The following is a 136,477-nucleotide window of genomic DNA, read 5'->3' on the forward strand; positions in this document are numbered from 1 at the left end:
GCTGCGAGTGTGGGTATCATGAGCACCGCTGTGTGCTGCGTAGATGGCTATCACTGACACTGCTGTATGTTACGTGTGTTGGTATCATGAGCACCACTATATGCTGCATATATGACACCGCTGTGTGCTGGGTGTGTAGGTATCGTGAGCACCACTACATGCTGCGAATGTGGGTATCTTGAACACCGCTGTATGCTTCGAGTGTGGGTATCTTGAGCACTATATTCTGTGAGTTTGGGTATCTTGAAAACAGCTGTATGCTGCGTACATGTGCACCACTGGCACAGCTACATGCTGCGTGTGTGCGTGACGAGCGCCGCTATATGCTGCAGGTGTGGGTATCTTTCTGAGCACAGCTATGTGCTTCCCGTGTGTGTGGTTTTTTTTAGCACTACTCCGTGCTGTGTGTGTGGGTACCTTGAACACCGCTCACTGTGTGTGTGTGTGTGTGTGTGTGTGTGTGTGCGGACCAAAGTTCAGTTCAGTTTAGTTTCTTTGGCAGCATACATTCCTTTCTGTCAAGGTGACTTTGTAGTAAGCTTGGAAAGACGGAGTGGGTGTGCACATCTGTGTGCGTGCGGCCGTCCGTCAGTCCGTGCGTGCGTGTGTATGTGTGTGCGCGTGCGTGCGTGCATGCGTGCGTGCGTTTGTGCCTGCGTGCACTGGCATGTGGGTGTGTGTGTGTGTGTGTGTGCGAGTGTGTGCGTGCATGTGTGTGTGTTTGTGTATGCGTGCGCACGTCTGTCTCAGTGTGTACGTTCTTGTGTGTGTGTGTGTGTGTGTGTGTGTGTGTGTGTGTGCGTGTTGTACCGGCCCGCTAAACTAACCTCACAGTATAGAGGACTGAGGGGAGTAATTCTGGTCTGATGCTCGTACACACCCCCTCCCTGGCCTCCTCAATACTAAACTCAGAGAAGAGGAGGGGAGTGATTCTCACCGGTCCTAATGTCCGAAGCTGCTCCACAAGACAGACGAGATGAGAGATGCCATGACTGTCACCTTGTACAAAAACAAAGGCGACAAGGGCGACTGCAATAACCCTCGCGGCATTTCCCTCCCTCCTCAGCGGTTGCCACACTGACTGACTGACTGACTGACAGAGAGGCCCCTTCACGTTTTCAGTAGCGCCTGAGGGCCGGGAGAGGGCCTTCCCAGATTCACAGTGCAGATTCCTTCTCCTTCAAACAGCTGCAGAGAAAAGCAGGGAACATAGCCTCTCTTCGCTGCCTTCATAGATCTATTTTGTATTTTGTATTTCTTTTTATCACAACAGATTTCTCTGCGTGAAATTCGGGCTACTCTCCCCAGGGAGAGCGCGTCGCTATACTACAGCGCCACCCATTTTTTTGTATTTTTTCCTGCCTGCAGTTTTATTTGTTTTTCCTATCGAAGTGGATTTTTCTACAGAATTTTGCCAAGAACAACCCTTTTGTTGCCGTGGGTTCTTTTACGTGCGCTAAGTGCATCAGTGCTGCACACGGGACCTCGGTTTATCGTCTCATCCGAACAGTGACTAGCATCCAGACCACCACTCAAGGTCTAGTGGAGGGGGAGAAGATATCGACGGCTGAGCCGTGATTCGAACCAGCGCGCTCAGATTCTCTCGCTTCCTAGGCGGACGCGTTACCTCCAGGCCATCACTCCACTCTTACAAAGGCCTTCAAGTTGACCTCATCAGCAGGAATGATCTCTTCTGAGTCCTCCTCGAGACTGGTTCGGACTGGATGCCTACCATCAGTTCCTTCCATCATGACACGAAGGGAACTGTGTTCTTTGATGGCTCAACGTCGGGCGCTTTTGGCATCCAAAGTGGAGTTAAGCAGGGCTGTGTCCTCACTCCTACCCTGTTCGGGATCTTCTTCACGCAGTCGTCAGTGGTGAAGCACGCCTTGAGATCATCCACAGAGGGCATTTACCTTCACACCCAGTCTGATGGAAAGCTCTTCACTCTCTCCAGAGCAAATTCCTAAAGTTCGGATGAAATGACTGTGTGATATCGGCCTCTTTGCAGACGATGCAGCAGTGATCACCCACTCAGCCTAAGCCACCTTCAGCAGTTCATGAATCGCTTCACTGAGCGAGGGTCACCGTGACTTCCGACTTACCATATAGTCTCAAGAAAACACACTGAGGTCATGGGACAGAACTGACATGGACTCGGTCCAGCCAACATCAGAATCAGTCTCTGTACCTGTACAGGAAGTTCGTGTCCATGAGTTGCGTATCCGTGTTCAACGATCAAAGTGTGTGTGTGTGTGTGTGTGTGTGTGTGTGTGTGTGTGTGTGTGTGTGTGTGTGTGTGTGTGTGTGTGTGTGTGTGTGTGTGTGTGTGTGTGTGTGTGTGTGTGTGTGTGCCATTAGTAGTGTGTGTGTGTGTTTGGATATGATCTATGTAGTAGACAAGTCAGTCTTCAAGTGATGATATACGGATTAATCTTTAAAAAAGAAGATATATTTGTAGATATATACTGTCACTAGCAATGTGTTCACACGCACACCATACACAGTGGTCGGGTAAGAGAGAGAGAGAGAGAGAGCACCCAGTATCCGTCAGGTGTATATATATATATATATATATATATATATATATATCCCTGTGTGTGTGTGTGTGTGTGTGTGTGTGTGTGTGTGTGTGTGTGATCATAATATCTCCTCCTCCGAGTCTGAGTCCTCGGCTTCACTGACCACCTTTCCACACCCCTTGCACACCTCCTACCCCGCCCCCACCACCTCTCCCCCGATTTCCATCTCTTTCTTTGACTTGTGAATGATATAGTTGTTGATTCTTCAGTGATTGTTCAGTCTCAGTGTTCAATTACTCCCACGGAGTCACTTGTGTCTCCTCACTTCTCCGCTTATCTCGGCCGGCCTCCTCGAACACTGTCAAATCAGTGCTCTCCCTTGTTCTCCTCCATCGCTCTTGCATGCAGCGGTGTGCTCTGTGTGTGTGTGTGTGTGTGTGTGTGTGTGTGTTGCCGCGGCTGCTGTTATGGGTGTTGTTTGCCATGGTACGTACCGAGGCCTGACTCAGTGTGTGTTTTTCTCACGACCTGTGGTCTCAGGAGTCAACAGAGCGCGAACTGCTGAAAACTGACAGCATTATGCATTGAGAATAAGTGAACCTGATCCACTGCTTTACTTCACACCTGGCTTTTCGCACTCTGAGAAAAGTGACAATCATGTTTGCTCTTATCAGTTCTTTTGGCAATACACTATCTGGGTGATCCTGTCCCGCTTTTCTAAAAGTGCTCTTTTTATAACCGTCAATGAATATCTTGTCTTGATTTTGAAAATAAAATGAAATAGATATGTATGTATGTATGCACGGTATTTGTGTATACACTCCGGTAGATATGTGTATTGTTTCAGTGTGTGTCCGTGCATGCGCGTGTGTGTATGAATGTGTGTGTGTGTGTGTGTGTGTGTGTGTGTGTGTGTGTGTGTGTGTGTGCAAGGGCACTAAGATGCGCCAGTCCAAAGTCTACCAAAAACAACCACAAGAATAAAACCAACAAAAAAACACACAATTTTAAATTTTTTTTTTAAGTTATGCCGTTTGAACCTGAAATTGATCACCTTCCTGTGATGTAAAAGATCAGTCTTAGCGCAACGTTAAAAGCCATCGAGTGATATGCCCTATCGTCCGAGCAAATTTCGACTGGCTCATCCAGCACTCTTCAGGAATCGGTCAATGTAAAGTCCCATGAAGTCACAGGCCTGAGGAGACCCCGCAGTGTTCAGTGCTGAGTCATGAGTCACTTCGGTGATGTTCACGAATGCCTCTTCCCATATTTCGTCAGGATGTTGTAGCAGCAGTGAAGTTAGTCGCAAAAAAAAATGTCGGTAGCAAGGCTGCAGGTATTGAAAAAATTCTAATTATCCGTGCTGAGAACTCTTGAAACATGGCGGAAAAGCAGTATCCGGTGTCCACGGACGTATAAATAGATTTTATAAGTCACGGTAGGATACGTCACAGGCTTAGGATCCGTTAACTGTAGGCGTGTTGTATATGGGGGAAAAAAACCCAAAAAAACCCATCAGGCTTCATATGGTTCTCAGTCGTTTTTAATGACATGCAAGCTAATGAGCAATAATCCTTGACACATGTATCTCGATCTGATGGCACTCCTTTACACAGTCCTTGGATTTTATCCATTAACCATGTGCCTGTGCTCGCGCGTACGTGTGTTTGTGTGTGTGTGTGTGTGTGTGTGTGTGTGTGTGTCTGTGTGTGTGTGTGTGTGTGTTTGCGCGTGTAGGTTTAAGAGAAAGAGAGAGGGGTGGAGAGGGAGAGCGTCTGTGTTTGTGGCAGTTCTCAGGTCCAAACACATGATACCAACGACTGCAATGTTCCACTATCGCCGCATGACAGTCAACGACCCGCGAACTGTAATGTACTGTACACGGTGAAATCAAAGGCTGCTACACTGACATGGCTTTGCGGTGGTTCTAAATCTTGTTTAATAACCTATAATAAGCTAAGCAGATTGCGGCTGGCAGACTTACATCATCTAGCACCATGCTCGGCGTATTAGTCTTCAAGGATCGACAAAAGCGACACCAATATGTTTTTTTGCCTGCGTGAACAAGTCAGTGTGGTATGGAAGGCCAGAACGACAACTAAATTGTTCTATGGCTGGCACGTACTGCCTGAGGTTGCATGACAGGCAGGCCAAATGCACAAATTGGTTGCGGTTAATTCTGTCTGTCTGTGTGCTGCAGTTCATTAACTTAGAGTAGACATGCTGACAGATGCATACGACACAGCTTGCATTTCATGTTCTCATGCATTACATCGTCTCGCTTATACTCCTTCTCCAACCTAGCAACAACACGCGCGCGCGCACACACACACACACACACACACACACACACACACACACACACACACACCACCTACACCTGCTTAGATAAATAAATAATGCCCTGTTATATACACGCAAGCACTAATAACATTCTCTTGGTTTCATTTGTCTCAATTATAATGAAAGAGCGAGAGAGGCGAAAAAAAGAAAGAAAAAAAAAACCGACGAAAACTGAAAAACCCCACGAAATATGTACTGACATTAAAACAAAACAAACAAACAAAAATGAAGCCGTATGAATGTTTTCATGGCCATGTGATACAAATAAATTCGAAATGGGTTAATGCCAATGAAACAGTGCGGATGACGAAACAGATTATTTTTTCAAATAATAAATACAATTATAAAACAAACAAACAAACAAAAAAAGGAAAGGAAATAAGCCCTTACATCGTAAAAATCTTTTCTCGCATAGACCGGACATTCATATACCTTCCTTTGATCTTCAGCCTGAGTCAAAACAATTTCGACAGACCTTGACAGTGCCGGCACAGCTGTAAATAAAAGCTGTGACGAAATCACTTCAAACACCATCAAGAAAATGCTGAGAAAGAAACTGTTACATGCGCAGATCATCTCATTACTATTATGATAATGACCCTTTTTGACTCACTTGTGTAAACAAAGTGAGTCTATGTTTTAACCCGGTGTTCGGTTGTGTGTGTGTGTGTGTGTGTGTGTGTGTGTGTGTGTGTGTGTGTCCGTGTGTCTGTGTGTCCGTGGTAAACTTTAACATTGACATTTTCTCTGCAAATACTTTGTTAGTTGACACCAAATTTGGCATAAAAATAGGAAAAATTCAGTTCTTTCCTGTCATCCTGTTTAAAACAATATTGCACCTCTGGGATGGGCACCAAAAAAATTTAAAAAGAAGCCTAATTATATGCAAACTGCATTTACTGTTATATTTATATTTTTTGTATTCTCTAAACATGGCACTTTGACCTCTTATTCTGACACAACAACTAGAGGAGTCATTATCATCATTTTTTGTTCAAACAGGAACTTCTTTTGCTAAGCATGGAATTTTTATTTATTTTGCAAACGTTTTGGTGCAGATAATAAAAAATGGAAATTACTCTGTAATAAATGCTAGGGGACGTAATTTATCACAAGCGAGTCTTGAAGGCTTTGCCTCTCTTGTGTTATGGTTAGTCTGGAAGATACCAGACTTTGAGAGATCGGTGGTCTTTTTATCATTTTGTGGGTCTATTTTCATTTGTGAGTCAAAATAGTTAGTTAAATGAATAAAAGATAATAAAATATTCCAATACTGAAGAGAGAACTGTTTCGAAAGTGGGCCGCAATATGGACGAACTGGCTTTCCATGTGGACAGTTAAAAAAACAAACAAAAAAACTTGAAAAGTTTCAGTTTCAGTTTCAGTAGCTCAAGGAGGCGTCACTGCGTTCGGAAAAATCCATATACGCTACACCACATCTGCCAAGCAGATGCCTGACCAGCAGCGTAACCCAACGCGCTTAGTCAGGCCTTGAGAAAAAAAACACTTGAAAAGGCCTTATCTTTATCTCAAACGCATCTTTCACTCGAACGCGTCTACTCGTTTTCTGCATTTGTGGGCAACAATTCTGCGTTGACTGGTAAGTATGGGGAGGCTTTTACGAGTGTGTGTGTGGATCATTTTACCCCGCGGCCACGTGAACAGCCAAATCCCCACTTCATTTTCGCCGGGGGGAGTGCATCCCCAGTCCTGGATAATTTTTATGTGCGTGTTTTCCATTACCCACGAATGCTGATATGGATAACGGGATCTTTAACGTGTGTAATTAATGCATTTGTGCGTATTTGATGTTGGTTTTGTTGTTGTTGCTGCAGCAGTTGCGCTCTCTCTCTCTCTCTCTCTCTCTCTCTCTCTCTCTCTCTCTCTCTCAGAGTATACAGGAAGAGGATTAAGGTATCAACAGGTATGTCGACATGGGAGACAAGAAAAAAAAAATATGTCACTTTTACCAACGCCTCGACCGAGAACTATGGCCTGGGAAACAAGAAAAAATATATCTCACTTTTACCAACGCCTCGGCCGAGAACTATGGCCTGGAAACCAGGACAGACACACACAGTCACACGCGCGCGCGCGCACACACACACACACACACACACACACACACACACACACATGCACGCACGCACGAGCACGCGCGTCAGGTACACACACTGATTCGTACACAAGCGCACAAACGCGCGCGCACGCACAAACGCGATAACAACGCACATATATGCGTGCACATAAACGTTCACACGCGTGCGCACAAAGGGAGAGAGAGAGAGAGAGAGAGAGAGAGAGAGGAGAAGAGAGAGGGAGAGGGGGGAACAAAGCGGAATAAACAAAAAAAGAAAGAGAGGGCGAGAGCCGACGCAGAAAGTTCTTCATCCGAAACACATGAAACACACGTCAGCTTCCAATCATCATTGCAATGGCAATGTTTCATATAATAAACAAACCAATACATAAATCAACAAACACAATAATAAACAGATCGCATGACCCTGTAATCCAACGTTGAATAGACCATCAACAGCAATAGGCACTGAAGAAGCGGCAAAATATAAAATACACAAACTCGTGGCTCCGTGTATTAGTATCAACATTCTACATCAAATGATGTGCACAGTCCAGAGACTATCATGAAACATTTTGCACGTCAGTTATGATAGTGGATGACTTTTTTTTTTCTTTAAATAAAAGAATGAAACGTCACGTGGAATGGGAGACAGAGAGACAGCCACAGAAAGAGAGAGTCAGAGACAGAGAAAGAGAGAAAGCCACTGAAGAAGAGAGAGGGGAGAGAGAGAGAAGAAAAGGAAAAACACACAGAGACTGAGATCAAAGAAAACAGAAAGGCTCCCGATAACACTTCACATGGATCATACACAATATAACAATAAAACAGAAATCAGCACCAGACATGGAGCGGTGAATTTACATCTTTCTGCAATCATGATAACCATAATCTAAAAGCCAAATCGAAGTAAGTACACATAAAAAAATATACATATTAATCCTCGAACCGAAACGGCCTGGAAAACTACTATGAAGGCGAAAGTGATCAAGATATAAATTTTGACAAAACAATGGCATCTAGACTATAATAAGCTTCAGGAAAAAAAAAAAAGTTGTCAATTTAGATCAAACAGGTTTTGTGAAAACAAAACAGGAATGGTGTTTTGAATATATTCAAAGCATTGATAATTTTTTCTTCTTTTTTTAAGTGCTTTGAGGAAGCACTTGACATATTTACCTTACGGCCTCATAACAAAAGGCTTAAGTCAACGTTGTTCAAAACGGATACAATACAATACAATACAACTTGGGAATGATGATGATATGGATACTTACTTGCAAACACGGGGTCATTTGCACAACAGGCTGCCTACCTTGGTAGAGCCGACTGACGGCTGCCAATTAGGAGCTAATCATCCGTTTCCTGTGTCATTCACTCAAGTTTCAGTCACGCACACATATACAGATATACAACATTAAAATTCTGGGATGATACCAGCGTGTTTCCTCGATGAGGGGGATAAAACAAGGATGCCTTATAAGCCCTGATTATTCATCACTGGAATAGAACATCAGTCCTGTGAATGAAACCAATTTTCTACAGAAAATGAATATCATACTGTAAAGAAGGCACGGCAGTTGGGGAGTAAGGGAGTGGGGGAATGAGGGGTGGGAGTTGGGGGCAGGAGTGAGAGGTAGTCGATGGAAATATAGTCGAAATAAGTACTCGTATAATACGTAACAAATCATGGAGACATTCAAGACACATCATTTATCGACTGAGCATGGAAGAAAACTGGAAAATCGGAATAGCTAGAATAACTTGAAACATCAAACAGTCAACGATGTTGTGGTTTTTCATGTACGAATGACTAGAATAATTTGAAACATCAAACAGTCAGCAATGCAGTGTGTTGTTGTTTTTTCAGGTGATCATAAGAAGCAACCTGTCGTATGTTTAAAAACTTCAAAACGACAAACAAATGGATCCACACATCAGGACTACCATAAACAGATTTACGCTGAAAAAAAATCGTGAAATATAACATGGTTTTGATAATCGATGTAGGATTTAAAATCATTGACAATTGACAGGAAAGCTAAGAAAACAACTTAACTGCTTCCATAAGAAAATCAGCAAAACAGTAAGTGAATTACTGGCGGCGCCTCTTGAATATGCCTGCTCTACACTGAACGGAAATATGAACCAAAAATTCAACAAAATTGGAGATGATGCAGACCAAATCATCAATAAAACAGAACCTTGATTAAAGTTACTCCGATGAAGAGAGTGTAAAACATCAGTCAACCACTTGGGAATAATAATTTTTAAAAAATAAATAAATAAAAATAAAAAAAACACACAACCGACACAACAATGAACCAAGTTAAGACCAAAAAAAAAAAAGAAAAAAAGGGTCAAAACAGACGTTATTTTCAAGTTAATTTTTTTTTTTCAAAAGGCACTTGTAAATGCAGTTTCCGCAGTTTCAACGTATCATGATGCCGTTCCATGCAAATGACATTTTATCTAGATTTCACAGCAAAATCAGCTAAAAACTTGTAAAAAGTGAGCAAGATCATGCAGACAGCTATATCACAAGTAATTAATGTTTTTAACCCCCAACAACCCCCACCCCCAACCCCCCCCAAAAAAAGACAGTACAACAACAACAACAAGAAAGAAAAGCGGAAAAAAAACAAAGCGGCAATAGCAAAACACACGCACGCACGCACACGCACACGCACACACACACACACACACACACAACACACACACACACACACACACACACACAATTACACATGAAAATAAAGCGCATAAATAAAAACATGTACACAACCTAAGTACGACACAACGACACATATTATCATTGAAAAGATCAAATCATTATAAAATGAAAAGATTATTAGAAAGAAAAAAGAAGAAGAAGAAGAAGAGAGAGAGAGAGAGAGAGAGAGAGAGAGAGAGAGAGAGAGAGAGAGAGAGAGAGGAGAAGAAGAAAAAGAAGAAGAAAGAGAGAGAGAGAGATAGAGAGGAGAAGAAGAAAAAGAAGAGAGAGAGAGAGAGAGAGAGAGAGAGAGAGAGAGAGAGAGAGAGAGAGAGAGAGAGAGCACGGTAAAGGGAGAGATCAAAGGAAGCTTATCAAAAACGGCGTCTGCTGAATAAACAACTTACAAACGTAGACAAAACAAGATACAAAACGGATCGTCTGGCGGTGAGTTGAGGACACAGGGGAAGGGTGGGAAAGAGGTAGATGGGAGGGGGAAGGTTCGGGGGTGGGGGTTGGGGTGGGGTGAAAACGGTACTTTAAACTCTTTAACTTTCTTTTTTTTTTTTTTTTTTTTTTTTTTTTAATTAAAAGAAACTTCAGAAAAGAATGTAATTCACAAGTCGTGCATGGTAAATTGTGGAAGGAAGACTTCGATTGAGCGAATTTATGCCGCACAATTTTGGCAACAAAGGTTTGTTTTGGCATGTCTACACGACAAACAGGTAATCCTGCAATGCCGTAAAAGCATGACTAAACTATCAGATACTGTTTTGCTCAATCAACCAACAAGTTTGGCGACTGATTTGGAAAAGGGCCAATGACATCAAGCTTGCTCTAAGTGGAGGGAATTAGCGAGGCCACGGCAGCTTAGACGGAGTTCTTTGCATTTAAGGCTATTGTTACTGTTACTGTTGAAGCTGTTATTAAATTGTGATTAGGCCTGTGAACATAAGTCTATGACCAATGAGCTCCAATACAGAGCTTCAACATACACTGGCCTGTATAAGAAGTCTGCTGTTTCTGCTCCGCTTTCGCTGCTCAAGCACACTGATTGAAGTAGGCTAATACACGTTTCTCAACGTGTTTGATCCCATGCAACGAAGTCATAACAGATCTATCACCCGCAAAAAAACAGTATTTATTCATTTGCTCTGTTGGCAAGCATCATTGTGCTTTAGATCGATAGGTTTAAGATACATGATAAAGACTCGCCATTTTCTCATTTTTAACTCCTAGAGACGGTTCAAACAATATATATTTTCGTGTGTGCTGTTCAGAATTCAATCAAATCTTTCAGACATGGAAAGCTTCTGTGACTGCCGGAATATCGTTTGTAAAGGCTAACTGAAACGGAATTGCTGTCTCAAAACAACGGCCTGATAAAAACAGTCACAATATAAACATCCAGTCACAGAAGCAAGCTCACACAGGAGTCGACTAAATACTATAAATAAGGTAGAAACTGGATGAGTATTGAGTTCAGTTGAGTCACACACTCTCACAATAAATAATCAGGAGTCGACTAAGGTATAAACTGGAAGAATAATGAGTTTGAGCCACACACTCTCACAAGTGAATACATAAACATTCCCCTTCACCACCACCCCTCCCACACGCTCGCGCTTGAGAGAGAGAGAGAGAGAGAGAGAGAGAGAGAGAGAGAGACTACGTGTGCATGTGGATCATAACAAATAATTTATCATGTAGCCGGGGTACATGGGCCAAAAGCATCACAGTTTTTGAGATCACATGTTCGGCATTAGCACAACAACTAACGAGTGCATACCCCTCCCCAACTTACACATTCCCCGTGCGCCCTTTAATTAAGAAGTGTTGTGTTTTGGGTTTTTTTGTTTTTTTTTTGTTTTTTTAAATCATTAACTCACAACTGTCCATTTCCTACGAGCCTGAATGAAAGAAAAACATTATTCGGGAGAACTTTAGACTCTGGGGATCTGCACCCATGGGGTTTGTCATGACTATGTCTTCAGTCAACTATTTTGTTACTGTGTAGCGCAACACACCGTTTTTCAACAATGCCAGTCCACTCCCCTTGTGCGCGAAAAAAGACCTGGCTTTTCCACTTGCATGCGAGGAACGGAGAGGACTGTTCCTCATCTCCTCGATGCGCAAGTTAGTTCTGGCGATGGCAGATCGTGCTGTTCGGATGCCACAAGACTCCTCTGGTGGGTACACCGTGGCAGTTGCCGGGGCGATGACGTCCACCTGGAGACTGGACTGTTCTTTTTTTCCTTTTGAGTCCGTCTGTGGAGAGAGTCTTTTCTCCTGACCACAAGTTTCCTCCGTCTCTTTTTGCTTTGGGGTCAGTTTGGCCAGAGGCCGGAGTGTCTCTTGTCTACACATTGGAATGAACGTGAACAAGTCTTCTTCGTAACGCTGGTGATTTTTGCTTTGAATGCTAAGTCTTGTAGTATTTGGCAAATATGCCTCTGTCAACTGACGTTTGTCAGTCGCGTTCAGTGGGAAATGGTCGTGCAAAGTCAGTTCTGATGTCGACTTCCTTGATACACCAGAGTTACACGTGGTATGACTCTCGGTGTGTGATGCAGAGAAATAACCATTGCAATTTGCCTTCAAACGGTTATTAGAAGACTTTAACTGGTGTGCTTGGGACTGCAGACGTTTTGCCGCGAATTGTAAGATCTCTGTGGTTCTGTCCTTCTGGTTCACCCGACGAGGAAAGGCACCGCAGCGTTTTCCCAACGAAAGTAAGCTTACTTCCCGGTCACGTTTCTGGATCATGTCTGTTGTAGCTTGTGACTGTGTGTCAGCTTCATTGCTCACTACGGGAACAGAATCTCCTGACCTTGTATGCTGGGCGTTGTTGTCAGCAGCTTTGCGGAGCTGCCTTGCCAGCATTGATTTAGCTGACTTTGAGGCCAGCATTCCCTCCATCCATTCCTGCACTTCCCTGCTCAGTTTAGTCGGTCCTGGCTTAATGCTGCGATACCACCCATTGTTAGGAATGTAACAATAAGATACTGGTTCAACGCTTTCTTTCCACGGGCAAAACCTGCCATCATCATTGTTATCAGTCAGGCAACGAAAATCAGACTGCGTTTTCATCGACCCTTTCCTGCCGAGTGACAGCTCGGATTTGCGGGGTCGCGGTCTGTGTCGATGAGTAGCATACTTCGGGTAAGGCACAACCAGCTGCCAGCCGAATGAAGCTTCTTTCCAGTCATCCCAAATGATAGTTTCTGATGCACAGTGGTCCTGAAACACACGCTGCTCACTGTCGTCCAGGAGACTCTGGGTAAGGCTTTGACTGAACTGTGGAGAAAAATGCGAGTCAGACTGCAGTTCGCACTGGTACCCCTCCACACCCATCACAAACAGCAGACAACAAACGCCAACACAAAGTTAAAAAAAAAGTGTCAGATTCAGCCTCGTTTCCCGTGATTTCCAAGAAAGAAAGTGATCATCACCAACTGTCACGTATCCTTGACCAGTCTATCAGTGGAAAGGCTATGTACAATGCATTGTCGTCTCTTTTTCATAAAAAAACCCACACAAAATACAACAATCTTTAACTGTTATTTAACGTGTAGTCGGTTTGCTTTTCCAACCAATATACATATCTTCCAATTATGAGTCGACGTGTCGAATGTCAACTTCGAGTTGCGTCGTCTGCTGCAGTCCAGGTCGTAAATCGTCTGCTATTGATCATGTGACAGCTATCATGTGTTCATCACATGAATTACAAACACCACTCGAAAAATAAAAATAAAAGTTGAATCAAACCTGAAATCAGATAACAACCAAATTCAACAGCGTTTAAAGAAAAACTTGCTGAACCAGTCCAACAACTGAGTCCCCAGTTTGGGATTCCCCTCTCACAGCTTGAATTCTCCAAGGGCAACTCAAATGGCAGTCAACGAGACTATTCGAAACTACGAATTAATCGTTAAGCATATCAGAAATCAAGGAATTTTCCCATACCTTTGCTGTCAACATTTAAATTATAAGTATGCACCACAAAACGAATTGTGACCAGAGAGAGTTTTAGAACTTTTTTGTTTTGTTTTACCAGACAAAAGAATACGTAACTGAAAGAATGGCTTGCCTCTGCGCATGCGTGCAAAAATTAGCGCTTGAGTAGCTCTTCGGGAAGTACAAAGTATTTTCTTAAATTTATAACTCTACAAAATGGATCGGTTTCAAAGAAACAGGAGAGGAACTAAAAGGAAATCATCAGTTTTTCAGGCGACCGAACATTGGCAGTATCATGGATACGGGTACCAGAGACTGAGCCAGGTAAATGTGTCATTTGATCAAGAGGAAGTCTGCTCATGAACAAACGAAAGCTTTGATAATGAAACCAGAAAGGACACAAAGCACGTTCGTCCTTGACAATACCACACATAGATACGTAGATTGTTTGTATACAGATGAAGGAGTTAAGTTATACAGTTAGTTAGACAGTATAGACATTGGTATGTTGAAAGGAAATAGTTTAAAAAGCCAGAAACGCACAATTGCGTTGTCATTGTTGCGACACACATGAAGTTCCATGTACCACACTACGTGACTCAGAACATGAATTTTTCAGAATATCTACAGATAAAAATGAGAAAAGTCAGGATGTAGACCTAGATTTTAAGCATTTAGTTGTATAAAGGATAACATAGATGTGTTCCCATTATGTTGTGGATCCCAGGAAACTATGCTTTTTTGATTATTGTCATTTGTTCCATTGTCATTGCCTCCCTTCCTTTGTAAAGTGATCACAGTCAATACCTGACTATTCTATCACTGAATAAAAGGGGGTCTGCGGAAGATACATTTAGGTCTACATAGGTTTCTTTAAAAAAAGAAAAGAAAAAAAGGCATATTCTGGTAGACCTGGAGACCATCGACACAAAGGTGTCGACTGAGCTGGCCACCACAGCTCTCTGGGGCAAGGCGTTCCAATCCTGGATGGTACGTGGGAGGAAACCAGCCTGCCTATATCTAGTTTTGCAGAAGATTTGCTCCAGCTGCTCAGTGTGGGTGTGTCGCTGCCGTGGTGGTGGTGATACCAGTTTTTTTTTCAGTGAATCCATGCTTACATAATTATGCTTGATTTTATACAGCATGGTCAGTCTGGCTGTTTGGTGGCGTTGTTGCAGGGAGGACCTTCCAAGGTCTTGTAGCATTGCAATGATCATGAATTGGCTGGGAATAACAGCAAAGCAACTGAAGGAAAAAGGATCTTTTTATGGTTATAAATTCTTGGATCTAGTTGTGCACCATTTTCAAGTGTTCTATGATAAATTGCATGCAGTGTGCTTAGTTATAAGTTTTTAAAAGCGAACAGAACTTTTTGAAATGTGAAATCACTTGCACTATGGAACTAATTGTTAAGTAGGTTGTACATTCTTGAAAAATTGTTGGTATCAAATCTTGCTTAGGTTTTATATGTATATATATATTTTTTGTGTATATTTTTTTAAAATAAGGTAAGCATTAATGTGTACATACAACTACAAGGTATTGTTTCAAGATATTTCTGTACTTGTAAAAGTTGTATACCATGGCAGAGTCAGACTTAGATTTCTCATCCCATGTTCACCAGTGATCAGGCTTTGAGGCCTATTTTGGCATGGTGTTGTGTCATAAGAAAAAGGCACTTTATGATATTTTTCTCAATCTACCAAGGTATGGATGGATTCCTGACTTAGGTTATGGAAGGTTAAAATGGTGCAGGGAGAGGATTGGGCCCCACCTTCCCTCAAGAGACACAGTGACTTCATATGAGATCACTGTCCTGGTGGCAGTAAAAGGCTGTTGGACTGTTGACCTTTAATGCTGCTTCATTTATCCAAATGTCAGATTTTGTTTTCGGTTAAAGGAAGAAGTCTGTGATTTGGTGAATTCTAGAAGATGTTTGTAATTGATCAAACATTTACTTCCTACAAAGAGATCATCAAACATTTACTTCCTACAAAGAGATCATCTGAAAGACAGATTCTGATTTATTGTTTGATAAGATCAGTCACAATACACAATACAATAGGATTTTCTTTTTGGCAGCAGCACATGTCCAACATAAGAAGAAAACAACAAACAAATAAAATGAATAGAAAATTTAAAAAATAAAAAGATAAATTAAATGGCACCAAATGGAAATAGCTATATACAAATATACAGATTACTGAAATTTACGTTCCTCTCCATTTCAGTCAGCCAAGCCACATTGCACATCTTCCCACACCACACGCACGCACGCACGCACGCACGCACACACACACACACACACACACACACACACACACACACACACACACACACACACACACACACACCACGCACACACACACGCACACATACACTCTCTCTCTCTCTGTCTCTCCCTTCACAAAGTATGCAACTACAAAGATCATAGTTCATTTAAAAATCAAATATGCCTTTCAGTCAGTGTAAACCATGATCTTCTACACACGTTTGCACTTCGCACTCTCTAACAATCCACTATGCAGAAACTCTAGAACGTACATTGCCACAGTACCAAGAAAAATACAAATAGAAGTCAGACACTGCTCGCCAACAAGCTCCAACGGAGTCGCGCCCCTCATCACTCAGTCAGTGATAAAAATCAAGTTGGTATCCCATTTAGCTTGCAGCTCTCATTGAGATATCTACATTAAGACCATGCATCAATACTTGATTTGCAGGGCTCTGCATGAAATATCTATGTCATGAATAAGCAGGCTTAGAAACAATTTTGTACTAGTATTACTAACAGACCTTCATGCAAGGGTATTTGGGTATGTTAAAATAAACCATTTCCTGTTTTGGCATATAAACGCAACACCTAGGGTCCAGTTCTAAATACAAATTACAATTTGATTTGCATGCACTTTGCTGTGCAGTCCTGAAATGACTGACATAGCATACTTCTCACCCTTGAAATGTTGATATGAAAAATGATGCTGAGTTGTGTACATGAGGAACATCATGATCATCTCAATCTACAGGTTTGTCTTATACAGGTGTGTGAGCCATGTATACATGTTGTTCAACATAAGTGGTACTGATAAATATGTGTAATGTTTGTTATGCCTGATGCTTCTGAGTATCGGTCTGAACTTCTCCATACTTTTCCTCCATGACCCTTAGATACTCTGCTTACACCAGGCTCTTTCAGCTCCATACCTTAACAAGAAAAGAACTTGGCCATCAAGCTATTTGTTTTCTCAGGCTATCTGCTTAGCTCTGAAACACTGCCATACTCTCAGTCACATGAGTTCTCAGTCCCTTGAGTTTTTCAGGTCAGGCTAAAGAATACAATAGATGATCACGTTACCCATTATTATGACTGACCTATCCCTTTACTACCATTTAACAATGTGCTGTTTCCATCCAGATTGATTACTTGATTGTGATGTGTGTGCTTGAGGAGATTGAGGGGGAGTGAGTGCGGCCGCCCGTGTGTGATGTGTTGTATGTGTGTATATGAGAAAGGGGGGAGTGTGAGTGTTGTTGTCTCTCTCTCTCTCTCCCTCTCTCTCTCTCTCTCTCTCTGTGTGTGTGTGTGTGTTAAAAAGTAAGAATTTTACTATTATTAGTGTTAATCTCTTTGTTGCCATGATTATGGGTGTACATAATTTTTACCAAGTATAATCTAAAAAAATAAAATAAAATAATAATGCTGAAAATATTACACAAAAGAACAAGCTCTTTCAGACCATTGATGCTGAAAATACAACAAATGTTTAAACAATGACTCCTGTGATCTCATAAAAGTAAATGATGTATTATGATTACACAATTATGACATAAATGATGTAGAACTATATTATATAGTATAAAACATTTTCACTGATTCTGCCGAAGAAAGATTTTGAAGAGAATGTTGCAATATGATCATCAATTTAAAAAAAAAAAAAGGTCAATGATTATTTGAGAACTAGAAGAGCCTGTCTGTAAAAAATTCTGTTAAACTTTTGCAAAAATGTTGACTTAAGCCTGTACTGTCCTGAGGTTTAATATAAAAAAAACCCACACAAAAAACTATCATTATTTGTGTGGTTTAATATATTTTGTGTTTGATACAGTGATAGTTTATATCGATGTATTTAACTGCTGTTTATGTTTAATTTTGGTGTAAAATACTGTTGCTGTTACGTAATATCTTCCATGCTCCAAAAGGGGTCAAAGGATTGAATTTACATATATAAAAATTATATTGATTCTTGTGGGTGGGCATGCACACACGCATATATGCATATGTGTGTGTGCGTGCAGATATGTGCATGAATGCGCCGCTGTGCATTTGTGTGTGTGTGTGTGTGCGTATGTGTGTGTGTGTGTGTGTGTGTGTGTGTGACATGTACTTGTTATCGTTATGCATTATATACCATACCATATTATTGTTCCTTTTGCATTACTTGTTGAAGTTATTGTAAAACACTTTGAGCATTGGAAGGTGCTATATAGATTTCCATAATTATTAATATTATTATTATTATGGCTAAGTTTAACTTGATCATATGCCTGAATTGAAAGGGTTTTTTTTTATTGTTTTTTTTTTTTTTTTTTAAATACTGGCATAGACTTAGTGGGTGTATTTTGGCAGTAAGGGTAAACTAAGACTTAGCATTTGTCATCATGGGGTTTTGAGCAGAAGTGTAGTTACCAGAGAAGTTAACACAAATACTCAACAAGATGCCTGCGTTAGAGCGCAACTACTGACTTTGAAACGCGTTGGGTTACGCTGCTAGTCAGGCATCTGCTTGGCAGATGTGGTGTAGCGTATATGGATTTGTCTGAACGCAATGACGCCTCCTTGAGCTACTGAAACTGAAACTGACTTTGAAAATGAAATTGGATTGAAATGAGTGGAGCTGAGTTACCCAGAAAAGGAAACTGATAACCTCTGAAAAGGAATCATAATATTTCATGGACACAAAACTTGCCTGATTGAGTCATTCACCATTAAAAGGTCAAGGAATTAAAAAAAATTAAACTAAAAAGTGTGTGTGTGTGTATATATATATATATATATATATATATATATATATATATATATATAACAACAACTCAGAATTTAAAATTTTCTGTTTAAAGAAAATAGTCTCATGAAACAAAGTAAGCTGCATTGTGCACAGATCATGTTTGTCTCTGTGCAGCTGCCTCAGTTATGATGAGAGATAAGTGCAGAAAGCATTGTGAAACTGTATGGATGATTGCTCATGTAATACTATTACCCATGGAAGTGGAGAGAAGAACGCAGATAGTGGCAGTGTTTTCCCAGCAGTTGGCAGGATCTTTGTCTGTGTCTTCTAAATTAAGTCTCAAGAGGAGGAGCCATTTTGGATTTAAAAAAAAAAAAAAATTTTTTTTAATGTCACTTCAACATGCTGGCTCACCATGATGTATTGATATGTACAAACTGTTGTAAGTATGTGAATTGATAAATTTTTTTGGAAGGGGGTATTATTGAGTTTATTGATCCACTCAGGAGAGCAACCCAAAATGATTCCAGCCCTGATGTCACAGAGAAATTTGTTGTAACAAAAGAAAGTATAATAATTAATACAGTACATAAACAGCTGACTGCTTGCCACCAGCAAAGGAAAGGAGAGAGAGAGAGAGTAAAACTTAAGTGCCAGAAGTTTTCTAACGATTAAATAAATAAGTTGTTTGACAAGGCAGAACAATTGAGTAAACTACATTACATTGCTAGTAACTGTTCATCAAACCAGCCCTTGGCTTTACACTAATTACAGCTGAACTTTATGAAACAATATCAGTATGGCATGAAAATGCTCTGCAATGGAGTGATCAGTTTCTCATTAGCTGAACGAAATACAAGTGGAAGAACTGAAGAAGTCATGCCCCCTCTTAGCAGGCTACCACCTGGTACAGTGGTAGTAAAAATCAACTTGAAATCTCCAGTTGTAAATGGTAGTTGGACAGTTTTGTGTCTGACCACACCAGCTCTGGCTTCACTGACAGGCTGTCACAGTGTCAGTAGTTGAGTGAAGCCATTTCTGGATGTTGGATATGGGGAAAGAATCTGGTCTGTAGATTTTGTTTACACTGAGCAGTGGTGTCTCGTTTTCATCTTTACTCTGACCTCTGGCAACCTAAACTGTCAGCTTTGGCCTTTAACCATTCCACACTGTGGGTCATAATTTGACTTTGAGCTCCTGTTCACCCCCTCGCCCCCCCCCCCCCCCCCACCCCACACATACACACACACCCTCGCCTCCTTCTCTCTCTGCTGATTTAAAACACTATTTATATCTATAGACATATCTATCTATTTTATATGTGTGTGTGTGGTCATAACTGCATGAAGAGTAAGAAATTTTTCATTTGACTATGTTTTCAACTTGGAACTTACTAAAAGAGGTAAATGCTGCACACTGATTTTAATATTATCCCCCCCCCCCCCCCCCCCCCCCCCCCCCCACCCCCACCACCACTTTTTTTCCCCCCACTATCTGATTATAGATAGTGAGCGGATTTCTTGAAATGTGAATACCGCAAGACATTTCTTTGTTTTGGTGTCCTTATGTCTGCTATTTTGAACTTAAGAGTGACACCCTTTTGAACTAACTTTATAATTTCCTTTTGCTTTTGTTTGCACTGATATATTGTGAGCGGTTTACTCTCAAATGGCGAATACCATATTCTGTTAGGGTTAAGTTATTTAATTTTAATGTATATTTTCTGTTTCCACTTTCCAGTCTGCCCATCTCTTTCTCTGTCTGTCTGTGTCTCTGTCTCTATCTCTGTCTCTCTCTCTCTCGCTTGCTTGCTCACACACACACACACACACACACACACACTCTCTCTCTCTCTCTCTCTCTCTCTCTCTCTCTCTCTCTCTCTCTCTCTCTCGCATGCAACTTAAATTCCAGACACTAGCAGCCAGATGCCCCATGACCTGGCTGGCAGGGTTACTTTATTGCTGGTGTGCTTACTACAGACTGAGGATGGGTACTAAGAATCAGCATGAAGTGTCTGTGGACTGGATTGTTCTGCCCTGTTCTTTTGACTGACTCAGTGACTGCTTGAATTACAAAATTTGGAGTAGGCCAATGGATAACTATTTTTTGAAACTCACTAAACTGAGGGGTTTATTGTTACTTCTTGATTCAGATGTTAGGGCAACATAAGAAGTATATCTATGTAAACTTGAAAGTGAAACTGTGTTCATGGTCTTCTGGTGTGTTTATTTGTGTGATGTAAAATTGATGTGGAGTAGTTGTTATTTTTCCATCAGAACTCAAAACGGAAAAGCTGAAGACAAACTTCTTTTTACATTGGAGCAGTTTAAAGGTCTTCAACCTTATTTACCAGAGGTAATGATAATTTCCCTAACCATTACAGTACACAGCAGTAATTTTTTTTTTATTTTAAGTGACTGAAATTAAAAACCCATCTTTTGTGTGCAGTTGCCAGTACACATCATGGACAAGGTGTGTCCCAAGCCAGAGGTGCCAGAGCTGATCAGAGAGCTGGATGAGTACAGCAGTGTGATGAATTGTGACTGTGATAGTTGTCTTTCTGTCCTGAAGGTTTGTTGTGTGTACAAGGCTTTAGGCATGCTCATATATGCATAGCGTACATGCTGCAGTCAGCACACACAAAAATACACATTTATACACTCATATGTAGTTATAAATGCACACTATACACAGACGTACAAACTAACACAGGCTTACCCACAGACATATAAATGCATACACTCTCACTCTCTAGTCTCTCCCTCTATCGCTCCCTTTTCCCCTCTTTCATGCATGCATACACTCACACATGGTGACACACACAATAAAATAAAATCTTGACTTGACACACACACACTCTTTCTCTCTCTGTGTGTCTCTCTCACTCAAATAATAATAATGATAGTAATGATAAAGTTAGAAGGAGTAGTAACAATTTAATGACTTCCCAAATTCTAAGTTAAATAATTTCACATGCAGTTCAAACTACTCTAGCTTGAGACCTAGACAACAAATAAATTGATGAGTGGCATTAGTACTACCTGGAATTGGTTTCATTATTTGATTATATGAAGAGCAATTATTAGAGGATTTGTTTCTACTCAGATAACACTGCATATTCTGTTTGTTTGATCATGGATTACAATGATGTAGCAGCTGTAGTCAACATGATAAGTTTATCTGTTACCCAACTCTGAATATTATCACAATATCAAACTGGATGTGGCATGTATTTGTGCTGAAATCCCATTTTATTATTTTGTCAATTTGTGTATATATCTGTAACCAACATAATGTGTGTGTTTTTTTACATTGCTTCTTTAAGTTTGTTTGCATGTTTTATTTTTACTCTATTGCTATAGTTTTATTTATGTTTTCATGGTTGTGTGTTGACAGCGTCTTCTGGGGAAGTTGATGAACTTTGAGCCGCGGAGAACTCATGAAGAAGGTCCTCAGGATGAGGACCAGGAGCAGTTTGCCAAGCTGTTCTGTGAACTGGGTGGGGTTGAGGTGAGCTCCGTGCCTGCAGCATGCTCTTTTATCTCTGTCCATTGCCTGCATCTGCTGTCTGCTTCTGTCTCTGATCTCTTTGACCATTGCCTGCACCTGATCACTGTCCATTGTCTGTGTCTGATCTCTGTCCATTGTCTGCATCTGATCGCTTCTCTCTGTCCATTGTCTGCATCTGATCTCTGTCAGTTGTCTGCGTCTGATCTCTTGTCTCTGTCCATTGTGTGCTTCTGATCTCTGGTCTCTGTCCATTATCTTTGCTGATATCTTGTCTGTCCATTGTCTGTATCTAATATCTTGTCTTTATCCATTGTCTGTGCTGATGCTGATCTCTTGTCTCTGTCCATTGTCTGCATCTGATCTCTTGCCTCTGTCCATTGTCTGCATCTGATCACTGTCCATTGTATCTGATCTCTAGTCTTTGTCCATTGTCTGTATCTGATCACTGTCCATTGCATCTGATCTCTAGTCTGTCCATTGTCTGTATCTGATCACTGTCCATTGTATCAGATCTCTAGTCTCTGTCCATTGTCTGCATCTGATCACTGTCCATTGTATCTGATCTGTAGTCTCTGTCCATTGTCTGCATCTGATCACTGTCCATTGTATCTGATCTGTAGTCTGATTCTCTGTCCATTGTCTGCATCTGATCACTGTCCATTGTATCTGATCTGTAGTCTCTGTCCATTGTCTGTATCTGATCACTGTCCATTGTATCTGATCTCTAGTCTCTGTCCATTGTCTGTATCTGATCTCTGGTCTGTCCATTGTTTCTGATCTCTATAGACTTTATCCATTGTGTGTATCTGATTTCTTGTCTCTGTCCTTTGTCAGTATCCGATCTCTTGTTTTTGTCCATTGTCTGTATCTCATCACTGTCCATTGTCTGTATCTGATCTCTTCCCTCTGTCCATTGCATCCGATCTTTAGTCTCTGTCCATTGTCTGTATCTGATCTTTTGCCTCTGTATCTGATTTCTTGCCTCTGTCTATTGTACCTGATCTCTTGCCTCTGTCCATTGTGTGTATCTGATCTCTTATCTCTGTCCATTGTCTGTATCTGATCTCTTGTCTCTGTCCATTGTCTGCATCTGATCTCTTGTCTCTGTCCATTGTCTGTATCTGATCACTGTCCATTGTCTGTATCTGATCTCTTGTCTCTGTCCATTGTCTGCATCTGATGGCTGTCCATTGTCTGCATCTGACTTTCATCCATGGTCTGTGTCTGATCTCTTGTCTCTGTCCATCTAAGCATTTTATGTCTGCATTGTCTGCTCCTGCTCTTTGCTCTTTGTCTGCACATGTCTGCTTTCTGTGTCTGCTGTCTTGTCTCTGTCCATATCTGTAGCTGCCCTCTTGTCTTTGTCCATTATCTGTAGCCGCCCTCTTGTCTCTGTCCATTGTCTGTAAATGCTTTCTTGTCTGTCCATTATCTGTATACATATGAAATGCTGTTTTGTCTCACTGTCTTAAGATATCAATAGATATCTGATAAGGAAGTCGTGCTTCACTGTTAAAACAGACATATGAGTACAGATTTATGCTGAGGAATGTGTGTGTGTGTGTGTGTGTGTGTGTGTGTGTGTGTACTTTGTGTAGGTTAATAGAAATTACAAAGTACAGAGGAAGAGACTCAGAATTTCTTTTTACAGAAGAGTCCTGGTTTATTTGCATGTTTTTTCCAGTGTAGATTTTTATACCCAGTTCTTAAAGTTGACTATTTCTTTTCATCTTTTTCAGGTATTGATCAGACTACTAATGTTTGGATATGGGCTGCATTATGCTGAACGAAATAAAGGTCAGTAAACCTGTCGGTAATTTAATGTTTGATTTCATGTATACCTTATTTGTCAGTTTGTCTCTTCTAGTCCACCACTTGAATTATGTGGGCCTTTCCTAATATCTTTCTCCATGGGTGAAAGTAAGTGAATGGGTATCAGTACATATTTGAAGATGATTTGTTTATATCTGTTCACACTCGCAGTCAGTAAAAATGTTATGATTATACACAGCACTGTTTATGGAGGCATAATGCAATTGATTCTTTATCGATATTAAAAAAAAGTTTAGCAATTTTGTGAGGCAGCTTGAAAAATAGCAACAGCTCTTGTAAAGGTGAATTTGCCATATTTTCCTGTCCTGCAGCTTACAGATTTTTTTTAGGAACTTCGTGGTAATTTTAGATCCTTTGTCTGCAAAAAAGACAATAATACAGTTTAAAAAAAAAAAAAAAAGCCTGTAATTCATATTTACATTCATGTTGATAGGAGCACTGTAGCATAAGCTTTTTCCTGACAATTGTAGCAGCACAGTAGCATCAGATTTGTCTTGACTCAATTCGTGACAATCATAGGGGCATAGTAGCAAAAGTGATGAGATCTGTCCCGACTTGATTATTGACAATTATAGGGGCACTGGTTTCACGACAGTCATGATGACCTGATCATACCAGCAGGGACGGGGTAAAAGATGTGTGGTAATGGTATGTTGTTGTTGTTTTTTTCCAACAGGGACACTGGAATCAGAAAAGGGCCTGAGGGTGAAGAGTGTCATTCTGGAGGTTCTCACCAAACTGACCACCACGGTACACTGCTCTCTTGTTTGCTCTGTCTTTGTCTTGTCCTTTCTGCATGTGTGGACTGCAGATTACACCTTCACTTGTATACATTTACAAGTGGGGTTTTACTTATACAGCCATTTTTAATCCTGACTTTTAAGGCAGCCATAGACTGTTTTCTAGGTTTTCATTTGTTCTGTGAATACAGTTATCTTTTTGGCTTGTAAGCAAAATTATATCATGGCACATACTCTTTTTTGTGAAAGCAGTGAGTATAAACTCTGTTTCAGTTTTTCACCAATAAAAGAAAGGGGTATGTGGACAGTGGGAAGTAGGACATTCAGCTGAGAGACAAGACATTGAGTTGGGTCATGGAAAGGAGAATGACTAGATCAGTCTCCAGATAGTTGTGATCATATTTTAGCATTAGTGTCTTTTTGAAAATTTAAGATTTGTTATTGCCATTGTTTTGATTATCAGCATTTGGTTACACCATTTCTTATAATGAGATTTGTCATGTGCGAGTGTCTGCACATGTGTGTAGGTGTCTGCTTGGGTTTCCTTGTGGCTTTTTCTCAACTGATGTTGCATACTGTTTAGGACAGTGAAGTGCGTATGTGTACTAAAGATAAGTGTATCTGTGGAGAGACAGTGTCACAGCGATGAGAGTGTCTAGGACTGTTGCAGCGTGTGGGTGAGACAGTGGCCAGCAAGCTGCTGGAGTGTGACGAGATCCTGAACTATGTGTTCACCTTGCTGGCCTACAAGAAGACCTACATCAGTGCCTGTCAGCTCATCGAGGACATGCTCCAGTCACGCAAGGACGTCCTCGACCTGCACAGAATAAGTCAGTTCTCCTTGGCTCATTTGTCTTTCACTGCTGATCAGTAACGAAATAAAAAGGGTTGGGATTACATTTCAGTGATTGCACAAAGGATTTTGAAAACCAGTCTTTTGTTATCAGTGATTGCACGAAGGATTTTGAAACCAGTCTTTTTACATTCGTCCCAAGATGTTCAACCAATAATTCATTGCCAAACCAGTCCAAGCAAAACAATTTCTGATGCAAAGAAAAAAAGAGTTAAAATGAAACTTGATGTAAAGAGATCAAGACTTTTTCAGAATGCATGATGAAGCCAGACAGTGTGCAGGCTTTAAAAGTGCAACACAGCAAAAATTGGTTGGAAAATTTGTGCATCGTAGAATGATTCTACCTAAGAATGTACATCAAGATCAGCAGGAGTGTTAGCTTTGCAACTACAAGTGCTGATTTATTTTTGTCATCATCTGCATTGTTTTTGTGTGAAGATTAGTGGATTTGGGGTAGGATGTAGAAACAGGCAAACCTGTATGCTGTAAGAAAAACGAAATAAAAGCAGTCCCTCAAATCCACTGTATGGGAATATTTTACCAGTAATTATCAATTATCAGGATCACTGCTTACATATTCAGTGTATTATTTCATTGAATAGATTTGAGTTTGCAGCCATCCCTGTAATGCCACAGAGCTACATACAAATCCCATGAGTTGAAAGTTGAAAAATTCAGTTCGCATAATTCTATGTATTAAGCATTTGTATTGTAAACTAGGGACATGTGAGATGTTTTCTCAAGCAGTGTATTTCTTTTGTTTTTGTTTGTTTTGTTTTGATCTGAAATGTCTTGGAGAGAAAATCAGAGAAGAGAATGTGCAGGAAACGAAAACACATGAAAAGTGACACACACTTTAAAAGTAATGTCCATAATGTCTAAGCATTTGTGTGTGCCATGTCTCTGTGTGTACACTTTCTGTGTTTTAAATATCCTAAGTGTCAAGTTAATTGACTTCCTATCTCTCTCTCATAGATTTTGATATCTCTGTCTCTCTCTCTCTCGCTATATATATATATTATATCATTTGTATATATGAGTGTATTGTGCATGCATGGATATATGTGAATGCAAGGACTATATATAGTATATATCTGACATAGAGCAAAAACATGTTTCTGTTGCAGACAATCTGAGAGCATTATTATGTTGCCTAGAGGACACCCAGCTTGCCAATTTTTGTCGTATTCTGGCTGTGGCCATCTCGGACCTCGATATCTACGAAAATAAATCTTCATGTATGTTCTTATTGCTGTTGTCCATTCCCATTCTTACCTCTGTGTTTTTTTCTCTCATATTTTTAGAGTGGATTGAATGTGGAGATATTTGTTTAGATTGATGTGTTAAGTGTGTATTGATAGAGTGGCTGTATCTGTTATGGATTGATATTTAGGTCTTTTAATATATTCCTGTAAGGAAAGGTGAAAAAAAATGCCCTAAGAAATTTTTAAATGCACAGTGCATACATGTTATTATATGCTAGCGCACAACACAATAATCATCTGAGTGGTGTGGGGAATGTACATGATTCTGTTCTGGTTTTTTGAGAATGCATGTTTAGGGCATAATTACCTTAACAACAACAACAACAACAACAACAAAACAAACAAAAAAAAAACCTAGCATATTTACCTCATTCTGTCTTGGTCAGATCATTACTGATGCTCATTAAACTGAAACAGAACTTGGGATAAAAATATTGCGGAATACATAGATGATGAGAAGATGGTTCAACAGTTTCCCAGTGGTAGTGTTGGGTAAAGCAACTGTGAAAACATTAGTTGCATTTGTGCATTGCATTGGACTGTTCGCTTTCCTTGCTAGGAGGCTGGACCTCAGTGTCTGTTTGTTAGCTGTAAACTGCACACAGCAGCACCGTAATCTTTGGTTGCAAAATGGATTCAAAGCTAGAGTTCTTGTCATGTTTATTTGTTTGTTTGTTTTTTTAAATTTTTATACATGTTTGAAAATACGCCGTTGTCTGACATAACTGAAAATCTCAAAAAAGAACTTTGAGCAGTACTTCAATCAGTGATGAAATGACTGTGTATTTTCTGATTGTGCAGTATTTGCCCAAAATAAACAGAAGAGGAGTAAAGGCTTCGTCAACCTTAGGGATATAAATCAAGGTAAGTTATGTGTTATATATTTCAAGGTTTTGGAGGGATTTTATCATTCTTCTTCCTTTTTTTTCAATTAAAAAGGGTGTGGGTTTTTTTTTCATTCAAAGGATGATTGAATTGTACAATATTGGAGAGTGACATCTTTAAATTTGTAAATAATTATGTTAATCTGCAATAAAAAGGTGATCAGGGAATTCTTTCACTGATGAAATACTGTGCAATAACTTAGTAACTAACATATGCACACAAAAAGCTTTACTTAAAAAAAAAAAAGCTCTGTATGCTACTTGGAAAACATCAGCTGGAAGACTTTCAAAAGTAAGATAACTTTCTTCCCTGAGGAACATTTTGTGTGTTAAAAATGTACAATATTTGTATATCTTTTGTATGATTTTTATTTCATTTGTTTGTGTAAGTGTGTGTATGTTGTCAAGCTATAATGGGCACAGGCCTAAAATGTTAACTGAGTAATTTTCATATTGCTGTTGGAATCACAGCACCTTGATAAAGGCCCGTCCTAAATGTACAAGGAGCATCAGAACACACACTCTGAAACATGCACACAACATAGGCCATCATGCGTTTGATTTTCCTTAGTTAGCTGCTGCTTTTGATGGTTCAAAGGATGTTTATACTGATTTTGAAGTCTCACATGTCTATATTTTGTTTTTAACATACTGTTGAGCTTGAGTTGCATTCTGTTTTACAGAGCTGTTGCTGGGTATTCCTGAATTGTTACCACGACTGGTCAGGATTGCTATCAGCAAAGAATGTAAGTAAACAAACGATAATTTATTTTTGGAGGTCAGTGATATTTATTCACATCTCAGTATTTGTCATATTTATTCTTACTATATCTTCATCTCTGTCTGTCTACCTATATATCTATCTATCTGAATCTATCTATCTGTCTGTCGATCTATCTGTCTGTCTATCTGTCTTATCTATTTACATAAGTGTGTATGTCTATATCTGTCTGTCTGCCTGTCTATAGATATATATTTTAACATAGAAGATAATAGGGTGGAAAACAAGTGCAACAACTAAACAAACCTTATTTGGAAAAAAACCCAACCAACTTTGCTATATAGATAAAGATACAGATATACAATGATTTCTGTCCTACAAGGGGATACAATGCATAAGACATACCCCCTACTTTTTTAACAAAATATGGTTTGGTCATCTGACAAGGCACACATTCTCCGAAAAAAAAACCTATGAGAATTTGAATGTTACACTCTTGCAATCATACATGTCAGGTTTGTGAAGTAGAAGAAATTATTAGAGTCAGTTAAAAACGGAGAGAGAAAAAAAGGGGTTAGCAGCTCAGTTAAGGTTTGATCATTCCTCTGTCACTGATAATCCTTACAAGTCTGACTCCTCAGTGTTGGACAAAAACAATGAAAATATCAGAGCCTCTGTAGAAATTCTGGAAGCTGCTGCCTGAGGTGTGATGTTATCTTTGGAGTTGATGACGGAATCTGCTGTAAATGACTAGACACTCAGTTTAAAAATGTTCGTCAAAACTTTGGAGAAAGGGCTAGACTGGGATTCGAACCCAGACCTTGCGCAGACACTGTATCAGCAGATAGCTCTCTTAACCATCCTGCCTCCTTGCTCCTGATGAGTGCAGAATGGTACAGTCATTATGTTCTAGCCTATTATTTTTCAGACACTCCACGGTTCCGAGGGATGGTGAGCGAGCTGGACTGCTGGATGGAGTGGATAGACAACCAGATGGCGGACGAGGTCTTTGACCAGCAGGACCGTGACGACCTGGAGGACTTTGTTGGGGGTACGTACCCTCTTCTGCTTCTAGCAGTCTGTCTGTACCCCGGTTGGTTTTCACACCAGAGTCTCGAATCTGCCTAGCTCAGATTAACCCCAGGGGGATCTATGAAGACTAGACTGGAATGACCACCAGGGGTAAACTTAGCTAATCAGAAGTGACCCCACCCCACCACCCTCACCCCCACCCCTTTGTTGGATTTTGCCTGCCCACCTTCCCTTAGGATGGATTTATGTTGTCATTCCAGGCTAGCCTGAAATGCCCACCCAGGGTTGATTGGGCCAAGTTAGAATCAACACAGGCTGTTAAAGTAGAATTCCTTTGCGTTTTCATGTGAAGTTGTTATGGAGAGGGGGAGTCTGTAAAGGCTAGCCCAGAACAATCCCCCAAACTTTTTCTATAGCTTGATCAAACCTGTAGAAGGAGCTGATTTCCAACTGGGGGGAATAGAGGTGGTGGTGGTCGATCTTGTCTAGCCACAAATTACCCTGGGAGTAATTCAAGACTAGCCCAGAATGACCGCAGGATTTTGTGGCAGGCATCTCTGAACCATGTTCTGAGGGTGATGATGTGTGTGTGTGTGTGTGTTGAGTGGCAGGTATCTCTGAGCCATGTGGTGATGATGATGTGTGTGTGTTTTGGGTGGCAGGTATCTCTGAGCCATGAAGTGATGATGATGATTGTGTGTGTTGGGTGGCAGGTATCTCTGAGCCATGAAGTGATGATGATGTGTGTGTGTGTTGGGTGGCAGGTATCTCTGAGCCATGTGGTGATGATGTGTGTAGGTGTGTTGAGTGGCAGGTATCTCTGAGCCATGTGGTGATGGTGTGTGGGTGTGTTGGGTGGCATGTATCTCTGAGCCATGTAGTGATGATATGTGTGTGTGTTGGGTGTCATGTATCTCTGAGCCATGTAGTGATGATGATGTGTGTGTGTTGGGTGGCATGTATCTCTGAGCCATGTAGTGATGATGTGTGTGTGTGTTGGGTGGCATGTATCACTGAGCCATGTAGTGATGATGTGTGTGTGTGTTGGGTGGCATGTATCTCTGAGCCATGTAGTGATGATATGTGTGTGTGTGTTGGGTGGCATGTATCTCTGAGCCATGTAGTGATGATGTGTAGGTGTGTTGAGTGGCAGGTATCTCTGAGCCATGTAGTGATGATGTGTGGGTGTGTTGGGTGGCAGGTATCTCTGAGCCATGTAGTGATGATGTGTGGGTGTGTTGGGTGGCAGGTATCTCTGAGCCATGTAGTGATGATGTGTGGGTGTGGTGAGTGGCAGGTATCTCTGAGCCATGTGGTGATGATGTGTGTGTGTTGGGTGGTAGGTATCTCTGAGCCATGTGGTGATGATGATGTGTGTGTGTTGGGTGGCAGGTATCTCTGAGCCATGTAGTGATGATGTGTGTGTGTGTTGGGTGGCAGGTATCTCTGAGCCATGTAGTGATGATGTGTGGGTGTGTTGGGTGGCAGGTATCTCTGAGCCATGTAGTGATGATGTGTGGGTGTGTTCGGTGGCAGGTATCTCTGAGCCATGTAGTGATGATGTGTGTGTGTGTGTTGGGTGGCATGTATCTCTGAGCCATGTAGTGATGATGTGTGTGTGTGTTGGGTGGCAGGTATCTCTGAGCCATGTAGTGATATGTGTGTGTGTGTTGGGTGGCAGGTATCTCTGAGCCATGTAGTGATGATGTGTGTGTGTGTTGGGTGGCAGGTATCTCTGAGCCATGTAGTAATGATGTGTAGGTGTTTTGGGTGGCATGTATCTCTGAGCCATGTAGTGATGATGTGTGTGTGTGTTGGGTGGCTTGTATCTCTGAGCCATGTAGTGATGATGTGTAGGTGTGTTGGGTGGCATGTATCTCTGAGCCATGTAGTGATGATGTGTAGGTGTGTTCGGTGGCAGGTATCTCTGAGCCATGTAGTGATGATGTGTGGGTGTGTTGGGTGGCAGGTATCTCTGAGCCATGTAGTGATGATGTGTAGGTGTGTTGAGTGGCAGGTATCTCTGAGCCATGTAGTGATGATGTGTGTGTGTGTTGGGTGGCATGTATCTCTGAGCCATGTAGTGATGATGTGTAGGTGTGTTGGGTGGCAGGTATCTCTGAGCCATGTAGTGATGATGTGTTGGGTGGCAGGTATCTCTGAGCCATGTAGTAATGATGTGTAGGTGTGTTCGGTGGCAGGTATCTCTGAGCCATGAAGTAATGATGTGTTGGGTGGCAGGTATTTCTGAGCCGTGCTCAGAGGGGGGTGCCCTGGTGCAGCAGCAGGGTCTGAAGATCACGGAGGAGCTGGTCCATCGTGTGGAGGTGGTCTACGTGCTAGGCTTGTTCCTGCTGGGCAAACACCGGAAAAAAGTGGGCCATGGTTCTGTCCTCTGTGTGGTTCTGATTGTCTCTGTGCATCTTCTTTATGTTGGTTGATTTTGTTATAGGCTCTTTACGTCTTCTTTATTTTGGTTGGTTTTTATTACTGATGGTTGTTTGGTGTTCTTCTATGTTTGTGGGCTGCAACTCCCGTGTTCACTCATATGTACACGTGTATGACCGTTTTTACCCCACCATGTAGGCAGCCATACTCCATTTTCAGGGGTTAATTTGGTGTTCTATTTTTGGTGGTTTTGTTTTTTGAAGGTGGGCTGGTCGTGGTCTTTCTTTTTATCTGTATTTACCAGGTTTTTTCTTGATTTCTGACACATTGCTTCACTGTTGGATCCTGCTTATTGACTTAGTGGTCTGTTTGTACTTTATATCTGTGGGTTGGCCTGTGTTCTGTCCGTACTTTTGTTTTTGGGTTTGCCTGTGGTCAGTCTGACACTTGATGAGTTTGTCATCTGTCTGTACTTTGTGGGTTCGCCTGTTGTCTGTCTGTAGTGTATGTTTGAAGGTTTGCCTGGTATGGCTGTACTTCATTACTTCATGTCAGCAGGCTTGCCTGTAGTCGCTGTACTGTAAGTCTGTGGGCTTGCCTTCTTTTTCAGTTTACTCTGCTGTCATATTGAATCTTCTTTTTCCTCCCCCCCCCCCCCCTCCATTTTTTTAAATCAAATATCAAAGGATGCCATATGTCAAGCTTTCTCCCTTTTAGACCCTATGTCTCATTTAATGCTTGTGATTCTGAGGGATATTTTTCGGGGGGTCAAATGGGGGTGGGTTATAAATGAGCAATGTGTGTAAGTGAGAAAGTTCTTTTTGGTTTATTTTGTTATATTACCCCCTTCAAGTGGCTGTGGTCTTATTCTGAATAAGAAATATCTCTCTCTGATTCAATTCTTTTACTGGAATATGTTTTTTGAGACTTACTTTTGTGGTTGATTAGTAAGAGAAGTTCTGTGTGAGTGTCTTTATGTGACTGTATATGTGCATGTTTCCACTCATCTTTTCGTGGTGGTGGTGTGTTTCAGATTCAATGATGGTTTGTGTTTCAGGTTCAGCGAAAGCTCGCTGATCTAAAGCTAGCGCCAGGTCTCAGTGAACTGTTCGACCAGTTCATATGGAAGTACCAGCTGTAAGTTCCTTTTTTTCTTTAGTCGCCTGCACCATTGTTGTCTTTGGACACTGGCTGCTGCTTTGATGGAGCAAGTTGTGTTTGTTTGTAATTGTAGGTAGACAAATTGGTGATTCGCATGTAGTGTGAGGGTGTAGGTTCAGAGAGGGTGTTAGGTCAAGTAGCCTTTTTGTATTTGTTTTTGTTTTTGTATTTCATTTTATCACAACAGATTTGTCTGTGTGAAATTTGGGCTGCTCTGCCCAGGGAGAGCATGTCGGTACACTACACCGCCACCCATTTTTTTGTTTTTTTCCTGCTTGCAGTTTTATTTGTTTTCCCTATCGAAGTGGATTTTTCTACAGAATTTTGCCAGGAACAACCCTTTTGTTGCTGTAGGTTCTTCTACATGCGCTAAGTGCATGCTGCACACGGGGCCTCGGTTTATCTTTTCATCCGAATGACCGTCCAGACCACCACTCAAGGTCTAGTGGAGGGGGAGAAAATATCGGCGGCTGAGCCGTGATTCGAACCAGCGTGCTCAGATTCTCTCGCTTCCAAGGCAGACGCGTTACCTCTAGGCCATCACTCCACCATCAGGGCAGTGAGTTCATATCCACAGTGACAAGTGCTTGACCTTGGAAGGCAGGGCCCAGTCCTCTCCTTCCGCTGTTTGAACCTTCCCCATCCGAATTCGGGTACCCATTCACACCTGGGTGGAGTGAGGAAAATGGGAGTTAAGCGTCTTTCCCAAGGACACAGCACTGTGCAAATGGGGCCTCAAACCCTGATCACTGGTGAGCACTGGTCTAAGGCCTTACCAGTTCTGGTATGGCGGCTTGAGAGACAGGGAGAGAGAGAGTTTACTGCAGATTAAAGGGCCAAAATTGTTGTTTGGTTTAATTCAGAGATGAGTTCCTCACAATTTGTTTTACTTTTTTTTTTTTTTTTTTTAAATACTTATTTAAGTGTAACTTATAAGAATTAAAAAAAAAACAAAAAAACCCCACTCTCTTTGGTGACATCTTGAACATGTTGCTGCAATAAATTCTGGTGCTTATTTGAATATCATTTTCCCAGTGTTCAAATGTAGGCATGGCTATCTTGCAAATACAGCATACAGTCATGTACACACTGTCCTGGACATATCAGTGCAAGTACGTACACACACACACACACACACACACACAAACATGCATGCACATGCACACAGATCCACTGTCTCTCTCCCTCACTCTCACACGCACACACACGACACAACACAACACAAAGCATTGCAGAGGAAGTGACAACAAGGGGGAGCCACCAAGGGAAAGGGGAGTAACTTGTGTTGATGTGTGTTGTGTCAGGGTCCGTCACCACAGCCGGCACCGGTTGCGCGGCCACAACGCCTCCTGTGAGTGCAGTCCTGAGGTGGCCCTCAAGATCCAGTTCCTGCGCCTGGTGCACAGCTTCTGTGATCACTCAGAGTCAGTATTCCTCTCTGTGTGTGCGGTGTGGGTGTGTGTGTGTATGGGTGTGTTAAGTGGATGGGGTGTGGTCCTCGAGATCCAGTTCCTGTGTTTGTGCACAGCTTCTGTGATCAATCAGAGTCAGTATTCCTCTGTGTGTGTGCGGTGTGTGTGTGTGTGTGTGTGTGGGTGTGTTAAGTGGATGGGGTGTGGTCCTCGAGATCCAGTTCCTGTGTTTGTGCACAGCTTCTGTGATCAATCAGAGTCGGTATTCCTCTGTGTGTGTGTGCGGTGTGTGTGTGTGTGTGTGTGAGAGAGAGAGAGTGTGTGTGTGTGTGTTTAGTGGATGGGGTGTGATCCTCGAGATCCTGTTCCTGTGTCTGGTGCACAGCTTCTGTGATCACTTAGTCAGTGCTTCTGTGTGTGGGTGGTGGGGGGGGGGGGGGTGATGGCCCACAAGGTGTAGTTCCTGCACCTGGTACACAGCTTCTGTGATCACTCAGAGTCAGTGCTCCTGTGTGTGTGTAGTGGGTGGGGTGTGGGATGGGAGGGGAGGGGAGGGGGTATGGGAGGTTGGGGGTGGGGGCTGTGGTCCTTGATCCAGTTCCTGTGTCTGGTGCACAGCTTCTGTGATCATTCTGTCAGTGGTCCTGTGGGTGGGTGTGTCTGTGTTTGTTTCTGTGTTTGTGTGTGTGAGTGTGTCCCTCAAGATGCATTTCCTGTGTCTTGTGCACAGCTTTGGTGATCACTCTGAGTCTGTTCCGTGTGTGTGTATGTGGGGGATCCATGGGGGTTGTAGGGGGTGGTGTATGTGTACGTGTGCTTGTGTGTGCAGGGGGTGGGGTGTGGTAGGGAAAGGAGGTATGAAGGTGTGAGTGAAAATGTGTATGTGTTGTGTGAGTGTGTGTACACATGCACATGTGAGAGTGTGTTTGGTGTGTGTGTGTGCATGCACATGAGTGTGTTTAGTGTGTGTGTGTGTGTGTGTGTGAGTGAGTGAGTGAGTGTGTGTGCACACAAGGACATGTGAGAGTGTTTGTTGTGTGTGAGAGTGTGGTTGGTGTGTGTATGCATGTGCGTGCATGTGTGAGTGTTTTATGTGTGTGCGGGTTGAAGATTTCTCTGTGAAACTAAAAATATCAATGATTTTATGTGTTGTTTTATCAGAAGATAGCAATGAGATAGATATCCATACTGTCTTAAAAGAGGAATCAGTCAGTTAGTTGATGAATTTATTGCATATTTGAAGTGCAGATGTTCAGGTAGTTTGCATGACATTATAAAGCTTTGTTTGTGTTTCAGCTACAAGCATTTACTGTTATCCAAGAATGAACTGAATGAAGTGAGAAAGATTAATGGTAAGTTGTTGTTGCGCTGATATGCTGTTGTATATATACCTGTATTGGAAACAGAAGAGTTTGGTCTTTCACTAGTGTGCAGTGTTCCAGTATACAATAACAGATTGCCCTTTGGTATTGTGCATGTGCCTTCAGGGTACAGTAGTTTGCCTTGCGTGAACCACACACACACACACACACACACACACAGAGTTAGAAAGACAGTGCAGTACAAATAACATGCTGGTAGAGTGAAATTATCTTCAGTGGGAGCCTGTGGCACTGATTCTTTACTAGCTGTGAGTGAGAAACAAACTGAAGGAGATTAGCTAATAATTCTTTTGTTTGTTGGTCAGGAAACATAAACTTCCATTCCCATCAGGAACCATCCCTCCTCCCCACCACACTCCCTGTCTCTGTCTGTCTCCTTGCTTCTTTGTTTCGATGGAAGATAAATCACCCCAGAACAAGACATGCATAAACTTGTGTCAAGAGACCTTGGTGTTTCATGAATGGATGCCTGGTAAGGTTTGAATGTATGGCAAGTCCATTCATAATTTAAAGCTTTTTGGTGAGAGGTGCTTGTGAGATTTACAAAAAGAAAAGTTAAAAAAAAAAAAAAAAAAATGTTTGAACCACCTCCAGTGTGTTAAGTTTCCAAACATGCTTGCGTTCATTACCAATATTTGACAGGAAAAGTTTATATTTTGTTATTAAAAAAAAAAAAGTTATTGTAGCTCTGTTTATTTGGTATACGTGTGTGTTTTCCTTTTAGTGCATGCGGGTCAGCTGGCACTTCAAAACCTTGAGTCTATCAACAAGTAAGTAAAGTTTGTCACTCTTACTTATTTTTCTTGTTATGTATTATTCTTTTTTTTGTTGTCTTATGTAGTTCTTTACTTTTTTTTTCTGTCACATGTGACAATGATCATGCTTATGTTTATTGTCATGTCCTTAGTACAGTCATAGTCACGGCTGTTCAGAGAAATAAAACCCTGAAGACAGTAATTGTCATTGGTATACAGCAGTGATTTCAACATAACTCCATTTGAGTAAGGTTCACCAGCCATCAGACTAAACCAAACGAAAAATATTTTTTCACATGCTTGAACACGATATAAGCTGTGAATTTCTTCTTCTTCTGCTGTTTATGTGTACATTTTAAAATGTTTTCTGAATAAAGATTTGTTTAAAGTTGTAAAAAAGATCAAAAGCAACAACGACGATTTAAAAAAAAAAAAAAAAAAAAGAAAGGAAGAAGAAAAAAACAGATGCAATTTTTCTTTCTCTGTGTTGTTTTGTTGATGCAGACAGGTGATGTGTAGTGCAGATCTGTTAAGAAATGTGTAGTGACAAAGAGTATTTCAATACAATACATCATACAGGACAGTGCATTAAAATACAACACAGTGCAGTACAATACAGTATTGTGTTTACAGTGCTGACAACAGATGTGTGTGTATATATGTTATGACAACACAACGCAGCGCAACACAGAACAGCACAGCACAGCACAGCACAAACACAATAGAACACAACACAACGCAACGCAATGCATTGTAATACAAGATGATATAACACAGTACAGTGTCAGACACTGATTTCCCTTATGCTGTGTTCTCAAGGCCTGACTAAGCATGTTGGGTTATGCTGCTGATCAGGCATCTGCTTGGCAGATGTGGTCTTGCGTATATGGATTTGACCGAACGCAGTGACGCCTCCTTGAGCTACTGATGCTGACACTGATACTGTGTTGAGGCTGATGTGTCGTGCATGTTTTGTTATGACTGGAAGTTACGTAATAGAATGCAAATTAGAAAAAAAAAACAATGCAGTATGGTAAGTACAATACGACACAGTGCAATACAAAGCAATGCAATGCAGTACAATAAAATGCAATTCTATGGATTAGAACACAAATGCAGTACAATGCTATGCAATACAACGCAGTGTTATACAGTACAACACATACAGTACAGTGCAATACAACACAACACAGTACAATATCAGACACTGATGTCACTTGCACTGTATTTGTTGGGGGTGCAGGCAGCTGATGTGTCGGGGCAGCAAAGGGTTGCTGTCCAAGATTGTGGAGGTCATGAAGAAGGAACCACCCACCTCTACCTTCAGGTACATTTCACCCTCTTGTTTGGGGAGTGGATGACTGATTTTTTTGGGGGGGAAGGTGGGGGGTGGGGGAGGGGGAAGAGGGGGGGGGGGCATTGTGTGTGTGTGTATGGGGGTGGGGGTTGTCTGTTTTTGTGTTTGGTGTTGGGGCGTGTGTGGGGGTGGGGTGGTTGGGGGTTAGGGGGGATGTGGAGTGTCTGTGATTGGTGTGTGTGTGGTGTTGGGCATGTGTGTGTGTGTGTGTGTGTGTGTATTGGGAGGGGAGTGTCTGTATACATTTGGTGTGTGTGTTTGATGTAGGTCATGTGTGTGTGTGTATTGGGAGTGGGGGGGGGTGTCTGTGTGTGTGTGTATTATTGTGTGTATGTGAATGTGGGACATGTATACAAGTGTGCATGTGTGAGTGATTAAATGTGAGTGAGTGTATGTGTGATGGGTGGGGGAAGTGTGTGTTTGGTGTTAGGCTTGTGTGTGTGTTGGTGTGTATTGTCAGAATGTGTATGTATTTCGCAAGTGTGTGTGTGATATGGGGCACATGCGTGTGTGTGTGTGTGTGTGCGGGGGCATATGAGTGAACCTGGGAGCTGCAGCTCCAAAAGGCAGAAGAAGAAGCAGCATTGCATGCTGTATGTTGTGTGTGGTGTGTATGTGGATGGTGTCTGTGTGTGTGTGTGTGTGTGTGTGTGTGTGGTTTAAGGGGTGTGTGTGTGTGTGGATGATGTGTGTGTGCATGGTGTGTGTGTGGTGTATGGTGTGTGTGTGTGTGCGCATGGCGTGTGTATGTATGGTGTGTGTTTGTGTGTGTATATCATGGTGTGTGTGTGTGTGTGTATATCATGGTGTGTGTGTGTGGGGGGGGATATGTATACGGTGTGTGTGTGGTGTGCGTATGGTGTGTGTGTGTTGTATGTGACTGTGTGTGTGTGTGTGCAGGTTCTGGCTGGCCAGAGCAGTGGAGAGCTACCTGCGGGGGGACACCTCTTACTGCGACCAGATCTTCCTCATGCGCCGCGGCCTCCTGCATGTAAGTCCCTTTTTTTTCTTTTTTTTAGAATTATTTTTGTTTTTTATGTTTACACCAAAAACCATTACAGGACCTGCATGTGAGTCTGATCCGGCATGAACCATTTCATCGCTGTTTTACATTAATTTTTCTGTCTTTTTGCCTCTAATGCACACAGACATAAACACACAAGTTTCTGCACACATGTACACACGCGCGTGCGCACACACACACACGTTTCAAGTTTTAATTATCCTTTTCACTCCTATTGGAGGATGGAGGATTACTACAAAATTTCCTTTTCATGCCCAGAACAAACATTTCCAAACACACAACAATGTCGCAAAAAAGTTGGGAAAACACAAATGTCTTTTAACTCCAAATGTGTAGCGAGGCAACATTTGCAAATGTAATCATCTTACTTACAGCTAAAATGACTTTTTTGCCTCCTTTGAGCATATCACATAAATTGAAAACCAATTTTGGAGACAGATATTTTTTAGTAACATACCTATTTCGCCATGAATCATAATTGGGACATTCCATTATAAAATGGAACTCATCCACAATCTCAGACATGTTACAAACCTTACAGAGCCCAAACTCTCATGGTATTCCTTTGTGTCTCGCTGTTTCTATTTCCACACACACGCACGCACACACACACACACACACACGCACTCTCTCTCTCTCTCTCTTTCTGTCTCTCTCTCTCTTTCTCTCTCTCTCTCTCTCTCTCTCTCTCTCTCTCTCACTCGTGCATATGAATGTATGCATGCACGCATGCATCAGACCTGCCAACTCCTTTTATTTTTTGTTCTTTTCCATATTTTTATGGAACTTCTCTAGATCGAGTATGATGGTACGCAACACTGAATGAAAATACACCCAAAGAAAACGCCAACAATCTCCCTCCTCCCTGTCCCCCTGGGTTTGTGAGAGCTATGTGTGACAGCCGCATTTTCATAGTTATTAGAAGCAAAAACTGTTCACAGAACTGTCAGATTAGACACACAGACATACACACATCATTGATGCACACATTCTTCTACACAAATACACACACACACACACACACTCTCGCCTGTTTATCTGTGAGCATACCTGCATATGTGTGGTACCTGTTTGTGTTCTCCCCCAAACCCCCACCTACACCTGTTTACTTGTGTGTTTACCAGTATTGTCAGTGACATTGTGGAGTTTACCTGTATGCTTACCTGTGTGTTGACCTGTGTGTTGATCTGTGCTGACCTGTGTGTTGATCTGTGCTGACCTGTGTATTGATCTGTGTGCTGATCTGTGTGTTGACCTGTTCTGACCTGTGTGTTGACATGCTGATCTGTGTGTTGACCTATGCTGACCTGTGTGTTGACCTGTGCCGACCTGTGTTGACCTATGCTGACACCTGTGCTGACCTGTGTGTTGACCTATGCTGACCTGTGTGTTGACCTGTGTGTGTGCAGCATGTGGCCAGCAACATCGTGGAGCATGAGATCCGGCATAAGGAGATCCTGCAGAGCAGCTTTGACCTGCTGGGCGAGCTGGTCAAGTTCAACTGGGAGGCCTTCCGCATGCTGGACTCGGTGCTGAGCCCCTCCTCCTCCTCCTCCAAGGAGGCCTCAGGGGCCCGCTCCTCCTCCTCCTCCTCCTTCAGCAAGTTTGAGAAGTTCACCAACACTGTCAACCGGAACATGGTCGACTCCAACATGTTCATCCGCAGTCTGGTGCTCTCCTTGGAGCACTTCCGCTCCGAGGGCAGAGGTTGGTTGTTTTTTTTGTGCGTGGATGTTTATTGTGATGAGTGGTGAAGGGTAGGCTGTGTGAGAGACAAGGAATTCTTAATCATCTCTGAAAGAGAAATTGTTGATATGTTTGCGGACAAAAAGGTGACATAAGCATTAGCTTCACGAAACTCTGATGGTGTAGGTTTGATGTAGGAGGGTGGGGGACATCATGGTTTGACAGGGCTTGCTTTGCTTACTACTTCGTATTAATGGGCTAAACTGTGAGAGAAAAGTTAAGGTAGGATCATGTTTTAAAAAAAATAAATAAATAATGGGGAATGCAGGGTAAGTTAGTTTAACTGTTCCATCTTATATCCAGTAAATCAGGTGAATCTTCAGACTTTTCTGAACAATACTCTTTTATTCTTACTTTATTTTAAAGTGAGTGGAAGGTGTTTGATGTTGATGAAGGCTGCCCCTCAGCATTTGTACCACAGCATATTGACCCAGTGGTTTGGCTGTGTGGCTGTGACTCGAGACTAGATGGTTTATTCAGTGAAGGCCAAAGCCCTATATCTAGGGAGTAACAGAACTTTACATGTTGTACTTGTTAATGTAGACAGCACAATTTCTTCCATAACCAATGAAACTAAGATAGAAGTGTCTCTCTTTATGGAAATGCCTCATAAAGATACAAAGCAAAACAGTGTAAAGTGTTTTCATCATTCGATGTCCTCAATAAACTTAGTGAAAATAAACATGGGTTTTACATTACATATTTTTTAGGAGTGAATTTTGATTTGTAGATCAGTCAGGACAGGACATATCAGAACAAAGTGAACTCAGTCCTTGCTAGATTCCTTGCACAAATGGCACACACAGTTACTCTGAACTCTGTCCTCACTGGATTCCTTGCACAAAGGGCACAGTAACTCTGAACTCTGTCCTCACTGGATTCCTTGCACAAAGGGCACACACAGTAACTCTGAACTCTGTCCTCACTGGATTCCTTGCACAAAGGGCACACACAATAACTCTGAACTCTGTCCTCACTGGATTCCTTGGACAAAGGGCACACACAATAACTCTGAGCTCTGTCCTTGCTAGATTCCTTGCACAAATGGCACACACATTAACTCTGAACTCTGTCCTCACTAGATTCCTTGCACAAATGGCACACACATTAACTCTGAACTCTGTCCTTGCTAGATTCCTTGCACAAATGGCACACACATTAACTCTGAACTTGGTCCACACTGGATTCCTTGCCCAAAGGGCACAACAACTCTGAACTTGGTTCTCACAATAACTGGAATGACATATTGTTTTGTAACATTATCAATGTGTGTGTGTGTGTGTGTGTGTGCATAACAGAGCTGGACAAGAAGGAGAGCCGACTGATCGCCTACATCAGTGACTTCAAGCGGCAGCTCGACTACTTGTACAAGCTGATTACCAACATCAGTGTGCAGAACCTCACACAGGTCAGTGGCCCACCATTGCCTGGTCATTTAATTACACATACAGTACTGTGACCCACTGACGCAGACTCCGGCAGGGGTCTTTATTCCTGTCTTGTGCCCCCACATTGCCTGACTAGATGATGGTTGTCCTGATGGATCGATATTATGGATTGATGCTGTATTGTATGTAAGAGTGCTTTTGTCACAACAGATTCCTCTGTGTGAAATTCAGGCTGTTCTTTCCCAGGAGAGTGCATTGCCATAGTGCAGGATCACCCCCCTTGTTTTTTTTTTCTGACTGCTAGAGTATTTCTTTTCCAAAGTGGATTTCCTACAGAATTTTACCAGGGACTAACTGTAGCCATGGGTAACAGTTTTTTTTTACGTGTGCTAAATTCATGCCACACTGTACCTTGGTTTATTGTCTCATCTGAATAACTAGCATCCAGACCAGCACTCAAAAGTCTAGTGGAGGGGGAAAAAGTACTGGTGAGTGTTGGATTTGATCATGCACGCTCAGGTTTTCTCGTTTCTTACCCAGACGTGTTACCACTAGGCCAGCGCTCGTATATGGGATGCTTGTATACTTATCTGGTCACCAGACAGAAGTGTGAGTATGTGGGATACTTGTATACTTATCTGGTCACCAGACAGAAGTGTGAGTATGTGGGATACTTGTATACTTATCTGGTCACCAGACAGAAGTGTGAGTGTGTGGGATACTTGTATACTTATCTGGTCACCAGACAGAAGTGTGAGTATGTGGGATACTTGTATACTTATCTGGTCACCAGACAGAAGTGTGAGTATATGGGATACTTGTATACTTATCTGGTCACCTGACAGAAGTGTAAGTATATGGGATACTTGTATACTTATCTGGTCACCAGACAGAAGTGTGAGTATGTGGGATACTTGTATACTTATCTGGTCACCAGACAGAAGTGTGAGTATGTGGGATACTTGTATACTTATCTGGTCACCAGACAAAAGTGTAAGTATATGGGATACTTGTATACTTATCTGCTCACCAGACAGAAGTGTGAGTATGTGGGACATTTGTATACTTATCTGGTCACCTGACAGAAGTGTGAGTATATGGGATACTTGTATACTTATCTGGTCACCAGACAGAAGTGTGAGTATGTGGGATACTTGTATACTTATCTGGTCACCAGACAGAAGTGTGAGTATGTGGGATACTTGTATACTTATCTGGTCACCTGACAGAAGTGTAAGTATATGGGATACTTGTATACTTATCTGGTCACCAGACAGAAGTGTGAGTATGTGGGATACTTGTATACTTATCTGGTCACCAGACAGAAGTGTGAGTATGTGGGATACTTGTATACTTATCTGGTCACCAGACAGAAGTGTGAGTATGTGGGATACTTGTATACTTATCTGGTCACCTGACAGAAGTGTAAGTATATGGGATACTTGTATACTTATCTGGTCACCTGACAGAAGTGTGAGTATGTGGGATACTTGTATACTTATCTGGTCACCTGACAGAAGTGTAAGTATATGGGATACTTGTATACTTATCTGGTCACCAGACAGAAGTGTGAGTATGTGGGATACTTGTATACTTATCTGGTCACCAGACAGAAGTGTGAGTATATGGGATACTTGTATACTTATCTGGTCACCTGACAGAAGTGTAAGTATATGGGATACTTGTATACTTATCATGTCACCAGACAAAAGTGTAAGTATATGGGATACTTGTATACTTATCTGGTCACCAGACAGAAGTGTGAGTATGTGGGATACTTGTATACTTATCTGGTCACCTGACAGAGGGAACACCCCCCCCCCCCCACAAAAAAAAAAAAAAAAAAAAAAATAAAATAAAATAATCACCACCACCTAAAGCAAGTTTTAAAAGGATGTGTCCTGGTTTGATTGTGAGGCCAGTTTGGTGCAGAAGTTTCTGGGTTTGATTGTGTTGGCTCCTGCTCGAGTCTTCATGCTGTGATAGTGCTGGACTTGCCTTATGATGCAAAGTCATTGAACTGGATTAGTGATTTGGTTGGCAGTGGTTTTTGCGATACAAGTACTACAGTAAAAATAGGCATTTTTGTGTGTTCCCAATGTGATAGATACCTTGCATTGAGTGTTCCTAATGGGTTAATACCTTGCAGTGTATGTTCCTGCTGTGATAAATCCATTTCACTGTGTGTTGTTGATGACAGGAGAACGTGAGCTGTCTGAACACGACCCTGGTGTTCCTGATGTTTGCCAACAAGAAGGACCAGCTGCCCCGCTACCTGCAGGCCCTGCGAGACGAGAAGGAGAACATGGCCGACGTCACTGGGTCAGGGTCCATCCTGCAGAACTTCAGGTCAGGGGCATCTCTTCTTTCCTGTGCTCTCTCCCTGTCCTGTCTCCTCCCTGGCTGTGATGGTGCAGTATTGCATATTGTCACAGCAGGTTTCTTTCTGCTGCTCTCCTCAGGGAGATTGCATTGCTGTGATGTGGTGCAACCCTTTTTGACTCACTAGTGTAAACAAAGTGAGTCTATGTTATAACTTGTGCATTAGCCGAATGGTTAAAGCGTTGGACTTTCAATCAGAGGGTCCCGGGTTTGAATCTCAGTGGTGCCTGGTGGGTAAAGGGTGGAGATTTTTCCGATCTCCCAGGTCAACATATGTGCAGACCTGCCAGTGCCTGAACCCCCTTTGTGTGTATACGCACGCAGAAGATCAAATGCGCACGTTAAAGATCCTGTAATCCATGTCAGCGTTTGGTGGGTTATGGAAACAGAACATACCCAGCATGCACACCTCCGAAAACGGAGTATGGCTGCCCACATGGCGGGGTAAATAAACAAAACGGTCATTCACGTAAAATGTTAAATGTTACATGTTTGTCTGAGTGTCTATGTGTGCATGCCTGAAATCTGATTGAATGACATGGGAAACGAATGATGAGCGCCCAATGGCATCCGTCAGTCAGCTCAACACAGGTAGGCAGCCTGTTGTGTAAATGACCCCGTGTTTGTAAAGCGCTTAGAGCTTGGTCTCCAACCGAGGATAGGCACTGTTTTAGTATCCATATCAATCAATCAATCAGTAATCTAGTGTTCGGTTGTGTGTGTGTATGTCTGTGGTGTCTAGTGATGCTAAATCTGTGAACAGGGTTTGTGACTTCATGATTAGTGTCTTTTTTTGTTCCTGGTAGTGCAATCAGGGATTTTGATGAGCGGCAGTTTCGTGCATGCACAGTAACTCAAATAATTTGGAAAATTGAAATTCATCAGTTGTGACATATCCAAATATTGCTTAAAAAAAAAATTTAAAAAAAAAATGCTTGCAGGGCAATCAAAAGTTGTGGATAACATTACGCAGTGAAATAGGTGCTTCAGGGTCTGGTCAGTAGTTGGGCACCTGGCACAAAGGGATGACAGGTGTTTCACCAAAAAATCGCAACTCCTCACCTCTCCCACCCCATAAGTGCAGCAGATTCTCCATCCTCGTAGTTGGCTGCCTTGAGGAGAACAGAACAAAATGAGTCACTCCCACACAGTGAAAACAAAAATGTGTATGTGTGTGTGTTGGGTGTGAAAATGAGCGACAGCACAGCCGTGCATTGTGACAGTGGTGTGCTTTGACTTGCAGGGACCTGTTGGTGTTCTGGCAGGACCACTACCTGCACAAGGACAAGGACTGCAGTGCATTGGAAAAGGTCAGTATCACAATCTGCCCCCCGCTTTTTCTCTTGTGCACAGGTCACTATCACAACCTGCCCCCCATTTTTTCTCACATCCACCACAGGTCACTATCACAACCTGCCCCCACTCTTTCTTTTGTCCACAGGTCACTATCACAACCTGCCCCCTGCTCTTTCTCTTGTCCACCACAGGTCACTATCACAATCTGCCCCCCACTCTTTCTCTTGTCTACAGGTCACTATCACAACCTGCCCCCCCACTCTTTCTTTTGTCCACAGGTCACTATCACAACCTGCCCCCCCACTCTTTCTCTTGTCCACAGGTCACTATCACAACCTGCCCCCCACTCTTTCTCTTGTCCACAGGTCACTATCACAACCTGCCCCCCCACCCCCACTCTTTCTCTTGTCCACAGGTCACTATCACAACCTGCCCCCCACTCTTTCTCTTGTCCACAGGTCACTATCACAACCTGCCCCGCCCCCACTCTTTCTCTTGTCCACAGGTCACTATCACAACCTGCCCCCCCCCCCCACTCTTGTCCACAGGTCACTATCACAACCTGCCCCCCCCTCACTCTTTCTCTTGTCCACAGGTCACTATCACAACCTGGCCCCCCACTCTTTCTCTTGTCCACAGGTCACTATCACAACCTGCCCCTTGCTCTTTCTCTTGCCCACAGGTCACTATCACAACCTGCCCCCCCCCCACTCTTTCTCTTGTCCACAGGTCACTATCACAACCTGCCCCCCCCCCCCACTCTTTCTCTTGTCCACAGGTCACTATCACAACCTGCCCCCACTCTTTCTCTTGTCCACAGGTCACTATCACAACCTGCCCCCCCCCCGCCCCCCCACTCTTTCTCTTGTCCACAGGTCACTATCACAACCTGCCCCCACTCTTTCTCTTGTCCACAGGTCACTATCACAACCTGCCCCCCCACTCTTTCTTTTGTCCACAGGTCACTATCACAACCTGCCCCCCCACTCTTTCTCTTGTCCACAGGTCACTATCACAACCTGCCCCCACTCTTTCTCTTGTCCACAGGTCACTATCACAACCTGCCCCCCCCCCCCACTCTTTCTCTTGTCCACAGGTCACTATCACAACCTGCCCCCCCACTCTTTCTTTTGTCCACAGGTCACTATCACAACCTGCCCCCCCACTCTTTCTCTTGTCCACAGGTCACTATCACAACCTGCCCCCCACTCTCTCTTGTCCACAGGTCACTATCACAGCCTGCCCCCCACTCTTTCTCTCATCCACAGGTCACTATCACAACCTGCCCCCTGCTCTTTCTCTTGTCCACAAGTCACTATCACAACCAAAAAAAGAGTTTGAAAAGATTTATCTGGATTTGTAGTTGCTCCATGTTGTATTATTTAACTGTGTACAGGCTGAAGAAGAGTGATGAGCGTTAGTGGTTGGAAGTAATGTGCCTTGGCCTAGTGAGGAGTTGAGATGATCATGTCTCAGCATGTTGTGGAGTGTGATTTTCTCCTAGTTGCACATGTGTGCAAAAGGATTGAGGGTTTCCTAGCTGTGGTGATCTCTTAATGTGATTGACCGTGTACTCTATCATGTTTAGAATGTTACTGGTGATCTCTTTAATGTGATTGACTTTGCATTGTCTCATATGCAGAACGTTTGTTGTTTCAGAGTTCTCGTATCAGCTTCTCCTATTGGAAAAAGACTGTGGCGATGCTTGTGAGTGACGATAACTCCGACCATAACGCAGTGGCCTTCTACATCAACCCTCTGCCTGCTGCCCGGACCAACTAAAACCTTCCCCCTCCACAGCTAGGGCCAGGGTGCGTGGCCATGTGCCTGTACTCAGCACCGACATGGGCATTACGGGGTTGGGGGTGGTGGTGATGGGGATCTTCCAGTGCTCAACAAGTGGGGGGTGGAGGGGGGGTGGGATGGATGGTCTCTGGTGCATCAGTCTGTGTGTGGACAAAACCAGAACTGAGGAGAATCCAGTTGCGTGTTCTGTGCCGCTGACGCTGCAGCTGTCTGCTGCCTGCTGTCGGTCAGCTATCTTGGCAGGGCAAGGCCGGCGTGTTCATCGTCACACGTCAGGATGTTTGTGTTTCTGGATGTTGGGCGCGCAGACAAAACCTTCAGCGCATTTCCCTTTGGTTTTCATGTGCATGTCTGTGGATGTATGGAGAATGTTGTGCTTGTGGGGTGGGACTGGAGGGTTCTGATAAGAGAGGCTGCTTGATGATGCTTGTAGGGAATGGGACAGCTGGGGGGTGGAATAGAAAGTTTGGGACAGGAGAGAGGCGTGTGTGTGTGTGAGGGGGGATTCAGTAGGAAGGGGGAGCGAGGAGGCAGGTTTTGGTGTGCGCCTCTTTGGCAGGACACATCTCGGCACTCAAGGCAAGTACTGGTTTATCTCCTCAGACCGACCAGACTGCAGCTTGAGGGTCTGTTGTCTTGTATTGTCTGCTTGTTTTGTTTTGCATTGTTGCAGAGAAAATGGGCAGTAAGGATAAAGGGGTAGGGATAACAATGGGATTGGACAAGGGCAAGGATGATTCCAATCCACTAGAGCACTGCTGTGTGTGTTGTTGTTTTTGTCAGTGGCAAAATCCTTAGCTTTTTGTTTTGTTTTGTTTAACTTTTTGTTTATTTTGTGAGCTGTTATCAGATTTGGGTCAGATGTGGAGGTTAAAAGGAAACCAGAAAAGGTGCATGGATATTTGGGGCCTGGCCCCGGTTTGTGGGTCGAGGGCCATGGCCAGGTTAGTGGGTCAGGGCATTAGAAGAGGGACAGTTCACAGACAGACCTTCTGTGCCCCTACTTGAGAGAAGTGAGGGCAGGGCAGCATGCATGTGGAGACCCCAGCCTCACACACGCCACGGTCACTGGATTGCCGCACTGGTTCCATGGTCTGGGGTCTCCGGTCATGAGAGAGTTGGTCCACGTGGCTCATTACACTTTTCTTTTTGGTTTGTATTGTTATTTATTGCGAATGCTTTTTAAAAAATTTTTTTATGTTTGTGTATTATTGTAAAGGAATTGTGCATGCTTGTGAACCTCATAAGGTGCAATGATATGTAAGGAAGTGTTTTTCTTATATTTTTTATTATGTTCCTATTTTGTGAATAATACTGTTTGGTGTTGAATGATGAAGTGTGATCCTGGAGACGTTTTATTATCATGCGTTGAAAGGTTGAAGAGAACGTTTTTCATCGATATGCAATATACCTCATGTTCACCAGATGCCACTGCGGCCAAGGAATTGTTGGGCTGATCAGCTTAAAGAACAGATAGACGAGGGAAAGAGATAGGGCACAGAAATAACAAAAGTACTTGTAAGGTTCCAATAGGTTCCTTCACTTTCCTCCAGGGCGTGAGTGGCCTGTTTGTGGGGTGTGAGTGACCGTCGGTCGGTTTTTGTATTGACAGTGACAAGTGATAGTAGGCTGCATCTGTTTGCAGATGCCCATATATTGTGAGTGACTGTCAGTAGGTTTTGTGTTGACAGTGTTCAGTGGTTGTTGAGTGCATCTGTTTGCTGATGCCAATACACACTTCTGCACACATTTCCATAGGAAGGGAGGGCAGTAGAGGGTTTGCTTAGGGGTAATGTCGGTCATCCCCCATCTGTGGCTGGTAGTGCTGTACAGAAGTTGTCACCCATTGCAAAATATATGAATACTATATCTCTAAAAGAGAGATTGTAGCACAACAGCTGATGAAAAGGCAACATAAAAAAACCACACCTAAGTTTGAAAATGGCAAGTGTTGAGGTCAAGGCATTTGTATGTTTGCTTTCTTGAGGAGTGGGTTATGTTACTTTGATTTTTTTTTTGTTATTGAAAAAAAACAACCCAAAAAACCCAGAAGGTCCAGTCTGCCACATTGAGCATCATCAACACATTTATCACAAGGCTTATTTTAAATGTGTCCCCAAACCATTCTGATCATACTGTAATGGTTTTGTGTACGTCCTCCCAGTGAGGACTCGTCTCCAGACAACAACATTGCATGGAGGCGTGGTACATGATTTACAGTATGAGAGTGGCAATGGCGATAACATGGGTGTCAGTGCAGTGTAAAAAGAAAAAAAAAAGGAACAAAAAACAATTACAAAAAAACACAAAAAAAAACAAACAACAACCAAAAAACCCTAGCATTTCTCTCAGTTCTGTCATTGATCAGCCTGTCAAGGCCGATCATTTTCGGAAAAAAAAGAGAGGAAAAAAGGTAAAAGGCCCTGTGGATCAAAGCGGTTCTAGTTGTACTTGTAGAAATATGTTAAATCTCCATAACCTTGGTTATTAAACGCATTTCCAGAAGGTAATCTAAAAATCTAGGGGTGGGGGGTGGGGATTACAAATTGTCCATGTTTAGAACACACAGGTTTTCAACATCTTTTTTTGTTGTTTTTGTTTTGCATCTGTCTTGACAAAGTCTCTGACCATCTGTTCTACAGTCAGAATAACCTCATTAGATTGGGATGGATTGGAGAGATTGTTGTCAGTTTGCTGGTTCCATTCTTGCCAGAGATTTTCTACATGTCATTCAGCTTTGGAGATTCTCCTGGGAAAGGGGTGGGTATTTTTACAATATAAAATAAACTGTACCCCCTGTCTCGAAATTTTGCACTGCAACATTTTTCTTTTCTTTTATTTGTGCGTATGCATTCTTTGTAATTTTTTTTTATTTTTTATTATTGTCCAACATTTGTCTGTCCAGTCCATTCACTTATATATCTTCAAGCAAACTATCTCAGATTTTCTATTTTTGTCTGTTTATCTTTGATACATATTGGTTTTGTTTATTTGCTCCTAGTTCCTATTTTACTTACTGGCTTTTTCTTACATTGCCTCAATTGTTTGGAGTGAAAGTGAATCCACGTGATCACTTGATCTGGTTTTGGTTTATATGTACCTTTAGTGTACAATATATTGAATTATATTGCATTCAATCGCAGCTTTTCTGTGTGAAACTTTGGATTGCTCTTGCCTGGGAAAGCATGTCACCAGAATGCAGTGCAACCAAATGTTCTTTTTATTTGTTTTATAATCTGCATATATTTTTTTTGTTTTTATTTGTGTCTTCTGGTAATGAATTATATATTTACTTACTTTGTGGATTACTGAAGTATTTTTTATTTTGATTTGAGTTATATATGAAGGAAATGAAAGTATAGTTTACTGTTCCATTTATTATACATGAACATAGTTATCGATCAGTGCAAGAAATCCACCTTTTGTTTTTCTTTTTGAATTGTGGCAAACGTTTGCCATTTGGTGACCTATGTAATAGCGTTGAATGCTGACATGACCGGAAGATCCAGACAGGATATTGTTAAACTGTTGTTCAGAGATAAATCATGTTCCTTACACTATCACCCAGGTGGGACTGAATGCCAGTCAGCCCTTAAAACCGTAGAAAAACCAGGATAATGTGAAAAGGTCAGTTAGTTGGTTTGGAAAGATGATGTGGAATGAATAGACTGGAGGTGACAGACTGGAAATGACAGCGGGTGAGGAAGCTGTTTGGCAGTCACGTAGAGTCGAGTTTGACTAACTGGCTTGCACCCCCCCTGAGGTTGGTTGTTTAGTGCTGGGATCTTGGTGTTGAGGTTTGATTTGATGGAGTTGGAAATCCTAGGCTTGTTGGCAGAGATCAGCATTGAAGTACCTTGTAGGCAGGTGAAGTTGTTTGTTCAACAGAGAGAGTGTCTTGGAGCAGAGAAGATGTGACGGGAGGATAAAGGGAGGGACTGGGCTGTGAAGCCCAGTGAATAGGTAACTGTCCAGACAGCAACACAGTCCACAACAGTCAAAGATCATGTCAACCAGATCGACAGGATTTGTTAACCAAGGATTAGTGTGGTGAGGAGGTTTCAGGTGTGTTCACTCTGATAACAGTGCGGTTTGTTGTTTTTTTTTGTTTGTTTTTTGTTTTTGTCCAGTTAAAACCGGAAAATTTGATGTTTGGGTTGTCTGTCTGTTCGGGTCTCTTTCAGCTGCTTTGTCTACCTCTCTTACTTTGTTGCTGTTGAACTTGTGCTGGAAGAAAATTTCACGGTGTTTTGTGTAGCACGCTGTTTGTTTACAAGGCAAACAAACGGGTTTGCTTTCTTTTACTCTCTGCCAATTATGTAGCCGATGTCTTTGTGGTATGTTTTACATGAAAACTGGTCATTCCAGCATGATGGAGAAATAGGGTCATTATGTTCTTGTCCTGTCTGCTTTGATTGTTCTACATAATTGGAAGGGGGAGTGGGGGGGTGGTGGTTCTGATTGCAGATGATGTCTATGGAATCACTCTTTAAGCGGTGGGTGTGTTTGGTCTTTGATGCAATTCTTTTGCTCAGTCCTGTATCATGTTTAATGTGTCAGTGGATAAAGACATCACTGTGTAATTTCAAAGCCATTATTTATTTATTCAAGCAGTTTTTTCCTGCTAGTTTTGTTATGATTTTGGAGAAGAAAAACCTTGTTCTAATGAATTGTAATTGTTGACTTTGAGTGTTCTGACAGGTCAGATTGTAAAGGGAATACTTTAGTTGTTCCACAGGGTTTGAAAGGCTACGCAAATAGGAGCAATCCAGTAGGTCAGTAACTGAACTGATTTACAGCATTGTTGGTTTGGTTTTTTTTAATTGAAATGTTACAGTACTTCAATAATCAGTATTTCTGAGTCCCAGATTTTAATTCCAAACAGTTTTGGCTTTCAGAGAGCAGGAAACAAAGCATAACATTGTACAGTGTGATGCTGAGTGAAGAAAAATTCGCCAGGCACTGGTTCTCTTCAGTATTGTTTTGTGACTAAAGGTTGTGCAGGACAAGCCACAAGAAGACACACAACACTTGGTTATCAGTGCCATCTGCAGTCATGTTCTCCACTGCTCGACACCTCCAACTACTCCTGTGTGTTTCAGGGAAACAAGGGGGTTACATAAGTAGAGGTGTGACAGTGCTGTAGAGTAACAGGACATTTGTAGTTTTGGTTTACCTTTGTCAAAATCTTCTAGTTTGAAGTAAGGGAATTGATGATGTTACTTTTGACACACACAGAAAATCAGAACTATGGAGAACAATGTCATGTTCTGGTGGATGTGGTTGAAGAGGCTCAGTCACATTTGACTTGAGAGCCAACACTCCAGAGTTAGTGGTTCAGATTTCTTAATGCAAGTTGTGGCTGTTGTGCTACCCACTGGCAGTTCACTGATCAAAGCTGTTTAGACAGGCATACTTTCGTAAAAACCTCCCAGGGTCAGTTATCAGACTGGCGATTGTTGTAGACACAGAATATGTGTATTCCCCTATGTATGCATCCTGTACAGACTGAAATTTCATGACATGTCATTCATTTAGAGTTTTCTTCAACAGGTTGCACAGTGAAAAACATAAACAAAACTGTTGCAACTCCCAAGTCAATATTAACTGACTTTCCGGGCAAATGAAACGGAGAATGAATAATGATGGATGATGAAAGTACTCAGCAAATTATCCATTGTTCCCAAGGTGAAATGAATGCACTGATATTGGGTTGGGCTGCATGTTGAGGGCTTGTTTCGCCTGTCTGTTATTGGAGCTGTGTCCACCCAGCCCCTTGTTTACTGTGATTTTCACTGTGGTCACAACCAGGAAACCGCTGTACAGAAAGAAAACCTGACAGAAAACCTGGGCATCATCAACCCTCAGTGGTAATAGATTCAAAAAGAACCACAGTGAAATATGCATTGCAATCTCATCACATATGCTTGGATATTATGATGTATGACAGTAGATTAGTACATATATATATATATATATGCTATATATATTATGTGGTAGTTCCACTCTTGTCTCGCTATGTTGTGAAAACAGCATTTGTCTTTGGACTGCACAGATTTGTGCCTCTTTTAATCTTTGTGCATGTATGTACAACTGATGTGTTGGGAGAAAACACACGACTACTGTCCAACGCTATTTTTGATTATTATATCGTGAAGTGAAAATGTTGTCCTTTGGATGAATGACAATGGACTGAATGGTTTTACTGTTTACTGTGGAGAGAGAGGGAGAGAGAGAGCAAAGCTGGTATGTGCATGTCAGATGAATTTTTGTTTACTGAATGTGTGTTTTTGTGACAGCAATATGAAGTGCTTTGTGAAAAATCTGTGGTATGCTTACCTGGTGAAACACAAGTACCAGTTTGAAGAAGTATCATATAATTTAATGATTTTCTGACCATGTAAAACAATTACAACTCCAGTTGATGCCATTCTTTGCAAGAATTACGTCAGTGTTCTGTACAGCTGGTGATTTCATAGTTGATTTGTTTGCCAGTTTGCTGTCTAAAACCAGTTGATTTGTGAGTTGATCGAGTACCATTTCACGGAAATGACTGAGGGTGTCTGGCCATGTGGGTGTCAAAGAAATCATAGATCTCATTTTGAGGTTCTCTGCTATGTGTCGTGTGTGACTGGGACATGTTTCCTGAAGGGGTTGGCTGTGAATCAGTGTTCCCATTTCTTCTATTGTTCGTTGTGAAAGGTTTGATAATTCATCCATTAAATAAAAGTAACAATTTGTTTATAACACTCTTGTCTGTCTGCAGAGCATTTGGTGTGTCTGTGTGTAAGGAGTTCGGTCATATGGTCTGCATTCCCACCAACTTACGAATGTTTTCAGCCATTCTGCAAAGTCAGAGGAATGGCAAAAATTCACTTTTTATGGTATGCCAATAGATTTGTGGTGTATCCCATGTTAAATCAAATTGTAGAAGAGCTAAACCACAGAAATGACGTTTGATCCATTGCCAGTCTTTGAGTCTTTGGAACAAAGCTTAAACAGATGCAGATACAAACACAAGCCATCTGAAAATTGGTCAACAGAATTAAGTACAGCCATGCTTGTTTGGCAGCTAACCTTTTATCACAAAACAAAATACTGACTCGCACATACGCACACATAATTTAAAAATCACAGTGTGTTCCACACAGCAGTTGCCTTTATTCACTATTCATTCTTACGCAACAAACATTTCAGTATCCTCAAACTTCAACTCGATCAAACACTTGCACATCTGACCTGAGAATAACTGGCTAATATGGCATGTAACACACACAGACACAAGGAAATAAATATATGTAACATATGGTAGAACTAATTGAAACTGATAAGTTTAATAAAACTAAAAAAATTTTTAAAAATGTACGGACATAAAGATCTATTACACCTTTAGGAAAAGTAGTTCTTAAATCGATAATATTATCTAAGTTAATTTACTTATGGATTATACTTCCAAATCTACTGGATTACTATTGAAGAACTGCAAAAAATGTGTTTTAATTTGGGATAAAAAAGAGGTGAAAGATCAGAAGCAGTGCACAATATACAAAATGGGGGTATAAATATTCCACATAATTATTCTATCATTCATAAAATCTTTAAAACTATGGCTGAAAAAATGTTAAAATTTGTCATATCATCCAAAATCGAAAACTATATTATTGTTAAAAGAATGCCCAGAAGTTGAAATGATACAGGAATATGGCCCAATTGTACTAACAGTTGGAGGACGTACATGATGAGCAAGATGTTTTGATGGAACCTTTGTTTTTTAAATATTAAATTTAAGACAGATGGCAAAGTCTTGTATTTCGAAGACTGGGTAAGAAAAGATGTTTATTGTACAAAAGAACATGTGAAAGTGAACGGAAGATTTTTGGATATTCTTCTTCTTTCGCGTTCCGTATAGGATATTTATGAATTTCAATATAAAACTGATACTTATTTCCAGTGTTGGAATACTTTGATTGTGTAAACTTATTTAAAAGCTTTTTAAGAGGAAAGAATATAGCATTGGGGAAACAAAGATCAGAATGGACTTGGCTTTAATGAAGCATAAACTGTAATGATAAAAGCTCCATAAGAAACAAAGTATTTCTACAGTGCAATAAAAATCAGAAAACCAAAACTTCCAAAAGCCTGTAAAGAATTGGGATTTGGTTTTTGAAAACAAGTCTGAATGGAAGAATATATTTTTTGATACAAGAAAACACACACACACACACACACACAAGGAAATAAAGGGAATGGTCACAGTATTGCTGCAGAGATTCCATTATGCACCAGTATGAAAACAAATGGCACCAACAAGATACTCAAAACACACACCCATCATACTAAGTCATCATCAACCCTGTCACCAGAGCTTGGGCTAACTAGGGACTGCCACTAGATATGTTAAACCAGCAACAAGAAATGTTGAAATTCCTTAACTCCATTCACAACCTGAAAATGTTTGTGAAAACGGTAAGTCAGTCAAACAATCCGCAAATCACATGTAGAAAGTTGGTGGAGTGTCGTCGCTGGCAGTTACATCAAACTCTATGCCAGGCTGGCTGTGGATGATCCATGCTTGACATGACACTCGCTGGACGGATGTACCTGGTCTGATTTTGCCCTCACGCCCTGCACTACAATGCCAATAAATCAAGGAAACTTTCTCATACAGATCACTCTATTTATATTCTCATGTGAATAATTAAAAAATACAAAATACATTAAATAATATGAAATATTTAAAATAAATAACTAAATAAATGTAAAGCTCAGTTGCATTAAAAACAGAAAAGACAATTCTTTGGGGAAAACATGCTTGATTACATTGTCTCTGACCCTGAGTTTATCAACAAACATTCCATTTACCTAATTCTTTGTTTTTGTAAAAATGTGCAATCACAATTTCTGTGTGATCAAGAACATGATGCATGTATACAGGCAGGTGTCATGCACACATTCCCCCAACCACATGACAAAACAATTTTTAAAGTTCATCACTGGCCCTAGTAAACAGAATCTCACTGGTCAAAGTACGACCTTCTCCCACAATTTACTCTGCAATTGTCAGACCACAGAATACTCCTTTCCAGCTACCTTGGAACAGCAAACACTAGAGCATACAACCACTGAATGAAGCAAGGCCCTTATGATGTGACCCTCAAACGACATGACCCTTTAACATGTTGCCCTAATAATGTGATGTTTTAAAGATGTGAAGCCCTTATGTGACCACCTAAAGGTGTGACGCTCTAACGATATGATACCCTAACTTTGTGTGATACCCTAACTTTATGTGGTACCCTAATGATGTGATGAGTGAATTTTGTGTGATACCCTAATGAAGTGATACCCTAATGACATAATAACCTACTGATATGCCTATATGATATGACACCCTAATGATGTGTGATGACAAAACAATACCATAATGATGTGATGCCCAAATGACAAAATGCCCCAATGATATGATGCCAAATGATATGATACCCTAAAGATGTGTGATACCCAAACACTATACGATACCCTAATTTTGTGACACCCTAATAATGCGCTGCCTTAACTCACTCCAGATGATGGAACACTATAGTGTTCCTGATGTAAGGTAGCATTCCTGACGACAGAACGCTATAGCGGTTTCGAAAATTAAAATTTTTTTTCCATGTTTTCCTCATGGGGTAGCATAACAATCGCAGCTACACCGGGCATTGCGAACGTGTCAAGGGTTGAATGGAAAGCTTCTTCATGAGATTTCATAACAACACACTCCACAGCGAGTTCAGGACCCCACACAACAAGCTAATCTGCATACGTATCGCAGGCGATAAAAGCAGAAATTTTTGGAGCAAATTAGATCACGACAGCGGCTTTTACCGCTGCTGAAGTGATTGAAATGCTTCAAACTGAAGGTTTTTGACATCGCTAGATAAAGCATCTGCAGTGAAGAAAGCTACCAGCAAGAAGCTACTGATAATGACTAAGCTTCTGAGAGCAGTGGGTGTTCACACGACATGAGGACAGGGGTCAGTGGGTCAAGTAGTGAGTTTCATTCAGTTACTTTATGTTTTGTATTTTTTGTGATTTTTTACCTAACCCTAACAAACGGGTCATCTGTATGGAAAAGCAAGGGAGAGAACTATTCGTCCGGAGCGAGTTAACAAGGTGATACCCTGACAATGCAATGCCCCAGCAATGTGACCCACTAACGATACGATACCCAAACCATAAAAATAAGACATCTTAATTTAGCGAGATACCCTAGCGCCGCAAGTCCCGTGTGTTGAGGGTGGTGGTGGTGAGGAGCTGAGCCAGCCCCATGAGCACCATGACAAAGGTGATCATCGACATGACGATGATGTAGTGGCTGATGGACGTCCCAATCTCCAGCCAGCTCCCCTCATCACGCACCATGAAGAAAAAGTTCTGTCAGACACACACACACAGCGAAATCTAACAGCTCCCCTTGTTACGCACCATGAAGAAAAAATTCTGTCAGACACACACACACACAGTGAAATCTAACAGCCCCCCTTGTGTCAGACACACACACACAGCGAAATCTAACAGCTCCCCTTGTTACGCACCATGAAGAAAAAGTTCTGTCAGACACACACACACAGCGAAATCTAACAGCTCCCCTTGTTACGCACCATGAAGAAAAAATTCTGTCAGACACACACACACACAGTGAAATCTAACAGCTGCCCTCGTCACACACCATGAAGAAAAAATTCTGTCAGACACAAACACACACAGCGAAATCTAACAGCTCCCCTTGTTACGCACCATGAAGAAAAAGTTCTGTCAGACACACACACACACAGTGAAATCTAACAGCTCCCCTCGTCATGCACCAGGAAGAAAAACTGCGTCACACACACAGAGCAAAATATGACAGCTCACCTCCTCAGCACCAGAAAGACAAAAATTCTGGCACACACACACACACACACAGAGCATAATATATCAGCTCTCTTCCTCATGCACCAGGCAGATCAAGTTATGTCACATACACACATACAAAGCAAAACATAACATGAAGCTTCTGATCTCACTGTCACCTGAAAACCCAGGCTGTCAACTGGACAAAGGACTTGAATCTCATCCACCCTGAGATAAATGTTCAGTCAAACTGGACGTCACCCACAAAATCAGATATGAAACGCCAAAAAGAAGAAAAACAAACCAAAAAACAGCATGGCCTGTGAAATATAACAATCAAAATCAACTGTGGTGTATGAACAGAGACATCCAAATCCTTGGAGATTATTTTACAGCCAGTCTCTTAAGACTTAGTGAGATGGAGGGAGGTATTGGAAAGTACACGTGAAAACCACCCCAACTCCACAACCGTAGGTAAGAAATGCTTCTAATGCTGTACCAGTCTCTACACTTTCTTACACACACAAAAAAACATATTTCCACTTTAATGATATTGTGTGTGTCTGTGTATGTCCCTATGTGTGTGCATGTGTGTGTGTATGTGTGTATACATGGGTGTGCTTGTGCATGCATGTCAGCATGGATGCATATGTGCGCGCATGTGTGCACACATGCGCATGTGTGTGCATGCATGGGTACAATTGCATGTATTCATGCACAGGTGCATTTGTATGTGTGCATGCTTGAGCATGCAGGTGTGTGTGTTTTGCGTACGCACACACGTGTGTGCATGCATGCATGTCTGTTTCATATGTGTGTGTGTGTGTGTGTGTGCGCATGTGTGTGCATGCATGCAAATGTGTGTGTGTGTGCACACAAGTGGAAGCACAAGGGTGAATCTCTGACTGACCAGTCCCATGACGTCGGACATGAGCAGCACGATCAGCATGAGGGCCCGCAGAGGTATACGGGTCACCACCTGGATCCCCGCTAGCACACAGGTCACCACCACAAAGGGCAACACCACCTGCAACACCAACACCAAAAGCTGTCACTCTCTTTGTCACACCAGGCAGACCCGTGCAGCGGCCAAAAGGTTACAGCACCAGATTCTTATCCAAGTTTCCCCCAAGCTCAATCTCCGGCTTCAGCATACTGGATGCGTTAAGGGTGGAGATTTCTCTGATCTCCCTGGTCAACATATGCGCAGACCAGCTTGTGCCTGAACCACTTCCATGCATATAAGCATGCGAAAGATCAAATAGCCACATTAAAGAGTCTGTAATTCATGTTAGCATTCTGTCAGTTATGGAAACAAGAACAAACCCAGCATTCACAACCCCCCAAAACGGAGTATGGCTGCCTACATGACTGGGTAAAAATGGTCATACATCTAAAAAGTCCCCTTGCACATACAAGTGAACATGGAAGTTGCAGCCCACAACGGCAGATGAAGAAGAATCCACCTACTAACACGCCACCAGGATTCAAACCCACAACCCTCAGAGTCCCAGCCCTCTGACCTATCGCTTTGCCAGTAGCTTTTTCCCCAAAGCAGTCAATGCCCGGTCTCTCGAACAAATCCAGTATGATAAACAGAATTGTGCAATCAGCAACCATCCACCTGAAGATCTAGTCATCAGCCCCATGCACATGTAATATGCAGCTTCTGTTCAAATGCGTGCGTGTGTGTGTGTGTGTGTGTGTGTGTGAGTGAGAGAGAGAGTTTGTGTGTGTGTGTGCATGCGTGCATGTGTGTGTGTGTGTGCAGTGCGTGCATGTGTGAGTATGCACAAGTTTTTATATTAATATGCACTTGTATGTATCCTTATTTCTACCGTATCTGTGTTGTGTATGATTTTCGATTTATGTTCATACCTTGTTATGTACTACCACCTCCCCACCCCTCCCCAATATTCTTTGTGACCCCGGTACACTTGGTAATAACGATATATTCTATTCTATCCTGCCCATCCTCCTCACTGTGCACAGTTCCCAACATCATGCTGAAACGGAGGCTTCGTATCCTGATCACAAGTCCCAATGGCTACCCAAGCAAACTGCACCAGTAAAAAAAAAAAAAAAAAAAGGGCTGACAATCCACAGCAAAATGCAGCCTTCGCCAATCCAGTTCCGAAGCACAGAGAGTGGTGATTTTTCTCGCGGTGTACCAACAAACTATGCTGACAAATGGAGGTGACAATGCATTACTACTGCCTCCTTAAAGCTCTCAAAATAAATGTAGAACAAAAAGAGACCCACAAAGAATGTACTAAAATGGCACCTAAACATGAAAAGGACACAAAAAGTTGTTCTAAAATAGTACCTTAACATGAAAAGGACACAAAAAGTTGTTCTAAAATAGTACCTTAACATGAAGAACATACACAAAAAGGTGTTCTAAAATAGCACAACCTGAAACATACAAGCAAAAAGGTGTTCCAATATCTAAAACAGCACATTAACATGAAAAGGACCACACAAAAAAAAGTGTGTTCTAAAATAGCACTTTAACATGAAGCACAGACAAAAAGGCGTTCTAAAAGAGCACCTTGACATGAAACATACACACACACACAAAAAAAAAAAGGTGTCCTAAATTTAAAAGGAAATTTTCTATCTAAAATTACGTTTAAATAACATACTTACCGTGACCCAACTAGTGCAGACTCCGGCAGGGGTCTGACATTCCTGTCCTGTGCAAACTATCCGCCCATGCTGAGCAGACGAAACTACGGCCGATAACCTCCCGGAAGTAGGTAACCTCCCCTTTGCACTTTAACACAAACCTTTATCGGATAAAAGATCATAAAACAGCGCCTTACTTTGAGCATCATCAGCGCCCCCATCACAAAGGGATTGAAAACGGTCAGGAAACAGTACACAGAAGCCGGGTCAAAACTGAAACAATAAATAACCACATTATCCACATGGAAGGGGAAATGGGGGAGCCAGAGAAAGGGAGAGAGAGGGGGCGAGAGAGAGAGAGAGACAATGACGATGACAATGACACATTTTTTATTGGCAAATAGCGTTTTACAGCTCTAGTGCCAAGGGGGATTATTCAGCTTATTTTAGTAGACGAAAAAAAAAAAAAGTAAAACGAAAAATAAGGGGAAATAACAAGCAAATAAGTACATATTCATAAACACATAAACACTCATACATTCACACCCACAACATTAATACAACATATTCTATATTACTCATGCATAATACTAAGTAATTAATTCGAACATATGACCATCCAACTTTGCAGCCGAGCCTTTTTTTGGTTATTTACCAATCTAAATTGAGTTACGGATCTTATATTTTATTCTGCATTATGTTTCTATCATGTTAAAACGATCGTTCGGTTAATCTTTTCCTTCGAATGTTGTATGCTTCTACAATATATTTGGCGAGTGAAAATAGGATGTCTTCATTATCTGATGAAAGGATAGCTACTAGATCATGTCTTAATGCAAACGGATGTGTAAAGAATGTATAATCATTTCTAATAACACTGTATTCCTTACAATGGAAAACAAAATGATCCTCATTTTCTAAATCCTGATGACACAACTGACATACACTATCACTTTCACTATTCTGAATATACCATACTCTATTTGCATTAAGCCCAAAGGTCCTGGATCGAAATCGAGAAAGGAGACACCGTGGGCAAGAGAGAGAGAGAGAGAGAGAGAGAGAGAGAGAGAGAAAGTATTTGTGTGAAAGACAGTGAGTGTGTGTGTGTGAGTGTGCACATATGCATGCATGGAAGGGGGTATAATCAGTGTGACAACCATCACAAGACAGAGAGATACACAATAATCAGAGCGACAACCATCACAAGACAGAGAGATACACAATAATCAGAGCGACAACCATCACCAGACAGAGAGATACACAATAATCAGAGCGACAACCATCAGAAGACAGAGAGATACACAATAATCAGAGCGAAAACCATCACAAGACAGAGAGATACACAATAATCAGAGCGACAACCATCACCAGACAGAGAGATACACAATAATCAGAGCGACAACCATCACCAGACAGAGAGATACACAATAATCAGAGCGACAACCATCACCAGACAGAGAGATACACAATAATCAGAGCGACAACCATCACCAGACAGAGAGATACACAATAATCAGAGCGACAACCATCACCAGACAGAGAGATACACAATAATCAGAGCGACAACCATCACCAGACAGAGAGATACACAATAATCAGAGCGACAACCATCACCAGACAGAGAGATACACAATAATCAGAGCGACAATCATCACCAGACGTTACCTACCTGTTAATACTGGCAATGTTGCCTGTCCCAAAGAAGGCAGTGATAATCAGGAAGATCTGGCCAGGGTTAAGAACAACACAAACAGCATCACAATAAGAGTTTCAGAGCCATGCCAACCTCTACGGTCACAAATCAGGGTTGCAGAATCATTGGAAAAAAAAAAAAAAAAAAAAAAAAAAAATATATATATATATATATATATATATACATATATATTCACACACACACACACACACACACACACACACAGATATCAACCATGTTTCAGAAAGTTCAACACAAAACTTTTGTAAAAGAACTCTGAGAAACCAAATACTTCTCACCAAGGCAACGCCCAGCAAAATCTATCATCATCTTCGTGCTTAAATCTGCTGGTTTATCTGCCCCTTGTACAGAAGGTAAGGAAGGTGTGTTCAGTGTGAAGGATACGAAGAAGAAAGCTCTGCGTAGGTCGGCCACCTGGAGATGCCTGCTGGGCGAGTGGCCCTCCTCCTTGTCGAGGGACACCGCACTACGCCTGAAGCTCAACACCACACCCGCCTGCCAACACAGAACAAAACAACACGCCTCAGCACACATCGTGTAAAAACACAACACGCCTCAGCACACATCGTGTAACAACACAACACGCCTCAGCACACATCGTGTAACAACACTACACACCTCAGCACACATCGTGTAACAACACAACACGCCTCAGCACACATCGTGTAACAACACAACACGCCTCAGCACACATCGTGTAACAACACTACACACCTCAGCACACATCGTGTAACAACACGCCTCAGCACACAGCATGTTACAATAAAACAAAAAACACAAGCCGCAGCACGCGTCGTGTAACAACACAACTTAACACATGCTTCTGAACACATTGTCTGACAATACAACACGACACATGCTTTGTACACATTGTCTGACAATACACCACAACACAACACGTACCTCGGTACACTGTCTGACTACACAACACAACACACGCTTCAGTTCACACTGACAAGACAACCCAAGCCTCTGTACACAGCATCTAACAATTCAACACCACACAACGCATGCCTCAGTACACAATGTCTGACAATACAACAACACAACACATACCTCAGTACACATTATCTGACAATACAACACACCTTTACCTTAAAATCTAAATTTTTTCACCAAACACAAGCAAGAAAAAAAAAAGAAAAAAAACCCCCCCCCCCAAAAAAAACAAAGAGGATAACTTGTGTATGTGTAAATATTATTTTAATGTGAAAAAATACAACACTTACAAGAAATCAGAAAAAAAAATGACCCAAGGAATATCCATGCAGATCTCAGATAGTAGTCTATTACACAAATTAGTTTGGTTTGCGAAATTGCAGACATAATCTTATTAGCTAGCACTTCTTTTAAAATAAGCATTAAGATGACTTCCTAAAAAAAACCAAAAAAAAAAACCAGCTGAGAGAGAGTGAGAGAGGGGGAGAGAGAGAGAGGGAGGGAGGGAGGGAAAGTGAACATGTGCTTATCTGCCTGCTGCCTGCCTGCCTGCACACATGTTTGCGTTTGTATGTGTGTGAATGTCTGTTCATGGTATGTGCACTTGCATGGATGTCATGGCTTTCACATCACCTGTCTGGTGTCCGTGGTAACCAGGTGAGATTCCATTTGCAGCCAGCAGTACAGCAGACACATGAGGCACAGCACAAACAGCCCTTCATAGCTGACACGGGGTTAAAGAAACACTCCCCTCCCTTCAGCACAAGAGGCAGCAACAACACACAGTAGAGAACAGCCTTTCTCAGCTGTGGGACATCAATCTTCATTTCTGTGCATCAGCACCCGACGCACAGCTCTTCATAGCCATCTCACACACACACGCACGCACACAAACACATATGCACGCAAACACACCTATGCACGAGCACTCACACAAACCCCTGTACCGAGCGGAATATTTTAAGTCTACAAAAACCTACACACAGGAGAATATCACAAGAACAGTTTTAAGTCTAAAACAAACCTACACACAGGAGAACATCACAAGAACAGTTTTAAGTCTACAAAAACCTACACACAGGAGAATATCACAAGAACAGTTTTTAAGTCTATAAAAACTACACACACGAGAATATCACAAGAACAGTTTTAAGTCTACAAAAACCTATACACAAGAGAATATCACAAGAACAGTTTTAAGTATAAAAAAACCCTTCTCACCGGAAAATATTACAAGATCAGTTTAAGTCTACAAAAACCTATACACAGGAGAATATCACAAGATCAGTTTAAGACTAAAACAAACCTACACACAAAACATTACAAGACTAGTTTAAGTCTAAAACAAACCAGTACATAGGAGAATATCACAAGATCAGTTTAAGTCTTCAAAAGCATACACAAGAGAACATTACAAGACCAGCTTTAGTCTAAAACAAACCTACACACAGAACATAACAAGACCAGTTTAAGTCTAAAACAAACCTACACACAGAACATAACAAAACCAGTTTAAGTTTAAAACAAACCTACACACGGGAGAACATAACAAGACCAGTTTAAGTCTAAAACAAACCTACACACAGAACATAACAAGACCAGTTTAAGTCTAAAACAAACCTACACACAGAACATAACAAAACCAGTTTAAGTTTAAAACAAACCTACACACAGGAGAACATAACAAGACCAGCTTAAGTCTAAAACAAACCTACACACAGAACATAACAAGATCAGTTTGTCTGAAACAAACCTACACATAGGAGAACCTAACAAAACCAGTTTAAGTCTAAAACAAACCTATACAGGAGAACATCACAAGATCAGTTTAAGTCTAAAACAAACCTATACACAGGAGAACATCACAAGAAACAGCTAACCAAACAGAGAGACGTTCACAGACAGAGAAAGAAAGGGATAAAGAGCAGCAGAAAGACAAGACACCAGCAAGAAGGAGAAAGGCAACAGCGCCCATGCTGCTGCTGCTGTCCCCGCTCGGCAGGAGTGAAGGATACGTGATGCTCATGAGGAGGTAGGGGGCCAGGAAGGCCAGGCACAGACTAAGCAGTCGCAGGTGTATACTGACACCTGTTAGCAGTGGTAACCACGGTGATATACCTGCCACACACAACACCCTTCCTTATTCTCTTCACACACACACACACACACACAAAAACACGAAAAAAAAACTGAACTTGTTAAACTCTAACCTTTCAATGTAGATTTGATAAACAAAAATGATAACTTTGCCAAGGGTGTACATCAGCGTCCAACATGAGACATAGACTGATAAACGGATAAGAATGTCTGATCATTTCATTGCTGAAGAGGACAAATGTTCAAAAGGTTGGTTTGTTTTTTTTATCCGTGAGGTCATTGTTTGATACCCTACTTTGCTAGTTCAGACAAATTAGCTAGAATGACAAATTTCTGTGTAAATGCAAAGTCTATATCTATAGATTTATCACATACAAATACATACCATATCAAACAAGACGACACATGACGACAACAAAATGTTACATTCAAATATACAGCACAAACAAAAAGACACACCAACACAGGCAGCCTTTGGTACACATGCTCTCAAAGCCTGACCTGCACCTTGGGTGTCCTGCAAAGACTGTCAATGTATCTGCCCTACCACTGTAGTTTGCTTTGTTTTCAAAACACAGGTGGTGTGGGCTGTGTGGATCGATCTGCATGCTCTGGCACTTCCTTTCAACAACATCTACGTCACACTCTGTGTGTCATTTCTCACGCTTCATTGTTCATCCATCCGTGAGAAAGGTCTACAGAACTAAAATCTGGCAATTTCTTTCATTGTGTTATCATGCTGTTTTGCTTGTGTGTGATTCTTGTTCGAAACCAATCACAAGAGTCACAGAATATCATTTGTACCATCTATTTTGAGACCCCTGCACCTCCTCTCTCTCCAACAATCATACCACATTTTACACAGTAAAAAAAAAAAAAAAAAAAAAAAAAAGTCAAACCAAGAAATAAATTTATCCAAAAAAAACCCCCAAATACACTTACATAAAATGAGCCAGCTAAAGAACTGTGCTTTCACTAGGCCTCCTGATTTGTGCGATATCTTGTCTGCCGTCACTTTTACTATGAAGGTTGCTACGGCAATCAACACCAACTGCACACAGAAGCAAACACTTTCATATGTTAGACGTTAGAATGCTGACAACACTACCTTACTTCAATCCTTAAAAAAAGAAGGAAAAAAAAAAAGAATCATTTGCCTCATCCCTATGAAAACTACTGAGCAACATTTCTGGAACTTTGAATGTGTGTGTGAGTACACATTATATTCGTACAACTGTGTTGTATCAAACAATGAACATTTCATGTAAAAAGCTATTTTCATGGTTCATTATCTCTTTATCATTGTTGCTTTGGAGCCCAGCTGACCACACAAGGTCATTAAGGGCTGAAAAACTGTAAGTACAAATCCTGTGCAACTTGAAAAACAACCACCCAAAAATGAGACTTAAGCACAGCCAAAAGTTTCAAATCAAATCAAAGCATGTTGCTCATAGCCCAATTCACAGTAAAGGTGCCTTTTCAGTGTTGAATACCCGTTAGTTCTTAAAACCAGTCGAAGAGAACACAAGTTAATGTTAAAAGGTCAATTAAAATAAAGTTAAAAAGACCAATTCACTAACATCTCGCTCAGTTCACGTAAAATTAAGTTTCAGTTTCTCACGGAGGCGATTTCAGACAAATCTATATTTAAAAAAATACACCACATCTACTAAGCAGATATGCCTGATCAGCAGTTTAACCCAACATGCTTTGACAGGTCTTGAGATAAAATTCAGACCAAGATACTGAAAACAAGTGTACAAAGATCAGATCACACACCCCTGTTTCATTCCATGTCAAATCTAAACCAAGTTAAAGAAAACTATGATCCCCTTCAGGAACTGAAAAAGTGAAAAGTAGCGTCCAGGGGTACATCCTAGAACAACATATTCAAGGAGCTAGCTGTAAAAAGTCAGTGTGTGTTTGAGGGGAATCAGAACACACGCACACAGCACCACCTTCAGACAGGGGACCACAAGCCCAAGACAAGACATGCCTCTCACCTGTACACACAGCACTTTTCGGGACCAGCTGTCCACGACCACACCCCCACGCTGACTGCACACCCTGCACACAAAACAGCCAGCCCCTCATCATAATGATGATGATGATGATGAACACTTACTTAGCACTTTTTTCTCACATACAGCTCAAAACGCTTTTCACGTAAAAACCACCACCTCATTTGCTATAAATGATGAGATAATGAAATAAACCAATTTACACAATCTTCAAACAGATATATCTTGACACGGCTCCTTCAACTTACTTTCTCACACACACACACACACACACACACACACAGCATACACACACACACACACAGCATCCATAGGATGCAGTTTCGATCCGTGGTGGACAAAAGTATCAGTACTGCTTACGTATATGGGTCTTCAGAGAAGATTTGAAAGAGGCTGCAGAAGTGGAGTGTCTATGTCAAAATGGACGGCTGTTCCATCATAGCTTCTTTCACACACTTGTTCAATGTCCACATTGTATCATGCTAACTAAATTTTCATGACAATGTTTTCACACGCATGCAATCATACACTAAAATTCACACACACACACACACACACACACACACACACAGGCACAGTTCTATGTGGGCATGAAAACAGAACAAATCAAATCAAATCATGCTGATGATAGCCCAGCCAGCCACAAAGGGGCCATATCAGGGATGATCATCTGTCAGTTCTTAAAACTAGTCAAAGAGAACACAAAACAATGTTAAAAGCTTGACTGAAACATGGTTGAAAAAAAAGAAGAAAAAAAAGAGCAATGCACTCTTGTCTAGATCAATCCACATAAAATTCAAATCAAATTTAAAAAAATGGACATGGCTGAAAAAAAAAACCACCCAAAAAACTGATGACAGCAATAGAACTTTCAAATAATTTGGAGCAGATTTTCAAAGTCATAAGTCACAATAACATTCACATGTATGCACACACACACACACACACACACTCCATCACACATGCACATTCATCAAACCACTCACATACTTATTCACACACACACACAAATTCCCTGAAACATGCACTCACACACTCAAATTCTCTTATGCACAAAATCACTCACACATGCACATGCACAAATTTCCTCACACACCCAAAGTCACTCACACATGCACACAAAAATCCCCTCATGGACAAAACCACCCACATTTATGTATACATACATATTCCCTGAAAATTGCACACAAATTCCCCAATGCACAAAATCACTCGCACATGCACAAAAATCCCCTCAAACCCCCCCTGCCCCCACAGCCCGGCACAACTTCACCGACAGTGACACACGACAGGCGAGATTCACCGACAGGCGAGATTCACCGACAGTGACACAGACAGGCGTCTCACCTCCACACCATGTAGGCGCCTAGTACCAAGGCCAAACATCCAGACATCAACCTGCAAGTCAAGGCATTCACGACTGCAATCATCCACAATCAATACATCAAAACCAAATCAAATTATGGTGCCCTAAAGCCCAGCTGACCTAGGATCAATACATCAAACAAATCACAACTACAGATCCATGAAAGAACAAAGCGCAATTAAAACAAGAGAGGCAAGGCCTTCAAGACTCACTTGTGATAAATTACGTCCCCTAGCATTAACTACAGAGTAATTTCCCTTTTTTTACTATCTGCACCAAAACGTTTGCAAAATAAATAAAAATTCCATGCTTAGCAAAAGAAGTTCCTGTTTGAACAAAAAATGATAATAATGACTCCTCTTGTTGTTGTGTCAGAATAAGAGGTCAAAGTGCCAAGTTTAGAGAATACAAAAAATATAAATATAACAGTAAATGCAGTTTGCATATAATTAGGCTTCTTTTTTTAATTTTTTTTGTGCCCATCCCAGAGGTGCAATATTGTTTTAAACAAGATGACTGGAAAGAACTGAATTTTTCCTATTTTTATGCCAAATCTGGTGTCAACTGACATAGTATTTGCAGAGAAAATGTCAATGTTAAAGTTTACCACGGACACACGCACACAGACAACCAAACACCGGGTTAAAACATAGACTTTGTTTACACAAGTGAGTCAAAAACAAAGCGCAACTGAAGTGAGCAGTCTGCAAAAGATAAAATGTTTTATCTGATGAACATTACAGTAAATGCTTGAACAAGAGCAGTCATTTGTTTTGTGTAATGAAAAAATACAGTAAGATAAATGTTTGTTTATCTAATAAAAAAATCAAAAAATCTAACACATTCTAGGACAAGATTAAAGGAAATTTCCAAACATTCATTTTCCCTTCAAGCCTCTGAAAAGGCTGTTGTAAAATGTGGTCTGCTCGCTGTAAAGTGCAACAGCAGCATGCGAAAACTGAAAACTGAAAACTGAAAAAAACAAGTTTGTCTGCACAATGACCAAACCAAACAAACAATCACAACAGAAAATAGGGTTAGAGACTCAAGTCTCTGTAACAACATGACAGGTGCAATATAACCCTGCGGTTAAAGTGTTGGACTTTCAATCTGAGGGTCCCAGGTTGGAATCTCAGTGACAGCACCTGGTGGGCAAAGGGTAAAGATTTTTCCAATCTCCCAGGTCAACATATGTGCAGACCTGCTAGTGCCTGAACCCCCTTCATGTGTATGCGCACACAGATCAAATACGCACAATAATGATCCTGTAATCCGTGTCAACGTTCAGTGGGTTATGGAAACAAGAACATACCCTGCATGCACACCCCTGAAAACAGAGTATGGCTGCCTACATGGCGGGGTAAATAAACAGTCATATATGTAAAATGTTACACGTCTGTCTGTGTATGTGAGCATGCCTGAAATCTGTTTGAATGACACAGGAAACGAATGATGAGCGCACAGGTAGGCAGCTTGTCGTGCAAATGACCAAGTTTGTAAATCGCTTAGAGCTTGGTCTCCGACCGAGGAACGGCGTCATGTAAGTAACCATATCATGAAATCACACACCACAGTAAATGCGGGGCAACTCACACCAGGGGGTAGTTGGCGTTGTGTCCCACCACAGGCAGCAGGGGAAACACCGCCATCACTCCACAGCTGGCCATCCAACACAAACACTTTACCTACACACACACACACACACCACAGTCCACCGTGTTTCTCATTGCATCCACGCAGTATGACAATGTGAAACAAAAAAAATGAGGACAAAAATCAGGGACTATAAATACAGGGCAAAGGGAACGGGAAGTGTGCTTTGTGTCCATGGGCTTTACATACAACATAAAATATTACATCTGTGCTCATCTGGACTTCAAAAGTGAAACCAATGATATTTAATGCTCCACAATAATGCTCGCTTCCAAAATACTGCTTTCTGTACTGTGTCTGTCACCAGTATCTAAATATTCCCAACTGCTTTTTGTTTCTCAATGTTTCATGTTTCACAGTTATGTTAAATGTTTTTTTCCTAATCATGTTGCACATCTCAGTTTGTTTTTGGGTTTCACAATACATGTTTTTGTTTCCAAAAGCTTTATGTTTCCTAACCATATTCAGCGTTTCCTAATGTTCACAGTTTCCAAAATGATATCTGGGGTTTCAAATTACTTAGCATTTCCAAATCATGATGAAGTGTTTCGCTAAGTTTTAGCAATTCTAAATGTTGCTAACAACATCCGATTCCCCATGAAGCCTGGCAAATCCAATCTAACCCTGTAAAAGCTTATTGCCCAGCTGACCGCAAATGTGACGCCTGGCACTTGGTTTTTTAACCTTTCTAACATCAAGAAACCCGGTGAAATACAGAAAACCTGAGCAGCAACAAGCCTGAGCTTACATCACGCTCTTGCCTGGCACTTCCCAACAGCTTGCGTAAGGCAAACACAAGGCAGAGAGAAAAATCATGTGTGAAGACAGCCGCACAACCTGATGGCAGTGTGCCTCACCTGGTCAGTTTTCCACACAGGGGTGCTGAGGGCCCACAGTGCCATGGCCACCAACCCCACTGACAGCAGCTCACGGTGGAAAAAACTCAGAACCTGCACAACCATCAACTCACTTTTTATAACCACCCCACAACCACACAAAATGTCAGCTGGTTAAGTGCGGAGGCCTTTGGCCTTAGGAGACAACTGCAACACCTAACAGTTCTAAAGCTTTCTTGGCCAAGAGAGCAGGGATATAACTTGGGCAAGACTACTTTCCAATATAATCAAATTCTAGCCCAGATAGTCAGGACAGCTGTTACCTCCTTTGCTGTTCTGATAGTCTTAGTCTTAGACATGACCGACCATCACACAAAAGTCTGTTCATGAATCTCTGTTCCTCATGCCACACCTCTCAGACCACTCACAACCATCTCTGTTCCTCATGCCACACCTCTCAGACCACTCACAACCATCTCTTTTCCTCATGCCAAATCTCTCAGACCACTCACAACCATCTCTTTTCCTCATGCCAAATCTCTCAGACCACTCACAACCATCTCTTTTCCTCATGCCACATCTCTCAGACCACTCACAACCATCTCTTTTCCTCATGCCAAATCTCTCAGACCACTCACAACCATCTCTTTTCCTCATGCCACATCTCTCAGACCACTCACAACCATCTCTTTTCCTCATGCCACATCTCTCAAGACCACTCACAACCATCTCTTTTCCTCATGCCACATCTCTCAGACCACTCACAACCATCTCCTTTCCTCATGCCACATCTCTCAAGACCACTCACAACCATCTTCTTTCCTCATGCTACATCTCTCTGACCACTCACAACAATCTCCTTTCCTCATGCCACATCTCTCACACCACTCACAACCATCTCTTTTCCTCATGCTACATCTCTCAAGACCACTCACAACCATCTCCTTTCCTCATGCCATATCTCTCAAGACCACTCACAACAATCTCTTTTCCTCATGCCACATCTCTCAAGACCACTCACAACCATCTCCTTTCCTCATGCCACATCTCTCAAGACCACTCACAACCATCTCTTTTCCTCATGCCACATCTCTCAAGACCACTCACAACAATCTCTTTTCCTCATGCTACATCTCTCAAGACCACTCACAACCATCTCCTTTCCTCATGCCACATCTCTCAAGAACACTCACAACCATCTCTTTTCCTCATGCCACATCTCTCAAGACCACTCACAACAATCTCCAGGCCCAGCAGACTGCAGATGACAGAAGTGATGACGGACGTCAGTGAGTAATCTTTGAGAGCCTGCATCACAGCTGCTCTGATCACCTCCCACCTGCACACACAGCAGGTGATGATGCTGGGAGGTGGAGGGGGTGGGGGTGGGACTGGTTCTTTGCATGGTGCTGACACTGGGATGGATCAAATCGGGAAAATTCCGGCAGGAATGTCAGACCCCTGCCGGAGTCTGCACTAGTTGGGTCACGGTTAAGTATGTGTAATTAAACAAATTATGGTGCTCCGAGCCTCGCCAACCATTATGGCCATCTCAAATCAAATTCCAATTAAATTATGGTGCTTAGAGCCTCGCCGACCACTAAAGCCGCCTCAAGGCTATCACCACACAGTGGGTGATTCTGGGGGGTTGGGGAGGCGGGGGGGGGGGGTGGATGGGTGGGTGGGGTTGACACTGGTTCTTTTTATAGTGCTGACAGTGGGACAAATTACATCAAATCATGGTGCTTAGAGGCTCGCCAACCACAAAGGCTACCTCAAGGCTATCACCACACAGTGGGTGATTCTGGGGGTACTGATTAGGCGTCAATACACATGGGTCTCTATAAGTGAGTGAGTGAGTGAGTGTGTGTGTGTGTGTGTGTGTGTGTATGTGTGTGTGTGTGTGTGTGTGTGTGTGTATGTGCGTGCATGTGTGCATGCGCCTTTCTATCTAACTCTGTGTTTTTGCCTGTGCTTGAAATATGCCCGTGTCCACATATGAACACACTTTTTGTGAATGCAGACATCTATGTGAAATATTATATGTGCACATGTCTTGTGGGATACCATTATCTACATGTTGTCTTTCTTTGTGTACACATGTAGATGCAGACATCTGTGTGAAGTTTTTTATGTGGACACACATCCTGTAGATGCAGACAGGTAAGTGAAGACCAATCCACCAACCAGGAGGAACATACCCTTCCACAAACTTCATCCACAGCACCACAGGCATCAGGCAGTAAAAATAATTGGTCCACGGCAGCGACTGCACTGCAGCAGGGAAAAGAGAAAAAAAAAAAACATTATAAAAAATAAAGTATATAATACAAAAATTGTTTCACTCATAAAAAAACACCTTTTTGTCCTTTTTCTTCATTCAATGACTGAACAACGTCACTAGCTATACATTTTCCATGTAAATGTTGTTTTTTCTTCTCCAAGCTAGTGATATATCCTTTCAATTTGCCAGTTACAAGGAATCCACAATCTCCTACTATGAGAAATTTCTGTTTCAGCAAAGCTTGAACTATGTATGGGTCTGCACAGTTTGAAATGCTTCAGACAGTCAGTCCACACACTGAAAATACATGGGTTGTTATTATCAATGACATCTTAAATCATCATGATTACTACAATCATTAATGTGTAAACATTGATTGATTGAATGATTGGACAAATCTTCCTTCTTTTTTTTTTTTTTTTGTTGTATTTGTTGATGTTGTTGTTGCTGTTACAGGTTTGTTTTGCCTTTAGTCTGTTTTGTTTTGTTTTGTTTTATCTTTCTCTCTGTAGTGGAAGATGCTACTGTTCATTTTATATTGTTTGTTTCATACTATTCTCTGTATTGTATACATGTTTTTGGAAAAATTTTTAAAAAGTTAAAAATAAAAAGAAGAAAATACATGGGTCACTGTTTCTGTTCTCTCCATCTGCAGCCAATGTTCGGTGACTTCAGAGCAGCCATTTGTTGGCTACTAATTTGTTATCAACTTCCAGCAAGTATTTCATCATGTCGCTACTCTGGAAAAATGTTTAGTTACTTTGAACGTTCAAGTCAATTAACTGGCTACTCACTATGCGGCGCAAATAATGAATGATTTCAATGTCAGGATAAGCATTAAGTTATTCCACGATCCACAGAAGGGACCGGTTATCTTCAAAACTTATTTCAAGTATGTAGCTTATCACAGTCCAAGTATTTCCCTACTTACAGTGTTTTCAATAACATTTTTCTCTGACGCATTTTCCATGACTTCTGGTTGAACGTGCTGATCTTTACCAAAGAACCCACCCTCCTTATCACAGACTCTGCTCCCCTTCACCTCCCCTACCCAGATCAAATCAAAGCATGGTGCTCAGAGCCTCGCTGACCACTACGGCCAACCTCCCCTACCCTCTTCCATGTCTCCCAAACCTCCCAACCCCACCTCATCCCCACACCTCACCACCTCTCAGTTAACTTACCCCACAGCAGGAGAGCCACGAGGGCTCCCAACGCAGAGAACGTGCCGTAGAAGAGCGAGCGGTTCCTGGCCTCTCCTGTCGTCGCCCCCTGCCAGCGTACCGCAGCGACGCCGGCTGAGGTGTGCTCCCCAACCAGCAGGTGCAGCACGTAGCCCATCCAGCCCAGGAAGCCCAGCGTCACGTCCACCCTGTGAGTGCACAAGCCACCAAGGGCCATCGGGGAGTCAGGAATGGAAACAACCACAGCCTTATGTAGGCTGGGTCAAATCAAATCATGTTGCTTATAGCCCAGCCAATCACAGAGGACCTATTTCAGGGCAGGTTCATGTGGGTGTCCTTGCGTCTCCACACTGACCCTGGGAGTGCATTCCAAACAAATGTAATCAAATTATGATGCTTAGAGCCTCGCCGACCACTTAGGCCATCTCAAGGCTACTGCCACATTTGCATCTCTTTCAAGGGTAAAAAAAGGTGCAATAAAAACCAGTCACCGCCTTCAAGCTTTTTAGTCAAAGTGTAAAAACCTTCCAGAATTTAAAACATTCAAAGGCCTGGGATGAGGCAGCTCCTCAAGCACAGGGCATGGAGAATCGTGAAGGTAAGTACAACACTGGCAGTGCCGTCAGTGCTGCCTTCCAACCAAACTGTGGAGCAGCATAAACAGTATGATATTGGTCTGGACATGGTAGCAGGTCAACTTCCAACTTGACCTCTCAAAGTCTGACAGATTGATTCATCATCAGACGGAGATTTCTCTGCTCTTGTGAAATTTTACAAAGTCTGGTAAGCCAGACAACATGCTCCACTTGTTCATCAGCTGTTGACCTGTCAGTGAACACAATGTCTTAAGTCTCAAATCAAATCAAATTATGGTGCCTAGAGCACTTGCAGACCACTAGGGCCATCTCAAAGCTATCGCCACGTTAGCATCTTTTTTCTTAATTGGCAGCTATGCTGAGCAACCACAAAAGCTGGAACATCTCTGCTTGCATTTTTTTTAAGGATTGGAATGAAATCTTAGAACCAAGTTGACTTCCTACCTGAATATGACTATGTCATATGTAGATGTCACTGACAACATCCAGAACACTGATTCATTTTCTGGTGAAGAGTACAGGCTACTCGATTAGAGGGTTCTTCATCCCCATATTGAAGGAAAAATTTTCCATGTTGGTTCTTAAATCCTCAAGCACAGGGCATGGAGAATCATGAAGGTAAGTACAACACTGGCAGTGCCGTCAATGCCGCCTTCCAACCAAACTGTGGAGCAGCATAAACAGTATGATATTGGTCTGGACATGGGTTGTTGGTCAACTACCATCTTGACCTCTCAAAGTCTGACAGACAGATTATCAGATGAAGATTTCTCCGCTCTTGTGAATCTTACAAAGTCTGGTAAGCCAGACAACATGCTCCACTTCTTCATCAGCTGTTGACCTGTCAGTGAACACAGTGTCACAAGTCTCAAATCAAATCCAATTATGGTGCTCAGAGCCTTGTAGACCACTAGGGCCATCTCAAGGCTATCACCATGTTAGCATCTACTTCAAGTCAAGGGTTAAAGAGTATAAAAAAAATTAAAAAAGCTTCAAACTTTTCACTCAAGAATTTTAAAATCTTCCAGAGTTTAAACTATTCAAATGTGATTAAAAATGTTCACTTCTTTCAAGAAGTCCATTAGCGTCCACGGCAGGACATCACAGAACAAAGTCTTCAGAGAATCTAGAATGTCAAGTGTTTGTTATGTCATGCAGATCCCAGCAGTCAATGAGCACGTGTTTCACAGTGAGAGGCTCATCACAGGGAATACATCGAGGGGCCTCCTCCCCTTTTAACAGAGTAAGAATGAGGACGAAAAGTATGCCCCTTGCGCATTCTGCACAGCACAGGCTCCTCCATCTGGCAACAAGCAGCAGTTGTGGGAAAGATCTTCTCATCAACAAACAAGCTGTGTACAGCTTGTGGCCATGGCCGTGCTTTTTTCAATAAATCCTGTGAAAACATGGATTTACAGGGCATGCATCACAAAGCCTTTCATAAGGAAGCAAACTGCATGTGCTCTGAGCTTGATGCACTTTAAAGTCGTGTATTCTCCCAAATCAAATTAAATCAAATTATGGTGCTTTGAGCCTCGCTGACTACTAAGGCCATCTCAAGGCTATCACCACATTAATACCTACTACAAGTCAAGGGTAAAAAAAAAAATTTTTTTTAAAAGTCACCAACTATCACGACTAATGAATCATGTCCAACACAATCACAATCACAGACAATTCTGCATTTTATTTCTGTGGTACTGGTAGCCGCAGGAACATTTTTTTTCCTTTCCTATCTTTAATTCTGAATTGATCAAAACCCAAACTGGACTTTGCTGTACAAAATCCACCTGACCAGCCTTATCAGTTGCCCTGAGTGTAGTGAAACTGGACTGTCAGTCAGTGCGAGGGAGTGGGAGAAAGGTGGTTTTGCTGCTGAGCTTGCCTCGAGCTGTGATGGTTGCGGTAATGAAAAGTGTGAGTTCTCATCCCCAAACCAAATCAAATCATGCTGTTTATAGCCCAGCCGACCACTAAGGCCACATCAGGGCTGACACCAGTTCTCGTTCCCACAAACTCACATCAAATTATGGTGCTAAGAGCCTTGTTGACCACTAAGCCAAAGGCCATCTCATGGCTATCGCCATGTTAGCATCCATCTAGTGAAGGGTAAAAAAGTACAATAAAAACTTATCACTGCTTCAATCTTTTCACTCAAAAATCGGCGACAACATCAAGAAGAATATAGGTTTTGAAGTAAATGGCAGAATTACCCTGCTGAGTTATGAAAGGGAACCAGCTACACTGTTCTTCAAACATTCAGCACTGTTATGGGAATACCAGGCATGCATTTGAAACAAACAGCCACATGAAGATAAAGACAAAACAGACAAGAAAATAACGGTGCTTAGAGCCTCACCGACCACTAAAGCCATCTCAAGGCTATCGCAACATTAGCATCTACTTCAAGTCAAAGGAAAAAAAATACAATAAAAACTAGTCACGGCTTCAAGCTTTTCACTCATCTGTTTGGCTAACCAACTGAAGGAAGTACTGAATTCCCTCAAAGACCTGCAGGTGAACAGGTAGCAGACACAGCATATGGACTTGGCACATCAGTACAGACAGTCAGAGGTAATGGTAGCTTCAGAGGTCACTGTTTTGATACACAGTGTGGTCGCGGATGTGATGAATGCGATCGTATCATTCTGTCACATTCTGTTTTTGGCTCTTTGTGAGTGTGTTTGCGTGCAGGGTGCTTTCTGTTTTGTGTGTGCAGGGCTTTCTGTTTTTTCACTGGTCATAAATACAACAGGAAATTGAGCCCGATCCTGTGATGTTTATGAAATGGTATTCACTCAGTTTTCAGTTCAGTTCCTACCTGACTGCCAGGCCATCAACATCTATACCAGGAATGGCTTGAAGTGGAGCTTCTTTTATTTTCTGTGTTTTGGCTGCTTAGGCAGGTTGGTGAAATATTTAATAATATTGTGAAGCAGCTAAGTGTGGAAAAAGAATAAATTTATTTTTCAGCTGCTGTGGTGTTATGTTTTATAAGGGCAGTCTGCTATCTGGTTTGGATAGCAAGAGAAAGATAACTGTGTTTTAAACTTAGGAGGTATGAATTTTACGTCATTCCTGAATTACGTCATGGCTTTGACTGCCTCCACTTGCTGAACGGCTGGCTTGATTTGTTACAGCTGTGAGTGAACAACTAGATTATTGTACCAGCAGAAGAGTGGCTTCATCCCCTGGAACAAACCACGGAGACGATGAATGGTTTCTATGTTGTGATCCTAACGTCAGATGGCTCCAACACCATGATGTAACGAGCCGGTTCCTACGCCAACACTCTATGCGACTCCTGTGCCACGCCAGAGCTGGGCAGTGAGAACTTCGTCCCGCGTCACGCCAGAGCTGGCTGGGACTACAACTACTTCAGCGCCTCAGATGGAGTGAGATGGTTCTAATTATACTGGTCAAGCCAGAGACGGCTAATAACGACAGACTAACCATTGTGTCGCCAACCTGAAATCAGAAAAACTAGTGGAGAAGAAGAAACAATGATTATCCAGTCCCCCAAGATAAATATATTGATCGGCGTCAGCTTACAAGAGAACTGATTTGTGTGACTGTTCGAGAAAGAAATTGCAAGTGAATAATCAACTATAAATCTACGTTCTTCTGTTGAGAGAAAAGACTGTGAACTTTATAATTATGTGTCAATAATATGTGTCAAGGGAGATAATGCAAATCCGGTGTATGAACCTGAAATTATTGGGACTATGAATTACGCGACGAAAAATTGTTGAAGATAATTAACGTAAGTTTAATACTGTGTGAGCAAAGCGTCCATTTGCTCTGGAAAAGAAAACGTGTTCCTTTTTGTCTCTGAAAGTTAATTATAATATTGACCCTGTTCTAAAAGCTGACTTTTGTTATATTGCTGGCAGATTGTCTTGAGGCGTCTGGGTGACAGATTGTGTGTGTGAGAGAGAGATATATATATATTTTCGAACACGCAAATATCATAAAGTACCAAGTATAAGCCCATAACATTGTAAACGCCCACCCCCCACTTTGGAGCAAAATCCGTGCAAAGGGTGAAGTACCGAGTAAATGCCCACCCCCCACTTTTGCATGGCTAAAAAAAACCAAAAAAACAAAAACCCAAAAATCGAGAACAGGGAGAGAAAAAAGGAATGCCGAAGAATGTCGTGTCAGAGTTGTTTCCCTTTGCTTATGGCGCTTGCTTATGGCGCTTGTTTCCAAGAAAATGCCGAAGCGAAAATCTTACACAGTAGAATTCAAGTTGACTGCTCTAGAGCACCTTGACAGACACGGGAATGTCAGTGCCACGGCAGAAGAGGTTGGTGTGGACAGAAAACAAATTAGGATGTGGCGAGCTAACAGAGATGTCCTTCTGCAGCATGAAACTGGCAGAGAAAAGCGAAAGTTGAAACTGCACCCTGGTCGGACTGTGAAGTCGGAGGAGTTGGAGGTGAGACTTTTTGAGTTTCTACAAGAAGAAAGAAGCGAAGGGCGAGTTGTTAGAAATAAAGACTTGCAGAGAAAAGCGTGAGAGATAGGGCGTGAGTCTGAAACATAAAACTTGATCTGCTCAATCATTGTACCAAAGATGGAACAACACAGACAGTATCCAGGTCCTCTGAAGTCATAACAGAAGGTGCCCTGCGATTTAAAGGAACCAGCTACCTTCTTCAACATTCAGAACGAAATACCATGCAGCTTGTACAACAGCCACTGAATAAGAAAAGAAAACAGGGACAAAAAATAACGGTGTTTAGACCATCACCACCCTAAAGCCATCCAAGGCATCAACATAATCAGCGTCAAGCATCAAGAAAAAAATACAATAAAAACGGGGTTTTAAGCTTTCAGCTCCTCTGTGCGTGCTAACCAGCAGCAAACTGAATTCCTCGACTGATCATTCGAAAGACAACCGCAATGGACATTGGCCTCGTCTCAGCATCCAGATAATTAGCTCAGAGTCACTGCTATACACAGTGTGTCCGGATGATGCTGGATGACATTGTCACAGTTTTGTTCTGGGAGTGTGTTTGGGCGTCAGGGACTTCGTGGTGTTCTGTGGACAACTTCGCCGCTAACACAGGAAGTGGCCCGCCTGATGTTATGAAGGACCTCGTTGAGTCAGTTCCTTACTGACTGCCTGCAGTGCAACACTTACCAAACAATCGACTCTTATCGTTATTGCTGCTTCAGGTGAATGAAGTATTTAATATTGTAAGCAGTGTGTGAAAGTAATTGTTTTAGCGTGCGTGGCTGTTGTGTTTTGGCGTGTGTTGGGGTGTGTGTGAAGTGAAAGATCACTTTTTTAATTGTGAGTGGATGAATTGTTACGCATTCCTATTAATATTCTTTGACAGTCCATGTGAAGTCTTGATGGCAGTTGTGATGAATACTAATTGTAGCAGAGAAGGTGTACCCGAACAAACCACGGCTAGTAAATGTAGGATCCTAACGCCGATGCTCCAACCCATGATGACAGCACCTGACGCAACCCACCCCGGCCACGTCCAACTGGGAGTGGAATGCCTGGACGGTGCTGGGACTACATCATTCAAGCCCTCAGGATGGGTGATGTCTAATGCTGACGGAAAGCAAGGGACGTATACAGACAACCAGTGGTTCCCAAGAATGAAATCAGTGGAGAAGGAACATGTCATCCATCCCCAAGAGTATATTGATCAGCTCGCTACAAGAGGATGATTTGTGTGATCTCTGAAGAATGAAGAGAATCATCAACTATAATCTACCTCTGTGAAAAGAGCTTTAGTCAATAGTGCAGTGAATCAATCTGTTGTATAACTGTTCATTGTTTCAACGATTGTTGACATTTACAGATATTAAGTAAGTTAATCATTTTACAAAGCTTCCATTTTTGGGAAAAAAAAGGCCTTTTTGTTGAAATAACATAGACCCTTTCAAGTGACTTTTAGTTATATGTGCAGGTTTGTTTGAGACGCTTACGTATTTGTCTGAGAGTTAAAATATTTTAAATAATACACAAACATATCTTTTGTTGCTTCACATTTGCCTTACAGTTTGAACAAACACAACACACAAACCTTAAGGTTCTGTATGAACAATGTGCTCATGCAATGAAGAATCTGATTGTGCACAGCGGTCAAGTTAAGACAGTGTGCAAGTCCAACCCCCACTTTTGTCAAACAATGGAAACAGTGGCTTAACTCGGTAATCATACCACATCTAAGCATCTTGGTCAAGCCCTGAACTACAGAGAGGAAATTTGGTCATGGTGTTACTGAAAACAATAGGACAGCCCCTCCAATTTGTTTGAGCAAGACAATATTCCTGATGTCACCAAAATGCAGAATATCATATGGTCAAGTCCAGCATTTTAGGCAACAGAAGAGCAACCATACCATCACCAATGTCCAACAGGCCCTAAGAGCAGTTTCTATCAGAGAGCTTTAGTGCTAGGTCAGGAACCACCAAGTCACAAGGATCACCCATTATCAACCTTCCTCACCACAGATGTTGCCCACAAATTGATCCCTGTGTATAGAAGGATGGCTGATGAAGCTCTCCTCCAGAAACTGCTGCAGGTAGGCCGCACACATTTCACCCTCCACACAGCCCAGCAGCCACCTCCAGACCGGCCCACCCCCAATGACTTAACCCCGCCCTTCACCCGCCACTCGTGCACCAGCAGCCAGCAGGCAGCCTATCCAGACACATGCCAGCGTGGCTGTCTCTCCCAGCATGCGAGTGAGGTCCTCCGGGTGATAGGGACGGGGTTCCGCCTACCTTGGCTCTCTTCCAAGGCACCTCTCACTCTCTCTCCTCCTCCCTCCCCTCCACCACAGGGCGACGCAGCCCGCTCAGCCCTGCGGGATGAAATCCTCTCTCTTCTTCAAAAAGAAGCCATAGAGGAAGCTCCTCCTATGTCACCAGGCTTCTTCGGCCGCATTTTTGTCATCCCCAAAGCCTCCGGCGGATGGCAGCCGGTCCTAGACCTTTCTCCTCTAAACAAGTACCTCCAGTACAAACCATTCCGCATGGAATCACCTGCATCAATCAGGGAATCCATCAGGCAAGGAGACTGGGCAGTCTCCATAGACCTCACGGATGCATGCTTCCATATCCTCATTCACCCCAGGGACCGCAAGCTGCCGGAGTCTGCGCTAGTTGGGTCACGGTTAAGTATGCGTAATTAAAGTTCTGTACAATGGAAGTCATTTTGTGACAGCTGGCTGGCATGTGATGGAGGTCAGTGTTTCCACTTTGTGTCAGCATGCCTGGAGTCTCAAAGTGAAAGTACATTTTGTCACTCACATTCCACCCTTGTGAGAGGGGGCAAGTGCAGACAGCCTGCTGCAAGCTGAAGCAGACTGGCATCACCATTGGTGAAGACCTCACTAACAGCAATTACAAACTGCTTTAAAAAGTCAGTGCTCGTTCCACAATAATGGCCACTTGGTCATCCAACAGAAAAATATTGGTGAAGCTGAAAAATGTGTTGAGCAATTTGTGAAGACTAAGAGTGGATCAAATCAAATCAAATGTTGACTTATAGCCCAGCCGACCTCACATAGGCCATATCAGGGCTGATCACTTGTCAGTTCTTAAAACCAGCAGCAGAAAGTGGATGCATCCCCATGACAATCACCAAGTCTGTTGTAAACACGGGGCGTCCACGTCGGCCGCGCATCATTGCAGCGAGAACACCTGAAACCTGCAGTGTGGTGTGGAGCTCGCACATGTGCGACAAGCAGCAGGCATCATTTCTCCCACTCCGCATTTGACAACTTCCGGCATAGTGCAGAAGAAAAGCGAACGTGGCTCACAACTTTTTCAACTATGCTGATACTGATTCAGAGAACGAGGAGGAAGAGTGCTTAGCACCGGCCAACAGTGCAGCAGCAGCTTGTACAGTACAGTACTGGAAGTACAGTACCCGTTGCCCACCTTACGTGCACTTTAAAGTGGTGACGTGTTGTCTGCTCAGTGTAGCTTGGGGCAGCACATGTCCTGTATATTCCACGGGACGATTTTTTCCCTTGTAATACACAATTATCATGCAATGTAATCCCTTCCCCCCTGCCCCATTCCCCCCTTGTACGTCATTCTCTCCCGCTCTCTTTTTCTTTGTCTGTCTCTTGTTCTGTCTGTATGTATGTCTGTTTCTTTCTGCTTCTCTCTCTCTGTATCTCGCTTAGCACTGGCAGTCAGTGCAGCAGCAGCTTGTACAGAACTGGAAGAACGGAAGACTGTCAAAAGATCAGTTTGGGATAGAGACCGGTTGCCACTGTGTCAAAGTTTTGGTGTGTACTCACAACTTCTACAAGAGCTTGTGCAACAAGATGAAAAGGAAATGAAGAGATTTTTGCGGATGCCCTTTATCCATTTTACGGAAATCCTGCAGAACGTTGCGCCTCGAATAAAGAAACAGGACACCAACATGAGAAAGGCAGGAGAGCGTTTGGCCATTACGCTTCCCTTTCTGGGATCAGGTAACTCCCTCTCTCACCCCCTTCCCTCTTCACATTCATCTCTCCCTATCCATGTGTGTGTACTGTGTGCATATACGTCTGTACAAAGCCCAGCTCCCTAAAAAAATCCATTTGTCATGACATCCGTTAGCGGTTCAAATCAATTCAAATCATGTCGCTGATAGCCAAGCCAACCGACTGCAAACAGTGCAGCAGCAGCTTGTACAGTACAGTACTGGAAGTACAGTACCCGTTGCCCACCTTACGTGCACTTTAAAGTGGTGACGTGTTGTCTGCTCAGTGTAGCTTGGGGCAGCACATGTCCTGTATATTCCATGGGACGATTTTTTCCCTTGTAATACACAATTATCATGCAAGGTAATCCCTTCCCCCCTCCCCCACTCTCCCTTTGTACGTCATTCTCTCCCGCTCTCTTTTTCTTTGTCTGTCTCTTATTCTGTCTGTATGTATGTCTGTTTCTTTCTGCTTCTCTTTCTCCGTATCTCGCTTAGCACTGACAGTCAGTGCAGCAGCAGCTTGTACAGAACTGGAAGAACGGCAGACGGTCAAAAGATCAGTTTGGGATAGAGACCGGTTGCCTCTGTGTCAAAGTTTTGGTGTGTACTCACAACTTCTACAAGAGCTTGTGCAACAAGATGAAAAGGAAATGAAGAGATTTTTGCGGATGCCCTTTATCCATTTTACAGAAATCCTGCAGAAAGTTGCACCTCGAATAAAGAAACAGGACACCAACATGAGAAAGGCAGGAGAGCGTTTGGCCATTACGCTTCCCTTTCTGGGATCAGGTAACTCCCTCTCTCACCCCCTTCCCTCTTCACATTCATCTCTCCCTATCCATGTGTGTGTACTGTGTGCATGTACGTCTGTACAAAGCCCAGCTCCCTAAAAAATCCATTTGTCATGACATCCGTTAGCGGTTCAAATCAATTCAAATCATGTCGCTTATAGCCAAGCCCACTGACTGCAAAGGGGCATCTGTAAGTAATGACAGAGGTTCCAATGTACTGGTCTCAAACAACACATCGCAACACCCGTCCCATTTATCCCCTCAACCCCCTCTGTGGCACTCACCCCAGGAAGAACCTGTCGTATGTCTGGTAATAGCGCAGTCCTTTCAGCGCTGTCTGAATGATGTACTTGCACTCAGATATCTGGAATGGGGAATGCAGATCTGTCTCTCAGGCAGTGCTGTCACTTTGGAACATTATGTTTCACACATTTTACTTAAAAAAAGCTTGATTGTTTTTACTAACAGGAACAAAAATATAAATATGTGTTTAAATCTAAAAGAAAAATAATAAATAAAATTAAACATATATAAAATGAATTAAACACACAACGACACACATACAGTGATACATATATACATTTTTTTTTTAATCACAAGATTATATTAAGTCTATCCCCAAAGACTCTAGAAGCAGAAAACTGTCTTTGGTTGTTGTTTTCTTTTCATTTTTTTTTCTTTTCTTCAAATTTTTGTTTAGAGAAAAAATAACATTTGATTTTGATTTGATTTCTATCAATTCTCAAACACTGAATTCTATCAAAACCGATTCTAAAAACACTCCAATGAGTTATAAACTAGTTATTCAACTATCCATTCCATTATTACATATTATCATGTCAAATGAAAGATGAAAGGACTGGGGGATAGGTATGAGGCAACTTTCTTCTCCTCCTGCATTTGTCAAATCAAATCATGTTGCTTTATAGCCCAGCCCACAGCAAAAAGTCCATTTCAGGGGTTGATCACCCATGAATGCTTAAAAGCAGAATAAGAACACAAAATAATGTTTGAGGACAATCAACTCCAACATTCACTCATAAGAGGGCCTTCACATGTATGACCTTTCTTATTCTATACTGCATTGAAGGCAGCCACACTCTGCTTTCAGGAGAAGGCAATTTTTTCTAAAGTTCCACCTTTTGTGCCATTTTTCTGAGTTACACAGACACACTGGGTGACAGTCACACACACACACACACACACTTAAAACAAACAGCAGACTGTCGGCCACTGATGTTCACTACTCACAGCATCTCTGCAGCGGCCACCATTGATGAGGCTCCGGACATTTCTCACGTAATCCACCTGCAGGGGGGGGGGGGGGGGGGGGGGAAGCAGCAGACACAAATCCTCAGCAAATCAAGTCATGCTGCTTAATCAAGCCCAGCTGACCACAAAAAGGGGGCCACCCAGGGCAGAATATACATTATACCTGTCAGTTCTTAAAACTGGCTGATGAAGAGAACCCAAAATGATGCCTGTATACGGTCAGGAAAACGTTATCAATATTATCACACGACAACTAGGGGTGGGGCAGACACTGCCCTCAACACTGGCATCTCTATCCCCTCGACATTGGCATGTCTATCCAACAGAATGATACAACCAGACCAAGCCAACACCTCACCTCAGTCCCAATTTCCTTTTTCTAATTAATTTTTTTGTTTGTTTTAATGTCTGCATAAGGTAAGACAAGATACAACTTTACTGTCTGTAAATATACAGAAAACTGACTTTTGGCCTGAACACATGTGACATTAAACATGCAAAGCCCAATCACTTTTAGAACATGAATATTCATGAATATATGCCACACAGTAACTTAATGAATTGATGTTGACTAGGAAAGAAAAAACACATGTCACTGACACTGAAGTCACTCTCTCATCATTTAGATAAGCGAAACATATGTACAGCGTAGTCACTCAAATACAGTTATGAAGATAATTATGCATTGCAATAGCTTTGTTTATGAATAAAATCAATGTAGACCGCAGAGGAAAACATGTCCTATAACACACTAATCAAATAAATAAAAAAAAATATATATATATATTTTTTTTTAAACAAAAACTACCATGACAAAAATGTATTGATACTGATCGAGTTGTGCTTATTTAGACGAATTCTAACTGTGGCATTCATCATGGTGTTTATCATTTTCAAACAGTTAAAGTGGGTGTGTTGCCGATTCATCAGGACTTTTAAAATGCTGTGATGTGAGTGGACGGGGGGGTATAATAGTTGTGAGGGATGGTGAGGGAATGGGGACCCAGGAGTGGGGTGGTTGCTAGACAGGTTGGGAGGGCGACTGGGGGAAGAAGAGGAGGAAATCAAATCCTGTTGCTTGTAGTTCAGCCCACCTCAAAGGGGGCCGCACACAGCATAACGTGTCCCTAAGTTTTCCAAAAACAATGCTGCTTCGATCTCTTTACAATCCTAAAACCCTTAATCATCAGGCAACTTTAAAGCTGCCTTTTTTGCGTTTTTGCTCAGCTTTTACGTGACACCTCTTTTGTTCAACAACTGTAAAATGTATTTTCAAACAGAATCTTTTTTGTGGAAAATGTTTCTTGCTTATTCTTCCTCTTTCTTTTATTTAAAAAATACATTTACAACTCTTGAAAATCACACAACTGTCAAACTACAGCTTTGTTTCCATAAAACCAACCAACCAACCAAACAAAAGAGACAAGCAACATGCTGAGAAATGATGACAGGTAAAATTCTTTACCTGAGCTGATGAAGACAAGTGCCTGAAAAACAACAACAAAGAAATTGTAAGTCAGTGTGTGTGTGTGTGTGTGCACACGCACGCGCGTACATAAAGCCTAAGTCAAAAAATAAAAAGCCAATGGAAGTGTTCCCAGCAAACTGAATGGACCTATGGAATAGTAGGATAATTCATTCAGCAGTGAAGATTTTCAGACATTTTCATTGGTTATAACTCAAAGTCTGGCGTCAATCGAACAAGAAAAAATACAAGTTGTTCAGACTCACTGAGCTAGAAAACTGGCTACTTGCTTTACCCTGCCATGCATAAAGAACTGATCAAATTACTGTTTGATTCAGACAGTGAAGATCTGACTAAATAGAACAAACTGTTGTTGAGAGACAAGAATATTTTTCTGAGTTTTTTTTTTCACTTGGCCGACAACACAACGTACATGTGACATGGACATACACTGCACAACCCACTACAAAAACTGGATGATCTATACACATGAAGTGTTTTTCTTAAGCTCACATCCCTAACCAAGACCTGTCACTGGATGAAGGCATGATAGCTTGGCGTGGGCACTTGTCATTTCAAGTGAACAATCCTGACAAGCCCATCAAATACGGTATAAAAGCTCACATGACCTGTGATGCCACAATTGGCTACTGGCCTGCCAGTTCAAGCTGTACCCAGGTAAGACAGATCTGCCTGTGTCAGAACATGGTGCCACATATGATCTTGTTTTTGAAATGATGTTTGGATAGTCTGGACAAGGGCACATTTTGTGCATGGACAATTACTACAGCTGATGGCTGTCAGGACTGCAAAGCAGACACGTCTACGTGACGTGAACTTGTCCTCGTGCAGCGAGCCTGGTTGAGAGTGAGCAAACGCTCATTTGAACTTAGTGTTTTGTCAGCAACACAGTCAACCTTTCAACATTATTTTGTGTTCTCTTTGACTGGCTGTAACCCACCTCAGGTCACATATGTGTCTGAATGGATTTTTAATTCCTTCCTTGCAAATGAAAGTTTCAACACTTTATTTTAACTCCAATTTACAATAATCTGAGAAATGATAATTTGTACTAAAAGATAAATATTATAATATTACACACAAAAAATGTATACATACTGTTACCATTAGATATGTATGTTTGAAAAAAAATGAAAACAGGGACTGGACAAGTTCAGAACCTGACAAGATTAACTTCTGTAGCTAAGACACTGTCATCTTCTCTGGCCTCCACAAAGGAGTCCATATGGAAAGGCTGGGTACATCCAGACAGCAGAAAAGGGAGATACAGTGCCAGGTGTCTGAAAGACACGGTGACCAAGAGGCAGGGGGGGCACTGTGAGACAGCAGCCAAACTGAAGACAGGAGGAGCTGATCATATCAAATCAAATCAAATCATGTTGCTTATAGCCCAGCCAATCACATGAGGGCCATTTCAGGGCTGATGATGCTGGAAAGTGGTCCAGCAGACACTGCTGGTCATGGTCATGGTAAAACACGTCCATGAAAGTGAAACCGCCACACAATGACAGTCACACACACACACACACCATAATAAGTGGAGTGATGGCCTAGAGGTAATGCGTCCACCTAGGAAGCAAGAGAATCCGAGTGTGCTGGTCAAAATCACAGCTCAGCTGCCGATATTTTCTCCCCCTCCACTAGACCTTGAGTGGTGGTCTGGACGCTAGTCATTCAGATGAGCTGATAAACCGAGGTCCCGTGTGCAGCATGCACTTAGTGCACGTAAAAGAACCAATGGCAACAGAAGGGTTTTTCCTGGCAAAATTCTGTAGAAAAATCCACTTCACCAGGAAAAACAAATAACACTGCACGCAGGAAAAAATACAAAAAAAAAAGGTGGCACTGTAGTATAGCGACGCGCTCTCCCTGGGGAGAGCTGCCCGAATTTCACACAGAGAAATCTGTTGTGATAAAAAGAAATACAAAAATACAAATAACCAACACACACAGACCTACCTGAATGGCCGGAATGTGGCCGACACTGTTCTGTCCTTCACCTGCATCATCTTCACCTGCAACCAACAGGACACTGCTGTCTAGGCTATAAGCAGAACCACACACTTAGCCAACTGCGAGATCCCCCTGACAGGCCAGATAGTGCCAGACACTGATAAGTAGGTCAGCTGCTGTGCCTGCTAACCCGTCACTGACCCTTCTTTGTCTTCTATTAAAGCTGGCAATTTGCGCGCCTCTTTTGAGCGGGCTGGTGAGCATACTCCTTTATCTGTGGCATTAATGTTTGCACTGTTGGAAAGAGCGGACACTTCTCTTTTTGTTGGTGGTAGTTCTTTCCTTGGCTGGAAAATATTTTTTAAGATAGCAGTATTTACTTGACAGAACTGTGCTGACAATTGTGACTGGCGGTGGTGTGGGTTTTTTTCATAGCAGAAGTACCGTGAGTTTGGTTTTCCTTCACATTCTGTTCTCTCACATTTTTCTTCCATTCTTTTCTTTCATTCTGTTTTCTTCTCTGCCTTTCTTTCGTGCTGTTTCCTTCCCTCTCTTTCTCTCCTTCATCCCTTCCTTTCTTTCGTTCTGTTTCCTTCTCTCTCTTTTCTTCAGTGTGCGTGAATGACTGAATCAGTGTGCCTGTGGAGTACTTGTACAAGCTGCAAAACGGTTGTGATCTTTAACACGCCACAGCTTCCTTCAGAATTTCCAGCTATCAACACAGGTTAGTGAGAGGCATGTTGATGTGTAATGCTGTGCATGGAATGTATTGTCTGCGTTGAGCGAAATTTGTGAGATTTGATTCAGTGTGTTAAAAATGTGTCAAAATGCATGTTAACAAACTGGTGGTAAGCATACCTGCTTTTTTCAAACAGTTATCCTGAGAAAAATAATCGGATGTTCACATTTGAGTTTCCTATCGTTTTAAAGCTAAGACTGTGCTCTTTCAGACCATACTATTCATTAAGCGATTGCGATGACAAGCAACGTGTTATCAAAAGTTAACGAAGAGGTGTTGTTTTCTCCCTGTGGCCGCTGCCATCGCGCGGAACAGCACACTGGTCTTTCTCCCTCCCAACAGCTGATAACGGCTGGAGGCGCAGCGTGAAAGAGAACTTATAGCGTTTTGTGCTCTCAGTTCTTCCAAGTTAAAGCTCTAACCCTTCCCACGGTAGCGTGTTATTTTTAGGTGGCGCCTTTCCCTCCTGAGTTGAATGCAGGGTCAAGTTCTCTCCTCGGATGAACTAAACGTCAAGCGCTGAACACGTGTGAGGAAACCTCTTCAAAATCACCTGGCAGAGACACACCCACTGGAAAACACCAAGCCACTGTCCCCCTGCCAACACTGAACCACCCTGTACTTAAAGGCAGTATTATTATTAACCTGCCACGCAAATACTGAATCACTCACTATCACAACATGGACAGTAAAGGTATCATCATCTAACACCTATGTATTGAATAACCACTGAATAACCGTGATCTTAACTAACCAGCTCACCTTTGCTTGCTTGATACAAACATATCACACAAAAAACAAAAACAAAAACCCAACAATAAAAACAACTTTTATCACCCAGCACAAAACTATAAATTCTCCACTTTTACTACTGACCACATTAGTATAAATCAAGTATGGTGATCCAACAAAAACCAAGCTTCTTGACTAATTTCATTAATTCAACGGTATATCAAAAGATGAGCAGAAAAAAGCACACGTGTTACTCTGCCAGCATGATTCACTCCACTGAATAACAAAGAAAACTATCAACACCTCTGGTGGCTGTAAACCACCCCTCTTCAGCAAATCCACACTCACACATCCAGGCAGTGTATATACCTGGTACTGCGCCAGAATCTGCTGAGCATTGGCAAATATCCCCTCCGCTTTGTCGCATTCGCTGCCACCCAGCATGTCCACAGGCAGCATCCCCTGAAAGCAGTCACGCCAATTTTTCATCTCTCATCCATCTTTTGTCGCTGTTTATGAAAGTCAGTCAGTGTTCACCTATGATCCCCATCAGATCAGCTGTCGGAAGTCAGGTGCTGTCCCCGACTAGCTGGGCTAGAATTTGGTAACATTGAAGAGCGTCTGTTTTGTTGTTCACAACAGCCCAGGACCGCATCAGGCTCTGAAAAAACTGAAAATACTAGTCCCATTGAACCTGGAATAACACACACACATTAATCATGCACATAAACCAAAGGCATGCCTCTGATGTTGACCATTCCTTCATTTTTCATCAGAGGATATAAACAAACCAAAACACAAGCATAATTACACATAAACAAAATTAGATGTCACAACAGGCATACAAAACCAAAAATTGACAAAGGGCACCTCACACATCCTAGATTAAAAAAAAAAGAAAAGAATACAACACTGAGTGCCGAATTATCAAGTCCACACAAAGGCTAAAAACATTCAAAAGCTTTTTAGAAAAAAAAAAAAAAAATAAAAAAATAAATAAATAATAATATATATACATATATATATATATCTATATCTCTCTCTCTCTCTCTCTCTCTCTCTCTCTCTATATATATATATATATATCAGTAGGTGAAGAGACTACACCAAGAAAAAATCAGAAATAAAGAGAGGAATAGAAAAGAGGAAATTTCTAGCAAAGAATTTCCAGAACGTGGAGATACTTTTTATACTAAAAGAGTCCCTGGCATCTCCACAGGGGGCTGGGGGGGGGGGGACCTGATACCAACGGTGACCTGATATGTATGTGTGTTTGTGACTGTACCAGGAACACTCGTCATCAAAACAGACAGAAAGAAAACCAGGTATTACGAGGTCACCTTGTAAGAAACCCGTGGCTGTACAGCAAGGTCAAGAGGCTCACTCACCACAGAGTTGACAGGGAAGGGCAGACCCACCAGGTAGGCCATCAAAGGAGCAACATCAGCCTGCACACCCACACAGAGCATCAGACTGAAGCATATTCCACACAGACTCTAAGTTACCATACATGGAATGGTGTTACACAAGTTTCAGTTTCAGTAGCTCAAGGAGGCGTCACTGCGTTCGGACAAAACCATATACGCTACACCACATCTGCCAAGCAGATGCCTGACCAGCAGCGTAACCCAACGCGCTTTGTTACACAAATACTGGAACAGTGACATCCACAGATCTAAAGTGACATCTAAAGCTCTCTCTCGGTCTTGTCTCTCTCTCTCTCTACACACACACACACACACACACACACACACACACAAACACACACCTCGCTTTGAATGCAGTCACACACTCAAACACTGTCAAAAACATGAAATCCCATGACATTCAACACACTACCCCAGCCATACACATGCACAGCAGAAACCAGACGGAAAGTGAGAAAATATACAAGTCCCTCAAGGCTTCTTATAAAATGAAGCATAAAATGCAAAAAGGGAGAGACTTAAGCATATCTATGGAGGTTATTCAATGAGTTAAATGACCTATACAAAATCCAAAATCCAATCCAATTTCAGTGACCATCAAGCTCCATAGTCTGTCTCAAGTTTACAGTGGATTCTTTTATTTCCAAAGCAAATGGTCCAAAATGACATTAATTTCTCCTCAGCAAGGAATGAGCAAATAAATAATGTTTTTTGCTCCACACTATAGTCCAATATACTATCAAACAACCTAAAAGAAAATAAAAATGAAATAAATACTACTGTATACTACCCTGTAAACACTCACCCCCATTTTACGTTAAAAACTGCATGGGGTAAAAAGGAAATTTTCTATCTAAAATTACGTTTAAATAACATACTTACCGTGACCCAAAAGCGGCAGGAATGTCAGACCCCTGCCGGAGTCTGCACTAGTTGGGTCACGGTTAAGTATGTGTAATTAAATATCTTTAAAATGCCCACCCCCATTAAAAAAAAAAAAAAAAATCAAAGGGTAAAGTACCTAGTAAATGCCCAAACCCAATCTAAAGGTAAATTCTGAGCAAGGAGGGAGTAGGGGTGGGAGGCCCTCACAAGGCAGATTACAGTACCTGGGAAACATCCACTCTCGCCCGATGCTGTAGTCGCCAATCTGAAATTTTCCAGACAAAATGATTTTGAATATACTTTACAATGACATGAGGATAAAGCTTCCAGCTGAAACACAAAACCACGCACACACACACGCAAAAAAAATAATAAAATAAAAAATAAAATAATAATGACAAGGGCACAATGCACCATTACAAGACAAAAACAACATACACGAAAATATGATGCAAGCAAGCATGTACACACATACATATCTCAATAGTTTTACATAGAAAGCTCTTTGCTTGACTGCTAAATTTCTGAGTGTAAAATTGAACTTTTATGTTGACAAAACTCACGTCTGTCATTGTCACAACAGTTATTCACTTACATGTCTGCACGAGTTGTGACTGCTATCGTCACTTGTTTTATTTTCACTCCCATATAAACACTGTCATTTCCAGGCTTATTTTGTTTGTTTTCTTTTAGGAGGTCAACTGAAGAGGTAAACAGACTTTTCTGTTTGTATGCACAAAAATAAGTCACCAAATTCTCTGGCAAAGGAACAGTACTTATTTTTCAATATTCTCTGGCACCGAATGGGTTAATCTGGAGGATGCACCGTTTAATCAGGAGGGCCTTGTAGTCAGTAAAATGCAGTGCTCTGTGAAACATTTGTTTCTTTCCACATGTACCAAAACACTACAAACTTTTTTTTTGCTTTTCTGCTTTACCATTGCAAAAGTTGTCATCAAAGTGTCCACACTGTCCTTCAGTGGGCAGAGGCTGGCGCAAACCAGCTCCCCAGGTCACCAGGGGGGTCAAGGTTTCATGGGGGTGACCCGCTCCATGGGAACCTGCACACAAGTTCAACTTTTAATTATCCTTTCACTCCTATTGGAGTATGGAGGATTACTGCAAAATAATCTTTTCATGCCCAGAACAAACATTTCCAAATACACCACAATGTCACATAAAAAATGAGAAAACACAAACGTCTTTTAACTCAAGTGTAGCTAGGCAACATTTGCAAATCTAATCATCTTACTTACAGCTAAAATGATTTTTTTACCTCCTTTAAGCATATTACAAAAATTAAAAACCGATTTTGGAGACATATTTTTTAGGAACATATCTAAAAAAATCATATCAAAAAACCAATCATGACAAAGCATCAAAATCATATCAGTTAATGGCACAGAGGTGGCAGGAGGAGGCCAAAAAGGAGAGACAGAGAGGTGGCCTAACCCCAGTTGGTCATGCCGTGGTCAGCTGACATGACGTAGGCTGTCTTGCCGTCATGGTTGTAGAAGTCCTCCACCAGATCCACCACCTTCTTTATCCCATCATCCACCACTTTGATGTTCATCAGGTATTCCCTGCACACATCACATCACCTTCCGCTGCACTTCACTGGTAACAGTAACAACAATCATCAGCTTCAACATCAATGTGCAGTGACCCTGCAGTTTGAATACACACTCCACCCTTGTGAAAAGAATGGAAATTATACACAAATTATTTAATGGGTCATTCATTCCACTGCCAAGATCCAAGCCACCTTTAGACACAAAGGAAATTTTCTATCTAAAATTACGTTTAAATAACATACTTACCGTGACCCAACTAGTGCAGACTCCGGCAGGGGTCTGACATTCCTGTCCTGTGCAAACTACTATCCGCCTATGCGGAGAAAATGAGAGAACTACGGCCGATAACCTCCCGGAAGTAGGTAACGTCCCCTTTGTCCCCCTGGTTATCGCCCTCTTTTTCCGGCAGCCATCTCGACACCTGTACCTGTGCACTTCATACGGCTAAGTTTTTCACATTTTCTACCTGTCTATAGTTTTAACAGATACCTTCACTGAGCTGTGTCTGATCACGTCTTAGAGAGGAAAAAAATCCAGGTGAGGACTGACTCAAATGTTTTTTGTGTGTGTGCGTGTTAAGAAAAATCTAAAACAGTTTACTTAAGTTGGGCACCAAGTAAGACTCATGGAATGCCTGTTGAAAATGACCTTACTGATGACTTGCGTTCACTGCGACTGAATGGAATGTCATTGAAATTACCCCCCCACACCCACCCCCCCCCAAAAAAAATTCCATGCTATTAAAGGGTTTTGTTGCTGTATTGCTTACAGACCAGTAGACAACAGAGAAGATATTACTGCTAATGAATTGTCTCCACTAAAACAAAAACAAAAAAAGAAGCTATGTGACATTAACTCATTCAACCCCACAGCTACATGCCTGCTACTACTCCCCTGGACCAGTGCTACATGGGACCACTCAGTAAACAGTAGGGTGGTTCACTAAACCAGCGAAAATTGATGGAGAATTGTTGATCTAATTGATCAAACAAAGCTTCTTTTCACCATTAGCCACGCAAAATTTGGCCAAGCAGAGCAAACCGATAGGCCTAGTTTGCATCAGTTTGACATGGTACAGTATATGACACCAAACTTCTTTTTTACGCTCCCAGAATCTGTAAACATGTCACTTTAGAATGCCTACTGTACCAAGCAAGAATAAATGAAACTAGAACAGTGTACTGGTACGAGAATACTCATACCAGGTTCACAGGGGAAGTAAGCATGGTACGAGTTAACTCGTACCTGGAGTAGAATGAGATTAAGTTTCATAAAGTTTCTGGTGTTGATTCCTGTAACCATCCTCGCCCCCCCACCCCCACCCCCCACCAACCCCCCACCCATATTGATGTTAATTTGCGAATGCTCTGGATCCTGAACTGAGATATCATCGCTATCATCAAAACCAGTCAAGCCATGTCTTACTGGGAGTGTGGCTTCTTGGAGTGTCCGTGGGTGTCGATGCCCAGCAGGTGCAGGAAGAAGACCAGCTTGTCTGCCTGCAGAGCTCGCATCAATGTCACGTTCTGTCTGGCCGACTCAAAGAACCTCTGCACAACACACAGTCTCTCTCTATGCACTTCTGTCCAACTTGATGCACACACCCCTTTATTCAGGGCTATGGCCATCACATGAATACACCATTTCAAATTCCAATTCTGTGCAATTAATGCATTAAAAAAAAAGTTATGCTAGCTATGTTGATGTAATAAACAACAAGCATTTCTAACCCTGGTGGAAAAAGAGGACGAAAGACATATATGTGCTTTGGATGCCACAAATATGACCTGATCTGACCAGATATAATGAAAAGCATACCACACCATACTATGCGGAGTAATCCCATTTCATGAGCTTGATGAGATTGCAGGAACAGTTAGAAAGAATAGCATGGTCTTTCCATAAAGCTTTTGATATCGGGAACTCTTCTTAGTTTGAATAAAAGGATATGCGGAACAGATTAGTCATTCTCAGAAACGTGATCACTATGACTTAACTTTTAAAAAAATGTCATGAAAATTACAAATAGAATATTATGTATTTAGTTGTAAATTCACATAGATCATACAATCATCCATCTTTTATGTGTGTTGTTAACACAGCTTTTGCTATCCCCATGAATTATGGGCATGTGGCCAGTTGTCATTGTCACTCTCTTTCGTATTTCATATCATTCACAGAACCAACACCCTCTAACTTTACTAACACAATACACCATTAATACATGCATACAAACATAGTATCTATGGTAGTTCGTACTTTAAGAGCACGTCCACACTAATTTTTTTCCCCTGCAGAGAAGAAACAAATAAATCTTGCGTTCTCCATAGCCTCCAATAGTTCTGGAAAAAGGCAAATAAATGTACAACTGAGATGTCTCTAAACTGATAGAAACCAGTTAACTCTGAGGCACTTTATGCTTTGAGAGAACCTTAACAGTTAAGAACTCAGAGGTACTGGTAAAAAATAATCTCCAAAGACAGTGACACAAATACGGAGTCAAGATCACCACAGAAAAAAATCGGTGGTGTAGCGGTAATGTGCCTGAGCAGAAAGTGATTGTCCACAGATAAGAGCCCATCATGGACTGGGACTGTTATTCTTCCCTCCACAAGATGAAATAATGGTCTGGGTACTAGTCTTTGGGATGAAATGAAAAACTGAGGTCCTACGTGCATCATGCATTTAACATGCACAAAAGAATCTGCTGCAACAAATGTGGTCTCCCTGGCAAAATTCTGTAGAAAAAAATCTACACTGATAGTAAAACAAATACACCCACAGACAAAAAAAAAAAAAAAAAAAAAAAAGGTATTGTGGCGATACAACAGCCTAATTTTCTCACGGACAAATCTGTTGTTAACAAAGAGTGAAAGACTAATACAACACAACTTTCCTTGATAAAGCAGCCTGATTTTCACACAGAATAAATCTGTTGTCAACAAAAAAATAATACAGCACTGGTCCTGAATCAATTGTACACAGTGTCTACACCAGCATAGCCGCTGACCTTGACCTGCTTGAAGACCCAGACATCCAGCTGAATGATGTCAGAGCCGCCAAAGTCCTCCAGGTGAGGTGGGTAACAGTGGATGTTCACGTGAGTGCCGCTGGCACCTGTCAACACCATCATCATCCGTCAACACCCACTGGTTACCTGTTGCCATCACGGAACTGAGAAACAAAAGCCTGTTCAGGTCTACCCTGATGTCCTGCCTTATTGGCAACAGGCTTTAAAAAGCACTTCTACCACACCGTAATGACCCAGGATTTCATCTGTCTTCAGACAGCCAGAATTTCCCCCTTGAAACACCAGATGGACCTCACACATGGAAAGACATGAAAGTCTCACCCCCTCACACAATACAACCTTCACTGAACCACGACCTGAGCAATCTGACCTCAAGGGCTCTAGCTAATTGGTTGTTAAGCCGTTCACTTCTGACGGCACATATATCTACCGTTTAGTGGTAACTGCATTATCAACAGTCCAGTCAGTCATTTGAATACACTTACTTCCTTGCAAATGGCAAATGCCTTGATGTGTGTTTGGAGCAATATCGAAGCAAGTTTTGCACTGACTTTGATATGGGTTTCTTTGGTGCTTTGCAAAGTGAAAATTTGTTGAGCATGTCAACATGGCTGTTAGGACGTACAGTACAGAAGAGGTGGCTAGAATTTAGTTTCATTTTGCATGCTACAAGGTACATCAACAAGAAGGGGCGTGGGGGTGGGCAGGGTCATGTTAGAAAAAACAATATTACAGCTTGAAACCTTCATTCAGGGCTTTTCATTTACCGTGAAACCCTCCAGATAAAGCATCAAACCAAAATATTGTTTACAGTGAGCTTTCGTGTTGTGTGATAGTGTTTATGGTTTGGATAGGAGGGTGTGTGTGTGTGTGTGGGTGTGAGTAAGTGTTTATGTACAGTGTTGATATTAAAAAAAAAACTAAAAAAAAACATGCTTGTGGAGGAAAACAATATAATTGCACTTGGTTGTTATATCCAATACATTTGCTAATATTTCAGCACCATTTCCACCCATAAAATTAATGAATACATGGTGTGCAAGTTTTTCGTATCTTAATACATGGTGTGCACTTTTTTCTTACCAAAATACATGAAAGTGCACTTTCGTTGCTTTATAATGCATGATGTGCACTTAATAAAAGACAGTGAGCACAGACAGCTCAAGACAGGAGTGTACACTGCCCACCTTTGGCAAACATGGGCAGGATATCTGGACTTCCCCAGGACCAGGTGTAGCGACTTTCATTGAACACCGAGTCAAACTCCACAGGGTTCTCCTTCCAACCTGTATGTCCAAGTCGAGGCTTTGATTATCTCCATGGCTCCAGTCCTGGCTCTGTGTGTGTGTGTGTGTGTGTGTGTGTGTTGTGTGTGTGTGTGTGTGTGTGTGTGTGTGTGTGTGTGTGTGTGTGTGTGTGTGTGTGTGTGTGTGTGTTGTGTGTGTGTGTGTGTGTGTGTGTTTGTGTGCATTCAGGAATCTGTGTCACTCAGTTTGTCTATTTCACAATGTATGTTTGAGCATGAGCCTTTGAGTCTGTCTCTGTGTGTGCAAGTGCACATCTTACGAAGTAAGTGAGAGCATACGAGCACAGATTCTTTTCAGAAATGAAATAGACTGCAAAAATAGTTTTTAAAAAAATGCAAATACAGTCATAAGTATGAGCCTGAATAGCAACAGACATCTTTCATTTACCATTCTGACATCCTTCTTTTTACAAGACAACATTTTTTTTTTTTTTAAATCAAAACTCTGACAACATGAAACTGCTTACAATGTTGTTTCACAAGTATTCATTGTACTCACTCCACTCAAACCACATACTCATATATATATATATATGCATCTTCAAATCTCATGGTCTTCCAGCACACCTTTAGCCACAGCACTGACATCTTCATAGAAGCCGGCAATCAGTGCCACGTGGCCTGGGCGGGACTCTGTTGGCACTCGTGTGTGAGACACTCCCCAGGCGCCCACTTCCTCTATCACCTTCCTGCAACCACACTCTTACCATGATGATGGCAACACTATATATTCCTTGCTGCCTTACCTGCACAACTTTTCATACAAGCACAAAAGCACTAATTGTGTACTGGGCAATTTCTCTCGATTTTTTTTTTTCTTTCCACCGTTACCAACAGCTTCACTTTCTAGATTTACAGTTTGCAAATTCATCTACCGCATTTCACAATATTTACTGATTATATTCTCTGGGGATATACTACAATTAATTCAAAACAATTCAAAAAACTATTAATAAACTAATTAACTATTCACCAAGATAAGACTGCAATCATATTGATTCTTTGCATATGATGCTGTCAAAGCTGTTAGATCAAATTTACCAAATTAACATCACTGGTACATCATGAGGAACAGATAACTTGATAATACTATCTTATGAATTTAATGACTATATCATGAAGCCCTTCTCATCGAACACAAAATGATCACCTCCACTTAACAATAGCAAAACATATTCTGGTATAAAAAAAAAAAAAAAGAAGTTTATACAGGGTATTCCAGACTGCCCAGACATGCATTGCTACCTGCCACCAAAGGCACATGGGTAATGCAGAACAGATCCCCCCCCCCCCCCCCACCTCAAAAACGGAGCTCTGGAACTCCCCGACTCCTCCAGCTCATAGAACTTGTCAGCACGCAGCCCATCGGCAACAAAGAGAAGCAGTCGCTTGGCCGGGGCAGCACTCCTGAGGGCATCACCAACTTCACTTTCATGTTGTTCACAAATGACACATGATATAAATCTTTATAAGAGAGATGCATCTCTTATAAAGACCACATAACCAATGAGGAAGTCAAAAACAGAATAAGGCAAGCCATTGGTCCCTCTGAAGACCTTCTCACCACCATCAAGAGGCGCAAATTAAAATGGTTCGGCCACGTAACAAGAGGAGAGGGGCTTGCCAAGACAGTGCTCCAGGGAACAGTCAGAGGAGGAAGGAAGAGAGGAAGACAGAAGAAGAGATGGGAAGACAACATCACAGAATGGACAGGACTGAAGCTGAGCGAGGCGGTCAAATGTGCGAAAGACAGGGATGGATGGAGAGGACTGGCTGACAGGTCATCTGTAGCGCCCCAACGGCAACCGCCATGGGGCAGCTGATGATGATGATGATAAATCATGATTTCAGTCTTCACTCACTTCCCATTTTTTAAAAAACATAACGATCAACAAACATGACCCTTGGCATGAAAAGAGTGGCATACAATTCTAATTCAGGCATCTGAATGCTTAATTCATGATTAAATATTACACTTACAGACACAAACACTCACTGTCATAGATTGATAGAATACCAAAATCAAATACCAAAGAACATACATGAATGTTTTAACTCATATGAGATTGTCTAAAAAAGCAAAAAGAAAAAAAAAAAAAATGTAAAGGCAAATCAGGCACTATGGAAACACAGATCTGACAAAGGATGACCATTTGTTTGCAATTTTTAAGTACTGTCTTGGTGTACATAGATCTATTTTTTCTCTGAAGTTCTGATGCACTATTGTATATGTATTGTTTTATGTGAGGCAATTTGATCCCATCATATAGGGCGTTTGTGATATATAAGTACTATACTATTATTATCATAACCATCAAACACACCTTGAAGTGTAAGGTGTCATGCCATGGACCAGGGGAGAGGTGAAGTAGATGTCGAAGATGGAGTAGAAGAGGATGACGTGGACTATGACCCCCGCCACAATCACCTGCCACACCCTCATCCTGATGCTAACACCAGGCCCATCCACCCTCCAAACAGTACCGACCGGTGTCCCACAGACGTGGTCACTGTCACACAGTTGGTTCCATCAGGTCTGCTCTTCAGTGACCACGGTCCAGGGTACTACTTCATTGTCAAACCAGTTCTATGTGTGCGATGCCAAGTCTGTCAGTGACCTGAAAACATTACCAGCACAGGAAGATTTAAATATCACCACCCCTATTAGTATTAGTTATCGTAATAACAAACATTTCATATCATTACAGACAATATCACAGACTATATTATTATATTTTCTTTGTCTTGTACAAGTAAGTTTATGGGAAGGCTGAGTGAGCGAGCATCCTGATTTTTTTTTGGGGGGGTGGGGTGGGGGGTGGGGGGGGGTGGCAACGGCGGCTGGGGGAGGAGGGGATGGGGAGGTGGGGGGGTGGGGGGGGGGCTAGGTGGTATGGGGGTTAAACTGAAAAGCAAAAATTCCAAAATACAGAGATCATTTGTCACACATTATATTTGTGATCATTATCTATTTTGCAACTGACCAGTCAAAAACAATTTTTTTTCAGAATTTCCAGACTCTCTGCAGGATGATGTATACTGCAATGCTTACTTTTTAATTTTGAGAAAATTGTTGTGATGAAATCTCAAATGTCTCAAAGATACATCATGACATAAATGATACAAAGATACATCATGACACAAATGATACATAGATACATCATGACACAAAGATACATCATGACATAAGCGCTCCAATGTGTAATTTTTCTCCACTGTAAAATTTTCCCAGTATGTGGAACCAGGAAAAAACCAAGAATTCACAGGAGAGATCCAATACTCTAACCATCAGGCCACTGTATTTGCCAAACTTAAACTTTAAAGTTGGTCCTAGCACTGTCATGTTGGAACTGTCATAATGGTAACTTTAATTAAACCCTCCATTCACTAGAATTCATTTTGCTCTGGGGATTAAGTAACACTGCCTGGTGGTTAATCATTGCTCTTTTTTTGCGGGTATGCGATTGAGAGCAAGACGTAAGATACAATTTTAATCTGTTGTCATTTCCAAAACAAGTAGTGTTTGTATCATAGGATCATCACATCATACTAGTCTAGATCCATTCTCTTTAGCCTTTCATTTTCGAGTGGTTAAATATCCATTTCTTTTCTAAAGGCTGTTCTGTTTTTCATCAAATATCAAATCTCTCTCTCTCAACTGTTCATGAATGTAAAATATGTTTGTGTGGTGTTTGTTGGTTTTTTTGTTTGTCATTGTTTTTATTCTCTTTCTATCCAGGTTCTCTCAGAGAACCACACACACACAGCCACACATACGCCACATGACACACACACATACACACTCACACATGCGCGCATACACACATCGCCACACGTTCACACATTCTGTTTTGTAAGACAGTCGGACAAAGACAGACTGATTAAGAGATTTGCAGACAGAGGAAGGGAGGGGTGGTATATTATCATTGCACACATGCCCAGCACCATACACACAACACGCAAAGCAGTGTGCTTGCTTGCCGCGGGACAGCAGCTCAAGATGGCACCCATGTTTCGTTGTGACCCCTTGGTCTATGGGGCCCCAAAAGTCTCAATCTTCTATTCAACACAGCCATTTCACCCAGTCTAGGAAGACATTGTCCGGAATGGCCAGAGGGCAAAACTGATGCAGAAGTGAAGCTACTCATAGAAGAAAACAGTAAAGAAGAGGACATTATCATATACACAAATGGCTCAGTCACCAAAGGCCAATCTGGTTGGGGATTCACTGCGAAACAAAATGGAAAAACAATAAGGGAAGAGAATGCTGCCTACAAAGTCACAACCTCCAGCCTAACGATGGAAGTTGATGCTGTGACACATACCCTCCAGTGGCTATCATCTATCCATATGCCCGGAAACCAACATGCTTTGATTCTAACCGACTCAATGAACCTCATACAGAAAACTGAAAGTGGAATGGGAAGCCCAGAGTGACATGAGGCAATGTGCAACTTTCAGATTACAAAACTTACATGGTCACATTGCCTGGGACATGCAGGCGTTAAGGAAAATGAGTGAGCTGACAGACTTGGTGGTAAAGCAACAACAATGAGCAGCCTACATCTAGGAAAATCGGAAATCCTCATAAAAGTCAAAGAATACCAAAATGAACAGGTACAAGGCCATTACACCATCGATCGTCTCAAAGATATAAAGGTAGAGAGAGGGAGTGGCCGTAAGTCTAGCATGAAAGATAGAGCACAATGCTTTGCAAATCAAACGAATACCAGCATCATTTCCAAATCAACATTGCACAAATTTCTTCAGAACAGAACGGTCTCTCGGGGCTTTTCCAAATACAATAGACTGAGCAACACACTAGACGCCACATTCTTGGCATCAGAGATCTTTTACCACCCCTCTTGCAGCCAATCAGTGGCAGCCTCTGTGCATGTGTGTTATGTGTGTGTTGGTGTGTCTGTGCGTGTCTGTGTGTTTGTGTGCGTGCGCGAGGGTGTAAGTGTACACGTCAGGAGAGCTCTGTGCACGTGTGTGTGTGTGTTTGTGTGTGTGTAGAGGATGAGGTATGTGTGTCTATGCATGTCTACACTTTGGGAGCAACGGAATATTGGAACATGCGGGTGTGCATAATATATATTTGTACATGTGTGTAGGGTTGGGGGTGGGGGATATGGCGTATGTGTGTGTGCTTGTACAAGTGTGTGTGTGTGTGTGTACGTGTGTGTGTGTGTATGTATGTGTGTGTGTGTGTATGTGTGTGTGTGCCGTGGAAGCTGATACATTGCCTAGAAATGAGTGTGTGGAGGAGGGAGGGGGGGTGGAGGGGTGGGGCGGGGGGTGCAGGGTAATGTGTGTGTGTGTGTGTGTGTGCATGTGTTGGGGCTCATGTATGTTTATGTGTATTAGATTGTGCTTTCATATCTGTGCAACTGCATGTTTGTTGCATATCTGTAATGCATGTGTGTGTGTGTGTATGTGTGAATGTCTGTCTGCATGTTTTATATTTATTTGCTTATTTATCATCACTGTTGTCTTTTGTGTGTGTGTGCATAGAGTTGACTTCATTAAGATTTTGTGGCCTTATAAATATTATTATTATTAGTAGGAGTATTTTAATGTATTTATCATCTTCTTTTTTCTCAAGGCCTGACTAAACGCGTTAGGTTACGCTGCTGGTCAGGCATCTGCTTGGCAGATGTGGTGTAGCGTATATGGATTTGGCCGAAAGCAGTGACGCCTCCTTGAGCTACTAATACTGATACTGGCCGCTACGGTAGCCGGATTGGCCAAGCCGGAGATGCTGACACACCAGAATGGATGTTACTGCCCATCTCCCCTATCATCCCCTTGGCAGCCCAACAACAACCTCCCATTAAGATGACAATTTTCATCGACATACTGGTGTTGGTCGTCAAATGGAAGAAGAAGAAGAAAGGTAAACAGCACTTACGTTAAACTTTTAAAAAAAACTTCCACATAGGCCCTACTAATAAACAGCACAACTTGAAACGCACAGCATTTTTCAACTGTCACAAAACGGAAGTGGAACTGTGGGACGAATTTTGGCAGCGTGTCCCCCCAAAAAACGCCTCACATTCAGTTTCACCCAGGACAATTTCAGAGCACCACAACTGACATGAATGTGGCACTTTTATTGGTAACAGACTATGATAAGACTGAGAACTGGTGTGTGTGTGTGTGTGTGTGTGTGTGTGTGTGTGTGTGTGTGTGTGTGTGTGTGTGTGTGTGTGTGCGTGCGTCACTGTGTGTGTCACTGTGTCAGAGTGTGTGTGGTGTATCTGTGTCTCACGGTGTCTGTTTGTTAGTCAGTGTGTCTGTATGCGTGTTTGTGTCTGTGTCGATCTGTGTGCCAGTGTGTGTGTGTGTGTGTGTGTGTGTGTGTGTGTGTGTGTGTGTGTGTGTGTGTGTGCACGGTGTGTGTGAGAGAGAGTGCCACGGTGTGTCTGTGTCTGTGCCTGTATGTATGTGTCTGTGTGTGACTTCCTCCGCGCGACTTGACTGATATCCCGCTTCCGTCGTCACCTCGTCTTCCACAGCTTACTCAGTGTATTAAGAACAGTATGGTTGATACAGGATTCGATTGTCGGTCTGCCCGGGAATCGCAATCATTCGTAAAAACTGGTATAAATTTGTTATGTCAGTGGGTCAGGACAAGTGAAATGCAAGATATCTTTCTTCAAAATTGGCGTAAATCATAAGCGGAAAATGGTGGAGTCGCTCCGTCGACTGACTTGCCGGTTTGCCACTACAGTTTACACAACAATGACGCGCAGAAATGAATGACTTGAAACAAGAAAAGGAATATGATGGAGATAGAAAATGTAGGAAAATTCGGAAATAGAAAATGTCGGCCGAGTCCGGGAGAGAAAAAAATGTGACGAAGAAAAAAAACAACAACAAAAAACACACTGAACACCTCTGGTGTTCCCAACCATCCAAGTACTAATTAACCGCCGGGCCCGACGTTGCTTAATTTCGGTGACTGTGATGACAAGAACCGGTGTTTTCAACGTGGTATGGCCGTTGGCGACAGATGAAGGCCATGAAAATGAGGAATCCTGCTGATTTTCTCTTTTCAATCTTTTCTCTTTCATTTTCAGTTTTCTTCTTTCAACGGTCATTCATTTCTACGCTCCGTATGATTGTGTAGATCAGTTAGCTCTTGTCATATATGACTGCGCACGGAATTTTCTTTTCCCTTTTGCTTCTTTCTTTCAAGTCTACTGACGCTGTACGTTGTGGTCATTGTACATGTACACTTCACTTCATCAGTCAATAGTTATTATCAATTGATTGATTAATTTCACCACTTCACAATAAAGCCTTTTTCTCTCTAGACTCTGTGTGCGTGTGTGCAGACAACAGTAGAATATCGAGACTGAGGTGATCTGAGATGTTGAGACTGTCACGTAGTTTCTCATATTATAATCGGTGTTTATTTCATCAGTCTATTTTCTTAGGAAAGAGGCGATCACTTGTTGAGTGTATGCTTCATAATCCTTCAGTTTGTCTACACTGATGCCAACGGCCATACCACGTTGAACTGAAACACCGGTTCTCGTCCGATCACCGAAGTTTAGCAACGTCGGGCCCGGTTAAATTAATTAGTACATGGATGGGTAACCGCCTGGTTTGGCATCAGCTCCTTTTTACATTTTTATTCTTCTCAACTTTTTTTTCTCTATATAAATATCTGTCCCTTCTGCCCTCTCTTCTTTCTTTCCCTGGATTTTCAGAATTTCCCCACTGAGTCAGTCATTCCTGTTCCTTCTCAGTATTCTTTGAAGTCAATATTTCTACACACCATGTCAGTGTTGAGGGGAAGCCATCATCTGTAGGCATCAGGACCAGGCCTTTCCGGGCAGAGCCCTAGTCCCTCGCTTGCTTTACTTTGGCTGACTCGGAGTCATAGATGTATGTCTCTTTTCCAGGTGTCTAGTACCCGTCATCGTGTTTCATTTCGGGATCAGTTGAAAAACAACAGCAACAACAGTAGAAGTGTTAATTATTTTTAAAAGAGAGATTATGAAATGCTGACAGCGAAGGCTCTTCCACTTAATATGCAATGTAGTTCATTACAATGCAATACATTACACTACAATGTATTACAAAACAATACAATGCAATACAATACAATGCATTACAATACAATGTAATGCAATACAATACAATACAATCAAAAATAGCGATAGTGGAGCGAGATGAGAGAGAATTGTTTTTGGTCTCTTTCTCTCTCTCACCCACACACACACACACACACACACACACACACACACGCATTGAAAAGAAAAAAGAAAAAACAACAACAAAAAACAAAAAAAACAACAACAAAAAAACCAAACAAACCGGAAACAAAACAACAACAACAACAAAAAACAAACAAACAAAAACTTACCTACGCAACAACTACAGACATGAAGTTAATGCAGTGTCTGTGTGCCTGTGGCAACAACCCATACGCGCTTAGCAGCCACAACTAAACTGTCACTATATTTTCAGAATGCAGTGAATCAAACAGGAGTTGCGTCCCTGGATAGAAACTCATCTGTCTGTCTGTCTGTCTCTCTCTCTTCCCCTCCACCCTCTCTCTTTCTCTCTCCGCTCCGTCTGTCTGTCTATCTGTCTGTCTGTCTCTTACTCTGAATGCCCGTGCCAGTTTGAAATATTTATTGCCAGAGCTTCCCACACTAAGTGAAATCCTTACGCCACACATGCACACACACACGGTCGTACGGCGCACACAACAGCGCACGCTATCATCTGTGTGTGTGTGTGTGTGTGTGTGTGTGTGTGTGTGTGTGTGTGTATGTGTGTGTGTGTTCGTGTGTGCGTGCGTGCGTGTCTGCGGCCGTGTGACTTTCAATTAAAAAAGATAAGGTAATGATCGAGAGTAAAAGAATTTGTAAAAATTGTCGATTTTTTCCTACTTATGTAAAGCAATAACTGGTTGCACTGTTTTTCGGATTATGATTGAAACCAATGTAAATTTGTATTGTAATTGTTCTAAAATCAGGGTTTTCATCAGTTGTCAAATAAATGACATCAATTATCATGAATTGGATCTTTATCACAGTCACCCATGCAGTAAATAGCATTTTTTTGAAATGACGGGGGCGTTATTTTTCTTGGCAGGGGAAAATGTGCAGAATCCTATTTTAGACTAAGTCGAAGCGTAAATGAGTACATTATTTTTTGTCGTGATTGTGCTGAATTAATGAACAAAAATAGGAATTAATCACGTTTACTGTTTACTAAATACTTACATGAGTAGCTTCCCTTGGTTTAGAAGGCCTCGCTCTTTCCTGAAGCACGTGCAACACGATGGCTGAATTGTTGCTCACTTCAAACTGACCTGGCTTGCTCCTGTAATTTGACATTACTCGTGTGTCAAGGCTGCATCGTTGGACAAGTCAGGAGCAAATCTGGATCGCTGCAATTCTTTTGTGTCCCCTGCCAGTGTGCATGTGCCGGATATTCACACTGTTGAGGTAAGAAATAATTGTGCACAACTGTTAACTCGCGTCTTTGGGATTAGCCTTGTTGTTGTTGTTGCTCTTGTTGTTGTTGTTCTTCTTTGTCGTATTATTACTACTACTACTACTGCTGCTGCTGCTGCTGCTGCTGCTGCTACTACTACTACTACTACTTTATTATTATTATTATTACTTGATTATTACATTATTGTTATTCATTATTATTTTTATAATTATTATTATTATTATCATCATCATCACTATCATTATTATTGTTATTTTCTATTATTGTTTTTTGTTGTCATCATTGTTGAGTTTTTTTTGTTTTTTTGTTTTTTTAATGAAAATAAAGCTACTTGTTATATTTGTTCATGCTTTTTGTACTATAGATTATTTGTTTGCTGTGCTAAAAGAGAATTTATATTGTTAGTCTACTTCCAGTTTTCAGAGATGACCTGGCTGTGTTGAAAGATAATCCAGTTTGATGATTTGGTCGGGTTGATATTCGTTTGTTCATTCTAAATGAAACTTCAGTATTGAAATACAGCCGTTGTTTGTATTCAAATAATCGTTAGTAATGATCGTGGCTGCGAAGAGAATATTTTTAATTCTTCATACCCCCCACCCCCTACCCCCACCCCCACCACCCGACCCCACCCCATCCCCAAACAACTTTGGTTTATTGAACGTGTTTGTAGCCGTGCTCGTGAAAAATGTTTGCATTGCATTATTATGGTATTGATTGTTGAAATGATTGCTATATTCATCAACTTAATGTTGCGGTTATTTTACACAGATGATGATATTGTGTTTTCAGAAGCGTTCCTGAACCTGCTTGTGTTCAGCAGTACAAGTCATTCCTTTATCTTCCCTGGGTTCCCCTGACCTGACCTTGAATTCCTCTTACCTGACCTTGCCTTTTCCCCCGAGTCGCTATTTGGCGAGAAATGTACTGTTTGAATACCATTGCTCTGTTGCTCTTCTGTGTGTCCTCCGACTGAGTCCTCAATCCCTTCATCTTCAGGAAAACAGAACCCCTGTACTGAACGAGTACCCTCCCCGCCTTAAGAAGACAACTCTAAACATCTTTTTTCGACCTCTTCATGCAGACGACACGTCAAATTTCAGTCATTGGAGAAGTTGAACGCACAAAAAAGAAAAAAGACTGAACAAAGAAAGAATCAAACAAAGAAAAATCCAGACTGAACAAAGAAAAATCAATACTGAACGACCAAAGAAAAATCTAGACTGGACGAACAAAGAATAATCAAGACAGGTAATCATGGTGGTGTTTATTTGGGTTCGAGTTAATCCGACATTTTTTTAAAAATATTTCATTAATAATCTCAACCGAAGTTGAAGAACAACATATGTTGACAATTCTGGTGACGGAAAAACATTCTCAGTCATTCACACGACGTGACCATCAATTTTAAGTTTCTTGCAGTTCAAATGGATTTATACGTGAGTGAATGGGCAGTCCTTTATCTGTGGTTCAGAATTACCGTCGATCCGCATATAAATGCTGACAACTTTGGACATGCGACGACACCTCACAAGACCAGACCAAGTAAGTTACTGGTTTCTCAGTTCAAGATTCTTTTCATTCATTCCTTCCCTCCTTGGTTAATGTTTTTGTTTTATGATTATTCTCATTATCTATCTATTCATTCATTTATAGTAATTATAGTTTTAATGTGCGTGCGCGCGCGCGCGTGTGTGTGTCGAGAGAGAGAGACAGACAGAGACAGAGAGACAGATCATGGGCGTGGGGGTGTAGGTGGCTGATGTGTGTTTTCACCTAGTTACAGAATAACAAAGCAGGTGCGTGGGATTCCCATGAATCCCATTTTCTGAAATACTCCCGACCTAAAGCGTTTCACAGCATGCGTGTGTTTTGGGGGTCTGGTTTTGGCCACAGCTAGAAAAAAAGAGACATACGTCTTTGCAAACAGCGTGGCAGGCAGTTACGGCTTGTTTGTTTCCAGTTGAGTCTGCCGCAGTGTTGTTGAAACGTAGTCTTCGTTCAACACAGAACACATTACACGCTTGGGTGATTCTGGTTTCAAGCATGTTGTGGTGGAAAGAAAGAAAGACAGCAAAATGTAGTTTCGTTTTTGTGTTGTTGTTGTTGTCGTGTGTGTGTGTGTGTGTGTGTGTGTGTGTGTGTGTGTAGCCTGTTTTGTGTGTATGTTTGTGTTTGTTGGTTGTTTTATTTCAAAGTGAAGGGAGGGTGGTGGGGGGAGGGAATTGGGGACGGAGGGGATACAGAAAAGTGTGACAACGATCCCTTTTCTACCATCCCGGAACCCAACACACACACACACGCACGCACACACACACACACACACACACACACACACACACACACACACACACACACACACACACCTGACCCCCCCTTTACCCCGGTGACTGAAGTCCGCCGACGATGCCTCCACCACCGCCATCCCCGGCCCAATTACCCCCCCCCCCCACCCACATCCGCCCTCCCTCGCCCCCCCTCTCCCTCATAACGTGATCGTTTGAACAAAGGCTTTTTAAAGGGCTGTTTCGTGAATACTGGAAGGTCCTGTCAGTCTCACACACCGAGAAGAGTGCAAGAGTCAAAATCAGTTCAGTTCAGCGAGACAGAGAGAAAGGAATGGGGATGGGAGAGGGGGGAGGTGGGTGGGGGAAGAGACAGGAAGGGGGAAGAGAAGGGGGGGGGAGAAGAGAGGGGGGTAGGGCAGAGAGAGAGAGAGTGAGAGGAAGGAGAGAGAGAGGGGTAGGGCAGACCTAAGAGGGAAGAGAGAGAGAGAGGGTGGGAAACACACGGAGCGGTAAGAGAGGTAGAGATGAGAGAGAGAGAGGGGGTGGGGGGAGATGGGTGAAGGAGAGAGAGAGAGAGAGAGAGGGGGGGTGGCGGGTGCATGGGGGTGGGGGCCAGAAAGAGTAGAGGGGTGCAGAAGGGTTTCTGTGTGTGTGTGTGTGTGTGTCTGTGTTTCTGTTTCTGCTTCCAAACGAAATTGTCGTCGGATATAGAGCGATGTAATCTCTCTTCGATTTGCTCTTTTGCCACTTGTTGCCATAACCAGATGTCTGGAGCTTACAGCTGTGTGTGTGTGTGTGTGTGTGTGTGCATGCGTGCGTGCACTACAATCACATCTATTTATACCAGGAAGAGAAAAACGTCAACATTGTTTTAAGTTTGAAATTTAGTCATTTGACGTCAGATGTGCCGCAGCCTTGGGGATTAGTCTGCTTGCATTAGAACTGAATGTAGGAGGTTCTTTCTTTTCTCAAGGCCTGACTAAGCGCTTTGGGTTACGCTGCTGGTCAGGCATCTGCTTGGCAGATGTGGTGTAGCGTACTAGTATATGGATTTGTCCCAACGCAGTGACGCCTCCTTGAGCTACTGAAACTGAAACTGTAGGAGGTTCGATCCCACTCGCATGTCCCTTTTTTTTTTAAATATAATTTTTTTTCTCCAAAGCTTATTTTGCAATTTTGTATATCATATTTGATACAGAGCACTTTTCAACGATATTTAAATCTTTTTTTTCTCTCCTCTTCCTGATTTCCTTTACTGGATAAAGCGCGAAGCAGAAGTGAGTCTTGAAGGCTTTGCCTCTTGCTCTGACGTGTCTGTTGATATACATATCCGGTTCAAACAGGTTGGTGATTCTAGATTTGAAATAGATTTAATCTGTTACTTGCGCGTTTGTTTCCATAACCCACTGAAAAAAACAAACAAAAAAAACAAAACAAACCAACCCATATTATATCACTCAAGAAAAAAAGGTGGTTATTTTTCTGTGTGTCCAATGGCAGTTAACCTGATTCCTCCCCCCATCTCACCCCCCTCCCCTCTCCACCTTAACTCCCCCACCCCTCCTCAGGAGGAGATGAGATCAGTGTCTGGATTATTTTGTCTTCCATTTGAAGGCCTCGTTAATAAAGAGAGAGCGATAGGGGAACTGAGATAAATCGTTCTTTTTAGTCTGGATCGTTTCAGCTGTTTGGTTTTGTCTCTCTTAACAGGGCGTGGTGAGTTTCAGTGTGGGTGAGTGTGTGTGTGTGTGTGTTGGGGGGGGGGGCTCAGTTGTTGGGTGTGGGATGGTGGGGTAGGGAGGGTGTGGAGGATGCAAGTGCCTGCAAAAAAACCTCCCCAAAACGAGGGTGCAGTGTTGTTACGTCGCTCTTAACGTCACCGAAAACCGTCCTGGAACCCTTTCAGAAACCGTTGTTGTTCGTTTGCTGTTACAACACGACGAGTGAGGCAGAGGCTCTGACTGACTTGTTTCAGAACGTTCTGGAAGAAGAGGACGGAGGAGGGTGGATATGTGTGTGTGTGTGTGGGGGGGGGGGGGGGGGGATGGGTGGCGAGGGATGGTGTAGGCTGGAGACTTTTTGCTGACCTTCGTTTGCAGGATGGGAATGGGTGGGGGTGGAGTCTTGTTCGGTGTGTGTGTCTGTGTCTGTGTGTGTTCGTATGTGTGAGTGTGTGTGTGTGTGTGTGTGTGTGTGTGTGTGTGCATGCGCGCGCGTGTATCATGTCTGAATGAGTGAGTGGGTCAGTGTGGGTATGTGTGTCACTGTGTGTTGTGTGTGTGTGTGTGTGTGCGTTGCACCTATTCACAGTATGCGCGCGCCCTTGTCAGTGCTTGTACGTGAGTGCGTCGAGCGCTGTAAGGCGCTTGGACGAATGTTGATCGCTTCTTATACAGCATATTTATGGCGTTTCCACGCCGAGGGTTTTCCAAGTTATATCTACCCACCAGAAAAAAAACCCAGTGCAGCCAGTGCAAGCTGAATGAAGAAAAGTATAGAGACGCTCCTACTTTGGCTGGGCTAGCAGTTTATCGCTGGGCGTGTTCGCATTCCAGCTGGATATTATGAACTACAGCTATGTGTCTGTCTGTCTGTCCCTATCTCTCTCTTATGTTCGTTTAAAATCATGAGAGAGGGAAGGAAAATTGGGTATATTTTGCAAAGAAAACATTAACCCGATACATGAATTTGGAATCGTATCAGTGGATGTCAGGGAGTTGGATGCGAAAAAAGGATTTATTTCTGAACTTCAAAGATAGACTTCAGCTTCATATAAACAAGACTGGCGTTATGAAATGGAAACAAAAAGAAAAATACAGTTGGTTCTATAATTTTGAAGTATTTTTGGAATAGAAAATTATATATATCACAGTTGAAACCAACAAGTGGCATAGAACAAGTCCAGCCAGGTTCAGGGTGAGATCTCTCGGATTATATGCTCTTAGGTATTGGTTTCAAACTGACCCATCCGTACTACTCTCCCCTTGTCCAAGTTGCGGTTATTTCAGGGAGGATGAGTTACATTTCTTGTTTCATTGTAAAGCACACGCTGATGTTCGTGAAAAATGTACTGTCTTTAAAAACAAGTTGTGCAAAGAACAAAGATCTGTTTGGTGTACGTAACATACATAAAAAAAAGGCTCTATTTCAGTCACTTGATAAGTATATTGCCGAAGAATTTTACCTTCGAAGAAAAATGAAAAACATCACTCATTGTTGTTCCTAAAGAAATTGGCTTTGTGTAGACTGCTATGTATGAACAACTTTTTTGTCCCCTTCTACAGATATATTGTGATTTCTTCCCATCACAATTGTACATTGGATGGTCGAAATTATGTAGTTTCTTTATGAATGGGTTTTCACAAATTGTATGTTCTGAATAGTCGTTTATATCTTCTTTAAAAACAAAACAAAAACAAACTATTTTGTTGTTGCTGTGGTTGTAACCCTATGTCATTAGGGCTGTTAAGCTATTGACATCAAAAGACTTCTGTCTGTCTGTCTCTCTCGCTTTCATGAACGAATTGTTTCATTCACTGTTTTCTTTCATAGTCAGGTTTTTTTTTAATAATTATTTTTTTATCTATAATACGCAGACGCGCACACGCATACACGCACGCGCACACACACACACACACACACACACACACACACACACACACACACACACAAACCATTTACACTACACAAACGGAACCCTCACTACAGTAGCTAACTAAACATCACAAACTAAGATCAAATGAAACCTTTGTGGCCACTTCCTTAGTCCTGAGGCAACTCCGGATCCATACACTGGAAAGGGAAATCAGAGAAACCCGCCAAGAGATGGTAGACAATACATAGCTTGTGTGTGTGTGTGTGTGTGTGTGTGTGTGATTGAAGATGAATTTCGCTTTGTGAATACATGGAATAAACACTCGGAAGTGGAAGCCACAATTTGTGTAGATCTATCTGTCTGTTGAGAGAGAAAGAGAGACTGATACATAAAAGAATCTCTCTCTCTCTCTCTCTCTCTCTCTCTCTCTCTCTCTCTATATATATATATATATATAGATCACACTCTCTTCGTGTCCTGGGCTTCGCTCCTTGCAGAAAGCACTGAAGTAAATACCAAAACCGGTAAAATATAAAAATATCAACAACAGTAGACTCTTCATGTCTTTAAAACTTGTATTCTAAAAGAATAGAATACAAGCCTTAAAGACATGAAGAGCCTGCTGTTGTTGATACATACATACATACATACATACATATATATATATATATATATATATATATATATGTACTCTCTCTCTCTCTCTCTCTCTCTCTATATATATATATATATGTGTGTGTGTGTGTGTGTGTGATAACATAAAAGCAGCAAAGACTACGAGAAAACTGACGTCAACTAAGACACACAACGATTGAGTGCGTCATTTTATTTCTGACGGTGGATCTTGGAAGAGCTGCACCAGCCGCGTGTTTACAAATTGTGTACCGTATGGAATGAATGAGTTATGCAAGACCTGCCCTGTTTTGCAGGAAAGACCCATGGTATATCTCAGTAGGCAGTGCGGAAATTGTGTGGATTATTTCAAGGCATGATCCGTTTTTGATAATTTTATTTTGGTTCATTCTTTGGCCAGTTTCTCGCGTCTCTGTCACACAGTTCCAATCCCGTTGTGATTTTTTCATTCTCATTCACAGAGCATTCGCGTGCGGAGTGGTCGCCGGCGCTCGTGTGCGCTCGCGAACACACACACGCTCATTGCACACACACACACACACACACACACACACACACACACACACACAACCACACACACACACACACACAGGTTATATGTATATGTGTGTGTATATTATATATATATATATATATATGTGTGTGTGTGTGTGTGTGTGTGTGTGTATAGAGACGTAGACCGCTACGCACACGCACGCACACACACACACACACACACACACACACACACAATTTCAAGATGTTATCTGCTAATGCAGAAGGTTTGCTGCATAGTCCAACTGGACATTTGTTATAGTTGTTACAGTTGTTTGATGTTAGCGTTTCCTATATTATGCCTATGTCTCCCCTTTTAATGTTTTATTTTTTCCAATGCTCTGTATCTTTCCCCACCACACACACACATACACACACACCATCTGCCCAATACTGTTCCCACCACCACGCCCCGTCCTCCACCTCCACCCCCCAAACCCCCTTTTTTCCGTCTAATATCACTTAAAAGTGGAAGACGTTAAACTGAAGACTACTACTACTACTACTACTACTACTACAACACACACACACACACACACACACACACACATTCCGTTTTGCCACATCCCCATTTCTGATGTCGGCAGGGTTTGCAAATTAACACAGGTGTGAAAAATAATAGACAGCTCCATTATAAAAGTGTGAAACTGACGCGAGAGAGAGAGAGAGAGAGAGAGAGAGAGAGAGAGAGAGAGAGAGTGTTTGTGCGCGCGCGCGCAAGGGCGTCTGTTAAGTTTTAGCTGTATAATGTAATTACAGAATTCATGTGTATGTAGAGGAGAAAAAAACCCAAAAAACAAACAAAACAACAGTAGCGATGAGCACTGCAAAAGAACACAGCACAGGAAGACAGTAAAACATAATGTGGTAAGTTAGGAAAGAAAGAAGGAAAAGAAAAAAAAAACTTAGGATTTTACGTCAGAGTATTAACGTCATTACCCCCACCCCGCCCCCCTCCCGCCCCTTCAGCCTTCCCCTGAAAGAAGGAGAAGGATGAGGAGGAAGAAATTGGAGGAAAGATAGAACACTGACCAATCTGAATAGTTTAAGTGACTTTGGCCATAATGATAATAATAATAATGGTATTTATATAGCGCTGAATCTTGTGCATAGACAAATCAAAGCACTTTCGCACCAGTCATTTTCGCACCAGTCATTCACACGCATGCATAACTCTAAAACTGAAGAAACTGAAGACAAGGAAGAGACAGGGAAGGGAGGCTATTTTGGGAAGAGGTGGAATCAACACAAAAAGGCAGAGGCCAACACAGTGCAGCCAGTGGGCGCAAGGGCAGGCCATGTATCATCAGCTTGTGTCATGACAAGGGCAAACTATGTGCATTTCTGATAAAATTGAAATATGTATGTAGAAAGATAGGTAGATAGATAGGCAGATATGAATGGCGAAGACCAGCACTAACTCTGCACTCAGCTCGTACACACTACCTGTCTCTTACCCCAAAGTTTCCCCACATTCAACATGATACAATCGTCACAGTCACAACCCCTTTCGCGTTGTTATTAATTATGCACACATATAGACTGACGTCCCCATAATTATGAAGAATGAAGAAAGGGAGAGCATGGCTGAAGAAAGATACAGACAGACAGACACTGATGACGTTTAATTAATAATCATACGACATGAAAAAAAAAACCAACACCCACAAAGTTACCATACTGTCTGAAAACAACAATAGCAGCAGCAGCAGCAGCAGCAACCACAACCAAAACTTAATGAAAGGAAGATACCAACTGAGCTCTTGATTGATTTACACATTCCGGAAAAAAAAACACCACCACAAAGCGAACAACAATCAGAATATTGATCAGTGAGAAAGGGCGGCTACTCCATGCAAGACGAAGGTACATGATTCGAGCCATTGCTGCTTGCGCTAACCCATCAAATAAATATAACAAAGCTTTGTTGGTGGTGGTGGCTATTCGTATAATGTTCTTGGGGGCGACTTAAGTTTCCCACCGTTCCCAGTTCTCCTTCTGGAAAAGGGCATGCGAAGGTAGATTGACGTGGAACGGCTCTTTAGAATTCCAGTGAGATAAATGGCAGCAGGTAGGAAGGGTGGTTGCCGTTCTTTCTGGCACCGAGCGATTCTCCGGTTTATCTTTTGTCAGTGACGCCGCGAGCCTTTCAGTGTTGTGTTGCCTTGGCAGACAGACAGACACCCGCTACTGTCTTGACATCTTGCGCTCAAGTGCGTCTGTCTCTCTGTGTGTGTGTGTGTGTGTGTGTGTGTGTGTGTGTCTGTCTGTCTGTCTCTCTGTATGTCAGTCTTTGCCTGTCTGTATGTCTTGCTGTCTCTCTTTCTCTTCCACTCTCTCTCCCTGTGTGTGTGTGTGTGTGTGTGTGTGTGTGTGTCTTTGTCTCTCTGTCTGTCTTTCTCTTTGGCTCTTTATCGTTCTGCCTCTCTATCTCTGTCTGTCTTTCTCTCTGGCTTAGGCTCTTTATCTGTCTGTCTCTCTGTCTTGGATCTTTATCTGTCTGTCTCTCTGTCTTTATCTGTCTGTCTTTGGATCTTTATCTGTCTGTCTCTGTCTGTCTGTCTTTCTCTCTGGCTCTGTCTCTTTATCTGTCTGTCTCTCTGTCTCTATCAGTCTGTCTCCGTCTCTGTCTCTGACTGCCCACCTGTCTGTCTCCTTCGTGCCCATTCTGCCCCCCACCCCTCTCTCTCTCTCCTCTCTCTGCACCTTTCTCTCTGAGATTGGAAGAATAGGCCATGACTACAATCTTAATCCTTGAATAAGAAACGTTTTGAGTTCTGAGGTTTTTTTTTTTGTTTTTTTTTTTTTTTTATAGTACAACACAATATAACACATCTCAACGCAATACATCATAATACAATGCGATGAAACACAATACAGTAGAATACAATGCAATGCAATGGAATGGAGTGCAATGCAAAGCAATGTAATACAATGCAATACGATACGATACGATACGATACGATACGATACGATACGATGCAACCACAACCACAACCACAACCACACTACAGTACGGTACAATACCACCAGCTTTGCGCTGTGAGCACCTGATAGCAACACTGACACAATGTGAACGTCTTATAACAAAACAGACAAAACTCCGTTCTTTGCTCCACCCACGAAACAGGATTTTTTGTTGTTTTTTCTTGTCTTCTGTTGTAATCGGTGTTTCGTAGGTGTGGGGAGAACGGGTCTTCTGTTTCCTGTGTGTGTTTGTTGGTTTATTTGTTGAGGTTTTTCTCTTCCTTTTTCTTCTTCTTCTCTTTCTCTTTATTTTGGCTTGTGAGTGTGTGGAATGTTTTGGGGTGGGTGGGAGTGGTGTGTGTGTGTGTGTGTGTGTGTGTGTGTGTGTGTGTGTGTGTGTGTGTGTGTGTGTGTCTCACACACACACACTCTCTCTCTGTATTCTTTATTGTGCTCATTTTCTATGACACCTCCCCCCCCCTCTTTTCTTTTCTTTCTTTCTTTTCTTGTGTATTTTTTTATACTTTAATTACGTCCCAGAACATGGTGGGGGGGAAAAGGCATGTATGCTCGTATCTGCCTATCTCAGTGTATGTGTGATAGTTAGTCGTGTCCGACAAAGACCATCAGAACATCAGAGGAGGCAACTGCTGTCCCAACTGTCTGTGCTAGAATTTGACTATAGTGGAGAGTGTTTTGCCCACGTTACATCAACACTTTTTCGGCCAAGAGGCTTTTTGGACAGTCGGCGTTAGGGATGGTTCTCAAAGGCCAGCTAGCCCCTCAAGGCTGCAGCACTAAGAGCTAGTGCAGTCTTGCCTCGTAGTTTGAGAGTCATAGTCCTTCACAAAAGACTAAGCTGTAAATGACTGCTTATCTCTATAGCCTGGTTAGATAAAAAAAAAAAAATCGTTTCGTTTCGTTTCGTTTCTCTGTCTCTTTTTTTCTATATCTGTGTCTCTGTATATCTCTCTCTGTATCTCTCTCTGTCTCTGTTTGTCTCTTTCTCTCTCCCTCCGTCCCTCCTTGTCTTTATATATATATATATATATATATATATATATATATATATATATATATATATATATAATATGTATACAATCTTTTCTCTTCTTCCTTCTCTTCACACAAAGGTGTGTTCATTCAAGACCCTTCCTTAATGAACTAACAAGTAGCAGCGTTAACACGGAGGGAAAATAAACCTGGACTGTCGGCTTATAAAAAAAAAAGTGTCAAAAACGTAAACATCTCTGTTCTCTCGATTTAGGAAGTCTTCGTCAGCACATCTGCACGTCGTTTGTGCCTCGTAGTGTGTTTGTGCGTTCATTTATTTGTTGAGAGGCGATGGGATCGAGAGAGAGGGAGGGAGGGAGGAGAGAGAGAGGGAGGGAGGGAGAGAGAGAAAGAGGGAGGGAGGGAAAGAGAGAGGGAGGGAGAGAGAGAGAAAGAGAGAGAGGGGGAGAGAGAGAAAGAGATATAGAGGGAGGTAGGGAGAGAGAGAAAGAGAGAGAGAGAGGGAGGGAGGGAGAGAGAGGTGGTTGGGTGGGTGGGGGTTTCCTTCGAAATAGATTGACCATACACCGCCGTATTGTGTGTGTGTTGAGAGAGAGAGAGAGAGAGAGAGAGAGAGAGAGAGAGAGAGAGTTTCTTCTTCCTAAAACTCTTTTTTCAAATGTTCGTGTTTTGGTACTATGATTTGGTTATAATCTCAGCTAGTTCAGTGCACATGCTATGCAACAGGGAGCTAACCTGTGGGGGCAAACTTCACAGTTCAGTCTGTTCCTAAGAACATGCCCGTCAGTTTGATTAACACATCATAAAGCTTTCCAGTAAACAGCTTAAACATCAAACTTGTCTGATATGAGAGCGTGGTTGAAAATAACGTGAATGTGAGAACACGTTTTAAAGAAGAAAAAGACGAACCAGTGCGCTCAGATTCTCTCGTTTCCTGGGCGGACGCGTTACCTCCATCAGTCTGTGCCATCACTCCACATAGCTGGGATGTGGGATCGTCGGATTCGCAGCTCACGAACGCAGAAGAAGAAGAAGAAGAAGAAGAAGATATCCTCAATTAAAATATTTGCGTAACCAGCCGCCGTGGCGAAGTGGTTAGCGTCGCGGACTGACGGCTGGGAGGACGCGGGTTCGAATCCCAGCGGAGGTGGGTTTTTTCGGCCCATGGCCGGCTCCTACCCAGAGTTAAGTGTGCTGTGCGCTTAAATGGGGAGACTGGGACCACACAGTCGAGTGTCATCCACTTCAAGGGTTCGTCTTTAGGTGTGTTGCTCTAATTACCTGACCAACACTGCAAGTGTCTGTATCTCTTGGGCCCGGTTAACGCCGGGATATCATTATGACAGGAAGCGTAGAGTACAGCCTTGTCACGCAGTCCCAAACAAAAATGGACCGCCATAGCAACATCGTCATCGTCATCCTCCTCCTCCTTCATCGTCATTAATATAAACAAAACAGTCTCAAAGTCTGTGCCTTTCATGCCCTGCTCTCATGGTGACCTCAGTTTCGATACCCCTCCACTTCTGTGCTTGGGGTGAGTCCTGTCAATGTCATCAGTGTCGGCAGATTCATGGGGGGCTGTTGTTTGAGGGATGTGGTGGCGGTCTCCACTCTGGGAGGGACGCTCACTCAGTCTGGCTCCGCGACTAAGTTATTATTGTCGTTAGTAGGGGGCTTAGTAGGTGGTGTCCTAAGTACGTTGAATCAGAACAGGCACCACTGAATACCACCGAAGTGACTCAGCAGCAGTGCAGGGTCTCCTCTGGTGTGTGGTCTCCTGGCGACCTAACATCGATGCTTCCTTGCGGACTGCCGACGATGGAACTTTGACAAGTGAACCCGTGTGTGGTCGTGTATGGGGGAATCTAAATGAGCGGCGTGGGAGTAATGCCACTGAATGGTGCAGATGATGCGGGTGGGGGGGGAGGGGGGGGGATTGCATAATTATTACCAAATCGTTCAACATTTTTCGTTCCGCGATTTTTGGAATAGCTTCAAAGTGAACGACTTTACTTATTTCTCCCACCACACTTCTGATCGCCTGTCGTGATGGTGTTTCAACCGCTTCAAAAGACTGGTCTTTTCATGAAGTTCTGCACACTGGTTACATTTTACGCTGGACGTTGTTTGTTATTCAGAACGAAACAGCTGTATATATTTTTTCTTCTGGAATACTTACATTCGGAGCTCTCATTTCTTGCATGCCTGGCTTTCAAAGCACAGTTAAAAACCCAAACCGCTGTTAAATTGCATTGAGGGAAACCCAAACATTTGCAAGTTTTTACAACCGGTACAAAGCAGAACTGGCAATTAAAGCAAGGCTAAATGGAAGAGCCAAATGTAGCCTGCGATTTTACACATCAGCTGTGAAAATAGAATATCCTGAACACAGCGCAGGTGCGTGCGTGCGTGCGTGCGTGTGTGTGTGTGTGTGTGTGTGTGTGTGTGTGTGTGTGTGTGTGTGCGTGCGTGCGTGCGTGCGTGCGTGCGTGTGTGTTCGTTCTTTAGTTTAACGTCTTTTCGCTGTAAGTGATATTAGACGAGGGAAGGAAAAAAATCAATTACTGTGTACGCATACGAGTAAGTGAAAGTGTGTGTGTGCGTGTGTGTGTGTGTGCAAATTATTGATTTAAGTTTTGTTTAAAAAATAAACAAAACAACATATTTCTAATGAAAAACTAACAACTTTAATAGCGAACCAACTGGACTATTTAAGGAGTTGAAAAAGTCATACATTAGCAATGGACTGCTGAAGATCGTCAACACTGAAGATGATTTCAGTTCAGGGATTTGTGACTTGAACATATCGCAAGTTGGTATATGATCGGCTGTTATGTGAGCACCGCAGATGCAAGAAACATTACTGACATATTTTGTCCTAAAACAATTCATTTTCCATCTGCAGATTAGAGAAATGATTTGCCTCTTATGAAAATCATTATGGTAATGTTTTCCCATGAAACCATACATTTTCTTTATGTTCTTATGTAACCCCGAGTTACCGGTGTGTTTTTCTTCAAACTGAAATTTTGACCATTGGACTTTTTCTACCATGGTGTAACATTCCTGTAGTGAAAGCGAAATATTTAAATCTAACTCCTTCGTGGAGCTCCTAGCTCCTTTTTTTTTTTTTTTTTTTAGCCAAAATGTCAACTTTTTCATTATAGTAAAAACCGCAATGAGAAGGAATCCAGCAAAAGGTTATGTGGGAGCCTCTTAGTAAGAGTTCGTGAATCAAATGGTTAATTTCAATAATGAGTTCATACCTAACCGTTTCTTTTATAAGTTCAATAGCGTGAAGAACCGATTTAGAATCGACACAAAATAGAATCTGAAATATAGTTTTCGGAAAGGATATCATGAAATTTAACGCCATTAGAATTGCTATGAGTTCAGCTGTGAAGATGGATTTATTCTCTCCCAGTTGAAAAGAGTTTTGAAAGTTAAGGTCTGGAATAACGAAAGCAGCACCAGCTCTATCATTTACAACAGAGCCGTCTGTAAAAAGGTTAAGATTAAGGTATTTCTCTTCCAAATGGATTCGTACAAGCGATGTCAGTAAATTTATGTTGTCATCTTTGGTCAGATCAGTGTGATCGATATCAAATTGCGCTCTTTGAAGTTCCCATACAGGTGTAGGTGATACTACAGACCTTTTAGCAAAATGTGGGGTTTTATTCACGCCGGAATTTGTTAAAATACTTGACGTGTATGTTCCCAGTGTGGTATGAGAGGATATAGATCTAGCTCTCTTTGGAAAATCGCGGTCGGATTTGAGATTTATTTCCGATTCCAAATCATATTCGTCCGTTAAACTTCTCAAGACAAATTTACTACACGCAAGTTCCCTTTGATCATCTAATGGTAATACTCCCGCTGCAGTGTACGTTTTCTTACTGGAAGCATGGGCTGGTAAGCCAAGTGCCAGTTTATATGCTCTGCAGTCTATGCTTTGAATTTTTTTCAATAAATATTTCGGTGCACTGAAGTATACTTCTTGTGCATATATAAGTTTTGACCGAACAAGTGATGTGCAAAGGTGTAGTAGAATGAGTATGTCCTGGCTCCATGGTTGTTTACATACTATTTTCAAGAAGTTTAATGTTTTCCTGGCCTTTGTTAAAATGTAATCGATATGATGATTCCAAGTTAATTTTGATGTAAGGTGTACTCCGAGGAATTTAACTACTTTTTTATATTCCAGGGTGTTATCGTAAATCTTAAAGGAAGGCAATGTTGCTGGACTTGATCCATTATTAAAAAGCATCAAGTGTGTTTTTTCGGTTGATATTTGTAGACCATTCTCGCTCATATAATTTGCTACTGTGTTTAATTCATTTTGATATAGCTTTTTTGTGTAATTCATATATCGGGCAGGCGTATTCTTTTTGATTGTAACTTTCATCCACATGCATATATCGTCAGCGAATTGAACCATTACAACATTCTTTGTTAGTTTTTTTGGTAGATCATTCATTAGAATGTTGAACAATATTGGAGCAATTACAGAGCCCTGAGGAATACCTGTCTGCAATGTTCGTGTAGATGAATACGTATTCCCTATTTTCGCCTGAAATTTTCTGTTTTCTAAGAAGTCTTTTATAAAGTTATACATATGTCCCGATAATCCAGTCGTCTTCAGTTTTAACATTAGACGTAAATGCCACACTTGGTCATAGGCTTTAGTAATGTCGAAAAAAGTTGCAAGCAAACATTTTCGTCTCGCAAATTGGTGCTTAACCTGAGTGGTTAATTTCACTAAATGATCAATTGTGGATCTTCTTTAAAAAAACAAAAAAAACAGCTTGATTTACAGGGATGACATTATTCTTTTCACAGTAGTATAGGAGTCTGTTTAATATTATTTTTTCTAGCAACTTACAGACATGAGAGGGGAGTGCTATAGGTTTGTAACTGCCAATGTGTGTTTTTGGTTTGCCTTGTTTGTGGATTGGAACTATTATTGATTCCTTCCAGATTTTAGGGAGAACATCAGTGTCCCAACATCGTTTGAATATATTAAGGTGTGTGTGTGTGTGTGTGTGTGTGTGTGTGTGTGTGTGTGTGTGTGTGTGTGTATCCAGGTTGGAGGAAAATATGTATTTAGTTTTGTTTAAGTGAATTTGTTGCTACTGTCAGGGTTAGTTCACAGGTTTGGTTCTATTCTCAATCAAGCACATATCTGTGCACTCAATCACTGCTCATTCATTGCTCTTTTACAAGCCGAGGACACAGTATACATTTATACACTTTATACACTGATCAATAAAGATTCATCAGTTCACACACGTCAGATCAAAATCTTCACACAACTTGGAATTTCAAAGGCATTATACATTCAAATTATAATCCTAATCCCGGGATAATCTACTCTCTCACCTTGCCAGGTTTCCATTCACACTCACAACACAGTTCTGCCCCGTCAGTCACCCTTGCTTACTGTAGCTGGCTCCAAGAATCAGGTTTTCTGGAATGCCCTTTTTGCACAGGTCTGTAGAACCTCACGCCCGGTCTGTCTACTGGATCTTCTGGTGCTGGCAGGCTGGAAAACGTCTTTGTGGACGTTCTACGGGGAGAAGTCTCTGCTCCTCTGTCTCCTTTCCTCCTCCTCCTTGCTTCAGTCTGTCCCGTCACCTCGCGCCACGACCTCGACCTATCTCCCCACCTTTCGTCTGACCAGTCTCTCTCTCAAGCCCCTCACTCTGGGGGTCTTGACCAGAAGTCCCGTAACCAGAAGTCGATGATACACATCTGGGTGGCTACTTTTATTGCACCGCAGTGTGTTCGATTGCTGGAGTGATGGTCTAGAAGTAACGCGTCCGCATAGGAAGCGAGAGAATCTGAGCGCGCTGGTTCGAATCACGGCTCAGCCGCCCACTAGACCTTGAGTGGTGGTCTGGACGCTGGTCATTCGGATGAGACGATAAACCGAGGTCCCTTGTGCAGCATGCACTTAGCGCACGTAAAAGAAGCCTCGGCAGCAAAAGGGTTGTTCCTGGCAAAATTCTGTAGAAAAATCCACTTCGATAGGAAAAAAAAACTGCAAAAAAACCCAACAAAACAAAACAAAACAAAACAAAAAAAACAAACAACAACAACAACAAAAAGAAACCGGAAAAAATACAAAAAATGGATGGCGCTGTAGTAGTATGGCGACGCGCTCTCCCTGGGGAGAGCAGCCCGAATTTCACACAGAGAAATGTGTTGTGATAAAAACACAAATACAGTACAATATCACGTGACCACTCACGTGACATTTCCTTTGTTTTTTTCCAACATAAAAACACACAAAAACTCTTGCGCATCAAATTACTGTTAACTTGATATGCATTTGTATCTTCTCCCGCCTGACAACAGCAACAAATCATCATATTTAGATGTGATGATATTAAAGGAACAGTTGATCTCCAATTCTATTGGTTAAAAATGTATATGTGTATATATATGTATATATATATATATATATATATATATATATATAAAACTCTCTTTATTCCTGAGCTGGGAGATCTGCAACATTCCACCTTTCAGTATTCAATTCAATTCAAAAACACTTTATAAATCCACATGGAAATTAACGTGTGCAATCACAGGCTCGTTGTAGACACCAACATAAAAATGAACAGATGTACCATACAATGCACTAAAACAAGTCGGATAAAAACTCTCGGTAGCTGACTAAAACAACCCCACACCCTCACACATGCGCACACATTAAGACAGTAAAGCATTGCACAACAATGTATACCGATAGAAAACATCCAGCAAATAAAATATAAATATTTAACTCTCCCCCCTCCCTCCCCCCCCTTACCCCCCCCCCCACACACACACACATGTGAAGACAAGGTAGTGTACAACAATGTTAAACAAAAAATTCCAACGAATAGATCGTATATAAATGTAAAATGCACACACACACACACACACACACACACACACACACACACACACACACACACACACACACTCGGATTCATAGTTACCGTCGAACCACTTTAACAACGAGCTCGTCCATCCTGGTGCCGGGAAACCTATTCCTTTCTCCCACCGTACGTGGACCTCACTGTTACCCGAGGCGTTACCTAGGAGACGGGCGGCAGGGTCTCGCCTGCCTCCTCCCTATGGCTGCTCAGTCACCTCCACGATTTGGAGTACTCTAATTATCCTCTCTTCTTAGTTGGAATCTTCGGTAAAGTGTGGACTTTTTTCTCGCATGTATTTGTCTTAATCCAGCCAGCTCCTCACAAGGTTTAGAAATCAGCCTACAGTATGTTTAACAGTTATCTGCTCCCTTGACAGTGTGTGTGTGTGTGTGTGTGTGTGTGTGTGTGCGTGTGCGTGTGCGTGTGTGTGGTGTGTGTGTGTGTGTGTGTCTTTGTGTGTGTGTGTGTGTGTGCGCGCACATTGCGTGCGTGTCCATATTATATGCACTGTAGCTTACACCCCTGAAGCTAAGCCGAGGTCACAGGAGGGTTTTCCACCTTCAGTTCACACACACACACACACACTGACAGGGCGAGGGTGGAAGACCCAGTCGGCTAGCGGGACATGGCCCACTAATAAAAACAGAACCTGACGTGCCAGACCCTGGACGGCAAACCTCTGCTGTCATCATAACATCCTCCTTAACCACTCCAAACCCCCCCCCCCCCATTTTTCTTTCTCGGCTTCGGCTTTGTCGTCTTCTTGTTCTTGTTCTCCTTGTTTTTGTTGTTGTTGTTATTGTTCCTCTTCTGTGTCTTCTCCGTCTTGTTGTTTGTTGTTCTTGTTCCTGTTCTTTTTCTTATTCACTCTCTTGTTGTTGTTGTTCTTGCTCTTCTTCTTTGTCTTCGCCGTCATGTTCTTGTTCTCCGTCTTGTTGTACTTGTTGTTCTTGTCCCCCGTCTTGTTGTTCTTGTTCTCCGTCATGTTGTTGGTGTTTGTCTTCCCCGTCTTGTTGTTGTTGTTGTTGTTTGTCTTTGCCTTCTCCGTCTTGTCGTCGTTGTTGTTGTTGCTGTTCTTCTTCTTTGTCTTCTACGTCTTGTTGCTTTTCTTGCTGTTGTTGTTCGTGTTCTCCATCTTGTTGTTGTTTTTCTTCTGCTTTTTGTTCTTCTTGCTGGTGGTGGTGTTCTTCTTCGTCGTCGTCGTCGTCGTTGTTGTCTTTTAGTTCGTCTTCTTCGCTGCCTTGTTGTTGTTTTTGTTGTTCTTGGTGTTGTTGTTGGTGGTGGTGGTCTTCTTGTCTTTCTTCTTCTTCTTCTTCGTCGTCGTCGTCATCGTCGTTTGTGGGCTGTGACTCCCACATTCACTTGTATACACGAATGGCCTTGGCTTTTTCGTGTATGACTTTTTTTTTTTAATTTTTTTTTTTAACCCTTACCATGTAGGCAGTCATACTCCGTTTTCGGGGGATGGGGATCGCATGCCGGGTGTATTCTTGTTTGCGTAATCCTTTGAATGCTGACGTGGATTACGCCGGGATCTTTGACATGCGTATTTTGATTTTCTGCACGCGTTTACACGCGTAGGGGGTTGAGGCACTAGCAGGTCTGCACGCACATCTGCTGACCAGGGGGATCGGTGAAATCTTCCACCCTTTTACCCACCAGGCGCTGTGACCGGGGTTCGAATCCGGGTAGACCCTCAGATTGTGAAGGTCCAACGCTTTAACCACTCGGCTGTTGCACCCGGCGTCACAATAACGGCACCACACCCACCTCCCTCACTTCTCTCCCTTTTTAACTCCACCTTTCTGTTCAGCCTTCTTCCCCTCTCCCCCCCACTCCCACCCCCCCCCCCCGCCTTTGGGCGTGAGTTCTCTCTTCCACCTGCTCTCCGACAATCACACTTCCAGATGGATGTGATAAAACTTGCTCTTCATACAGCCCGGCTAATGCTTTATGTCACATCCATTTCCATGTCTCTGAGGCAGTACGGCTTCAGTGTAAGACTTACATATGTTGTTGTTGTTGTTTCCCCTGCGAACAACATTGTTGACAAAGATGTTGTGTGGCTGGGGGTGAAAATGTCCTGAATGAATGGAAAACCAGTTAAACCAATCAGTGATAAAGAAGTTCTTATCATTATTGTTATTATCTTCTTCATCATCATCATTATTAAAAACTAAGGATAATTCAACAACAAATATAATCAGGAATAAAAAAAATAAATTATATTGTGCATGAAAAACGAACAAACCAAAATGATTTTTTTTAAACACGACCCCCCTACCCCCTTGCCCCCTCCACCCCCCCCCCCTACCCCCCAACCTTTTAACGAGTCAACCCACGACCGTCGGTGTTAGGATTCTAGTTCTTGTTGCAGACTGAAAGCATCACGTGTTTACCGCTCTCTCTTTCTCTCTGTCTCTTTCTCTCTCTCTGTCTCTGTCTCTCAGTCTGTCTGTCTTCCTGTCTCTATCTGCCTGTCTGTCTGTCTGTCTCTCCAGCTGTCTCTCTCTCTCTGACTTTATATGTCTGTCTGTCTGCCTCTCTCTCTCTGTGCCCACCCCCCCTCTTTCTCTGTCTGTCTCTGCCTCTCTGTGTGTCCCTCTCTGTATGTCTGTCTGTCCCCCCTCTCTCTCTCTTAATGTCCTCTCTGTCTCTGTTCCTCTTTCTCTAAGTTTCTCTTTATATCGCTCTATTTTCTTTGCATATGTCTCTGTCTGTCTCTCTATCTATCTATATATTTATTTATCCATCTAAGTATCTACCCATCTATCTCTCTACTTCTCGTCCCCCCCCCCTCTCTCTCTTGCCCTCCCACTCTCTATCTTACCCCTCTCTCTTCTCCTTCTCGGCCCCCTCTTTCTTTTCCCTTTCTCTCTCTCTCTCTCTCTCTCTCCTTCCCTCTCCTTTCTTTCTATCTCTGCCCCCCCCCCCGACCCCCTCACCCTCTCTATCTCACCCAACTGCATCTCTCGTCTTATTTTCTACGGCCATCAAGTGTGGCGCCTGCACCACTGACGTTTCTTGCACTGCTCCTCATGACGCCCGCTCACGCTCCCCCCATCCTAGCACCACCCACTCTATCACATCACTGAAGAGTCTCCACCTCCGCTTTCTCTCCCCAGGTTTTCACGCCCACAGTGCAATGAAGACTTCAAAACCCCCCGAACCCGCTGCAGAATCCTTCGCAGTGTGATACCGGACCCAGTCCCTCCCCTCCCCTCTCCTCTCCCTTATCATCCTTTCTTTCCATCTCCGTCTCCCACTCTCCCTCTCCTCTCCTCCCCACCCCCTTGCACCTCCCCTCCCTCCCCCGTCCCCCACAAAGCGACGGAAGCCTCAAACAATAATACACAACAGAGAGCAAGCTAGTCAGGGCGTACGCGCGAGCGCTACGTTGAATGGAAACGAAAAAGAATCCGTGCAGTGTGCTTTTGTTTTGACCTTGAAGTTGGGTCAAGGTTACGAGGTCAAAAGCGATCTTTCAAGTCCGTCTGTTTATTTTATTTTATTTTATTTTGTTTCGATTTATTTCATTTTATCTTCTTTTTTTTAAATTTTTTTTTTAGATACCGTTTGACTTTGTTGTTAAGGGGAAGAAAGAAAAATAAGCCAAAGCCAACAACAGCACGTGACCTTGACCGAAGGTCATGTTCATTCGCGGGGAACCCCTCTTGGAATTATGGAGAGGAGGGAAAGGGGGCGTCTGTCAGTATAAGTACTTTTTAAGACACTTTTTAGTTATTTATTTTTAATTTTATACTTTTTTTTCGCAATCCTTGATGTGCAATTTGTGCTGTTTTGCTCTGGCGATTAGGCAGTGATATTGTTAACACTGGGGTGGGGAGAAATTGTTCATCTGTAGGGTTATGACATTTCTTAATGTTTTTTGTTGTTGTTGTTGTTGTGTTGTTTGAAGTATTCAAAAAATATCTTACGTCTTGCAATTCGGAGACGATAAATTAAATGAAAAGGCTGATGTCCTTGGACCAGCCTAGTTTTATTTGCCTGAAGGAGTTTAATGGTCATGGTAATGTCAAGAACTGTGTTGTTTTGCGGCAGGGTTTTGGTGTGTGACAGTTTTGTGTCCAATGCAGTTGAAAATGTTAATTTTGTTAGACAGTCTAAATGTGGCCATATGTGGACGGGTTTGCGACAAGCTGCAATGTCGGATGTCTTAAAAAGCGAGTGGCTCATTCATAAGCAAGTCTGGAAACACGGCGCTAAATCCTGATGGAAATTTGAATCGCCTGGCAGGTCATTCGTACCTTGGCATCTCCTGCTTCCTCTTCTTCTTCTCGTTCGTCAGATGGACATCCCAGTGGCATTGCATTCTGCAAAGACCACATAACAAATGAAGAATTCAGGAAAACCACCAGAGAGAGAAAAACATCACACACAGATCGAAAGTGAAACTTACACGCTGACTGGTTCAATCAATGCTTCTCTGTGCTTGCGGAACGTGAACTCTCACTGCCGACCTCCAGAAGAAGATCCAAGCCATGGAAATGGCCTGCTTCCGAAAGCTACTAGGCATCTTCTACACCGAGCACGTCACGAACACTGAGGTTCGACAGAAGATCACCCAAGCCACTGGACCCCACGATGACCTCCTAACCGTCATCATGAGGAGGAAGCTCAAATGGTGCGGACACGTCACAAGATCCGATGGGCTGTCAAAGACCATTCTGCAGGGCATCATTTCATTCATTTTGCCCATCGCTCCTGGTGGAGCATAGGCCATCGACGACCCCTCGCCATCGCACTCTGTTCTGGGCTGTTCTGGCCATTCCAGTCCAGTTGGCCCCTTGCTGCTTCAGCTCTGCCTCGGTATCTCGCCTCCAGCTGTTGCGAGGCCGGCCTCTCTTCCTCTTTCCCTGCGGGTTCCAGGTCAGGGCTTGGCGTGTGATGCTGGACACTGGCTTCCTGAGGGTGCGTCCGATCCAGCCCCACTTCCTCCGCAGTATCTATTTTGCATGGCACCGTACCAAATAAAAATGTAGCAGGACAACATCAAGGAATGGACAGGCCTGATTTTCTCAGATTCCCAGAGAGCTGCGAGAGACAGGAAGCGATGGAGATAACTGGTCTGGAAATTATCCCCAGTGGCCCGTCGACCCTCCACTGGGTTATGGGGTTGGTGAAGGTGAAGGTGACGAATCAGCTAGCAACTGGTTGATATGAGGACCTTTTGACCATGGTGGAAAAAAAGAGGGGAAACTGAGATGGTATGTCCACGTGATAATGTCTGACGGGTCCTAGAAGGCCCTCCCTCAGAAAACAGCGCAGGGGAAATGGAGACTAGTCAGACAGCAAAAGAAGTGAATGAATGATGAATGATATGGATACTTATATAGCGCCTATCCTCGGTCGAAGACCAAGCTCTAAGCGCTTTACATACTCGAGGTCCTTTGCACAACAGGCTGCCTACCTGGGTAGAGCCGACTGACGGCTGCCGCTCGACGCTCATCATTCACTTCCTGTGTCATTCAATCAGATTTCAGGCACGCACACATATACACTCGGGCAGAAAAGTGGGCAGACAACATCAATGAGTGGACAAGGAATAGAATAGAATAGAATAGAATGTCTTTATTACCAAGTGTACCGGGGTCACAATGAATATTGGGGGGGGGGGGGGGGGGGGGGGGGGATAGTGCATAACAAGATACGAACATAAATCGAAAATAATACACAAACACAGATACAGTAGAAATTAGGATACATACAAGTGCATATCGATATAAAAACTTGTGCATACTCACACATGCACGCACAACACACACGCACATACATGCGCGCGCACACACACACACACACACACACACACACACACACACACACACACACACACACACACACACACACACACACACACACACACACACACGTTTGAACAGAAGCCGCATATTACATGTGGATGGGGCTGGTGGCTAGGTCTTCAGGTAGATGGTTGTTTATTGCACAATTCTATTTATCATACTGGATTTTTTCGAGAGACAGGGCATTGACTGCTTTGGGGAAAAAGCTATTGGCGAAGCGGTTGGTTTTCGTCCTTATACTTTTGTACCGTCGACCAGAGGGGAGCATCTCGAAAATCCCAAAAGCTGGATGTGATTCGTCCTGGCTGATTGATTTTGCTTTTTTGAGTAGCCGCTTATATTGAATATGTCTTCTAGAGAAGGTAGATCAGCCCCGGTAATCTAGGTGGCAGTTTTTACGATTCTGTTCCGGGCTCTGTTCAAGAGGAGCACTGCCGGAATTCAGGCCTCATCCCGTGACCGTCAGGAATGCAGAATGTTGGTGATGCGTTCAGCGGCGCAGAACGAACCAAGACCAAGCCAGGCAGTACACTGGACCAGTGACAGTGACATCCGTATCCCATCATGTGTCGTTTGTGACCTGCCCTTGGGCATTGGGATGGAGAAACTGAAAGTTTTAAGTACAGTATGTGAATCACACACACACACACACACACACACACACACACACACACACACACACACACACACATATATATATATATATATATATATATATATATATATATATATAGTCACTCCTCCTTGCGAGACCCCTCCCACCCAGTAAATTATAATTTTGAAAAACATAACCGTTTGTTTTCAATTTTTGAGAGAGAGAGAGAGAGAGGGGGGCACTCTCAAAACACACACGCACGCACGCACGCACGCACGCACGCTCGCACGCACGCACACACACACACACACACACACACACACACACACATACACACACACACACACACACACACACACACACACACACACACATGTAAGAAAAATTCGAAACGAGAGGAAGAGAATGAAGTGACAGACAACAACAACAACAACGACGATGACGAAACGAAAAGACAACAAACCGCAACCTCCCCCTCTCACCCCCCCCCCCCAAAAAAAAAAAAAAAAAGGTGGAGGTGGGGGTGGGCTAAAGGTGGGAGAAGGTTAAATGGGTGTGGAGGGTTAAGGGGGGTTTGGGGGCTTGTGGGAGGAGGGGACGGGGGTTGGGGGAGGGGGAAGAGGGGGTGTAGGGGCGTCGCCGAGGCTTCCTGCATGGCATACAGGGAAGCCAGCTACCTGGCCCCTCAGATTTGAAACGGAGGAAGGTACGAGACGGTTCCTTGAGCAAAGTGATTCCAGGTGAGACTGCCTGCCTCCTTATACCTTCCCCTCTTACCCCCTTCCCCTCCCCCATATCTCAAAGGCATCTTCTCACAGGTAGAGGGAGAGAGAGACAGAGACAGAGAGAGAGGAGATAGTGCTAAGGCTGCCAGAATTTTGTCTTTTATTCGGAGCGGGTATAAAACCTCTTGGGGAAAATCGTCGCCTTGTAATACACGTCTCAGACGTACCAGGGCAGAGTGCGCTTTTGCTGTATGTGCTCACGAACGCAAAAGAGTTACTTCGTGAAGTGTTTTTGATGATATTTCCCCCCAGGAAGAAAAGTATTACGTTTATTTTATTATTGTTATAATTTTTTTTGTTTCAATTGAGTGATTTTTCCTGCATTATGTTTCTTTTTTTTTCAATTGAGTGATTTGTCCAGTTTGTGGTTTGTGAGAGATAAGTTGGTGAATCTTTTTGTTTGTTTGTTTGTTTGCTGTTGTTTTTTTTTAAACTCTCCTTATATACGTAAACATTTCTATTATGTGTTTATTTATTGTTTATTTCATTGTTTTGTTGTTTTCTGAGTTGAAATTTTCGTGAACGAATTGTGGAAGATGTTGAATAATTTTGAGGCAAGTTTCATAATTCATTATGTGTTCGCCTGTATTTGTCTGTCTGTGACTCTCTGTCTCTCTCTGTGTCTCTGTCTGTCTCTCCGTCTCTGTCTCTCTTTGTCTCTGTCTGTCTGTCTGTCTCTGTGTGTCTCTGTCTCTCTCTGTGTGTGCAAATGTCACATTTCATGTGTGTAACATTCTATATCATTCACATATGCGCGCGCGCACACACACACACACACACACACACACACACACACACACACACACACACACTTTTCAGTTTGCACATTGGTTAATTCAATTTCCTTATCCATGTATCTTTGAATTGACATTGCGTTTATCCATTTAAAAGTTCCATATTTTCTGCTTGTGACGTTTTCTTGGGAACTCCGGTAAATGTTCCAGTAAATGTCCTGTTAATGGATCTCTCAGTGTGTAAGTGAGTCAGCAAATCAATCAACCAATCACTCACTCACTCACTTACTCACTCATTTTTCTTCATCCTCACTTGAAATATGCTGGCTCTCTTCGAGTTCCCTGTTCCAGATAAATGGGAGAAAAAGCGTCCTGGCAAATAAATTTGATCACTATTCAGCAAGCTAGTCTATCTGTCTACCCATCTGTCTGTCTATCTACCTGTCCATCTGTGTATGTGTCTACTGCTTCTCTATCTATCGATCAATCAATCAATCAATCTATCTATCTATCTATCTATCTATCTATCTATCAGTCAACCAGTCAAATGATAGATCAGTTATCTATACTCCATATGGATTTCTTTTCTTTTCTTTTGTTTCTCATTTCCATATAGCTTTTCTTTGAGCAGTCTTCTTCATTATCTTCATTTTCAGTCATATTCTGGTTTTATCCTTCCTTTTTTTTCTTTAAAAAAAAATTCGTCAGTGTCTTGGTCAGGTAAATAATTTCTCTTGCGATCTTTTCGCTGCTGAATTTTCGACTGTCAGTGAACTAGAACGCTGCATAATATGCGTTGGTTTAATGTAAATCCCTGAGACCCCACCACCTAAAACAACAACAACAGCAACAACAACTACAAAAAACCAACAAAACAACAGCAACAAAACGAAACGAAAACAAACAAGAATATGAACTTCTGTCTTGATATCGTCGTCTCATTTTTTTATTTAAATTTTTTTTTTTTTTAAGTCTTTCTGTCTCATTTTCAACATACACTCGCTTTCTGTATGTGATGTCGTGTGTACATGAACTAGTGTACTTCGCTCATTCTTTGCACTTTGTCTGCCACATGTAATGTGAAAAGACTTTAGATGAAAAAAAACAATCATTCATTCATTCATTTAGTCAGGTCAGTCATTCCTTATTTTTATTGATTATTCATTCAGTCAGTTCATGGCAACCCCTTCCTCGCTACCTGTCTCTGTTCTTCTCCGTTTTTTCTCTGTTTTCCTCTGTATCTGTCTGCCATGCATTGGTTTTATTTGCTTTTGTGTTGTTCTATCTTTGCTTTGATACTTTCCACTGAAGAACGTGTTCCCCCTTGACATGAGAACTTTGCTCAGTTAATGCCAGTAAAATGTCAGCGTGTCAAGAAGTTGTCAAAGTGTCTGTATCTGGCCGTCTTCCTGTCTGTCTGTCTGTCTGTCTGTCTGTGTCTATCACTTTCTCTGTCCATGACTCTTAGTCCATCACTGTCTCTGCCTGTCTCTCCTCTACCTTCCTTCCTTCGTTTCTTCCTTCCTTCCTTCCTCCCTCCCTTCCTTATTTCCTTCGTTCCATCCTTTCTTCCTTCGTTTCTTCCTTTCTTCCTTCGTTTCTTCCTTCGTTTCTTCCTTCCTTCCTCCCTCCCTTCCTTATTTCCTTCGTTCCATCCTTTCTTCCTTCGTTTCTTCCTTCCTTCCTTCCTTTCTC

At 42.2% G+C, this 136,477-nt stretch overlaps 3 protein-coding genes across 4 annotated transcripts; 1 reads left to right on the plus strand and 2 right to left on the minus strand.

The window, feature by feature from the left end:
• Positions 1–11,546: 11,546 nt before the first annotated feature.
• On the minus strand, positions 11,547–13,459 carry LOC143300684 (uncharacterized). The gene has a single exon (XM_076614531.1). It carries the CDS (start codon positions 13,010–13,012, stop codon positions 11,657–11,659), a length of 1,356 nt encoding a protein of 451 aa, XP_076470646.1. The 5' UTR covers positions 13,013–13,459; the 3' UTR covers positions 11,547–11,656.
• A 309-nt stretch (positions 13,460–13,768) lies between these two features.
• LOC143300750 (short transient receptor potential channel 4-associated protein-like) lies at positions 13,769–54,306 on the plus strand. The gene is made up of 22 exons (XM_076614656.1): positions 13,769–13,939; positions 21,073–21,195; positions 22,021–22,134; positions 23,874–23,931; positions 24,644–24,717; positions 25,378–25,537; positions 26,688–26,798; positions 27,627–27,689; positions 28,393–28,455; positions 29,359–29,481; positions 31,704–31,837; positions 32,908–32,987; positions 34,316–34,435; positions 35,720–35,775; positions 36,530–36,575; positions 37,804–37,887; positions 38,818–38,908; positions 40,351–40,648; positions 41,986–42,095; positions 44,276–44,424; positions 45,701–45,767; positions 47,413–54,306. Exons 1-22 carry the CDS (start codon positions 13,832–13,834, stop codon positions 47,533–47,535), a joined length of 2,355 nt encoding a protein of 784 aa, XP_076470771.1. The 5' UTR covers positions 13,769–13,831; the 3' UTR covers positions 47,536–54,306.
• A 394-nt stretch (positions 54,307–54,700) lies between these two features.
• LOC143300206 (GPI ethanolamine phosphate transferase 1-like) lies at positions 54,701–105,410 on the minus strand. Of its 2 annotated transcripts, XM_076613771.1 has the most exons (32): positions 105,321–105,410; positions 101,731–102,024; positions 100,706–100,813; positions 99,974–100,095; positions 99,288–99,386; positions 98,080–98,186; positions 96,495–96,619; positions 94,948–95,078; positions 94,434–94,556; positions 93,720–93,760; positions 92,572–92,631; positions 91,553–91,645; positions 89,719–89,774; positions 87,739–87,760; positions 86,253–86,309; positions 85,286–85,365; positions 75,160–75,347; positions 73,893–73,965; positions 72,928–73,030; positions 71,713–71,805; positions 70,796–70,887; positions 69,184–69,234; positions 67,819–67,882; positions 66,758–66,866; positions 65,734–65,836; positions 64,352–64,442; positions 63,164–63,274; positions 62,735–62,790; positions 61,260–61,335; positions 59,345–59,461; positions 57,810–57,975; positions 54,701–56,189 (listed from the first exon to the last, which is right to left on the minus strand). In XM_076613771.1, the coding sequence occupies exons 2-31, from the start codon at positions 101,847–101,849 to the stop codon at positions 57,811–57,813; spliced, it is 2,835 nt and encodes a 944-aa protein (XP_076469886.1). In that variant the 5' UTR covers positions 101,850–102,024; positions 105,321–105,410; the 3' UTR covers positions 54,701–56,189; position 57,810. The 2 variants fall into 2 exon arrangements, with proteins under 2 accessions (XP_076469886.1, XP_076469885.1); XM_076613770.1 differs by having other exon boundaries at positions 54,701–57,975.
• Positions 105,411–136,477: the final 31,067 nt, after the last annotated feature.

The sequence above is a fragment of the Babylonia areolata genome, chromosome 26 (assembly GCF_041734735.1).
Source record: "Babylonia areolata isolate BAREFJ2019XMU chromosome 26, ASM4173473v1, whole genome shotgun sequence".
In the NCBI taxonomy this organism is placed as follows: domain Eukaryota; kingdom Metazoa; phylum Mollusca; class Gastropoda; order Neogastropoda; family Buccinidae; genus Babylonia; species Babylonia areolata.

Excerpts from the sequence above, each read along its gene's own strand:
- LOC143300684 (XM_076614531.1), bottom strand. The coding sequence starts at position 13,012 with ATGGGTGTGGAGGGGTACCAGTGCGAACTGCAGTCTGACTCGCATTTT.
- LOC143300206 (XM_076613771.1), bottom strand. The coding sequence starts at position 101,849 with ATGAGGGTGTGGCAGGTGATTGTGGCGGGGGTCATAGTCCACGTCATC. Across the intron at positions 98,187-99,287 it reads CCTGCCCATGTTTGCCAAAG|GTGCCAGCGGCACTCACGTG; the intron begins GTGGGCAGTGTA and ends TGGTGTTGACAG. Across the intron at positions 61,336-62,734 it reads AACATTGCCAGTATTAACAG|TTTTGACCCGGCTTCTGTGT; the intron begins GTAGGTAACGTC and ends TTATTGTTTCAG.
- LOC143300750 (XM_076614656.1), top strand. The coding sequence starts at position 13,832 with ATGGATCGGTTTCAAAGAAACAGGAGAGGAACTAAAAGGAAATCATCA. Across the intron at positions 31,838-32,907 it reads TGGGCAAACACCGGAAAAAA|GTTCAGCGAAAGCTCGCTGA; the intron begins GTGGGCCATGGT and ends TTTGTGTTTCAG. Across the intron at positions 44,425-45,700 it reads TCCATCCTGCAGAACTTCAG|GGACCTGTTGGTGTTCTGGC; the intron begins GTCAGGGGCATC and ends TTTGACTTGCAG.